The sequence below is a fragment of the Strigops habroptila genome, chromosome 6 (assembly GCF_004027225.2).
Source record: "Strigops habroptila isolate Jane chromosome 6, bStrHab1.2.pri, whole genome shotgun sequence".
NCBI classification, from domain to species: Eukaryota; Metazoa; Chordata; class Aves; order Psittaciformes; family Psittacidae; genus Strigops; species Strigops habroptila.
The window spans coordinates 16,586,059-16,719,063 of record NC_044282.2 but is presented as its reverse complement, the minus strand read 5'-3'; the positions used below and the strand labels follow the sequence as shown (position 1 = coordinate 16,719,063).

The 133,005-nt window shown below is 39.7% G+C and overlaps 1 protein-coding gene and 1 long non-coding RNA gene across 8 annotated transcripts; both read right to left on the bottom strand.

Annotated features, from left to right (window-relative positions):
- Nucleotides 1–20,528: 20,528 nt before the first annotated feature.
- LOC115609901 lies at nucleotides 20,529–25,818 on the bottom strand. Its single transcript, XR_003992037.1, has 2 exons — nucleotides 24,115–25,818; nucleotides 20,529–22,610 (listed from the first exon to the last, which is right to left on the bottom strand). It is a non-coding gene; the product is annotated as an uncharacterized LOC115609901 (long non-coding RNA).
- A 648-nt stretch (nucleotides 25,819–26,466) lies between these two features.
- Nucleotides 26,467–105,935, bottom strand: ATG5 (autophagy related 5). 7 transcript variants are annotated; one of them, XM_030489376.1, is made up of 8 exons: nucleotides 105,806–105,935; nucleotides 104,823–104,977; nucleotides 99,086–99,213; nucleotides 92,482–92,560; nucleotides 87,380–87,542; nucleotides 73,323–73,417; nucleotides 53,663–53,780; nucleotides 26,467–28,770 (listed from the first exon to the last, which is right to left on the bottom strand). In XM_030489376.1, the coding sequence occupies exons 2-8, from the start codon at nucleotides 104,928–104,930 to the stop codon at nucleotides 28,634–28,636; spliced, it is 828 nt and encodes a 275-aa protein (XP_030345236.1). In that variant the 5' UTR covers nucleotides 104,931–104,977; nucleotides 105,806–105,935; the 3' UTR covers nucleotides 26,467–28,633. The 7 variants fall into 7 exon arrangements, with proteins under 7 accessions (XP_030345236.1, XP_030345237.1, XP_030345238.1 ...); XM_030489377.2 differs by having other exon boundaries at nucleotides 104,823–104,983; nucleotides 105,806–105,844; XM_030489378.1 differs by lacking the exon at nucleotides 105,806–105,935 and adding an exon at nucleotides 105,287–105,680.
- Between the last annotated feature and the right edge of the window lie 27,070 nt (nucleotides 105,936–133,005).

Sequence of the window (133,005 nt, the reverse complement as noted above, 5' to 3'; positions counted from 1 at the left end):
CTTGTCCTTTTGGGTGCTGCCATAAAGTGCAGTCCTGCAAGGCCATGTGCCCCCAGCACAGAGCTGTGTGCTGGCTGTGGGCAGGCGGGCTGAATGCCCACCTTGCTGCCACCAGTGTGAAAATGGTGGGGACCAAGCATGGTGTGGCCAGGAAGGCAACATGCACTTTGCTTCCATGGCTTTGCCGGCTGAGCTGCTTTGCCATTGAATGGGGCAAATTACAGCTGAGATAGATACAAACACAGATTTGCAGGAGGATCCCTGGGGTGCATCGGGAGGAGTGCGGTCAGCAGGTGGAGGGAGGTGATCCTCCCCCTCTACTGGACCCTGGTGAGGCTACATCTGGAGTACTGTGTCCAGTGCTGGGCTCTCAGTACAAGACAAGTTGCTACTGGAGAGGGTCCAGCAGAAGGCCACAAGGATGATAAGGGGTCTGGAGCATCTCTCTTATGAAGAGAGATTGTGGGAGCTGGGCCTGTTCAGTCTAGAGAAGAGAAGGCTGAGAGGGGATCACATTAATGCATATCAATATCCCAAAGATGGGTGCCAGGAGGATGGTGCCAGACTCTTTTCAGTGGTGTTCAGCAACAGGACTAGGAGCAATGATCATGAACTGAAACACAAGAGGTTTCACTTTGCACTAGATGATCCTTAGAGGTCCCTTCCAACCCTAATGATTCTCTTATTCTGTGAACCTGTCCTTCTAGCTGGTTTATAGAGTCCGGTGTCTCTCAGCTGGGTGCTGGGGGAGACACCGCTAATTCCCAGTGCAGCAATTACAACCTTGAGGTCGAAAACGAAAAACGTGACTCACCAAGGGGGTATGAGCCCTTCGGGTTCAAATCAGTGGCTGCCGGCGCACGGCTGCGTCCTAACATGTGCTGGGACCGCGCGGGATGCAGCCCAAAACCCTTGCTGTCGTTCAGAGGCATTACGTTAGAGCAAGGGAAATAGTTGTGGCTGTAATTAAAGGCAGCCAGGAAACACTTGGCTAATTACTGCATGAGCCGGGGCTGAGTGAATGTGGTGCAGCCGAGGAATGCGCCCATCATGGGGCAGGTATCTGCAAAACACCGGCTGTCATAGTGGCCTAAGCAAAACTCACCGACGGCGTCAAGAGCTGCCCTGGAGGGGATGGAGTTCTCCCTCCTCCTCTGTGACCGGTTGGGGTACACTGGCAGGGAAAGGGCAGCTGTCTGGGCTGCGATGTGGGGGCACAGGTGGGAATTTTGGTGACTTCAGCACTAACTAGTGCTACCTGAGCAGCACGAAAACAGGACTGTCAAAGATGCAACACTTCCCAAAAGCACAGGTGTTTAATTTTTCATCAGATGATGAAGAAGGGCCATCCTACAGCCAGCATCTGCCATTCCCATTCTCATGAGCAGCACGTCGAAGTGCAGGCAGGTAGCACATTTGCACGCCCACCAAGGCCACATTTGCACTAACTGCAGTCAGTGGCAGAAGGCTCAAGATACATGACTTTGCTTTTCTATAAAAGCTCATTTACGAAAGAGGCTGGGGAAGATTTCCCAGTAATTCACGATGGTGGCCAAAGGGGTGAGGAGCTGCTGATCCTCGCCAAGTCCCTGCTGCCTCAGTGCCTGCTGCAGATGCAAGGTTGCATTCTTGTCCCATGCTAGAGGGATCAGATGTCAATTGCTTAGAGACAAATGCAAGCAGACATCACCTTTTGATTCAAAGCCAAGCCTCCTTACCTCCACTGTGACAGCTTGCAGCTTGGCACAAGTTGGATGGCAGTCTGTGCAGGAAAACCCGGCAAAAGGGTGATTAGATGATGCTTTCCACCTCCAGGCAGCACAGGCTCTGCTGGCTCAGGACATTCAGCTCTGCAAGAGGTCACCTAGGAAAGACACCTGAGGGAAAGCAAGGCTCCTGAACTGTTGTCTCTCATCCTGTGCTGATATTGTTGGAACTAGATGATCTTTAAGGTCCTTTCCAACCCAAACCATTCTATGATTCTGTGTCCTACCACTCCCTATAAATTCTCCCTGGCACCCTCTCCAAGGGCAGGGTGATGTAGCCCCGTGCACCAGCCAAAGCCAGTGCCTGAACATCTGTCTCTTGGCACTTCAGAGGCACCTGCCAGCCATCACATCTGGCCACAAACTGCTGTCTGGAGCTGGGAGTTAAACAGACTGGCTGCTGTGAAAGGTAAGCCGGGTTCCAGCCACAGGGCAAGGAGCTGCGGTCACTGGGCAGGTGGCACATACCCTGGGGAGGTATATATACCCTCCTCAGCAGGGACCCCCACAGATGGCAGGGGGGAATCTCTGGCACAGGGCATGCATGAACTTCTGCTCCTTTTCGATGCCACGGCTTGGGGCAGAAACCCATGCCCAGATCATGGGGACAGGCAGTGCTGCTGTGTGTGTGTGGGGCAAAGATCATAGAGTCATAAACGGTTTGGATTGGAAGGGACCTTAAAGATCATCCAGTTCCAACAGGGACAACTTCCACTAGACCAGGTTGCTCAAAGCCCCATCCAACCTGGCCTTGAACACTTAATCTCTAAAAAGAGACGCCTGGCCCTCAGGTAAAGGGAGATGGGCACTCAGAGCTCTCCATCCCTGCGAGCTGGCGGCCAGGCACCCTGGTGGCACGCAGGCCAGTGGCCCTTCCCTCCTCCGCGGGGAGATGGTTGGGATGCCAAACCACTTAGGTAGGTGTGACCAAATAGCCCTATTGAAAGGAGCCAAACCAGTGTGACTTCCTTATTGTGCAATGATTAATAAAGGCTTTCGGGTCTTTTTTTCCATTAATTGTGAATAGGCAAGTCCTTGATCATTTCCTTATCCAAGGACTGAGTGAGATTCCTTACAGCATTCCTGCCCCAAAGTGGCTGCACTGCACTGGGAAGAGAAGCAATTCCTGCAATATTGAAACCATGCACAGTAAAATCAAAGGCTGAGAACATTTTTCCTGGTTTGCTCATGCTGAGCACTCTGCCATCACAATGTGATACTGGGCTTCAGGTTAGGAAGACCCCAACATTCCAGCCTTCACCAGTTGTGATCTACACAGTAAATCCTAATTTAAATGAGGAAAGCAGAGAGTAGCTTTTGGGCAGGAAAAGGACTGTAGCAGGCAGCAGTCTATACAGGTTTTCTTGGATATTATAGTCTTGGTTTCCAGCTTCCCTACAGCTTTCCTAAGTCAAGACCTTCTGCCCCCTGTTCATATGCAAACCACAGGAAGTATTTGCTTTCCCCCACCCTTACTCTACCTTGTGTATGATCTGCTCTTCTTGTCAGTCTCAGAGCCCCATACAGAAACTCTTTAGGGTTGGGTTTCTTGTGGCCACGCAGGGGCCGTGTCCCCAGGTGGAACCGAGTGAACCGGGCCGGGCGGTGTCCCCGGGAGGTCTCACTTTACTGACAACTGGTCATGAAAAAAACAAAGGTTAAAAACGTCGTAGAAACTGCAACCAGGTGCGAAGGGGAGCAGGGACACGTGAGAAGTGAAAATCTGCCTTCTTAATGAGCTGTGACAAGTCAGCTGGGCGTTCAGGAGGGAGCACGCGCTGGTGCTCAGAGTCATTCAGAGAAGGTTTTGTGTGTGTGTGTGTGTGTGTGTGTGTGTGTTTAATGAGACCAGCGGGTGCAGAACAGGGCTCCTTTTCTAACCTATACTGCAGCAATTTGTGCAGGTCTGTAGCTGCGGGTGTTATGTGCTTTCTACTCTGAGTGGTAAGTTTCAGTTTGATTCTGCTCTCGAGAGCTGTGGGGACAGTTTGCACTTGCCTTATCAACACAGAATCCAAATAGCTTCATGGTGCGCCCAGCCCCCTGACACTGCAAACTGAGAAGATAGATACCTTTTAAGCACAGAAAAGTGAGTGAGGTGTTGACTAAAGACCTTTTTCTCACCAGAGCATCCCAATTTGCCATAACCCTCATGCCCCGATCAGCAGGGCAAGAAGTCCCTTTGAGAGCAGCAACCTCAGCACTGCCCTGACAGGTCACCGGCTGGGACCTCATGGAGCCGAGCCAGGACCCCGGGGCTGGGGCTCTTTTCCTACATCCCCACTGCCCTAAACCCCTGCACTACCTCCTCTGGCCTCTTGCAATGATGCCCCAGGACTGGTTGCTCAGCCCGGCTGCTGCAAACTGGGCAGTGCAGGAGGCACTTGCCTGTCCCCATTCCTCCCTGGGTTGGCCCTGAGAAAGCCCGGCCCACGAGCCACTGACCAAAATTGTGCCTATGATTAGAGATGGCGGCAAGGGAAGGGCAGGGCAGGTACTTCCATGGCCCTTGGGAAGCGGCTCTAGTTTGGCTCCAAAGACTCATGGTCTCAACAGTAATAGAATCATAGAATAGTTTGGGTTACAAGGGATCTTCATGCAGCTGATTTCTAAATGAGCATTGCTACCTTTACAAATGCTTGCTAAAACCTCTCATCTTTTAGACTAGCTATGTCCGTGCTGCCCGCCCTGTGGGCAGTGACTGAGAAGTGCCCCACATCCTGCATCCCTCCACCAGCCCCATGCAGCAGCCTCAGCGTTCCATCACCCTTGAGAAAAGCGTGTTCCCTGCAGAGAGAGACCCCACAGTAACCTCAGCAGTTGCTGCCAAAACCTGCAGAAAAATACCACCCCCCCAAATCTGAAGCCACTTAAGGAGGAGTTCAGCATAGTTCCCCTGGAAAGCCCAGATTCCTCTCACCCTCCTTGGGTGCCACGTGCCACAATTCACAATTCACAGTTGTTTGTAAAATACCCAAGTGTTTCTCAGATGAAATCATGACCTACATAGCAGCTAAGAGCCATCTGCAGATTTCCTCCCTCCCTCAGATCTGCTTGAGTTTTTTAATCCCCCCCCCCCCCCCAGATACAACTTTCAGGAATGACTGTGGTGTTTGCTGCACAGTCACTTGTCTTGCTTGAGCTCAAAAAGGAACCCAGGTGATGAGGTGGAACAGCGGCTGCAGGTACAAGCGTTTCAGGCTCCTCTGGGGCAGGGGCAATGTGACACAGGCTATTCTGCTGTCTAGGGCAGGATTATCCTTATTCTGCTAGCAAGCACCCCACAGAGAAACAGGCTGTGGAGTGAAGGGGGGTGCAGACCATACTGGAGTACAGAAGAAAGCCAATTTCCTTCAAAATCTCAGCTACTTGTCCAAATTAAGGAGGCCAGAAATAAGGGCCCTCCCTGACTGTCAAACCCATTCTCCTGAAGCAGCATGCACCCCTGCAGAACTCTCAGAGAGACCCGTTAGACATGAACGTCCTAAATTTCAGTCCTTTGTTGCTGGCCTCCTGCCTGCCAACTCCCTCTGCACCTGTTAACCACAAGGGAACACCTGAACGCCATCTGAGTCTGACTCCAAAAATACATTTAGGGATGGACCCAGCCACAGAGTTCAGCTACAGATTATAATTTCCCTCAGATTTGGGGTATTTAAAATCTGGGAATACCTGTTGACGCTATTCCTAATTTTTTTTGTTTTTTTTTTAAATTCATTTCAGTGTAATTGCTTAGATCTAAACACAGTGATGTGCATCTACACAGGGGAATGTGTCCAAGTTCAAGCTTATCTAACAACGGAGATTCAAAGACAGACTTCTTTTTTAATCTAAAAATTTCAGTACCTAGAGGCCAGAGCGCAGTTTTGCAGCAAGGACACAGACCCAGGAGCCAAGATGGCTGGGTCCTGGCTTTGGTACCACTAACTGGTAGCAAGGTCTGGAACAAGTCAGTTGACCTTCCCATACAATGCCCAACTCATTTGTAGAATAGGCGCAAAGTTTGTGCAAGTTGTGGTGTAAGACTAATAGTTGTACCTTGTTTTGAGATCCTCCAGTATGTAACAGCATGTGTGTTTGTTGTTCATAAAGAGAACAAGTTGCTTACAGAACTATCTGCAATACCGTAATATTTAGAAATCCTCACTTATGGGCTACAACTACCCTGAATGCAATAAGAACTCTCTCTGCCCCAAGGAGCTTACAAATGAAGCACTATTAAAAACCCAAAAAACCACAGTGGCTAGGTGCAGTGCTTAAATTTCCATTTTCTCTCAGCATTTTCCCACGAGGGGATTGTATGTGAAAGCACACAACAGACAGTCAGATCACACCCAGTTCAGTTGCTCTGGCATGCCATTTGGCAATACAAGAATGACATTAATTAAAGTGAAACCTCTTCACCTCAGCCTAAGTGAAAATGTGAAGAGTGAGGGGGGTGAGGAGGAAGGGGGGATATTGATCCGTATCTACTCAACAGTCAGACCAGTGGTGTGGTGGCAACAAAAGACATGCCTTTGGTTTTTCAGTAACTAATAATCTATAGAGAACCATTTCCTTTTCTGCTGTTAACACATTCGCCACCTCAACTGCATGCAAATAATTCATGCCTTTGCTTAACTAATTTACCTCTCTGGTGCAGACAGAAGAGCAGAAACCTCCCACCAGCATCGACCAGCGTGCAACACTGAAAAAGGAGCTGGCTCACCCAGAACTTTCTGAGGTGTTTAAATGGTTAGAGGACAACGGCACCAAACACTCTGCAGGGGAGTCATGGCTCCATGACATTAAATGGATTATTTCTGCTGGTCCTCAGTCCTGCCTCTGACCCACATGTGGGTTGCAGCCTGGAACTGACATGATCCAAAGAAAAGCATTTGATAGCTCTGCACATAGACCACAGCTGGTCAACAACTCATCCCAGATTTAAATACAATATATTAGCTCTCATCTGTTGCCAGAAATATTACACGCTATTAAAAGCCTGGGCCCCAAGAAGTGTGGTGAAACCGAGTGGGCCTTCACATCACTTGAAAACAAACAGGCATCAGGTTGGACATGTGTCTGTATATGATGGAAACCTTGTTCTAATCAAAACACTGACGCTACTTTCGCTTGCTTGCTTATGCACACCTCCCTCCCTGCATTAGCTCGATACAAGCAAGGTTGCAATGTCAAGCACCAAAAAATTGTGAAATGCTATAATTAGTTAAGCTTGTCTGCAGGTACACTTCAGGAGCAGCCCTTTCTCCCAGGATCACACACTGGTTTTCCCACATGACTTCTACCTCTCTCATTGCAGAAGGTGAGAGATGCTCATCCTGCGTGGGGCAGGACAGGGATGCCCTTCTCCCATCTTCATCAGTCTGGTCTTTGTGCCCCTGCCCTGCTCTCCAGCTGGGGCTGGCTGCTCCTCAGTGCTTTCAGTTGGCCCATCAGGAGGATGGCTGAAGGCTTCCCTTGTGCCACTCAACACCCACATGGCATGGTATCCCTATGCACGCAGAAAGAGAAACAAAATACTGGAGTTACAAGTCAAATATACTCTTTGGGTGTCCAGACTTTCCAGGGCAGTTTATCCCAGTTTATCCAGTGAAGTGTTATTTGACTGTAGCATAGCTCATCCTAACTTCAGGGGTCACTGGGAATCCTCAATGCCTTCAAACTGAGTACCTCAAAACAGAGAGCACTAGACCTCACAGCCTGTGAACATTTGGGTTAAGTGACTTGCTCCCTGCTACGCACAACTCCTTGGATGAGAAAAGATGAAAAACATGTTTCCCCCAGGCAGCACCCAGCTCCCTGGCCGAGATGGCCCCTCCATCTACTCCACCACCACTGTCAACAGAGACCACCAACAAGGTGTGGGGTTTACAGATCAGAGCCTCCTTTGGTTCCCAATGCCGAAGGCCATGGGGAAAGCTAATGTGCATCCTGTAAAGACCACAACGTTACGCACATCCATAGTGGCCTGACTCAGCCTTGCTAATTCTGGCTTTTCTCAAGCTCCGAGTGCCCAAGCTTGCCACCTCAGTGCTGTTCTCACAGGCTGCCTAGGCAGGCTCCCAGGTTTTGGAAAGTACACACACCATGGAGATTTGTCCCACTCCATGGTTGGCCTGTGGCCTGTCAGTACAATGCAGCAGGATTGACGTTTTTCATGGATCAGGCCACGAGCGCTGCTGGCTGTGGCACTGCTGCCAGGAGCAGCTTGTTACCTGCTATGTACACTAGCGTGGGTGAGTGGTGAGCCCCATGCTCTTTCTCTCCACCCCTGTTACCTTTCTCATTCTCCTCTTCCTTGCACCCAGCTCCATCCTCTTGCCTTCTCTGTGAGCATCCCTGGGGCTCCTGGCTCCCTGCCAGAGCTGCCAGCCCTACCAGCACGCTGGCCATGGGGAAAGGGAAGGTGACCACTGGCTTCTTCAGTCTTCCCAGAGGGAGATATCCTGGTGAAGGGAAGCAGTGAAATGCCGCCTTTTCTTTGGAAAACCTGGTGCCTCCTAAGCAAGGGCAAAACACAACTAAGGGCAAGGGTGAGGTGAAACACTAAGAGAAAAAAAAAAAAGAGAAGGAAGAACATCTTTTCACAGTGTGTAGATGCAAAGCGAAACTATTTCGATAAGATTCAGCTCTCCCACGTTGAAAGGCCCAGAGTTTCTCATCTCTGACTTTACTCTGAGGCATGAAATTTCACCCATGACTTGACAAACTATAACAGCCACAATGCTTTGTGGTTCCTCAGAATCCTGCTGTTACCCTGCCAAAGCTCACCTTCAGTGTTCTGCTGGGTTGATATTGCCAAATTACTCCCTTTTTTAGGGTTTTCCTTATTTCGACTCATCTTGCTTTGCTAATACTTCTCCCTGGAGCTGAAAACGCAGTGGTGTGGAGCTGGTGCTCTTAGCACACTGACATCTCCGTGGCTGGATATAGGCAGCAAGAGAACAAAATCTACTAGTGGGGTCACACTAGCAGCGTCCCTTCTACTGGCAAGTGATCACCACCAGCTTTCTCGTGGATGTGGAGATAATTGCTTAGCTGCTAAGAGCCATTTGCCTTCAGCCTCCTCACAGGGACTCATCTAGCTCAGCAGAGGGCAGACCCAGCTTGGCAGCCTGATTTTGGACAGCCTTCATCTACAACCCATGTAGCAGAAATTTAAATCAATCATTTTAAATGAAGAGAACTGTGTTTCAACCTGATCTCATGAAAGCTCAGCCATGTGCTTACCGAGGTTAGCTCAGAGGAATAGTAATTCTATTATATGATGCAGTGGTTTGGCTCTATTCTGTTTTAGTTAAAGAACAATCTAGCCACAGAGATGAAGGAATTGGGAAATGTTTCAGTCTGGACCGAGCATCTTCCAAAAGGAAATAGTCTCTCTCAATGAAGTGGCAGAGGGCTTCAAAGGGGTGGATGACACTCAGTAGTTTGTATCATACAAGGAAACAATCAAGGATTAAAAATCTATTATTCTGGGATTACTGTATGAATTTTCCTCCTAGCATTATGCAAGGTTTCTGTTTCCCTGTCAACAGATAATCTTCTACAATGTTGCCTAAATACAGAGTACCTCATCCACTCACTGTCACCATTGTCGCACCCTTTGATTCAGGGGAGATAAGATGACAGGTCAAAAAAGAGGTAGCAGGTGATTGTACCACCTGTGGAATATTCCTGCCTAATATGCTGTTTGCTAGAGCTGATGCTCAGATACTCAAGATATGTTTCCTGCTTACTTCTCCTTCTCCCTCAAGGTAATTTCTCATTCATTGTTTCTATATCATCTTGGTCAGTTTTGGCATTGACAGATGTAAGAGCCTGTATATGCTCTGCCCTGCTTCAGGGATAACTATCATAACTCTCTAGAATGGTTTTAAAAAGCCAGGAATGGGGAAGAACAAAAACCGAAAGACAAATTCGATGCTTTGGAGACCTTTTGTTCTGGTACGCATGGGAATCAAATTGTGTTTGTCTCCTCCCCCTGCTTTAAAAACATCATGCAGAGCACATCCCTCTTCAAGCTCTCTTGCAGCTTTTAAAACATAGAGAGCGAATGGCAAATTTACCTTTCATCTACTTTTGAAACTTAAGTTAGGCCTTATTGGTAACAAGTGAAATCAAACTGGTTGTTGCTGTTTAACTTCTCTGTGCTATTTCCTCACATGAATTAGTCATGATCAACTCTACTTGGCAGTTGTCCTTACAAAAAACAGAACAGAGAGAAGGGTTAAGCACTCCCATGCAATTTACCCAATAAATTTGTCATACCCCTTATATAGAGTTGTCCCGCCAGTTCTGCCTGTTCCCTAACATATCTGGCAGTTTGAACAATGTTCGCAATATTTGAGCAATTAGGCATTCCAAGTGGAAAGGTTAATATACCTTACCCTCAAATGCAGGGTGTGTTTTGTCTTCTGCCTTCAACCATCCTTGATGAGCATTGATTGCACAACAGCCATGAAGTAGGAAGGTCTTCTTTCAATTTCAGTATGGCCTAGATTGTTTTGGTTTAGCAAAAGGCCTGTAGTCCAACGGCTAGGATGGGACAAACACACCTTGACTTGAGTGCTATTGAGGAAGATCGCAAAGGGGGGACTTCACTGCTGTTACCACTTTCTGAGTGTTAAATGCTTTGGTCACACTGACACTAGTGAAAACCAGGTAAAAGATAACCTATAAAAGAAAGCCCTTTCATGGAGATGGGAATAGGACTGGTTAAGGAGACGTGAGATTTGTGGTTTATCTCCCCCTCTTTTGCTTGTGCAGCATTGAGATCTCAGTTTCTTTTTTGGCCAGTTCTCAAAGACAGATCTTTGTGGTTCAAGTCTGGTGGGAAGCCCTGGGCAGGAGAAGTCCTGCAGCCTTGCGCCGGGTGGGACCAGCAAGACCGCGGTCCAGCAGGAGAGGGATGACACCGCCTCCCAAGCCAGCCATCCCAGGAGGTGACATCACCAGCGCAAACCATCTCTGAGGTTGGAGAGCAAGCGTGAATTGCAAACAAGAGCCCCACAGAGGAGCGCCCCAGGTCGCCGGGAGGCCAGCAGCTGCCGGACCGGCTGCCACAGTCCTCCTCCACCGGCACACCCAGCGGCCAGCCTGCCCGCCCTGCCTGCAGGGATGCTTGGCTACATAGTCAGGACATGGCTTAAGTAAGAAAAAACACACGTAAGCGGCAGAGAGGGAAGCTTTGCAGGTCAGACACCACTGGTGCTGCCCTTCAACCCTCAGCCTTCACAGGAGGGTGGATGAAGGAGGTCAGGTCTGAGATGCCCGGCTTCCCCCTTCCGTGACAGCTGAATGGGTCTGAAAGACCCAACCTGTGCTTAGGTGCTCCTGCAAGGACCCCCCCACTTCACCATGATCTCTCATGCAGCAGCCTCACACTGGTGAAAGCTGCTGAGAATTGGGCACTCGTCTTCTCCACTTGTGGCTGGTGGTATTTCCCTGACTGGGGTGATGTTGATGTTTGTAATGAAGCTTTGGCAGTGAAAGAGGGACATGTTGTAGCCATTAGCAGACTTTGCATCTAGAATTTGTCTGAGAAAAGGACAAAGGATAACTCAATGGGTTTTTTGCGCAAGTTTGGGTCTACACTTTCCATTGAAATACCAAGTCCTAGTCTTCACCATTCATTGTCTTCCTCTGACCCAGAAAAGCTTGATCATGAAAATAATGTTAGTTAGAAAATAATGGAACTGATAAGTCATTGCAGGCACATGTGTGTCTCATTATACATCAGTTCGGTTTCACTATATATTTTACACTATGTAACATAAATTTCACTATGCGCCACAAGTATTTCAATATGTGATAGTCAGAAAGTGGCAGTTACACTAAAAGTTTCAGTATGTGGTAGGATATTTCAAATACTATAAATTCTCCTTTTAAATTAAATGCCTTGTGTAGATTAGTAAGAAATGCAGTTGGTTTAGTTTACCCAATGTGGTTTTCTTTCAGAACAGTATTTAGTGCTGTGCTGTTCAATTGCCATGTTTATTTTAATCATGCATATTAATGGATAATTAAGTGAAAATTCATTAAACATATACCACACAGGACACAGGCAACCTGAGGTCCGTTTCTTAGGTCTTTTATCTCAACTCAACTTAGACTATATTAATATATACACTGTATTTACAGAGCCTATCTTAATGAATGAAATAAGCTTCCTGTGTGAGGCTTGTTATTAGGCTGGGTTTTTAAAAATGAATTCTCTTTGAGCAAGTAAAATTTGAGGGACCTGAAATCCCCGTAAGGATGAGTTGTTAAAGCAACAAGCAGGTATACCAAGGGTCTGCACTGAATCGCCATTTATTGCAGACGATCACTGTTTCAGATGCAACCAGCAACAGAGGACTCTGCACTGCCAGCACTGCACTTCTAACCATGGCTTTGGTCAGTTGACCATACAAGTATCATGTTGATCAGGCCTTTTGCTAGCAAACCCTGTCCCAGTTGCTGAAAATGGGTATTCACCGTGATACTACTATACCAAAAAGCTCTGTCATATATCAGAGTTACCAGGTCATCATGTTTTCACATGTGACGCCCTTCAGCAGCACGGGGTACAGATTACCTTTGAAACATACTTGCCATGAAACAAGACCGTATCGAAACCAATCATGTGGCTTAGTAAATCCAAAGCACATCTGCAGCAAGCAAGGACCACCTCCTGCAACCTCAGTCAAAGCTATACTAACACTTCCAGACTGGTGAAGCAAAGCAATTTCCCATATCCAGTACCTACTATCAGAAATGCAGAAAGAAGAAAACATTACAATACATTTTGGTTATGAGTCTTCCTTGATTCTCATCTCCTCTAAACACAAGTGACACCAAGAACAGCTCCATGCAAAGTTCTACTTTATGCAAAGAACAGCCTCAGCAGAGGGCACAGGGCAATGCTGAACTGCAGCCCAAGAGAGAAACATCAGGCACGAAATATCAGAGCAGTTACATCTGCTCTGGTTTCTGCCCCTCAAGATGTAATCACACAGATAATTTTCTAGCAATTTTCAGTGGAGGATTTCAAAATACTAATGATCTGTACTGAAGTTCAGTGTTCAGAAGAACTGGAAGCCTCATCTACCCCATCTTGCATTCAGAAGACACGGGTGACCCTGCACTGATGTGACTCTGGCAAGCCACTTACGGAGTTACAAAGGCCCTGGATTATTAGAAACTGGGTCTCTTCATGTAGCTCCTTGCCCCATCTCAGGCCTAGCAGACCTCACTGGATCCCTGCCAAATAGTTCAAGCACCTATTAACCAAAGGAAAGGTAAAGAGCTTGGGTTATAGTGTGCTGGATTTCAGCCCAGCAGTTTCAAATCTCCTAACCCGCAAGAGCAGCTTATCTATGTTTGGATGTCAAAGACCTCAACAAAGCCCTGTTAATAGGTGTTCACTGGCACAGACTCAAACGGATGGCTCTTCAGGTTACAGTGATTCCTTGGTTTCTCACAAGTGGGGCAAAAGGGCCACCAAAGCGGGCAGTGACACACTTGGGGCTGGCCCGAGTCTGCTTATGCTGATTTATTTGGCAAAACCTGTCACCATGAGTGCGTCCTCAGCTCAAGGAGCTGGAACCAGATGCATCCAGTATAAATCTTGGCTGCCCTACTCTTGACAATTTAAACCCAAGACCCACAGTACTCCTTGTTCATAGTCTCTACCTACCGTAAGAAAAAAATTCTAGCCCAGACACACCACAAAGCAAAGGTCATGAGCTGCATCAAATGTTTCCCAGGGTCTGGGTTGAAGGAAACGGGAATGTTTGTGCCAGATGTGAGGCATGAGGACAGTCTGGAGAGCAGCAATTACTGCTTTTGTTCCAGACGGGAGCTGGAACCTTGAACCATCCTGAAACTTTGAACCATGAATGTTCCCATGTGCTTCCTCCATGGCAGCTTGAGAGCAGCCCTGCCGCTGGCCAGAGTGTCCCTGCGTTAGACTGCATAAAATGTGGGCTCATGTCTCCATTCAGTAGGATATCTGGGATGAAATAAAGGTAATGTTTTTAAATGCATGTCTGCTTTCCAGCATGACCAAACCTGAGCTGTTCCTGCTCAAGAAAAGAAGTGACAGCAGTGCAAACTCTCCCATATTCACTTACTCCCATATTAGATCTGGGCCAAGATACATACAAAGCAATGTATTTATGCCCTAGATTCCACTGCCAATACTGCCAACAAAAGCTAAATTACAGTGATTTTCCTGTAGTCAGGTTGCTAGTCCAACAAGTTTTTGAAGGAGGGAAATATATTACACACATCCTCCAAGTCCCCTCCTAAGCACTGTCAGGCTATAATTTTAGCTTACTATTATTACTGATCATGTATAATTGATGTTGAGCCATCCTTTAGCCATCATGGAAGTTACATTATCTAAGCCATTGCATTACTTTCACTAACTCATCTTGTCCAAAGATTTTAGTATTTCCTGACTGAAAAGGCAGAACAGCAACAAAAGTTCACAAAATATATACCAAGTCATTTATCAAATCCAAACCTTTTGATCTGACCCAATTAAGTTTCACTTGTAGGCTAAACCACATGATTTCAGGAAAAGAAATTGCAGCACAGCTTGCAGTGTTGGCTGTTGTGATTTCAGAAGCAGCTGGCATTGGCTTGGAGACAGCAGTTTTATGTGTACTAATAACATTTAACAAAAGACTTTTCCATCTTTGCTGACTAAAGAGGTAGGACCATTCGTAGCGTACAATTAAGCTGTTGAGTTTCCGTTGTTTTGAATGTGACCTACCTTTTTTCCTCTTTACTCAGCTATGGCTAAAGCTAATGTCTGATCATCAAAATCCTTCTGTTTTGAATCAGTGTATCTCCATCTATGCAAATTTGAGAGGGGAAATGCTCACAATGTAGTTCATATCCTTGACAGCTGAAACATTCCCATGGAACATCTCTGCCACGTTCACATTTTACGGACATTTCTCTGTTTGAAGTCAACTTCTACAGGTTTTCAGACAGAAAAAATTCATCAGCCTCATTTCCTCCAGCTTCAGCAGCAAAACATCAGCATGCAACAGGCCAGAACCTTGCAAAGTGACACCTTAAAGAAAAAAAATTGATAAAAAGGTTGTTTTGGCATGGTGTGAAAATCTTCCACATCAGCAGTTTCCTGCATTCTTTTCTGTTGATTTTCTTCAAATAAACCTTTCTGTCTTTTTTAAAAAAGAACAAATATTGGTGCTTCTTTTAGCTCTGATTCATAACAACTGAAGATTTCAACAACATACCACGCAAACAGTATTCTGCTGACCTTATGGAAGGAAAATGACAAGTTAGACCAAACCCTCTCATTCTTTGTTGCAAGCCTCTGCCTCGAAACAATGTTGTCTTGGGAGAGGGGGAGCAGCTTTGCTTCACTGGTAGGATTACTTGAGACCTTTCATGGGAAAAGGCCTTACCTTGATGTTCGCACTGTGACTTTTATGTTGCAAGATATAAAATAACTACAAAATTCAGCATCTCCCTATGTGGACAGGGAGGCATTTCCCTTTTCTAGAACTGGGATTTGCAATATTGTTTACAAGGATGGCAAACCCCTGCAGCTTTCCTTTGCAAATGCTCCACAAATACAGACAAAAGCGATGAAGGAGACTCAGCGGTCACTTTTGTATCTTAAACAAGATGGTCAAAATGAAAGGAAACAGGTTGTTGACCTAAAAGAGCGCTGTGAGACCTCCTCTGCATTAGCACGGTGCATTTTACCTTCTGGACAACTGCAGAAAATGAACAAATTGCTTGTTTAATGCTGGATTTCTATACCTACATATCTGCTGGTTCCCATTTCCCATAAGCATAGGATAACACTGGGGATAACACCAATTTTGTTCTATCCTAGTAAGAGAAAAGAGCAGTCAAAAAGAGGGCAGCACAGAAAAGTGTGTGTAATCAGCAGCTGTCTTCTAAAGTTGGCATAGCTAATAACTTTCTCGTTTGTTTGGGTTTGTTTGTTTGGTTTTTTTTTTTAATTTTTGAATTTTAACATCCCATTATTTTCACAGAGCTGGCACATCCAAAGAGTTGGAGAGGAACAGACCAAATCCATGTAACTTCTTACATGCAGAAGCATCAGAGGATGCTGCAATCCCACCATGTGTTTAGGAAACTGAAGAGCTGGGGAAGGTTTCTGCTACATGGGGGTTGTGCCTGGGGTTAGGCACTCAGGCACAGCCTTGGAAAGGACATTGCTCACAAGGCACAAACCAATGCTGGCATAAAGGAACCTCACTGGTCTGGACAAAACCCAAATCATGACAGTCCATGTAAAAATCAAGCATTAAGAGTACTCCGAATTATTTCTCAATAAGTGCCATTCATAGAGCAGGTTCACACCTTCCCTGGAAGCTGACATTTGACATTTACCTTTATCCCTTAACTGCCTCTGTGGACATAATGAAGAACACCAAAATGAAATTCAGGAATCAAGCCAGATTCTCTTTGCACTCCAGTGAGGCATATCTTAAACCCTGGGTGGCAAGAGAGGGAAGCCGTACTGACTTTTTCTTGTTCAGATAGCAATACCCCAGAGCATACTGAAAGCAATTATTTCCATCCGCCACATGCAACGTAGAAACCTGAAAATTGTTCTGCTAGTAGAAATCGAATACACCAGTGAGTAACCAGGAGCAACCTACTGGTTTCTTTCAAGAATGGTCACAATGTTCTGGAGAAGTCACCACTGCGGTTTACTGTTCTGCTATGGTAAGGTGGGTTTACTGCTGGTCCCCAGACCAAGTAGTGCATCAAGCAGAGGCGGTAAAGAACTGAAGTACATAAAATGCTGACCCACTGCAGAAATTACTCTTTTCTTTTGGTCGGCATTTGAAAAGTATTAGACTAGTCATTTTTTCCCCTTCTTTTGAGGAAAAGCTGACAATGACCCAGTTAACTACTTGCAGAAAGACAACTGCTTTGAGATTGTGAAGTTCTTTGTGCAAACAGCCACTGTCTATCATAAAAAAAAAAAATCAGGATAAATGTGTAGGATTTCAGCAGGTACAAACATCAATTTCAGTAGTGCAGTTGCCATAGTTCAGCCCATAAAATACCCAGATATTTAGCTGGTCACTGATTCTAAGATTATTGGCCACTACCAAGGAGAGCAGAGATGTCCCTCTATCAGTACACCAGCACCGCTCCTCATTCCTATACACCTGACTTTAAAGCTGCTGCATCCAGATGTCTGTACTATCCAACCCCAATTTCCAACAGGAGCACAGCGCTGGGTGGGGAGGAGAAGGGAAAGGGAAACCGGCTGTAGGCATCATTTCTGTAGCTATTTAAGCCCTAACTATTTGATAAAACAAGGACAAGTTCAATATCTTTATAATCAACTTGTGCAAAACACTCCAGGAAAAGCAAAGCTTTATTATCTGAAGGCACAACTTAACCTTCGAAGAGCATTAACAATTTTCTTCTTAACCACAAACATCGGACTACAGAGACCCATCTCTGTATTCCATACTAAACAGATTCCCAATCATTATAAACTATTGAGAAATACGCATGCTAAGGAAGGAAACAGATGACCTTCCTTAAAGTGACATGGATGAAGTCTGGTACTTGGCTATTAGACCATGATACTGGCTCTCTATACCCAGGCACGCTGGATGCACCCAAACTGTTGGTCACCCAAGCTACATGGTGTGACCAGGCCATCCTCAGCAGTTAAGACTGAGTCCCATGCACAGAAGACGAGCTCAGATTGAGCTACCTGGCAAAGAGCGAGTTGCAGGCTTAGCAGGACTGGCAGAATTTGAAATAAAAGATGAGATCACACACTTTTAAGGGAAGAGCCTCAGTAGCAAATGCATAAAGCGAAGGTCTAAGGTTTGCTAGAAAAGAGATTTTAACTGACTAAAAATCTGCAGTTACTAAACTTGTCACAGTATTTCCCATGAATTTCTCAATAACTGAGAAGTAGACTGGCTAGAAGCAGACAGGCTAGGCAGCCACTCTCCCATTGTTAAAATAATTGGGATGTCTCAAGATTCTCAATTACGATAACAAACTAACTCTTGTGGTCTGATCTTGTTGAAATATTTTGGATATTCTTGGTTTCTGACAGTCCAAGGAATTCCATTATTTTGTTTGACAAAAGAGGCAAAATGAGTAGATCTGCAGGATGAATCTCCACATAATCACCCTCTGAGTCAGATTGCACTACTCATCCCACCCCCTTCTTATTTATTGGGAGCTGCATTTACCAGACACAATATTTTCCAGAGGGAAAGTAAGATCCAGAATCTAAAATACTAGGAATGCCACCTCCCCCTAACCATACATACTATGCTCAACCTTATCAAAGCAGTCAAGAAAATCTGAGGGTGCTGCACTGGGTTGGTTCAAATTAAACCAGCCAAGAAAAAGATTTTTTAAATTTTATTTATGAGATGTGAAAAAGTTGCCTTCTTCTCTCCAAACCATAGTGCTAAATACCAAAGACACTGTGAAAGGGGCGCCTCTATTATTCAAAAAATATTTGTGTGCTTTTGGTAGATTAATTGCATTTAACATTTTGGTTAAACACACAAACAAGCACAGCTTTTTGTTGTTGCTTCAAATGAAGCCAGAGAGAGAACAAAAGGCATTCAACTGAACCAATTTAGGTTTATAAACATATTAATTTTAAGAGCGCTATGTGTACACTTAATATGAATCTAAAGCAGTCAACCTTTGCAGTACGATGCCCAGTTTCACTGCATCCAAATAAATCAAAAATCCAGATGCAAGTTGTCATAGACACTTCTTTGGAGAGCTTGCAAAGTTAAAAGTCAATGTTTCCTATTAATTAATAATTGTTTTCGGCTGTTTTGGCAAGTGATTAAAACAAAGCGTCTGCCTTTAATGTTACAGTATAAAAGTTTTCTTCTTTAGAGGCCTCAGTGCCAAGCAGGAATTACCTCATTTGCAGGAAGGTGTCATACATGATTGCTTGGAACATTTGTAAGCAAGTAAGATGAACAGATACTGTACCTGCCAGTGCAACAATTTCCATACCACGTCCATTAAAATTACCCACCAAGCACTTTCAGAGGAACATCAGCTGAGATAATTAAAACAATGCTTCTCATGTCAATGGAGTACCATGCTATGAAAGAGCCATCCCATAAAGAAACCATACGGGCTGTGCATCATTTACCAAACTTGTGATTTCAATAACTCACACCCTTTAAACTTTGCACTGCAAAGCATGATAGCACCTGTCCCTTCTGAACTCCAATTCATCACCAAGGTATTACTGACAGGCTTGCTCGACGTATCAGCAGATGGCTCAACATAACCACAGTTCTGACCAGTGCCTGCTCCACTGCAGGATTAAACTCAGCTTTGAGAAGAACCTGCTGCCATAAGTAGCCTTCTAAACACTGTATTTTATTCCCAAACTTCTACCAATTCATTCTCCCAGTAAAACTGAAATAACAGTTCCCCTGTAGGTCAAACTCCCACATCCCTGCAGAGGAAGGACAGCAGATTTCACGGCAGAAGCTGAGAAACTCTGCTTGCAAAGCAGCAGTAAGATCCATAGTTATCTTCCCTACCTGAACACCAGACAAATCACTGGGAAACCTTTCTCTTCTGCTGTATCAAGAAGCTTGTAAAGTGATGAAAAGTGCAGGATTTGAGCTCCTCTTTTTCTGGTACATCACGGGAGCTGCTGCTAGCTCTTCCTAGGTCTTGGCTCCTAAAAGTGTTAAAAACTTTTAGGATATTCTTCTTTTGTTGAGGTAGGATTTTTTAAGACTAAATAGATAGGCAAACAGTGACCCACTCAGCAGAAAGCCAGCACAAGCAGAAGCAGCCTCTTGTACCTGTGATCCTATTTGCCATTGCAAAATAAACTCAAATAATTCTCAAGAAAGTTCCAGCCACACCATTCACACTTTGTATCTCACTGCATAGCAAAATTAAATAAAAATCCCAGCCACTGATTTGCTCCAAATAATTAGCACCAATGCTAGTCAGCAAAGTGATCCCTGTCCTAAGGTTACTTCAACTCCCTGAAAACCCTCTTTGATATAAATAACAAAATCCCTCAGGAGAAATCCTGCAGGTAAAGATGAACACTCAGATTCATTACTATCAGATCAAGATGCACATGTGGTTACAGAGCACCCAGCAAATCCACAGTAATTATTCATCTTCATGTTCTCCCTCATTGGCCAATGCCAGAGCAAGCACCCTGCTGCTCTCAGAGACATCAGCAACCTGTTTACCCTGGGAAAAGAAGAGGTAAAAGTTCCCTATCTTGAGGCAGCTGTGAAAAGCTCACACCCTTGTTTATAACATGGCAACCGTGGCACATGCCCATACATTAAGATGTTAAGGATCTTCTCCTTTATCAATGGTATCCACATTCATTTCAGTGTAGTGCCTCACAGCATGTTAGGATCAAAGCAGAACACCTAAATATGTTACAGTTCCTTTCAAGCATATATTATATTAAAGATTAAGAATGCATTTTTATCCCATCCAGATCGTACCTTGCAGCAAAGGTCTACTTGTTGATGGTGCACACTCAATGCCTATGATTATTTTAGCACCTTCTAATGATGAAGAATAAGCTCCTTTTAAAGAATAAACATCTTTTTCTTGAACCCTCAAGCTTCCTGATACCATCAAATGCCATTCCGGAATAGGAGCTGCATGTGGTTTTGAAGCATTGTTAATTGCCTGCAGTGACACAAGCAAAGATTGACTTGGGTGCGGGCAGGAGAAGGGGAGTTGTGCAACAGGCCTCTTCCATATGCCATCACACAATCTCAATTGGGTTTGCTTTTAGCAAGTATACAGAAAGCAAATTACACAGAGGCAGCAAAACAAATGTGAACAAAAGTAGGCATCAGCCTTTGTGGATACTTCCATTTACTTGAGTGCCAGTTCTTAAGAGAATTTAATTTACACCTCGTGTTATCTTTCTGGAAGCTTGCATGGTTACCCCAGACCAAGTCTCTGTTAGAGATGGGGCTCATAAACTTGAAAGACCTAAATTTCAGAGCCCCCTGAGATGATAGCTAAAGAATTAATCATTATGCCCAGTAGCTACAGATCACCCACTTCGTTGTTCAAAGCAAGCAGTAAAAAAAAAGAAGGGCTGCATTATGGAAACTGTGGCATCTAGTTTGGGGGAGGAGGGAGGGAAAAGTGCAAGTAGATAGGCTTCACAGAACTGAAATATTTCACCCCATACCCCAAAAAGACACCAAACCCAATGTGATTTATGAAGGCCAGAGGGGATACAACTCCTCCTGCACCTCCCCGAGGAAGCCAATTGCAGCAGAAGCCTTGAATGCATTCAAGTTTCAGTAAGAGATAAAATAAAGACCACATAGTTCCTCTTATTGGCATATTAATTAAAACCATACAATATATTTCAAGGAAATTGTAAGCTGACCCATTAGGGTTGTGTCTTCTTACCATTGGAATAATTGAATGCACAACCAGAAGTAGGGCATGAACTAATTTCACTAAAAACTGACATTATGATTTCTTGGTGAAGGACATTTGGGGAATAAATTAAGCTGGGTGGTTTTTCGTTGGGGTTTTTTTTCCTTTTTTTTTTTTTCTTAATTGCCACTATGGCCATTGTTCCAGTGAGCTCCTCAACAGCTGCCAAGTATAAATTTATATACAATAAACCAAAACTGGATGGTTTCTGTAAGGGAGCAGATGCCCCACATTGGCAGAGAAACTTCTCAGGTGGTTCAGCAGAACCACGCCTCAGCAGAAAGGTAGAAGTCCTTGTGTGTCTTCCTATTGAAAGGTGCCAAGATGTAAAGTGCAGAAATGCTGATGATTAAAAACGATATCCTCTTTCTACTGCCTATACAGCCTGATTTTGAATACCGACATATTTTTCTACAACTAAACCCAATATAATGGAATCTTATTCTGACTGGAAAATGAAACAGAAAAGGCTTGTGACCAAAACTGGGTTTGGTATTTATTACACATGTTGAAAATGTATTCTGCTGTTCCCTATGAAACATTCACACCAGTACAAAGTAAAGCTTCAGAACTGTGAAAGAGTAATTTTCATGACACAAAGGTCCTCAAGTGACTCCATCACTTATTCCCTGAATAAAGAAGAAATACCAATGATTCAATTTTCCACAACACTACGTATTAAAGCAGTAACGAGAAGTGCCTGTGCAAACCGTGCCACCATTTTGTGCAGAACCTCCCGACTCCTCTGCTACAGAGGAAGAAGTTCTGAAACAATTTTTGTAAAGAAAAGCCTTCTTAGGCAATGTGCTAAAACTACACAGTTGAATACACCCGCTCAAGTGATGGGTTCTGCTGGCTCACAGAGAGAAGGCAGCTACAGCAGATGGTGGCACCAGGGGTGCCAGACGTTTCACTTTGCAGGTGAAAGCCAGTACACCACCACATTCATGGAAAGGACGGAAAGGAAAGCCTATGGTGGGAGCTGCAAGATGATGAGTGAACAAGAAACCTGGGTGAGATCAAGAATCCAGCTCTGTCATTTCACTCCCCATGAAGTACTTTTCTCTCAAGCCCCACCTTCACTGTTTTTTAACTCTTCTCGTTTCGCTCTCCCCTCCTCCATGCCTTTCTCTCTTCCTACAGGGCTACCCAGTTTGTGGTAACAGAAGCAAACTCACACCTCGGATGTCGAAGGAGAAGCTGTGCCAGAAGTGCCAGGGAATGCTCCAGGGATGGGGATTTTAGTCATACTTGCTGTACAGTTACTAATAGTGAGCCCGCAAGGGAGAGACGGGCGCTGGAGAGCAAGGAACAGATTCAGCCTCATCTCTTGTCAGCTGAGGTCAAGGATTAGCTAAAAATGAGGAGCTGTGAATTAAAGAAGAGTTTGGAGTAAGAGACAGAACTCACATGATAAAATTGTCATAGTGAAAATAGCGAACAAGCTGCATAACTTCCTGAGTCATGCCAGCATTTCAGGTCTTGAGGGCCACTCCCGTAGCCTGATCTCTGCTTCCCATTTGCCTTGTACAGACTCAGATAAACTTTAAAATGAAGGAAGACCAGCTGATTTCTTCAACTGTGGAAAAAAATCCAGTGAGGGCGTGTGTACATATGACTGATGGAAATCAAACCTCTGAAATGCAGATTATTTTAATTACAGCTAGAAAAGCATGCAAGGGACAAGTTTCCATTCTGATCTTTAATTCTGTAGTGATGAAAACACTCATAAGTACCTCCTTCTAGCTGGAAGAATTACAGATTGTCTTTTTAATGCCAGTTGGGACTGTACTGACCCTAAGCAACAAAATCTCAGTTACACAAGGAGAAATTATATACATCTCTCTAAATGAAATAAGACATCAACCAGTTTTTGCATGTCCACTCTCTCTGCATTCTTTTCACTGTAGGACACCCGCTGAAGGGAGAGGTTTAGTGAATAACGCTATTGATTTTTCTCCCCCCCTCTCAACCCAGCTCAGTTTTCTTTGAAAGAGGACTTAACTTCTAGTGCCTTTTAAGACATGCATGTGAACTTCCAAAACACCATTTGGCAAAGTCTAGCAAGTGATCCTCCAAATTCTGGCAGATGCAAACTGTATCACATACTGGCTTTACTCTTTCCACTGTGTAATACTCATAATTACTGAGTGCCAAAATGAGAATATTATGTGTATTAGTAACTAGATCAATACATATGTTCCCACAACGTATTCATTTTATTGTATCTGTTGACCTATATCAGCGAAATGATGCAAGGATTAAAGCTTTAAGCATCTTCAGTGGAAAGTGTTATTTTAAAATCTGACGCATCTTGGCGGTTTCAAGTGCAGTGAAGACGAGCTCCTCCAACCTCCAACCCTAACAAGGTTGTTTGACAGCCTCTCATTCTATCTTAGATGTTTTTTATCCATATATTAAAACAACATGGAAAACTATACCTTTAAACTTCATATAATTGCTAGTTATTTTATACATATAAAAACATGAACTACACAAAATTCCTCTTATGTACCTGTTTGCACTGCTGTATTTGAAAGAAGTTTTCTATTCTTTTGTGTTCTTTCATCTGTTGTTTAGAGAAACTGGTGTTTCATTTCACAGTTAAAAGAACTTAATTACTTGAATTGTAGAGACATGAAAGGCAAGGGAAGGAAAGAAAACATCTCTCTCATTTTAAACTCTCCTTCCACAAGCTGATTTGATTGTATAACTTGAAACTACAGAAATCTGAAATCTACTTCTGAGCATTTGAAACTTTACATCTCTATACCTCTATCTCAAGAGATATTACTCAGGTTTAGCGTGACATTTTGAAATGTCACCATCCCTGTCTCAAAACCAGAAGTTTTAATGCAGAATAAACACCTACCTGCTTTAATTCAGAAATCCATTCTATATTTGATGTGATATTCTAAGAACCTCTGTGCATACCCTTTTTCATCCTAAGGGAAGAAAAAAAATTGCTTCAGGAATCTCTTTCCTGTCCAAATAAACAGGGACTGCTAAAATTAATGGCTAAAGTCACTTACCAAATGCCCAATTATTCTGATACAGCCACAAATTTTGAACCAAAAATATTTGGGGTAGGGAGGGAATATTTTCCCCTGAAATACACTTTTACCATCTCAAGAAAATAACACTACTTTTGCAGTAAAGAGTATAATTTTGGTTTTACTGCAAGGTTAAAAGTTTGAAAAAGTAGCAGTACTTGCCAGAGATCCACTCCATCCCCACATTTCATCCATTCGCAGCACCAGCCCAAGGACACCCATGGGAGCCCTCATGATCATGAACACTGTTCTCTTTCTGGCATAACTTGATAATAATCAATATTAATATTAGAGTTATACAAGTATGTGATCAGTTTTAACATCTACATGTGGTAGCATATGAATAAATACATTCTGTAAGCTACTGCTAAATTTGCAAGCAAACTAACATCTAGGTTCTTTGGAAAGTTTAAAATCATTACACGTAAAAACGTTTAATTTGGAAAGTATCCATGAAAGGGATAAAGTTATCCCTTTTTTGTCCAGTCCTTTGATTTGATAAATTATCACTGGAAAGCTGGGAAATTTGCTTAAAACATTCTCTAAAGTGAACAGCCATTGCTTAGCCCTAGAAGTCTTCTAAGAGTGCGCTAATACACTTGTAGAGCCAAGATGCAGATTTTCCTAGAGAGTGAAACTGAAAAAACACCAGCTATTATCAGTGTTGTAAACAAGGAGTTATCACTTCAACATCATTCACCATATAAGGAAATAATAATAATAAAAAAGGTCATTATTATTATGCAGGGTATAAATAACATTGGAAGTGATGATCAAGAGTCTTCATCAGCTGATAGGTATCTGGCTGTCAGAGCAAAACACACAGTAACAGAACCGAAAGGACTTTCCCAGTCATCGAGTCCAATGACAGCTATTGCAAGCTCTTACCCCATCATAACTGAACCTTGGCTTGCCTCGCTACTCTCAAAACTCTCAGTGGAGAAGTAACTGGGTTTGAAGTAGCTCAATAGTTTTCCTTTCCGTAGATTTATTAATGGCTTGTTCATATTGCTTGTTCCTGTGCCTGATCTGCTCTTAAGATTTAATATTTCTTCACATTCCTGAAAGATTTCCCAGTCACACCAATACACATACACAGCAGTATCTACATTTCCACCACTAAGGCAGCACAGTCCCTACACCAGCCCAAATCCCTACCTTCTGCACAGGGACATTCAGATCCTCACCCCAGTATTCCATGCGAGAACCACCACCCCTGAAGGCAAACAATTCCTGCCACCGCCCCTTCTGAATTTTCTGTACCAAATGGGAACCCAGGATTACCGGTGCTTTAGTAGCAGCATAACACACCGTTGTACAACTCTACTGATTTCCCAGCAGAAATCCTTCTTGTTAGTCCCTGTGCCCACTCTGTATATTCATTTCAGCATCTTTTCCCATTCTCCATTTTTCAGGGTTACCAGGCCTTCAGATGTCAAGTTCAGGTTCTTCCCAATAGTGACAATCGCCTGACTTTCTATCAGTACCAATTTATTTTATTTAGGAGGTTCCTCCCCTCCCCCCCAAATTAATGGGAATTAATTTAAAACTAAAATAACTCATTTCTAGCACTTTATGAAAAGTTATCCCCTTGAATGCCAACTGGCAGTGGGCTGAGTGACAGCCAGTGGTATCAAAGAAATAACTGGAAAATTCACTCTTTCTTCGCTAAACATTCAAAACTGGAGGCAGCCACTGCCAAAAAATATGAAATACAGTGAAGACAGCAACAAGCTCCATATTTTGCTTTTTTAAACTATGATTTAAATTGCTCACCTGATACACTTAAATTCTAAATATAGAGAGGCATGTGCAGATGTATATGGCGCTTTTCCTTATTATTGAAATACATTAAGCACTATGTTAAGATTCTGACTAATTCAGAACAAATCTGTTTTTTCAAGAAGTTACAGCATTTCAAAGCAAAGCATTTAATTAAGCCACAACACACCTCCTGTTGCTATTGTTATTCACACACTAAGTAAAAAAACCTACAAAAACATGATTTAAATCAGGTAAAGCAATGACGCTACTTCATTTTTGTGATGATGTGTTTTTGTTTAGATACATCACCTAACCAGCTCTTCCTACTTATTAAGTATTAATTAAATGGTTTTTGTTACTCCATGACAAAGATCCTTATTTAGCTGGAAATAAAGACAGACTCAAACTTTGTTTTATTTTTTAATAAAGTTTAAATAGTTAAAAGAAGAGAAAAGAGTATGTTTAATGCCGAGCTATTTCTTTGTTCCATGCTAGGCCTTAAAAGTTGGATGTACAGGCCATGAGAAGATGCTGGTGTAGAATATATTAAAATAGCCAGTGACTTACTCCAGCTTACCTTAAATGAAGGAAACAATCTTTACAGGTTTTTAAATGCACTGTCTCTTATTCTGATTAATGGAAAAATTATCCCTACAAAAGACTTTTTTTTAATATGAAGACTACAAAATATTTGCTTTATCCATTGGCAGGGCCTTGAAATTCTCCAGAATATTTAGATGTCTCTGCCTACGAAAGTTTATAAATGCCAATCCAACACTGTAACAAAAATTCCAAACAGTACTGGAAATTAGAATGACTCAACCAAATCATCCCACTATAAGAATATTGTATTTCAATTCTGCATAAACACAGATCAGCATGGTTTGGTTTGTTTTAAAAATTGTTCATGACCTGCAGAATACAGCATCGGTTTATTTCACCATTACCTTTTCCCTTCCATTTCCTTAATGCTATTTCTTCATTTACATTTAAAACATTATCTGATTTGTCTACTAACTTTCTCTGCCCTTAAGGCTTTTTTTAGCCTCAATTCTATCCTCACCCAAGGAGATCCTTCCCATCTTGCTTCTTAAAGAGGTTTTGTTTGATTGATTTTCGATTTTAGGTAAGTATCTTACCATAAAGGGAGCATGGAAACTAATGGGAACAACAATGGGAATTACCTGGACATTTGCAGGCCAAGACTTTGAGTAGGAACTTCAACAGTTACTATTTTTGAAAGAAAAACGTCATGCTTTCTTTATATTTGATAATATTTGACATATTTGATAATATGTCTACTATAAACAGAGTCCTGTGCCACCAACAGCCATGAACAGGAGACACAGTGATGTAGCACACAGTCTGATGAATTCAGCTTAACACAAAAAAATGGTAGGTTGCAGTAGCAGCTGCAATGGTAACAAACATTTAGAAACCAAAGCAATCCAATAACCTAAAAATACATCTGCTAAACTAAGGAAAAAAATCTGTGCAATGAGATTAGAAGTCTCCAAATTTCAGCCTGATTGCTTAGGGACCACAATAGAAAACTAAACTCAGATGTAAGGAAGTACTAGTTTGGAAAAGCCTCAGCTTTCAAAAATTCAAGATTATTAAAAAGCAATACATCTGCTCATCATTCTATGATTTAATTGTTTTCTAGTCTATGGGAATAAACAGCAGGATACAATCATTTGCATCCGTTTACTTTTTTTTTTTAAACTTTTTAAACTAAATTAAGAAAATACTCTTACAGAAAAAAAAATTAAAAAATTTAGATGAGCACAAAGAAATGCCATGACAAATCCTGAGACAAATTATCCTACATCATTGCTAGTCCATGAAAACTGGTTTGAATAATAAACATACTGGAGCATTCAGTGACAGCATACAAATCAAAAGTATTTGTAAATTATTAAGTTGTGCATGTTTTTAAATGACAAAACATGCTCACGGGTTTACTTTAAAATTTCTCACTGCTTGTTATCAAAGTTAAAAGATCATTTGCATACCAATACACATACTGTAAACATGAACTTCTCATTAAGGAAAGATGGGTTTACAGTAATTTGATCTTTTACAAAAAGCTATTGGTAACTGAATCTCTCAGTGTCTAACTTTCTAGAAAATTAAACCAATGTTTCCACTCTCAAAGTTGAAACACTACCGCTTTAGGAAACAGCCCTGTTTATTTGTTAATCAGAAATACAATCAAGTGGCATATTTCCATTTGCTCTTCGGCTGACAGTTTCAGCTTCATTATATTTTACAAGAAAACAGCAGACTTGCAGAGGTCCTGTAAATTCTTTCATATCGCAACTGATTTAATTACAGCGGTGAAGAAAAGCAGCGGTGATGCAAAATAAGATCAGCCCAATTGCCCTTATCTGATGACAGGATCTCTCTTCCTGTTTGGCTTGCAGCAGTGGGGACTTCTTGTTTTGTTTCGGGCTTTTTGTTTTTCTTTTTTTTCTGGTCAGGCTGCCTCTGTCAAGACTGACAGAAGGAAGAAGTTGACATGCCCTTATAATTCCAGCTTGAGAATGATCCTCATACCAGGAGAGCTGAGCTTCAATCAGTAGGTCGGGGAATGATACTAATGTGGAGAAAATTATCTGGATAGCTCATATGTTCACTTAGCCATTGTATGGGTGTTTCCAGCATTGGCTCAATTCCATGAATCATCACTTGAGTCTTCTGCTCTCCATCTAATTCAAAGAAAGAGAGAAACCACTAGTATACCATTCAAAGTTCGTAGAAAGATTAAACATTTACTTACACTTAATTCAGAGTAGATTTAATTGGTGTTACACAGTTTAACATTCAACAGAACAAAAAGCAGGAAATACTGGTATGGAGAGAGCTGAGATTTCCATCATCTAAAACAGAAACTTTGAGTTAAAATTAATTCAAAAACAAAATTTGGGTTAAAATGAAACTTAATGAAAGTGACATCCTTCTTTATTAGTTGCAAGGATATTTTTCCTACAGTGATCACAGCTTGGTCTCAACGTAGTTCAGGCATATCCATCTTGCCCAGGTAAGCACTGTATGAATTTTACACAGATCATGCTTAAGATGTGTAGCTTCCTCAAATGTACTAATAAAGTTGTATTCTTAAGACTGTGATTTCCTGAAAGTCTGGACTACGTGCTATATGTCACACATACAGTACATGTAATATTCCTGAAGTAATTTTGTTTTCCTAAGAATAATTTACTTAAGTCACTAGCAATATTTCAGAGTTACTCAGAAGGCTGAATTGGCACCAGCTTTTCCTCACTTTGTTTCATCTCTTGGAAAGGCTATGTTAGCAAATGATTCCCAGTATGACAAGAATATTTTCTAAGTATATTTCAATTTTTTTTTATTTATACTTGTCCCGGAGGATGCAAGTACTTTGATCCTTTGACTCAAATGATGGGAACCAGCTAAAGCAACTGACATAACTGTCATGAAATGAACTAAAAAAAACCAGAAAATGAAAATTTATTTCAGAGCCTTGAGATGAGAAAAGCATCTGAAATATGCTCCAAATAATAGTTTGGGGGGGGAGGGAAACAGTAGGCAATGACCTTTTACTGATTTTATACTATACTCTGGCATTGTCACATGGACCTACCACAGTGAAATCCACATTCAGCGCTCAAAAATATCACTGCCTTCTCCAACTGGCATTTTATGCCCCCCTCAACTGTTTATATTCCAGAACAAACCTCCATGCTCCCCAAGAGTTGCATGGAAGAGAGCAAAATCTAGAAGTGACATGGCTCTTTCATTCAGCTACCCCCAGCTGTAGCATAATTCCTATTTTATAAGATGAATAAAATTTTAGCCGTTTGATAACCAAAATGATTTGACAGCTGCCTGATGAAGTTTGTATTATGTTATGGCTATCTATGCCAGCACAGGTGAAATTAGACTAGGAAGAATCATCCTTGAGTATGGGGCTGACTTTATGCTAATAATTCTTTCTGCAGAAGCAGACAGTTATGTTTGCCTAAAATAAAACATTATATATTAATTACTTGTTACCTACATATGGTATCATATTCTGTAAATAAATACATAAAACACATATATTGATATTAATACTTGATTAAGTACATAAAGCTTGATTCTCTAAATGGCATAGTACATGCATTATTACACTAAACTAAGCATAAACAATTGCTGGTTTCTGGTTTTATTGCAGACAGGTCAGAAGCATGCAGCACATCATTTAAAAACAAACTTCCAGCATTTCCAACCAAAGCAAATATTTATTGGGCTGAAACATTACGAGTCAGATTGTCAAGAATATAAACTCAAAGAAAAGGTCTCTGAAACCAAGTTTTTACATTGAGAAGTTAGGGAACTTCTAAATATTTTTATTCTTAAAGTAACTTCCAAATATATGTATTTAACACTCAAAAACTATCTATGGTTTTCCATAAACTGGCCACAGAGTTGGTGACCTTTTCACACTTCGCAATATTATTTAATTTTCAGAAACAACTAATTGCATACGCAGACAGATGGCAGAATGCTGTTTCAGCATTAGTACTGTGCTAGCTACCTTCTGGGCAAAAACTTGCAAAAACATAGATGAAAAACTTTACTACTGCGGTATCATCTTCTTGTCATTGGAGGAAAGGCTTATGAACGATAAACACCTTCTTTGGCTTTTCTTTTACTGTGTGCAGAACATTCTTGGATGTGTGCACATGTCTACTAACTTGATGCCTCTTAAAAATGAAACGCAGTTAATCTGGGTGTCCCCATTCCCTGCTCCCTACCCAGCTTTGTCCCTGTCTTATACAAATCTTTTATTCTGTTCTTCAGCAGACTGAGAAAGTCTCAGAGATCAATGAAGAATTTACAGTTTAATTCAAGTCTAGATCTCTGCATTAGCATTATTTTTACTTTAGAATTATCTCTGACAAAGAATCACTTCTCCTTAATTCCTTTTCCCCTTAAGGCTTGACTAAAGAGATCTTATCTACCAATTCCACATTTACTGTAGCCTTCTTTCACAAAATCCATTGTTTTTACCTTAGCTTTCTTCCCTCCTTTCGTTACTTGGAATCATAAACTCTCACTTAAGTCACATTTACCCAGACTTTCCTCAAGTTCCATGTTTTCAGTAACTTCCCCATTTTGAATCAAATAGATAGTCTCTTTCCTACAGATGATCCCTCTGCTTTATGTAACATAAACCTGTCAACAACAAATACACAAAAAAATTACTGGAAAATATTCTTGTTTTCCCAACAGCTGTTGAATTCTTATCCATGATTGCCACTGTGATCTAGGTTCTGTATGATTTGCTAGCTATCATGAAAGCTTCATCCACCTGGTTTATAGATAGAATAGGTTTACACAATATTTTTCCTTCCATTACTAAGTTCATAGTTTTAAGAGCTATAGCTTATTTTGTATGCATCTTGACACACTAAGTGCTGTCCTGTTCCTCCCTACCCTATAGTCTATGAAAACAAAATGTCTTTTTAGACTGATAAAATACCTCTATAAGAGTGCGCAAGTGGCTAAACACAACATATATTTGAATGAGAGGCGTAAGATTTAAATTAATCACAAAGAAGATTCATGTCATTCTATGCCACTGGACATATGAAAATTAGGCCAAATAACTGTTTATCTATAGCACGTGGGGTCCAGACCTGACTATATAATTATTGTCAATACCCACTTTACAATATTCAGTGATTGTAGTAAGAAAACCACCACCACCACCAGCAGGATTTCCTCAAAACCAAGTTGTTCAAATTTTTCAGTCACCTCAGTAACTATTTTTTTTTTCCTTTTAAAATAATGATAGAACTGAGTTATATATCAGTTATCATATGACCTGAAGATGGTTTCTTTTGCTTTCTTGCAAATTAATCTCAGGAAAAAGATGAAGTGGAAATATCAGAAATATAAGAGCAGAGCAATACCTGTTTTGTAGGAAGTTTTTATAATGTGTGTACATCATAACTACTTAAAATCAGAGTATTTTTATATTACTGATATGATGCACGAGTGATAAATACTGTTTCGGCATTTATGCCTCAAAACCAATTAAGTCATCTCCTATCAGAGTGGTTGTCCTAAGATCACATTATTTTTCTTACTGGATGGATTTCCACAAGGAAATCCATCCAGTAATACAGAAGGCACTATAGCCCTCGAAAGTCTCTAGTGGCAAGTGAAAAGCAAAGATTATAAAGGTTTTTGGTAAAACTTAATGGAGAATGGACTGACAGCAGCCCTGAGGAGAAGGACTTCGGAGTGTTGGTTGATGAGAAGCTCAACATGACCTGGCAATGTGACTCTGCAGCCCAGAAAGCCAACTGTGTCCTGGGCTGCATCGAAAGGAGTGTGATCAGCAGGTGAAGGGAGGTGATTCTCTCCCTCTACTCCACCCTCATGAGACCCCACTTGGAGCATTGTGTTCAGCTCTGGGGCCCCCAACACAACAGGGATGTGGACCCGTTGGAGCAAGTCCAGAGGAGGGCCACAAAGATGATCAGAGGGCTGCAGCACCTCTTCTATAAAGACAGGCTGAGACAGTTGGGCTTGTTCAGCCTGGAGAAAAGACGGCTCCAGGGAGACCTTAGAGCAGCCTTCCAGTACCTAATGGGGGCCTGCAAATAAGGTGGAGAGGGGCTTTTTACAAGAGCATGTAGTGACAGGACAAGGGGTAATGGCTTTAAACTGAAAGATGGTAGATTAAGATTAGCTATTAGGAAGAAAATCTTTACTGTGAGGGTGGTGAGACACTAGAACAGGTTGCCCCAAAAAGCTGTGGCTGCCCCATCCCTGGCAGTGTTCAAGGCCAGGTTGGATGGGACTTTGAGAACCTGGTCTAGTGGAGGGTGTCCCTGCACATAGGAGGGGGTTGCAACTCGATGGTCTTTAAGGTCCCTTCCAACCCAACCCATTCTATGATTAATATTCCATCTCCAGAAGGCAGGTAACTATGCTTAGATGTTGTGTGCTAAGACATTTCTGAGACATTTCAGATGACTTAATTTAGACATTAACTCAAAGGCTTCAACACTTAGAGCAGGAACCTGACACAGGCTAATAAATCATACTATGTAAAGTCAGAAGAGTTTTCCAACTCTGTACAGAAAATGGAGAGAGAAGCAGGCAACTCTGAAGTGAAAGGTTTAAGAAGAGCTCTGCTTCCCTATCATCTATAAGGTACTACAGTGTTCCAGGAAACCACCACAAAGAAAGTATTGGCAAAGGACCTTTTTTTGCAGATAGGCATCTGCTGGAAGGAAGCAAGAGACTGCGGCTGTTGCATCTCAACTGAGTCCTTGAGGCAGTGGCTCAAACCCTCCATCCTCAACCTGAGGCAGCTTGGGTCCCTCTTTTTTAGTCCCTCCTTTCAGGAGAATACCCTAATTACTACAATATTTGCTGCTGCCAATGTCAAACTTCCTCTAAAAACTCTTTATGTTCAAGGATCAGTGAGACACAGAAAGAACAGAGAAGAGAAAACCTGTAGTCTTCAGAGAAGGTAGTAAGATGTGCAATGTCATGCTATCACATGGTAAGTTTTCCTGTTTCCTTTAGCTATATAGGTTATGGATTGCAAAGTAAACCACTCAATATTAGGAAACAAAATAATTTAATTATCTTACTCGTTATCAATTCAGATTATTACACATAGGCTGATGTAATCTAAATACACTTTTCTACTGAATTATCTTATAATTTAGAAAGGAAGAATTAAAGATGGAGAGAAAAGAAATGATTGGTTTTGAGAAAGATTCAAGTGCCTAAGAGCAGAATAGTGAAAAGGCACTACTTCTGGCAAGGGTACATATTCAGTCATTTTTCACTTAGATTAGCACCACAATGCTCACTGATGCTGCAGCTACATACTCCTTTTCACCCACACAAGATGAGCTTCTCTAGCCAGACTACATCGGTGATGCACCACTTAAAATTCTCCAGTGGAATGAAATACCTCCCTTCTGATTTATGGCCTCCAGCAATAACCTGTTAGGGCAATTTAGCTAGCTTAAATTCTTTTGCTGATAGACAATACAAGATATTCAGGATTTAGAAAAAATGGCCCCAGAGTACTTCAATTAGAGTCCTTCCTATGCATGTCCTCTGCACAGCAAGTCCTAGGACCTGCCTGCAGTCACCAAAATGGACAAGAGAGAAACCACAGCAAAAGAACCGCTTACAAAATTGGCTTTAAAACCCTAAAAAGGGAAATAAAAGCCTTTATTTCCAAACCAGGAACAAACAATGCACTTCTTGCATGATAGAGGGCCACAAGACTGTATTGGACAATAATAAGGAATAAATGTATCCAAGGAAAGTGTCATACAGTTGCAGCCTTATGAACAACAGAAACAAACACAGTTTCCAGCTTTTTCAGTTGTGAAGTGGGCCATAAACATTTGCCTGCTTATCTTCAGAATATATCATATGTTCAAGATTAGATGATACTAAACGTATTCCTGACAACATGTTATACCACACTGTAGGAAAACTCATCTCAGGTCAGCATCACAAGGAGTGGAGTTCTCCTTTTGAGGCTGTGGTGCAGCTGTTTTCCTTTACACCTCTCCAGCAACTCACATAACCAGGAAGGAGAACCTTTAGGTGCATATACCTTGTAGGAGGCAGAGCACTCCTTGACCGTGTGCACTCAGCAGCTAGTGCCTTGGACATCTCTGAATCTCAAGAGACATAGCAATGTCTTCACAGGGAAGATATTAATCTATCTCCTTAGGATATCTTAGAAAATTACTTACAGATGCATAGCTTTCAGTAATGTACTTCATGTGTAGACGCAACCAAGTTGGTTACTGAGAGATATTGCTGACTCAATTTTTAAAGCCTAAGGCAAAAGCTGGGGAGGGATAAATCCCTGGCAAGCAAAGGTGAAAATTTCCTTCTTGAAGGCTAGCCTTCTGGTATCGCACAGAGGAACACACATAAAACTATGGACCATTATTTACAAAAGACTGCACTATGTTAGCAAGCAAATTCAAAGACTATATTCTAACGTGTAACCACAGGTGGTAAGAAAGAACTGGACAGTGGCTGACGTTATCCTTCCCCTCTCTAGGCACTTCAGGTTGCATATTCTAGAACATACAGAGAAGAGGCAGCCCCAGACAAGTCTCATAGTCTAAAAATGATGACCTCCAGTGGATTCTGCACCAGTAGTAGAATATAAAAAAATAAATACTTGATGAACATACTTCGCTTTTTGCACTTTCAAGTAGGTAACATCTCTAAAAAACCCAAACCCTCAACATTGTCAGTAATGGTTCATTCTGATACAGGGATATAAAGATCTTTCAAAAGCTAGTGCTGAAACTAGCTTTTCATTGTGGTAAATGGATACCATTTACCACAACAACTGGATACCATTTACCACAAAACAAGCTTCACAATTATTTTCATTGCATGTACCACAACAATCACATTTTTTGTGATACATGAAATATCCATAAACTTCACAGGTAGCTGTGCCTGGGATTGCCCCAACCCAGGCATAGGACTTTGCACTTTGCTTTGTTGAACTTCATAAGGTTGGCATCGGCCCACCTCTCAAGCGTGTCAAGGTCCCTCTGGATGGCATCTCTTCCCTCCAGCCTATCAACCACACCACACAGCTTGGTGTCGTCGGCAAACTTGCTGAGGGCGCACTCAATCCCACTGTCCATGTCACCAACAAAGATGTTGAACGGAATCGGTCCCAACACCGATCCCTGAGGGACACCACTCAGTACTGGTCTCCAGCTGGACACTGAGCCAAAGTATAAAGGTCTCAAATAGAAAACCAAACTTGCATTTTAAAGAAATCTTACCTGCTCAACTGAGTACTAACAGGTGCTCAATACCTATGCAATTTTATGGGAAGTACATACAAGTTGAGCTTGGTCAAACCTCTTGGTCAAATGACCACTTGCTCTTTGAAAGAGCCCAGTACAAATACTTCAGATAGTGAATATTTAAGTTGTCTTTACCGATACAAAATATTTTTTATTTAAGAAATGATAACTCAAAGGTCAAAGGCTACTACACATTCTATTGAGCAGGGGATTTTTAGTTACATTTTTTAGAATAGGAATAAAATCTTAGTATGAGTTTCCAGAAGCTTCACACTAGCCTGTTTCAGTCATCATACTCCAGGTTTTCCACACTTTTTTGTGAATTCCTCCCTACTACAAAAAGGATCCTGCTCATGACAGTAGTAGGCTCCATTGCTAGAAGTGACTCATTTTCCATAGCAATCTTGGGATACTTTTCGCCTCACTTGAATCGCAGCTACATCGCACATAAAAATCGCACAAAAATCTGTACTCCTTTCCTCTCCCCTAATTTGGAATAATTATCAGTTTAAACAGAAACACAGATGATACACTGGATCACAATCTGCAAGATACACTATTCAGTATCCTTTTACCAAGAGCAAGAACACACAAAAAGTTCTGCAAAGCTGACTCTAAAAGAGCCTAGCCACAACAAAAGGTTCCTCTGACCTCAAAAATTTAGAGACTGATATGTGACACGAAAGCACAGGACTGACTTTACTTCCTGCCTACATATCCTGACAGCCCTGAGGAAAACCACTGATGCTGATTTCAGGTGAAGAACTCGCACACAGAAATACATGGTCAGTGCATCATTCAGAACAAGTCTTTTTCCTCTAAACAATTCTGTATCTGGAATAAACATTGTTCCAAACACAATATGTGGTTTGGAGAATAAGAACTTCAACTCCTGGATATAATCCAAATGCCTAGTATGAATATAAATAATCAATCAGGTAGATCTGGTCAACTGGCAGCAATAAGAGAATCTCTCATTTTAACCATTGGTAATAACATAAGTTCAACTGACCAAACTGCAGGCCACAATTTTCCTAAATATATGTTCTCAGCTCTGGGTATTCTTGATATCTACACAGTTATCCCTGAGAACTTATAACTGTGACAAGTTTCTAGCCTCAAAGACAAGTAATGGTAAATAAAATCCACAACTTTGTATTCTGCTAAAAGATCTCTTTTAAAAGAAATGTTATATTTTAGTAAGTTTACTGAACAACTCGTTATAGATAACAGAACGAGAGTGCTTAACCTATCTTTTCTAACTTGTTATTTTGATTTTTAAAAATTCTTCTCAAAAATAAACAGTTCAAAACATCAGTCCCTCTCCATTCTGGAGTGTTTTGTCATTCCTATTATGTGTCTCAATTTCACCCTTATAGCACCTTGATGTCATCCTATGAGAGTCCCTCATAAAGACTGTGTTTCTTAGTTCCAAAATGCTATGACAGAACTAGACGTGTACCAACCTCAGTGAACTCTCTTCTTGCGGAGTACTTGACCACAAACACCAGGCAAGATATCTCAAATATTCCTCCACTGCGACACTGTAATGAAGTCCACATTCACTGATTTAGCTTTAATTACTATTATATTTCTTTACATGGTTTTAACACAGGCAGTTGGCTGATCTCTACATGATCATGTGGCATAAATATCTCTTACTTGAGTTTAAACATTTGTGAATTAAAGGAGAGGGAAAAAGCTTCTTTATGACAGTTCTTAGTATGATTAGATCCTCCGGATTATGTTCCAGCACAGTGCTAGATTTCTCTATGCTCAAAATGAAAGTAGATGAATATGCAACATTATAATCTACATTAAGTATCATTAAACACTAGGAGCAAATCAAATACTTGGCATCACCCCTATGCATCATTTTCTCCTCCATGCAATTTTTTCTCTCTCATTATTTCCTGTCATCCTCCACCTCAAGTCTGCACTTGGTTTAGACAGTCACATTTCTGAAACATAACAAAATATGTGGCTTAAACTAATCACCACAAGAAAGTTTATTACACTTCGGAGCATCTTATGAGAACTTCTAATCTCATAGCACTCAGAAAGTATGTAACAAACTTTTTTATGTTCCACTGAAAAAGTTTCTAGGGAAGCAAAGCTGGCTGCAAACACCAGTAAGTCCATGATGCCTGAGCAGATTATTTTTAACAATTCTCCACACGGTCCAAAGCAGTTAACTACTGACAGTATTACTATCTAGGATGACCAAGGGGATTTTTCGTTCTGTAAAAGAGCTCGTGCAGCCCAATGGAAAAGCAGATAGAGAAAGGAAAGAAAAGTTTTACTTAACTAAACTTTGTTAGGGTTTTTTTATTATTTTTCAATATTGAATAGAAGCTTTTTAATGGGGTTGTTGTAATAAATCCTAAACAAATTTATGACAGAACCCTAAAATACTTTCTTAAATATCTAACATTTTAGTAGCTCAAAGGTTTTAGAAGACCTTACAATGACCAAGACTAAGATGCTTCCTGTCAAACATCTAGCTTCAGACAGAAAAAAAACCCCAAAACCAACCTGTAAGATGAAATTCCCAGGAAATATTCTTATACCCCTTCTTCCTTAGCATCAGTACCTCAGCCCTAAACCAGCAATAAATCTGTGCTAGCTTATAAAAGACTGGGGTTACCAAGTGAAACTTACAACACAGTTTTCAGCAATAAGTTTACATTTGGCTATGCACACATGAACAAAGTGGGAAAGTTCAATGCAAATCATGCTGCTGTTCCATGTAAGGAGCAAGCAGACAACACATTTATATACACAAGGAACAGACAAGGTGCGCATTAAAAGATAAGCACTTAAATGCATGACAAATTGAGCCCTACTCATCCATGATATGTTTTCCATTGTTGTTGTTTCCATTGTTGAGGGAAAGCTAAATCACTTTTAGGAGTTGTGTAGCTTTTTTAAACAGCAGGCATCTTGACTCACAGTAAGTTAACCCTTTCATGCACCATGCCCTTAATCAGATTTGAGGTTTCCCTTCCCTCTGAACTGTCTACAACTGACCTTCAGAAATTAAGGATATCTCTGTATACAGCCAGGGAACTAAATTTGATCATTATGGTTCTTTAAAATAAAGAAAAAAGGAAAAAAAAAGAAAAATAGAGAAATTTTTTTCTTTATAAAGACTGGTATAAAGCAAATCAATTTGCTGTAAAAGACCTCATTGCTCGTAGTTTGTGAGAACTTTTATATCATTGTTTTCAAAATACTATTATGCCAAGCAAATAGCAAATTCTCTATACAATCATATTAAATATTCCCCATGCATATGTACATTAATACACTTTTAAAAGGTTTTAAATGGCATTCTTGAACTTTCAACCTCTATTTTACTTCATTTTCAAATTACTATAATTCACATCATGCCTGCAAATATTCTTCAATTCTAATGGCCGTCCATCTTATTATAATAAACTTTTCGGCTAATCAAATGATGAACTATTCCTAGCAAGACAAAGCAAAGAAGGATTACTGTTGCTGCAAAATCGTTGTCAGTACAGAAAAGATCAGCAACATTTACTTATTTTCTTCAAGCCATAATGCTAATTGTTAACCTGCCCAGTTTAATAAATCAAATTCAAAAGTAGACATTTGGACATAATTACAATTTTAAAACATTTGCCTGAAAAGTGATAAGCGACATGTACACATCAAAGGCTTAATGGTTGTTAATGCATGTTTTGTACCTTCTCCCATTTAACTGGAGAAAAATAAACTGGTTTTGCCCCCCCCCCTTTTTTTTTCTTTTTAAACGTTCCTTCCAGTAATATTATGATGATATTTAACAAAGTAAACACCTTCACAAGCAAACTAGACATGAAAATGGAGATGAGCTATTCAATTAACCCCAAAGTATGGACAGTTTTGTTCCACGTCTGACAAATTCTTTAACCTCTGCTAACTTGATCAGTAAAAACTCAGCTAATTGAATCCATCGACGTGAAAAACCACAGGCTCAAGTCTGTACTGCATACATCAAGCTGAAGGATTTCTGCTTCAGCCATGGCGGTAATAGTCAGTGGGGTCAGGTCAAAGAGGGTTAAAGTGAGTCAGGATATAGCCAAAGGAATACATCAAACACTGATTTTAAAAGGGCAATTAATCTTAGACAGAAATGCTTCCTGGGGAATGAGATCTCAATCTTAAGAGCACACTACATGATGTAGCAGTAAAAATGTACATATACAAGCTTAGAGAGCTTTCATCCTGTGATCACAAACAGAAGGGGAGTGCTGTTTATCAGAGAAATAGAAACCCTTGCTAAAATACTTACATTAGCTTCTTCCGGGCCCTTACTCATTGAAAAATAAATTCTTTAATGAGCAGGCGACAGAGTTTGCACACATGAAATATCTTTTTCAGTACATGTACTGTATGTTCTTCTGAACAGCTTGTAGATTAAAGTATTTAGAGACGTCCACCAAAGTACAATTAAAGAATTCAGTCTTGAAAAAACTTTCTTCAGGAAAGAAGTAGATAAAGGAGTAATGGAATACCTGAAGGGCTCTTTACACTGAAGAGTAACTTCAAAAAAAAAAAAAAAAAAAAAAAATCCCCCCCAAACAGCTACGTGTTCAGTGTTAAGTTTGGAAGTGAATTTTTATCAAAAGTTCATTTTAATTTTTTAAAATATCAACAGTTAGCTTCAAAACTGACAGATAATCATATAATCTTTAAAGACAGCTCAACTGACTTTTAGATTTCAGAAAGTATTTTTCCACTTTACAGCAGAAAAGTAGATCCATAAAACACACATATACATCATTTACAAACAGAATTTGCTAAGTTAGTATCACTAATTAGTTGGCAACATTATAAGAATCATTAGCTGTGTGAACAATGCACTGCAGGTACACAGCTCTAAAATGAGTTACAGCTAATTTTGCTGCATTAGTTTGCAGTTTTAAAGAGAGCTGGCTTTGCAAACACCTTTCCTTCAATCTGGGGAAACTGATCCCCAACATCGTAAGTGGCAGAATGGTATCTGTTTGTGTATCTGGTCCATATATCTGGCTTCTTTGCTTAAATTGCCAGTGACTAACAGTTTGCATTAAGATACTGGACTTCGCGAAACTTCCCAAAGTGCAGAGACTCACTGAATTTTGCCATTTTAAGTCTGGTGATGATACGATCAGGAAAAAGGGCAAGGACACAACAGCCATTCAAATCTTCAAAGACTACAGCACCTCTGTGCACATACCAAGCCACTGGATAAGACTCTGGCTTTGACATAAGGAGAAGTTTTACCTCTACTTTCTTATAAACGTTCTTCAAATTGCTACAGGTGCCAAATAAGATAGTACAATTTGTCCACTGAATGTGAAGTTATCAAAATCTCTCATTAAAATGAGGTATTAAAAAAGGGGACAGCTACTATTAGCAAGCACTGCTGAATCTTAGAGAAGAAAGACACAGTCAAAAGTGTTTATTAGTAGAATACTCCGCTTTTCATTACTGACATGGCTGCTACTTTTCTCCCAATTCCATTTGTAGGTCCTTTAGTTTTGCAGGTTCTCTTCTTTTTAGCCTTACAAGATATTTATCTCCTGGAAAAATCAGTTTGCACCTATACGCATCAGGGCAGAATAGAACAATACTGCAAGAGAGAAGCAAGGAAGATGGGAATGATTTTGCTCAATCTACCCCTTATGACACAGTACATATATCTAATTTAAAGGTACAGATGTACCTCATAAGACGGACCAGAAGCCACTCTCTGGACCTCAGGGCAAGTGCCTATTCAGCTAAATTATCTCCCCCTCCATATTGCTTACTGACAGTAGACCCCAGATCCATGAACACAGCTCAAATTTTCGGGAAGAGTGTTAATTGGCCTAGACCAAAATTATGCCAGAGAACTGCTAATAGTCATACAGTACAAACAACACATGTTCTAGCTCTCCTTTTGTTTACTGGAATAAATAAAACCACCGACACCACAATGTCTAAATCTGGCTGTGCACTGCAGTGTCCTGGTTGAGAACTTCATGTTGTAAGTCATCACAGAGGTTTACTGCTATCTCCTGAAAGCTTTGGTAGAGCCATTAAAATCTTCAGTTACACTTGTACCAGTTACACCACTAAAGGCACCAGCGATTATACAAGACATGAACGTTAACAGGATGATGAACCTTACTAAATAAAAAAAAAAACCAAACCCAAACCCGAATATGCTTATTTCAGAGCATTCTCACATTTTCTATGAAACTAACCATAAAAAATATCCTGTAAGTCTATAGACTTCGTGTTTTTGATGGCTCAGTCATACTGTGTGACCTCTCTGATCTCCCTGGGGTGAGACACACTGATTTAGATCAGGATTCAAAAAAATCCAATTCTTAACTCTGTTACTGACCTCAGTGTGACCAGGTGCAAGCCACATCACCCCTCTGTGCCTCTAATTTCTCCTCCCTTTTTGTCTCTTCACTCATCTTTTGTCTAAGTGATAAATTCTGTGCGAACACACTGCAATATCCGTACAGTGCATAAAGAACCTGAGGTCTCCTCCTAAAACACAAAAAATATACCTTTTAAAACTGAAAATTCACCACAAGCAAAACATTTTGTCAAGTTATGCATGGCAGATTATTGACAGAAGACTTGCCCAATTTCTAGTAATTTTCTACAGTCAGAAAAAGAAATGAAGAAAATGTCTGCCTAGATTTTCAGATCCATAGCGTTCTATCCGGGACTTGGGGGTAGCACGCTGATACTCCCAGGAGTGCAGCTCTACTGCAGTCCATGAAGCAAACTGCTCTAGGATGAAAAATACTACTTTTCTTCTGCAGAGAATTTCAAAAATGCAGGCTTGTGACTTCCAAACAGAATAAGCTACATTGGGGTGGGGATAAAAAAATTTTGCTCTGTGGAGGACTTTCTCCACTTCATACTACTACTGTTATAGAATAGACATAAAAAAACCAACTTTGTTGTGCCTGAATAAAATCATTGGCCTTCTGACAAATTTAAAGAGAATAGTCTGGAGTCTGATGCTAATAAAACTTATTGGGTGGCCGACAGAATGAATTTAGCTGAAGCTGAACAAATTTCCAGACTTGTCCGGGAAACAGAATTATTTCTCTATTTGCTGTACCTCTTCCTACAGTCTACCCTTTCGAATGTGAATGCATGTGCATGACCAGAAACCACTTCTAAGTCACAAAGAAAAAGCACTCTTGTGATATTAAGGAAGTTGCTGGATGGAAGAAGGCAGACTAGACTAGAACAGTATGTTTCAGTCAGAAGGGACCTACGATGATCATCGAGCCTGACCAATTCAGGGCTGACCAAAAGTTAAAGCATGCTATCAAGGGCATTGTCCAAATGCCTCTTAAACACTGGCAGGCTTGGGGTATCAACTGCCTCTCTAGGAAGCCTGTTCCAGCATTTGACCACCCACTTGGTGAAGAAATGCTTCTCTGTTGCAGCTTTGAGCCATTCCCACACATCCTATCACTGGGTACCAGGGAGAAGAGCTCAGCACCTCCCTCTCCACCTCCTCAGGAAGCTGTAGAGAGCAATGAGGTTGCCCCTTAGCCTCCTTTTCTCCAAATTAGACAAGCCCAAAGTCCTTAATTGCTCCCTCATAAGACATTCCTTCCAGATCCTTCCAGACTTGTCACCAGCTTTGTTGCTCATCTCTGGATGCATTTTGACTACCTGCACCTCCTTCTGTATTGGTGGGGCCAGAACTGCACACAGTATTCCAGGTGAGGCCGTACCAACACTGAATGCAGTGGGATAATCCCCTCTTTTGACTGGCTGCTTATACTGTGTTTGATGCCCACCAGGATGTGGTTTGCTCTCTTGGCTGCCAGGGCACACTGCTGCCCCATATTGAGCCTGCTGTCTACCAGCAATCCCAAATCCCTTTCTGCAGGGCTGCTTGCCAGACACTCTGCTCCCATTTTATACCTGCACCCAGCATTACTCCATCCTAAGTACAGGGTATGGCATTTGGACTTGTTAAATTTTATCCCATTTGCCACTAGGAAAGGGGCAGAGGGGTTACTAGTTACCAAACAGATAATTCTTGTATAGTCAATTGAGGTAAAATTGGAGAAATCCTTAAAACCAAGATATGCTTGCTATTTCCTGAGAATTCTATGGAGAAAGATCACAACCAGTGCCTAGATCCCCACCATGGGTTTTTTTCTTTTCTTTTCTTCTGGGAGTAAGCAAGCCATAACGGCCTCTCTGGTTATGCAAACAGCTTGTTTGGAAATGAAGATGGCTAACAAACACATAAACAGCACAGCTGCCACACTATTAACTCTCAGATGACCTGCACCTTTCTGTGTAGTCAGGACAAATTACTTCATTATATATATTACTAATGAATTCTGTAGTCATGACTATTAATTCTATAATCTCAAGACAACCTTTGGACTTCCACCCCTTCCAATTTTAACTCTGAAAAAATAATGTCTTCCCATTACAACTTTAAAAAAAAAAAAAAAGGCAACTGGGGCAGGTGGGGGTAAAAAAAAAAAATAAAATAATCAAAAGTCAGAAGTCAGACAGATGAAAGACAGATGCAGAAGGATAATCCAAACAGATGGCCTGGTTAGGGAAAAATAACAGGCATAAATAATGACTCACACCAGAAAGGAGACGTACATAATGACCTGCTCTAACTTGGAGAGCACCATTGAGTCAAGGACACAAGGAGGGTGGAATAGCTTAAGCAGTAGTCTGAAGTTCAGTTGTGACCCGCAAGATAACTGCCACAGCACAGAAGTCAGTAGACTAGCATTCATGTCACTAATGACCTTTTAATCATCTTCTAGTATGCCTACATGCTACAAGACCTCTAACCTTTCACAATACTGTCATATCCATCTGGGATGAAAGTGTGGCTAAAACTGCCCAAAACTGACCATGGCTAGTTTTATTTCTAAATGTAGGTGGCCTGGAAAAGTATTTCAACACTGTACCTCCACAGCACTGAAAAGCAGACACCAGGCTGCAGAGAGCACAGTCAGACTTACTAGCCAAACATGAGGAGCAAAAGCTTCCTAAACTTGCTTACCACTGAAGCAGCAAGGACTGGGATGGTGCTGTGCTGCTCCTCTCCTTGCTGTGCAGCTCCCATAGTAAACCCCAGGCCTAACTAATTCTGATCTCAGACAGAGCAATTCCAGCTATATTTCATGTCAATCCAAAACCATTCGCACTGCATACATTTACCTCCTTCTATTGCACTACTTGTCACTTGTATCAAAATTAGGACCTTACACAGCAAATCGAATCTAAATTCAATTTTCTGTTTGACTAATTTACTGGAAGTCCATGCTCAGAAAACTGAGGGAGAACAAAAACAATTAATATGTAGTCTCTCATACAATATACATTGAAAAAAGCTGAGAGTTAATTGAAAACAGCTGATCACTAATTTTACAAAATCATTCAGTACAGCAAGTCTTAAGAGAAAAATCCTGGAAGTCTTTTTGATCCTTGTTTTATTTCTGAAAGAACTAATGACACTGTTGTAGAAAGAGGTCAGTTCACACAGCTTTTCTGAATGAACAACAATGCTGTGAAAACTGGGATTGATTGATAGCCTACTGTTTGCGTCATTATGTCCAAATGTTTACCATTTGAATCTTCAAGGAAGCATGAGACAAAAATCAAAACAAGTTTTATGAAGACTTCAACAACACTGGCAAATTAAAATTGTATCCAGAATTGTTTAGACATGATAGCAGTGGAAGAAAACTGTTTCCCTCTGCATTATACATTTTTTATCTTTGCATTATGCACAATGTCTTAAATTTCTGGTGTAGAAGAGGAAAGACGTCTTTCCCTCCCCCAGAACAACTCTGTTTTCTATCATTTTAACCCTTTACCTCTTCAAAGCATTCTGTAGAACTCAACAGCTCCTTTTGCAGTTGTGCAAGATCATACTGTGTTCACCCCTTTTCCTAATGAGTCACCATTTCTAAATGAACTGTTTACAATATTAGAATGTTCTTTTATAGCAACCTCATAAATGTCTACTAAATAAATTAATTGTTTTAATTGCTGTGAATTACTTTTTTTCCTCAAATGTTATAAACTCTGAAGTTCAGAACTGATATCACTACTTCCGGAAACAAAGGCCCCTTAACAGGCAACAGGAAAACCTGTCATAAAATGCATAAAACCATGGCAAAATGCAGCGTGACCTCTCTCGCAGCAACAGATAGATAACAATTTTATTTATCTGTCATAAATGACACTGTTGCTGTAAGCACGTAGCCCGATCTACCTAATCTCAGTAAGAGAGAGGTTATTAGGCAGCAATGAAAAATAGCCTTGGTGCTATCTCCTTCAGGCACAGATAATGAATTTCGTTATTCAGCAGTTTTGGGACCAAGACCCATAGGTAATGTGTTTACCATATCAGCTATGTCACCTTATGCTATATTTACAGGCAACAACATGGTCTTAACATCTTCTCTTCCTTACCTTCAGAGAAACTGTCACTATGCAGTCTAAGAGAGCACAGGCAACATCATGCTTCATCTTAGCCTATTCCTCCATAATACACTAGATCTTCTCACAAATAGTAGTAACTCTCAAGTTATTTAAATGACTGCCTAATTTTCTAGAACTGGAACTACTGCTGACAATTCCACCACACAAGAACTGTCCAGTCAAAGGATCAAATTTTGTCTGTGCAAGTGGCATCCGCAAGCACAGGAAAAGATCAGACTACTTTACTGTAGCATGAATAATAATAATAATAATAATAATAATCTGATTTTAACACTGGAGTCCTCATGAATGGGTGTTTCATATTAACATAAAGACATCTGTCATAAGCTTGCATTCAAAATTGCAAGATGCACATTCTATGAGAAGTAAAACTAGGATTTTGGACTGTTGGTGGGAAAGGATCTTTGTACAATTTCAGGAGTGTAAAATGGTGAATGAGAAGGGTGACGACTGGACAATTTCATTTTGGACTTCCCGGAGTAACCAGGATGTTAGTCTTCTAGGAAATGAGCCAAGGTTTGAAAAACTACAAAAATATTTATACAAATTATGGTAAGCTTAGTCAAAGAAGTAGAAGAGCCAATTTTAAAGGATGCAAAAGCAGATAACAAAAGGACAGCAAGTTATGTATGACCTGAATAGAGGTACTTTAGAAACACGATGCAGGAAAAAGTAAGAAAACAGCTGTAAGAGTCACTGACATGAAAGAAAGTAAGATGGATTGACACAAGTTGAAAAAGAACTGAAAAATAAGTACTACTCTTCAATAATGCTGAGATCAAAATCAGAAATAACTAATCATTTAATCATTGCCCAAAACCTAAATGACCAGCTTACCTTGGTTTTAAGGTAAAAACAAAACCAAGCCCACCTCCCCTGCCCAGGATACGATCAGAACTGAGAACTAAACACAATTTAATATGCTCAAATTGCAGAACTTGCAAGGTTTTAATCTGAAATACTGAAAACTGAAGTGAAATTGCACATGTTCTAGTAAGGATTCCCAGTAACTCTAGGTGGTCGGGAATAGTAGTCCATGACTAGCAAGCTAAGTATTATCTATACAACCACAGAACTCCCAAGTTCTATTTTAATTGTATGCAGTCTTTAGATGAATTTAAGTAAACAATAATTATGGAAATACCGTAAATAAGAAATATACTAACACACAGCGTAAGTTTACCCATTGTAAAATTTCAGACTGAAGTGTCTGTCTTTCATTTATGAACTGCTGTGTAACTGATAAATTAGAATTTATTATTGCAGTAACTAAAACCCAAATAATAACATGCGTTAAAGAGAGATAACAGTAGGCTGCAATACAGAGGAAGTGATTACTGGATTAGCTTGTGTTTGAGAATATCGATTTTTATGTTTATTAAACGCGTCAAGTAGGACTTCACTCCTTCCCAAGTTTCATGTCAAAACAGGAAGATCAGAGCAAAGGAAAAAAATTACAAAAAAATCAAATGCATCAATATTAAATGCAAGGTGATGCACTTCTTGTGATGACTTGGTCTTACTGTTTCTGTTGTCACATAACCACAACTGCTGCCTCTGAAGCAGCTAAATAGGCATCAAGGAAGAAGAAAAGATACTCTGTTAATGAGAAAACATCTGATTTAACACATTTGCTGTCTAAACACTCATTTAGACAAAAAATTACAGTGGGTTATACTAGATCAGTTCTAACGTAGTCTTCCCGAGGAAAGTACTGTACAATACTGCAGTAGGAGTACTGTAACGTGAAAAAAAGAGTATCTTCTCTGAAGTTCTCTCTATTCTTAAAGATGCTTGGTACTAATAAAGGTAACTATTCTCCTTGTTGTTCTAGAGAAACAGGATATCCTTTGCAGTCAAGAGAAAACTTGGCAATTACATTAGTTAAGAACTACATTGGCTTATTAGTTGTTCTTCTAATTCGAAGTACTGCTTTTCTTCATACTTTCTGATCATTACCAAGAATGTGTTAATTGTTTGATATGCATTTTGACAAATGAGTTCCAAGCTGCTATCTCTCTTTGACAACTCCACTGTGTTAATTAAAGAGGAAAAAAAAAGATCAAGCTAACCACTCCCTGCAGTCTGAAGAGGTAAAAGGATAGACTAAGTAGAAGCCACTCTTTTCTCTGGTCTAACAATGTCCATGGCAAAAAGCCTTTAACTTTTATCCATCACTTTTCAATGAACAGTTTAAGGAGATGAAACTATTTAGCAATCCAGACAGGTGAACACTGTACAGCATTAATTAAGGAGAATAATATAGACACATTTGAACAAAGGACTAGTTTGAGGAGAGACAGGGGCATAGAGGTTGGGATAATAACTGCTCAAGTTTTTATTTTTTTGGAGTACTTCAACAAACAATAAAACCCTTGAATAGTTTCATAAGCTAATTTAAGTAAAGCACAGTATCTAAAGCTATCCACAGTCTATAACAGTCCAAAATAATATTGACACAGTATTTAACAAAGACCATTTTCACTATCAGTGTTTTAATGCCACTATTCAACCTGTTCTACTCCTGACAACATTCTTTCCATCGTGTTTTTAACAGTTGGTAATCAAAGTATATATTCAATCCACATATATAAATACATTTTTTCATTGAAATACTTTTTCTCAGCACAGTTAAAAGAGAGTCTTAATTATATCCATGTTTCTTAAAGCAAAGGCATATAGACACTGTGGGTGGTTCTTGAAACCCTTCCCTCTCTCTTCTTGTGGTGGTCCCTAAGTATCTGGCAGCAGGAACAGCTCAAATATATGGCTACAAATGCTGAGTCTGAAAATCATATATTCTCTGTGTTCCCACGGCACAAAGCTCAGTTACGGATGTCACCATAGACAAGTAATCACCACAATTACCATGAAGCTTCCATTTGAACGAAAAGTCCTTAGAAAAAAGAAACCCATAGAGGAAAAAGGAAATAAAAAATAAAAAAATTCATCAGATGGAGAAAAACAGAATGAAAGAGAAACTTACATTGATTGTGTTGCACTGACAAAAAGATGCAGCTAATGTCACCAACGCATTAATTCCATAATGAGGGGGGTTAAAAAATGCTCTTGGAAAAAATACCTAGATTACTTTTTGAAAACAAGAGTGAAAAAGGTTGAGAACAACTTGCTTCAATAATATCTACTATGTCCCTAAGCATATCTTTGATGAGATACTACTTTTTTATTTTTTTTATTTTTCTTTGTTCAGAAAAATTAGGTACATCTAAACTTTGGTAACAATGAATAAAATCTGAAAATCCAGATGTGGAAAACAGCTTGCCATCTTTTTCTAATACACCTTTGACAATTTTGTTACATGATTATTTTAATGCCTTGACCAGAATAAATTTAAACTGTAAATCAAAACATATAATCTTACAAAAACAAAAATTAGAAGATAGCAAAAGAAGGTCCAAAGAAGGCAATTTTTAATATGAAATTCAAACAGTCTTGATCAAAAGCTATTCTTCCATCAGAAACTGTTTCATCAAGATTATCCCATGGAAGGAGACCGCATTATCATTTTACAGATCACATACTGAAGTCAAAAAGACATCATGATCAGAAATACCATTTTTTGAAGGGTCGGAGAGGAGTAATGAGAAGCCTAGAACTTGACTTCGGACAGTGCCTAGTGTTCACACACTCAAAGCCCCAGAGCTCTTGCTGATTCCAAGTACAAGCAAGCAAGCTGTTCAGCAGAATGCTCACACTGATCACTGGATTTTTCTGGTGCTCCTCAATGAAATGGATGGTTTTGTAACACTCCATTTGCCTACTATCGCATACAAATGAACTCCCTATGGGAGAAAGAACTGAATTCAATTCCCAAAGGCAGTGTTCAGCTGTCTAAATTGCAATACGTCCTGAAGTATATTAATTCCCCACCCATCATTTCAATAATCAGAACAATGATTTTTTTTTTGACTACACAGCCCTGACACCAAAACATGCCCTGCCTGTGCAGGAAGACAGAAGTCTCACAGAAGACAAAAGGAGATGAGAGGTGGAGAGTGATTATAAGCTGTATGTATAATGATCAGTGTGCACGTGTACAGAAGTTAAGATTCTACAGATGGTCTACAACTCTGACACATCCTAAATTTCAAGTAATTCAACTTCAAATGGATACAACTACTTCAGAAGAAAAATATTTATGCATAGTTTCCCAGGTTTCAAAAAAATGCTTGCAAATTAAATTCTCATGTGCCCATAAAATGGATGGAAACACTCAGCTCTACAGTCTTCTCTTTTTGAGCTGATGGAGCATCTATTGACAGAGGAAGTTTGTTAAACTCTGACTGAACCAGCAGAAAGAAAATGAGTTGACAGAGTGGGTTTCACGGAGACTTCAGCAGCACAGATGTGCTGAGGTCTCAGGAGTCTAGTCCACTTGCTGGAAAAGGGAGAAGTATGCCCTCATTACGGCTGCTAACATTTCTACAGGCAAAACTCAAAAGTGGTATTATGCATTCTGCTGAGTTAGTAGGGCTTTTTTTCTCTAATAGCTCAAAGCTGTATCAAGAGTGTGAACACATAAGATGGTGCACATTGCATTTGAATAGTGAATAAGTGGATTAAGCCAGCAAGAGAAACTAAAGTTCACTTATTGGCTAAGTTTAATCATCAATGAACAGAGTACGATGAACTGAAGCAGTCAAGCCCAAAACAGGGCTGCCCTTCACACCTCTTCAGAGCCCTATCCTTACCTGTGTATGTTCCTCAGCAGTAAAAACCTCTTCTGCCATGGACATCCACCTTTTCAGGTAATTCTCCTGAAGCCTGATCCTTTATCATCCTTCCTTTTTGTCCTAGTTCTGCTTCTTCCCAATCTATCTCCTAGGTCTTTTTTTCTTTCCATGTTACCATGCTTAATTTTCTACTTCGTATTCCTGTCTGGGGTACAGTCTACTTCTACAGCATAACCTGAACAAGTTTTCCCCAGTCCCTTTTCTGACTGTCTCCAGATCCACCTGACCACCGACCCACCTGCACCTTCTCATTCTGCCAGTACAAACTGCCCTTCTTTTCAACTTTTAATTCAATTCTTTTCTCTAAACAGGTCTCCAGATCATCCAAATCACTTTGCCAGCGTATGATCCACATGCAATAAGCTTCTTTTCCTCCCTCATCCTTTTATCATCTATCCCACTTACTCCATCCAGGTGTTCACAGTTATTATGTCAGGTTTTGGCTTTTGCCCCAATCTCTTTCATCCTGCCACATTGTTCATAGTTGCTCTCCCCATCACATTTAATGACTCCCAGATCAGTCACTTTCTTCCAAATTACTTGTTCAGTCAGTCTGCCTCCACTGGCTCTATGCATCAGTCTACCCTCGTTTCCCCTCAAGACTTCACGTTATTTTCTGTGTTTAGCTCAGTCATGTTTCCTTCTGTTACCTACCAGAAGAGGAGGAGAACACTTAGAATGTAAGAGAAGCAACTGAACAACAAAACAATACAAAGGTGCATTACAGGAAAAATTCTGCTGAACCCTAGATAGCCCACACTGATGTGAGGGATCAAATTCATTAAACTCTAAGTTTGCAAGTTGCTCAGTAGAATCTTAAGGATGAAAACTAGGCTGAATTTAAGCAGATTTAGAGAGGAACAGACAAACATATTCCAATACAACGAAACCCTTCCACCAAATTTGAAACTGCTCCTCCGAAGTGTAAGGATACTACCTATTTTAGTTTCTTTTCCTCCAAGTAACCACCATTTTTTGCCCCAACTGAGTAAACAGTATAAGGTTTCTAGCAGTAACTAGCACATTCCCCATCTGCAGCTTTAGCAAATCCATGTAAAACTGATCGTTCATTATATCCTGGAATAACTTTTGCATAAATACTTTTTGAGTTTCTTTCATTTAATTTGTGCCCTTGACTGCCTTCCAAGTTAAAATACAGCATCCTTCTTACTCTTTTTTTTTTAAATTCACTTTGTACCTTTTCACTAGTGTCTGTAGGATGATCCTCACACTTAAGTACTTAAAGATGGTTAAACTTGCTTGTGCTATCACTCCAGCATCTGTTTGTATCTTGCTTTATCTTTTGGACAGTTAGCTGAAAACATTACTTAAAATTATGCTCTAAAATTCATAACAGCTTTAGGAAAAATAGACACATGGCTAGCAACATTCCATATTTTTCTTACCTTTTATTATTTTTGGAAATTGTTTCCATGTGTTAACAAGTATTAAACAGGGGTAAAAAAAATCTGTTGAGATTTCAGTAGATTTCTATGATCACTATACTTAAAGAAATCCATGACAATTGTTTGATTTTGAATTACACAAGTTCTGCGTACGTAATCTTATAGATTTTGACACTGATTTCAAATTTAGTGCTTTACTGTTCAGAGGTACTTATACTACATCAGTAAATTCTGTGCCAAGATCTTCTCTAGAATATCAGATATTTCTCAAAACATATTTTTTTGTATTGTATTGACTGAAAAACAGTTACCCATTTACAGGTACTGGCAAAACAACAGCAAGAAGAAAAATGTTTCACATTAATTTATCTTAATTTGCAGAGTACATAACTTTTACATTTATTCCACTTAAAGAGTATATCATTGTTCCAACAGTTGTAATCTTTGAGGCTTAAATAACATCCAGATATTATTTTTCTGAATAAGCACTGACTGACAAATGCTATTGTATGAAATGATATAATGCTACATGAACTAACTGGTATCTTGTCACACAATATTACTTAGTAACTATACATAAACTACTACATGCTTACAACAATCTCTTCTTTTTCTGGTACATTTTTAAAGGTTGGGCTTCAACAAGAAAAAAGTATTCTGAAAACATCTTCAGTTTCTATCAATTTTGGTGTTTTCCATATGAAAAATTTATGTAATATAAAACTAAAGGTAACTTAAAACTTCTGCTGATATTGCTTTAAGAATATTTTTTTAAACACAGAAAATAACATGTCAATGTTTTTATTAAGAACAGTGTGAAGGCAAACACAAATTTTAAAATAAAACTTACAGAAATTAATTTTTCAACAGTGCCTAAGGCCTCAGCCTTATCATCTCCAAACACTGCAGGTGATGTGATGTGTGGCACACTATAGGGCCATGGAGTGAAATCTGAAACTCTGGTACTAAGACATAGTTCTACTTCCAAAATCCCCATATTAAAAAAACCCCCAACCAACCAAATGATAAATTAACAGAAAAAATTATATTACTGGACAAAAGTTATTTCTACAGTACCTTCATGGTTGATAGCACTAGGACACACATCTTTTAGCAGATCTCCCAAAGTATGCATCTGTCCTCCTGAAGCAATTGGTCGAAATAGCTTCTGTATAAAAGGTCTTTCTGTAGTTGCCTGTTTTAATAACAAAATCAGCAAGAACAACAATTTAAGGACCATGCAAATATGTAGTATTATTTGAGACAGGCAGAAAGTAGGACAGAACAAGAGGTTGCAGTAGAATAAACATCTGGCATTTCCACTCCTTTCCTCTCTTCCACCTCCACCCCCTTGCATTCCTTTCGTATCATGAAATGCAGGGGAGTTTTTGTTTGTTAAAAATTGTAAGTTAAGTTGAAACTCCAGAAAACCGTGAAAATAATTTATAAATAATGTCACAGGTATAAGAGCATTAAGGTTTTTTTTTTTGTTTTTTGTTTGGTTTTTTTTTGTTTGTTTGTTTGTTTGTTTTTTTTTTAATTTAAAAAAAAACCACCCACCTTCTGTTACAGGAGCAGGATCTTCTTGAACAAAACATTTCAATACATTCTTAAGTAAAAAAAGCAGTGAGCACCAACTTAGGAGATCAACATAAGCCTAGATGTTTTGCCAAGTCAAAGCAATACTGTAACAAATATCCAATACCTTCTACAATAGTTTATTTCTCCTTTTAGAAACACATTAAGCACTTTTAATATCAAACGTAGCCTTATAGCTAAAGCCACGTGATCTTTTCTGCCAGTAGATTTTATGCTGAAAAATTCAAACTATTTCAGCTGCAAGAAAAAAGGAGAGAGAAAAGTGCTATGCTTTGACAGGCAACCTAGATCCTTATACCTACCAAATTTGTCAGGCACAATTTGCCCTTAGCGAAGCCATGTTGGCTGTCACCAGTCACCTCCTCCTTTTCCATGTGCCTTAGCAGTTTCCAGCAGGGTCTGCTCCATGATTGTGCTGTGTACTGAGGTGAGCCTGACTGGCCTGTACTTCACAGCTTCCTTTTTTCCCTTTTTAAAAATAGGGGTTATGTTTCCTCTCTTCCAGTCATTGGGAGCTTCACCAGACTGCCACAACATCTCAAATATGATGGAGAGTGGCTTAGCCACTTCATCTGCCGGTTCCCTCAGGGGCCATGGATGCATCTCATCAGGTCCCATGGACTTGTGCACCTTCAAATTCCTTAGATAGTCTCAAACCTGATCCTACAGAAGATGGTTCTTTCGCCCAGTCCCTGCCTTTGCCTTCTGCAACTTGGGCACTGTGGCTGGAGCACTCACCAGTGAAGACTGAGGCAAAAAGTCACTGAGCACCTTGGCCTTCTGCATGTCCCAGGTCACCAGGTCTCCCATTTCCTTCCAGAGAGGGCCTACATTTTCCCTAGCCTTCCTTTTAGTCTCCTAATCTGATTCCTGGCTGCTCAGACAATTCCTCTGTATTCCTCCCAGGCTACCTGTCCTCGCTTCCACCCTCTGTACACTTCCTTTTTTTGTTTGAGTTTGTCCAGAAGCTCCTCATTATCCATCCAGGCCTCCTGGCCCTGCATGATCTACAGATGTACTTATTGAAGAACTGTGGTTATGTTAAGGTAATCCCCTTCTTTGAGTATCTGTATAAGCAACCCCTTTTCCTGTCCTTTCAATATCAACAAGAATCTTGCTGATTCTTGAAAAGACAGGAAAAGCTTTTTTCCTGACAGCGTGGCCTCTCCTTCCAAACTGGGCACCTGAGCCAGAAAACAGAAGTTGAAAACTTCATATTCGATCAGTCCAAAAGTTTTAATCAAGCTCTAAATTGTTACTGGCAAATTTCTGCTAGCAACTCCAGAAACCAGCTGATGTGGCCTGCATTATGGGTGACTGGGCTCCATTAAATTAAACTTCCATCACATACCATCTTAATCAGAAAAAGCAATACTAGCCCTTCCAAATTCGGTTTCCTACCTCTCAAAATGGTTTGTGTCCTAGTGAGGTAATTAAAAAAATAAAAGCAAAACAACACAACTCAACATCAAAAACTATTTTATCTCCTCACAAAGGTTTTTGGGGAAGAAAAAACCAAACGACACAACAAACAAATGAATAAAACTCCAGCAAACCCCAAGTATAGTAAAAAATTTGAAAGTTAGAAAACAATTTTGAAAGGAAGTTACAATGTGGTCTCTGTCACCTACCTACATGAAAAGCTACAACCAACGGATTAACCATGACAACGTAATTGTCATTCACCTCTCTGAAACAGCAGGGCAAGGAATCTTTTCCTAAGAGTGGTATGCTACCTCTAAGTAATTCCAGGGCAATACAGCGCAGAACTGCTGACACAGCTACTTGTTAACTTCTTGTCAACAGTCTCCAAAAGTTACTTCTTATGAAGGCTGATCAGAAGGATCTGACTAGCTGCCGTAGTCAACTCTTTATGTCCTCAGGGTAGAAGAATGTGGATACAAACAGCACTAACGAAATGTCTGAACATTTGAAAAATGATGGAAGGCACAGAGCCAGCAGGATCCACCTCAGACAGATCCACACTTGAGAAGTGAACCTTGGCATGTTACAGTGAAAAATTGAAAAAAGTGCCTCCAAACATAAAAAAAATTAAAAACCAACAAACAAACAAGACAAAACCCCTAAAACACTGTTACAGCCAAAACAATTTTCTACTGAGTTGATTAAAAAAAAAAAAAGATAATCAATTATTCAGACGTCTAATCACACCTCCCAAGTGCTTACCATCTGAAGCAGCAGAAGTGGAAATAAAACACCAGAAGGATGAAGGCAAAGGTGGTTATCCTCAACAGACTTTTAAGAAAAGAATTTCTGAAATGCATACTGCAGTTTCTCATTATTTATTAAAGCATTACATTAAATTTTTCCCTAGTTATCATCATTAAGGCCAGGCTGGACAAAGCCTTGGGTGACATGGTCTAGTGTAATGCGTCCCTGCCTGTGGCAGGGGGATTGGAACTAGATGATCTTAAGGTCCTTTCCAACCTTAACATTCTACAATTCTATGATTCAATGCCAAGAGGGAAAAGTCAAAGATATATTTTCTAAAATCTCCCAAAGAGTTGCTGCACAGCAATATTCTCAGCTGCTATCATGAAACATCATAGAAAATGAATTCAATTTTACATTTTAAGTGTTGAGCAATACAGATGCGGTAATGTAAATAAGAATCACTGGTCTCCATCAATGTTAAAATGATAAAAGTAACTGCAAATTGTTTATACAAAGACTGTGGTTCACAAATATAAACCTGCAGGAAGAGTATTACCCCAACATGCTTACACTTCTTCCCTCCCATGCAGCAGATGCTTTATACATTAAAAGAGTCAAAAGAAAAATCCCATTCTACAATCTTCAATGTTTATAGGATAACTTTTCAAAGTATCTTAGTCATACAGGAGCATAAATAACCTTAGAAAAATCTTACCATCACCCCTTTTGAAGTGTGGTAGCTAGTAATATAAGCCCAACTTGACTAGAGCTTTCTAGTCCAGTATTTACTACAGCACCACATGAAGGAACAGCCAACATGAGTAATTGCTTACATAATGTTGTTTTGTACAATATTTGCTTAATCACACAAAAGAGTATTATCTGTAATCTAACCCACAAAGACATCACTGCATAACTGTTAACTGAAAATTACTTTAATCTACATCAGGCATAAAGCATGTATTTGTACCGTATCTATTCTTTCTTCCTACTAAGATTATCACAGCTTCAACAGAATACAGCACTTTCTAAGTTACTTTATTTTACAATCACAGTGTAGCTGTAAGCTGTTCAAAAGATGCTGGATGCATTTGCAGGGTACAAGAGCTGAGAATATTTGCCAGTGACGGATCTACAAAGGAAATGCCTTCAAGCATATGAAAACAGTCCCCTGGCCCAAAATTTGCAGTGCGTTTTACACTGATCATGTCCACACACTAGTATCAAATAAAATTTTTAGGAAAGCAAATACTCAACTCTAAATTAACATATCTTCTATTTATTACAACTGAAATTTCTCATTCTTCTACACAACTACATATCACCACAAATCTTGTGCTTTTCAGAACAAATGAAGACTTTATTCTTCCTAAAAAAAATTTAAACAATAACGGTGATAGGAAAGTGACAGTGAAAACAAAATTACACTGCAGTGAGAGAAAAAACATTAAAAATAACCTATTCAGGTAGAGTTGCATTAAGAAGAGTTACAGCTGAGGGAAAGCTTTGAGACCCTTTAAGGCAGCCTAAAGCCTCACAGGATCAGGGATAAGCTATATAGTTACATATTGTGCTAGCAATTATAACTCTTTTTCTTCCCTATTATCCTGCCAAAAAAAAAAAAAAAAAAAAAAGTAGTCAGCTTGCCTGGTCCTTTTCAGAATCAACAGAACATCAAACACTGCATGAAATCCACAATTTAATTAGTCAGATATTTTATACAGGATGCATCTTAAAATGAAAAACATAACTCATGAACTGCTGGGTTTTAATCTGGAAAAATCACAGAGTTACCAGTATTTCCATCTAGAGGAAGGGATTTGGATTTTCTGTCTAAACAGTCTGCTGCTACTCTAATAGTATTCAAACAATTAAAAGTTACCATACATATAAAACCCACAAAGTAAAAAACGAATTCCTTACAATTCCCACATGTGCTGGCAGCTTAAAACTGTAAAATTTGAGACTTCCCTACATACTCCATCATATTTTCACTAACCTGTCAAGTTCACAGTTTGTGCTGCTTTGTAATGAACCCTTTACACTAGAAAAAGTCCCATAATTTAAATTTATCATTTTGTTTGAAGTGATTTAAACTCAACCATGAAGCTTTAAAAGTAATAAGAGTTTGCATAATGGTTATTTTATATAAAAAGGAAAGTATGGGAAAATTAACTACTCCCTGAAAATACTGACTGTACAGTAAAGAAATCTAAGGGCAGATTTAGTCCAACTCACGTTCATTATTCTGCATTACTGGGATGTCTGCAGGCTGCATAAGCTGGTCACAACAGATAATAAAATGCTTCTTAAGCAAAACTGCATGTATCGAGACCTTTAATTCTTCCCCCACCATTCAGTGATGCTGTTCTAAGCTTCCTATCTCCAGTCATGCTCTTTCTTAGAAGTGAAACTAAAACCCAACAATTTGCATTTGCAATGGCCAGTATTAACTCAAATAGATTAAATCAATACTGTAAGTTAAATTAAATGCTGCAAAATATTTCTGTATAAATAACTAGGCAATATCTACAGCAGTCCTTTTCTGCCTTTCCCTGCATATTTCTTGTTCATACAACCAATTTAGTATTTTGAAGTATTAATTTATGTCCTACCTATCAAGACATCTTAAACTTATGCTAGGATGACAAAAGAACCTTAGTGCAATACTCAAATACTAATTTACTCCACAACAGAGTAAAGGTGATCATGTAGCTAAAAATATCAATATTGCTTAACTGATACTTGTAATTGATTCCTATTTCATCATTCAATTAATAAAAGCTTAAAAAATCAGCTAGGCAAGCATGTATTGAAGGAAATACTACTCTAAGCGCAAACTTGTGACATTAAACTTCAAATTCTCCCTTTCACTTTCATTTGTAATCTCAAATTAAAAAAACACAGGGGACACTGCATTACTTAGTAAATTCGTTTGTTCTCCTATGGTCCAATCTTATTTTCCATTTGTGTTTTTAATCTTAAAATATTTCCCTATTCACAATTGCTGCTGTTTCCCAGCATACTTTCCAGTTTATGCTTCTAAGTAAATAGATTCTGAAAGATGTGTATGTTAGTTGGGGTCTTGGTATTTTACTTCAAAAAATATTTTGAAAAATTATTATACTCCTACATCGACTATTTTATAAGTATCACTTTGTGCTTCAGTCAGCATAGTCTTGAAATAGTATTTTCAAAGCGTGCTAAGAAACAGTACACTTACACACTCTATAGGCTAGAGATTCAAGTTACAGCATAACTTGAAATCCATTATTTAAATGCCAAAACACAACATCAAGGTAACTTCATTTTTGCTACTGAATAGTAGTGTAGTATACCTATGCCCAAACACAACATTCCAGTAAGTTAGCTGCAAACCTACAGATTAAAAAAAAACACCCACCACCCGCAACTATGTAGAATAATCTACGTTTGTTACTCACAAATACATTTAAATTGTGTCCACCTCCCAACAAATTCAGTAAGACGTCACTTGTTCATTTCAACACAAATGAAGGAAGCCATTTCTTAACAAGCTGCCATTACTTAAAGAGCAGTTTGAGAAGCAGAAAACGAATAAGCAAAAAATCAAACCTCAGACGCCTCTCTAATACAAGACATTTAAAGCAAAAAATAGTTTGATTCTTACATCTTCATTAGATGTTTGTAAAAAATAAGGAAGCGACTTTTCTTTCCACTTTAAATCTTGTATGATACCAAACAAGACTCAAGAATGGTTACTATGTCAGACAGAACTATAATACTTAAGTTTATAATAATCTAAAGACAACACTTTCTGACTTTCGCTTTGAAAAAACCCTCAATGTAAGATACAGAATTTTTACACTCCAAAATACACCTATTAAAGCAACTCAAAGCAAGCTACCTGCTAGAAGCAAAATGCAAGATCGTTTAAATGAAAATCGTGATACAAACAGGTTGCTAAAGCAGAAGGAGACTCCCCATGGGCTCTGAAATTATTATCACAAATTTTCAAAGGAGGAAAATCATTTTAGCCACCATATATCTTTGTTAAATTACACACAGTTCAACATTGTGTTTTAATTTGATAAAGCCAAACCTGAAATAAATGCATTTACAGTGTCCTCAGACGATTGGAATTACAATATAAGAGAGAAAATACAACATTAATATATTGACCAACTGAAAATAAATCTAATATAAGAACCCTAGTTTAATAAATGCCTCTAAAATATCCCTGTATCACTTTTCCTTATCAGTCCAGTATTTTTTCTGTGCTGCAAGGAACTTTGATCACTGTCCTTAAAACCATCGTATTATTCATCACAGGCTTGCTTCAAGCTGTAGTTATAAAATTCATTTTACAGGTGCAAACCTGATTTCTAGAAAAATAGAAATTTAAGTAAATAAGCTGCTCAGAATATTCATATCGCTTTATTAAATCTTAAGAAGGGAAGGGGTGGTGGGGGGAACAAAACATCACAGAGTGGATGGAAGATGTAATTCTGTTATTAAACCATTTTAACTGACTTTTATCTCTATTCCCTCCAAAGAGTCTGTAAGGCTTTAAGGATCTTTAGCCTTTAGCTGCTTTCTGATGATGACAGACACATAAAAGGGGGGAAAATACAAACGCTGGCAACATTTATTCTACTAGAATACTGAAAGATATTTCTACAAGCTTGTCCCACCTAACAAAAAAGAAAACAAACCAACAAAAACCAAACTTACAATTTACAGCTGCAGCACAAGGTTATCTCTGACACTCTAGGGCACAGCATTTCATGCTATGTAGAAATTTCTGGTGACAAAATGAGATGTTACCTGTAGGAACCCAATGCTCAACTAGGATCAAAACAAAACACACTAAAATACTTTTTATTTTTATCTACTAAAAAGAACATGGTCTTCTTATTTTAAAGAATTTCCTTAGAAACACTAGTTACACTGTTGCCAGCACATATGATTTATCCTTGCCAATTTCTTTGCTAGAAGGAACATACCATTCTCTTAGAGAGCATATTAGTGCAGCTTGGACTCTCAGCAATAGACCTCACCTCTGATTGCTCAGATTTAACCTTTATTTTCATACCTTTACAGAGACTTAGCTAAAAATCAGTAACTGCTCTCCTCCATTTCTCTCCACTAGCCTTCATTTGAAATACTAAAACAGCAGATTGTTAAGAGGCATCCACAGAGCTCCAGTAAAACCAAATAAATGAAAATTATGACTCTCTTCCTCTGCATTTCAAGCAACACTCCCCCTTCCCAAATCAAATCCCACCACAAGCAGTCAGTAACTATACAAAGGACATTTAAGCTAAAATTAAACTCAGTAAGAAATACACATATACACTGAAGAAAGCTTCAAAGAACTTGCTCTTCCTCAATCATTTGTTAAAAAAACCTCTATAAACTTCATCTGTTCCATAAGGCAGCAAGTTCACTCTTGATTTTCAGCTCAATAAGGTAACATACACACACAAAAAAAGAAAATGGTCTCATTCTATCCGTTCGAAATCTGTTACCTTTCAAATTTCATCAGTATTTTCTGAGATTGAGAGGCATAAAATACGACAACATGATTTGTCTTCATCCTGTAATCATTGCTCCTCTCCCCTCCTCCAAATCTTCCAAGCTAGAGACACCCCACCGCTTTATTGTACACCGATGATAATGTTTCTAGCTCAGTTATTCTCCAAGATGTTAGGACCGGAACAACATTCCAAAAAAATTAAAATACTAGAACTAATATTTCTTTAATTAGTCTCTGCAAACTGTATCTAACAGATGCTCTAGTTACAATTTTGTGTGCTTTGAATAAGGCTGGCGGTGCTCTTGTTAGCATTCAGAATTTTGAACTGCTTAACTGCAACATCACATCGCTGTTCAGAGAATAAAGTACATCACCTTACAAAACAGAACTAATTAATTTTTTTAAATAGAAGAACTAAGTAATGATTTTATATGTCCAATATGTAACTAAAAGCCATAAGACAAAAAGGAGTATAAACATGCTCAACACACCTATCTAGAGTTACTAGGAAAATTGACTCATTGATAGGATGTGATGTGGGTTGCAGGACTAGCTGTAAAGTCAACACATAAATCAAATGACTTAGCTTTCCTATAATACCTTTTAAATTGCTCTAATAAATGACATTTTCAGTGACTGTAAAAATTACAATATATACCTGATTACAACCTATAGCAAAACATGCATTCTTTCATTTTCTCTGGAGTTTGTACTAGGGTTTCCGCAGTGAAGTGGTGAGAAGGAAGCTTTGGTTTCCTCATGAAGTTTAAAGTCTTTATGGTGATGAACAAGAACATTATACACCGTAACATTTTTAAGAGGCATGCAACAACAAAGATAAAACAGACTAGCTACACTTTATACATTTAATTCACGCTAACAGCAGCCACATAAATTAATAATGCAGAAGTATATTACCAGATTGAAGCTTAAGATAAATCTTTACATACACTTTAATATGGTCATGACAAATGTGTGTTTGGGTATATCTTTAAAACTTCTTACTCCTGAGATTTGAAATAACATGAAAGGATAAGATATGAAAATAACATATACTGTTAAAAGAATATTGCATAATTACGTGAGGACATACAATCTTACTCAGTGGGTCAATTTTCTCCTATAGAAGTGTCTCCAAATTAACTCAAACTGATTTTCTTACATTTGCATACTTTACATGATCAAAAAAAATACAAACTTGTGGTCAAAATTATAACTTGTACACATACCAAGCACAGTGAAAATTTCATTATTCTTGAAAGCACTCAAGAGTATTACACAAGCTGGAAATCCTTTGGTTTTTGAGCATTAATGATCACCGTTTTAAAAACAAGAACAATTATATGATGTGTTCCCTTCGTGGAAGCTTTAACTTGTTATGGTCTGTTATGTGGCAAATGTTATGTCAAGAATTGATGCAAGCAATACTTAATGTCAGAATTAACTAGTATCTTAGTCAAGACCATAGTCAAATTAAAGCCACAACCAGAATTATAAACACATCTGGAATACAGTTAAATTTCTGTGTAGTAGAGCTTATTAAAGTTATGTCTAGACAATAATATTGAGCAATTTTTGGTCATGAATGGTTAAGGACTATTCTCCTAATCATGCATGGGTAACAACTTGTCTTTCTTAAAGCCTTGCACTGAACAGAGCACGCTGTATGAAGCAACTGCTTCATACAGTTCTAACCTCCTACACAATTAACAATAGTTTAGCTTTATTACAAACCTACAAAGAAATATCACAAATATTTCAGTTAATTCTCCCACACACATTGAGGAACATTACTTGCTCATCTTTAAAAAAGATTAAAGAACCATTTAAAATACCGCTTTTTTTCATATTGTTTAAACTGGCAACATTGCTTCTTTACAGTCTTTTAGAAAAAGCTTATGTAATAGCAACAAAATGAGTTATTACAACCATGTAAAACATTTGAAAGTCCAAGCGCACGTTCTACTAATCTGAAAAAGATATGCCTACTTAGAACATGTTCTTTATCAAATTCAAGTGATGAAAAATTTAATGGGTTAACTTAATTGTAACACCTCAGAATAAAAGACTTTGCTTCGGTTTCTATTAACTGTTTCTAAAGATGCACCATGCTGTCCTTATTGATTTTGTATCCATGCCAAACATATTCACATCACATCGTGTAAGGACATAAAGGACAAAAAAGCCACAAACTCCCCTCAGATCCTTCTAAGAATTCTAGATTTTAGCTTTGTAGCATCAATTGAAAGCCTGTCACAAAACTCAGAAGAACAATGGTTCCTAAGGAATAGTTTAAGCTTCTGTGGCTTGATAAAACATCTACTGGATTCTCCAAATGGCTTTTCAGCATGCTAGCATGTTGATTCTGAATCACAGAACTCCAGAATGGTTGAGGCTGGAAGAAACCTCTGGTCCAAATCCCATGCTCAAGCAGGGCCACCTACAGAGAGATACCTATGCCCAGGAAGCTTCTGACTATCCCCAAGGATGGGAACTCTACAACCTTGGTGGGTAACCTATGCCAGTGCTTGGTGACCCTCACAGTAATAGTACTTTCTGATGTTCAGATGGAGCCTCCTATGTTTCAGTTTGTGCCCACTGCCTCTGGTCCTGCCACTGGGCACCACTGGAAAGTACCTAGCTCCTTTATGCACCTTCCCTTCAGATATTCATACACATTGATAACATCCTCCCAAAGCCTTTTCTTCTCTATGTTGAACAGTCTCAGCTCTCCCAGCCCTTTTCGCCCCCTCATATTAGATGCACCAGCCCCTCAATTATCCTAGTGACCCTTTGCTCGACGCTCTCCAGTAGCTTTATGTCTCTCTGGGCTCGGGGGAGCCCAGAACTGGACCCAGCACTCCAAGTGTGGCCTTAGCAGTGCTGAGTAGAGGGGAAGGAGCACCTCCCTTGACCTGCTAGCAGCACTCCTCCCAGAACAGCCCAGGATACTGTTCATCCTTCTTTGCCATAGGTCCCACCACTGAACTCCCTGTATTCTTTTAATTTAAAAGCTATTTAGGAGAACTTTCACATTTATGAGTGCAGGCACCGAGACACTTCTGAGATACTCAGAGATTGTACTCTCTTCCATCTGAAGTGGCTGTGTTTCATAAAAAATTCTTATTGTAGAACCTCAGTCCCACTGGGTACACTTGAGGTTAAGTAACTGAAAAACCCCGAAAAAAACCGCTTCATCTGCACATATATAGCAGATACATCCAACTAAGTGACCTTTGCCAGAAAGGGGTAAAAACCTCTAGAACTGAAGGAGTACATGCTGTAATTCTAAATACAGTGCAGGTACCCTACCTAGAGGCAGCAATTTTGCTTCACAACAATCCCACCTTATGCGTCAATTTCAGCAAGAGTGTGTATATTGCCAGAAGTTCCATCACCAGTTCCATACCAAAAGTTGCAGAAGTATGACTCACAACCACTTTCATGTCAAAATACTCAACAAGCATGGCTGAACCACATTCTGGCTGTAGCCTGGTCTTTCGTGTTATTTGTTAAATTTGCTTGTGCACGGGAAATAGCCCTATATTTTCTGAACTACTGAATTTCCACTATTTAACCTCAGGTGAATTGTACAGATCCTACAAGCAGAAGAAAGTCAACACTCAAGAGAGTGATAACAACCAGAACAGACAGCAGACAACGGTCCTGAGGCCAGAAATAACAGAAGCTAAATAGAAGAAGCAGTTCCAAGAGACAGTTTTGTTAAGCACTGAGAAGACAGAGACATATACAATATAAGCATGTCCTTGAAGTACTAAATTACCTTCCCAGAAAAGGATTAGTATTTGCAATTGGTAATATATCAAGGTACGTGAAGAATCAGTGACAACAAATCAACAGTGCTTTTCACAGCTGCAGTGTCTTATGCGCATATGCCGACCTAAGCTTCACATAAAAGTAAGCAATTGAGTACTGACTACCTATAAAGCAAACAACTTCAGAAATAGATTTACATCCACAAGACCAAACATCAGATTGTTTGCTTAAGAGCGATGAATAGTACAATACTTCACACAACACTTTCAATCTACTTAAAAGTATTAAACCAAATAATTCTTAGTTTTCTACGATAAACTAGAAGAAACTCCTACAGTCAAGGATAGCAAAATTTCAGAAATTTGTTTGTTAATTCATAACGTATTCCTAGAGTATGGTGCCATATCACACTTCCTCATAGGTTTGTTCCTTCCACTCTTACCTGTGTACAATTTGCTTTTAGTTTTCTGGAAAGTGCAGATAGAAGTCTTGGTACTTTCCAAAACCGGAACACTTTCTATATTTTCTAATCTTCAATTCTGTGCAAATTTAACCTACTTTATTTATTTTAGTTAAAAATAAGTAAAGGAAACATAAGATGGCATACTGAGCTTGACAAATCAAAACAGCTGCTGTTGTGACTTTCACCTATGCAGAGTTAACTTTTTGCATCATCATCATAGGCTAGGCTTCATTCTAGTTTAATTCCTAAGCAATAGGCACCGCATATGCCACACACCCACAGAAATAACCCTTGAAGAAAACATTCTTCATCCCTCTAAAGAAAAAATTTCCATGTTTTGCTTTTCTCCTTTTTCTGAATGTAAAGCAATTCACCAACTGTTTTGGTTTTGTTTGTTTTGGAGGGTTTTTTTGCTATTACATCAGAGTACGAGAGCCAGTCTCAGAGGAATACAGCACTGGATTGCAAGTTTCAGGTAGCAAAAATCCCTCCTGCTGTAAAATAAGAACCTGACCACATAACGAAGTATGTAGTGAAAGTGGCAAATCAGTTTGTGTTGACGAAAACAAATGAAAAAGAGAAGTGATCAGCTTTAATGATCAAAAGAAAGGCAGCAATATACCAAAGAGTACTGCATTTAAATTACAAGATCTAACAGTAACTGTACACAGACCTAATTTAAATGAATTATTGCTTCATTCACTTTTCATCCCCACCTCCTATCATACTCATATTCTTAAGAATTAACACTCAAGGATTAGGTGAAAATTGAAATTATTTTTTTTTTTTAATTGCATACATATAAATTTTCATAACAAATTTAGGGTAATATATAAATATACAAGAGTATTACCTTAATAAAAGAGTTTACTTAAATAAAGCCACAAGAATCTAAACCTCATGGTTTAAATTCAAATTTGTAGCGTGAACATTTACATAAACTTATTTATGTCCAAGTTCATTATCATAAGACAATTCAGAGAAAGATGACCAATTATGGTTTTATATAAGAATAATTTGCTAAAAAAGTAACTAGCAATTTGTGATTAGGGAGTGCATAAGGCATTTGGTAAGATTAAAGCATTTTCACATTAGAAATAGACTTTTTATTTTCCCTCCACTAAGTGTTCACCATTTCATTGTAACTCAGAATGTATTTTGACTTAACTAACAAAATAATAATCTATATAACTATTTACACAAAGTTAATAAATTAACTAGTGACATGCTACTGGGTTTGATACACCTAAATTCTTAGAAGAGTATCCAATAAGACAAAAAAGGTTTTAAAACAAAATACTACCCAATTTTCCCTAACATGCAGAATCCAGTATATCCCTGGATTAAAATTGCTTTAAACTACTTATAATTCAGAACCTCAACAAACTTTTTTTCATGCAAGCAAAACTACCTTATTCTTTGTACACAAGCTATATCTACACACAACTCAAAGATTTCTGTAGCTTCTCTTGACAAGCCTGAGCTAGCTTAAAACTATCCAGCTTGGTAACAGTCCAACCAGCTCACAGAAGCTACCCAAATTGCTGTTTTATAGTCCCATCTCTCCTGCGCCTCTTCCCCTGAGCACTGTGCAACTCTCACGATAGCTCTGAACTAGGCTGATTGACAGTTTTACAGATAACTTAGGCATATTTATGTAAACTTTAGTCACATCTCTGACAACAAGTAAAGGTCACAATCGCAAAATTCTTCTTTTAAACTGATTGAGTTCCCATTCTCTACTAAGATTCTTAAAGGCACAAGGCTGATCTTGCATGTGGGTTCCTTAAGTCTTTTAAAAGAACTGCATGGACATTCCTTAATATAAAACATGTAAAAAAAGTCATCTTTAACACCACTAGTTTGAGCTAGCCCATTTCACTTTGCACTTAGATGGACCAAAAAAGCTTAGGCAATTATGGAACCTCAACTGTGGTGACAGTGACTTTCAACTCAAGGTGACGACTTGTCAAATTGCTATTACTTTCAGCACAGAACAAAGCAATTAAGTTCAGAAAACAAGTATTCATAGCAACTTATTGATCATGCTACCCATATGCAATACTTCATAGAATGGTTGGTTTGTTTGTTTAGCTTTTTTTTCTCCCAATAATGAGGCACTAGAAAAAATATTTGCCTACCAAAGCTTTTAAACTTTCTTATTCATAAAGCTTTGATTTTGAACTAATTTAAAGCTGGTGAACATGTGCTGGTGTTTCTTCAGTGCTGAGACATCAGTTATTAGAATAAGTCATTCTGTGTACTCGATGATGAATCAAAGTCCATTTTTTTCATTTCAGGACAGAAATGCAGCTGAGCACAGCTCTGTTACACAAACCAACCACCATTTCACATTATTTTCCTATTCACCCAAACTTCCTCCTTGTAAAAGGACGTTTTTAAGAAATAAATTGATCTATTTTTAGCAGATCCTTTATGAAAATGTCATTTTTAATAAATAAGAAAAAAGTTAAATACGGTATTAAAGACAAGTCTATTCAAGAGTATTCTGCACTAGGCAACAAGAAGCTGAAACTTGCTGTGTTGTGTTGCCCTCTTCTGGTTGACAGCATTTAAATCTTCTAATTCTTTTACTCGACGAGCCATTGCACCTCAATTTCTTTCATAAAAATATTCAGATTTGCAGTTTCAAGTAGCAGCTAACTTTACCTCTATCCTTTACCTTTATGCTTAAAATATTTTTGATCTAAAATTCTATAGAAATAAACTTTACTTTTAACCTCTACATCTCTCTAATAATAATCTTGAGGATTATCAAATATCAGCTAGTGTTTGAAAAGATGACTAAAAAAACTTCAGTACTGGTAAGCAAGCCTCATGACAAGAGGCTTAAAGAGCTTAATTGAGTCAGCTTACTGAAGAAAACTGAAGCTGCTGAAATTACTCTGTAAGTGAACCTGGAGGTTAGAAAGTCAGAAGACTTTAAAGTGATATAAGGCAAAACAAAATCTAGAAATTGGAGTTGAAGTCAGACAAATTCAGCCTTGAAATGCAATGGAGGCTCTTCATCCCAAAAACAACAAAACCAAAAAGATTTTAATAACCCACAAGCATAAAAGGGTGGATCCATTATTACTTGAAAACTTTACAAGTGGATGCGGTATCTTTCCAAACAATCTCTTTTGATCAGTTTTCATAACATGGGTCAAATTGTGATGCTGATTTGCATATTTGTAATGGGTTTTGCAATTAATTATCTGAGCTCTGCCAATTAATGTGGCAATACAACTAAACGAGTCTTCCATCGCTTCAGATTGGAAGCATGCTCAGGCTTCTGATTCATTTATTGAGCCAGATATATTAATAGTGTCTTAGAATATTTCATTTCCCCCTCCCACCCTGCTATTTTTAGAGTACAGGTCATGATGGACATTTAAATCTATTTAGACATCTTGGTACTGTAACCTTGATAGAAAGAGCAAAGTGTTAGATTTAACCGAGGTATTATTAAGTATGGAGATTTTTACTCACATTACTAAAGCAGATAAACATCCTAACAATTTGTGACTGCACAATTTAATTACAACATCTTAAGGGACTTATGATAGGAAAAGCCTGTTCAAAGCTAAGACCTATTATATAATTAGACAATAAAACTAATAACCTAATCAAAACCCTTAGAAAATAGAGGCAAAGGAAATGCTCATTCCAGTACCACATCCTAGTGGCATGTCCTAGGACCCAAATAAAGGAACAAGCAAACAAATAATTCCAGACCATCCCTTTTTGGGCTGGCAAACAAACAACAGCCAGCCTGCCTTAAGCCAAATGCAATTCTAGAAAAGTACAGAAAAACATGTAATGAACAGCTTTAATATGTTTTCTTTCACATACTTTTATTATTTTATTCTCGAGAATGAAATGCTACTTACAACTTGAAATACAATATACTCAAAGGGCAGACTCCAGAGGAAAGGAGGAAGATGGACAAGAGCAAGCAAGAGAAAGTGGGTAAGCATGACACGGGGCAAGAGCAAGATACCAAAACTTGTGGATGAGTGCAAACTAAGTGCAAAACAAATGAGATTTAGAGTGGTTCATCAGGGTAATCTCTATCAGCACGTAGGGACTCCTTTCCAGTGCCTGACTAATAGGCCCTGTCACAGTGCCTGGAGCCAAAGACTGATGAAAACTTCCTGCCATCTACCAGCTATATATTTTGTTCAATTAGAAAGTGCAAAACCAGCCGGTCTTATGAACATGTGGAAAAAGTCCTCAAGCCAAACTAGCTCTAGTGCTGTACAAGAAAAGCAATGCTTTTTAATGCCTAACATACGCAAAACAATTATTATTATTTTCTCTCTTGCTATTAAAGAACAAGTGAATAAAGCACTCTATTCAACAGTACTATCAGACAAAAAAGCAAGAAAGTTTTCATGCAACTGTCAACTGAAGACACAGCAGCTTATACTTCTGAAGTGGTGACAAGGCACTTTTTTTTTTTTTTTTGATAGATGTAAGCAAAAGTGTCAAAAAAATATAATCACTATTTTTAAACCATCTCTGGTAGAAAAAGTTTCCACCTCTGTCAAAGGTTCATGTGGTGTAAGCTCCATATGACACAGCTCAAACTATGACAGATGGTAATTAAATCTCCAAGATCTCTCAGCCAGATTTAAAAATTTTAATTTAATTTTAAAATTGCAGATGAGTTGATCCTTGGCAATACTCAGTCTTTCACTTCATCTTCTACAGTAGATGCCTGGATTCTGGTCCAATTGTAACTGCTACAACTTAAAAGAAGAGGTGCCGGACAAGGGCTTTTAAAATCACCTGTGGTTAGTTTAGTTCTGACTTACCCAAGTACAACGTTTGTATTTTTGCCATCTTTTTCTCCCACACACACACCATCAGATTTGGATACCACACCAAGTATGATTCATATTATTCTTCAGAAATATATTTCAATAGACAAACTTTACAATTGAAAGAGTATTTGAGTTTTGAAAATACTAAGCCTTCAGTGAAAAGCATGTCCGGTCACTTAATTGCATACATTTTTTCCTGCAGCAACTTCTCCGGATACATTTAGTAATTGCTAAAGCTGATTTTTCTTAGTTGATATCATAATCTAGTACATTTCTTTGAGGGAAAACAAATTCATCCACCTCATACTGCCAAAACATAATCTAAGCAGTTCCCTTCACAGAATTTCCTTCTAATAATTTTGGGATAATGGAAAGTATGGAGACTAAGAGGAGGAACTCTTCCTCACTGAAGACAATGCCTAGTATTTCCTGCCATCTACCTGTATATCCTTAAATATCTACAAAAACACATAGGGAATAAACATCCACTGTAACACAAACCCAGGCTAAACTGGCCTTCAGGTATTTATGTAGGGATATGCATGCAACCAACTAGAATGCACAGCTGACTTCTACCAGTACTAATACAAATTAAATGCAATCAGGGTGGGAGTTAAATACATTTTACGAATACTTTTGAGTTGGTTACTTCAGCATATGTAAGTCTCATCAAGTACTGCAGGATTATGTTAAAACTACAGGAGTCAATTCCTTGCTTGGAATTAAATTATAATCTCACCCTCCCTAACGCTTTCTGAAAATTCCTTTAAATACACAGACTTTTATGATGAGCAGTAATCAGTACACAAACCAAATGAAGCAAAGAAAGCTAGAAACACCTGCATCCACTTTTTAAAAAAGAGGAACATTACATTTAGAAATATTAAGAGCAGCATTACTGAAAATAATACACACCAATCTTCTCAAAGGCTGTCTCAGCATCATTTTATTTGTGTCTGGTCTTTCATTCTTAGTTAGGTATTTTTGGTTTAAACTACAGAAAGTGAGGGTTTCCAGTTGAAAAGATAATGAGAATCAAAATAAATACTACTGGCTGAAGGGATATATATTACCGAATTGGCTTTTTTTTTTTCCTTTTTTTTTTTTTTTTTTTTAAAAAAAAAAAAAAAAAAAAAAGCTTTACTAGCTTGAAATCATGTGATACAGAAAATTTCCCTCATGGCTTAAAGGTCCGTACCTTATTCAGACAGCAAAACCTCCATTTTTGCAAACCCGTTTACCTGATTTCTATGAAAAGACTTAAAAAAAAAAACCCAAACAAAACAAAAACAAACAAAAACACCCCCACACCTATCAGCGAACAAAAGAAACAACTTAGTTACCAAACAAACAAAATGCTGTGAGTGAACTACTTTTCCTGATACACACTTTTTGATGCTTATACAAACCTTGCCATCTGCTATGATCTCTAACAAAATAACTGACTTCCGTTCTCAACCTAAGGTTTCACTATGACAGTAAATGGCTTAAATCTAACATTAAAAGTTACTTCAGTCCCACTGTAAGATTGTATAGTTTTGTATGGTCATTAAAACCTGTTACAAAAGTAGTATCAGACTACTCAGTACTATGAATAAAGTACTTTTGAGGGTTACAGGTGCAAAACTTAAATGTAAATAGATGAAAATGTTTCTAAGACGAAACAGAGCAGAACTGTTTCATTTGCGGAGAGGCTATATGAATTCTATACAAACTTTTAACCATACATAATTCCAAACTTCATTTTGATCTTAATGCTATAAAAAACTAAGGGGATATAAAAAAATTGTGAAGGATTCCAAGGAATAAGTCTCCAAATAAACCGCTGAGAAAAATAGTGCACTGGCAAATTAAAACAGAAAAAATATGCAAATCCAGTTTTGGATTGTATAATATACAATTAGAAGACAAATGTAAGAACTAGATGCAAGACCTATGCTGTTACTTTCACCTTATGAGGCTAAAAAGAAAAGAAGCCTATACAGTGGTTGAGGGAAAAGTGTTGCTTCTGAAATATCTGACTTAGACCTTTCAGAGGCCATTTTGCACGCAAAGCAGTCTTCATAGTTAGCAGTTATTTTTAATGACAGAATTAGCTTTTTAGAAACAAAACCCCAAACATAATCTGTATCAGCCTTAGTACATTTTTAAGCATTACAGAGTTACAACAAATGGCAACTATATACATTATCATAAATACAGTCCATATATAACTAATTTGCTAATTTATACAACTCAAAGGTCCAGCAGTGATGAGCATACAAAGTTATACGATAATGTTAGAAAAGGGAACGTATAATTCTGAAAACAGATTATGATATATGACATGTCAGTGGAAGACTTTGGTAATAGTGGTTTTATTTCATTGTCTCCTACCTGATAAATTCTAAATGGGATGTATCGAAATCCACTATCTTCTGGAGGATACTCCATGAGTTTTCGATTTATTGCCCAAAACTGCTCAAATTTATCTGTGAAGGTAAAATTAGATTTTGTTAATATTAACAACACATGTTCTTTTCCAGGTGAGATAAATGAGACAGGATTGGAAAAACATGCAGACTTTCCTTACATAAGTTTGACCTGTATGAATTCATTTTCCCCACATTTCTCATCCCTATTTAGTCTGAAGCCAAAGGTAACTCATCTGCAGTCCCCTATGAAAACCATAATGTGGCAACTTACCAAACCGAAAGAGAAGGCAACCTGAATTCATATTGTATCTCCCACTGTTAGGGAAATATTGGGCCACAAGTTATGGATTTCGCTATCTCAACAGTGTCTGTTCCCCCACCCACCCCCCACTGCTACCGGTCCACACTCTCAAAGTCTGTTAAAAATATCCAATTGTTCTTAACTATATATGAATAATAAGTGTAAAGTAGAGAAAACAAAATTGTAGAAAAACTTATTGAGGGGTTTACATTTGGATACTTAAACCTTAAAATAATCTTCAACAATGTACAATATGATCAGAAAATATACTGCCAGTTTCATGACACAACCTGAAAATAAAAGTTCATGTTTGAAAAACATTTTTGTTAATATTATCCAAGTAACTAGGTTTAGCAAAGTAGCCCAAGGCAGCACACCATTTCATCCTGTTCAGACATTACAAGAACCAAATAGCTTATTGTGTTTAAAGTATATTAAGGACAGCACAGGTCTAGAGCAGTAAAGGCTTTCGTACATGCAAATCAATTACTCAAATCAAGCAAATAACAAATACCAAAAGTGACAGAAAGGAACATTAAGAGCTAAGATGAATAAAGCTGCTGCTTGCCTTACTGGAGAAGACAGCTTTAGAAAGATAAGAGCAAGAGATAAGATTCGTTACAGGCTCTAACTCCTCAAGACACCCAACATAGCAGTGTTTCTTCAGAAGGAGCACAGTGTCCCCAGTTTTCCCTCCTCAGCACAATATTTAGACGAGTCTCAAGAAGCCTGGTGGCATAACCGTTACGGAATTCAGCCCCCCTGAAGCAAGGTGAAATTCAGAAATGTATTTGCAGAACAAAGGATCTTCCCACTTCCAAAACTGCTAATAAGAATTAAAGCAACTGCAGAAAATTGAAAGAGTCTGAGATTTGCTTCACTCCCATGTACAGCACAGATGCCTGTCAGTGCACTAAAAGACATCGTTAATACATACTGCAGGGTTTACAATGCGTTGCTTTTCCTGACTGTGACAAGGCAGGAATTCCCAAGAAGTGGTAAACATACTCCTGCCAGGTATTCTGTAGGAGCATTTCCTGATACTTATCTCAAAGTACTTCCACACCCTTGCTTCCTGAGAGGCAAGTGCCTCTTGACAAGCACTTACAAGAGCGGCAATCAGCATCACCATGCAGGCACCTGCCTGAGATGAGTTGCTGCTTGGACGGAGGGTGCCACCCCATAGCTCACCAGCTGGGAAGCTCAACAGGTGGCAGTGACAGTGATGACTGTGACACTGATTGCATCCAAGCAAGCCTGCATTTGGGAACTCCAGCCTACACTCAGAGGTTTATTCTTACAATGTCTGACACAAAAAATGTATGTCATCCTACAAACCCCATCAGGGGCAAGGTGAAGACTTAGCACGCTTCCCTAGTCCTTGGAGACAGCATTAAGAATGGCTTACAACTTTCACTGCAGACTGTGTGGACAGTAGGCACTGGTTGATTTATACTTCAATTACCACTCAGTCAATAAAATTACTAATTATGTGATACACAAACCAAACTAAACAAAACCTACTTAAGCTAGTGAGCTTCAGCAGACTCTTAAATAAGGAATCTACATATTTGGAGACATCCTATCTGAACACAAATAAAACAAACCTAACTTCATTTACTTGTTTAATGCTATTACAGTAACTAGGAAAGTTGGGTGAACAGCTTACTGTCCTCAAAATTCAGCAGAAATGAGCAACACATCTTATGGATCAGAGGAACACGGAATTCTGAACAAATAAGACTTATAGTAGGAGCTTAAGTATATTGTTCCTTGTGACATATACGGCAAACAAGTGAATCTTTGAAGGACAAAAAAAGTTAAATATTAGTAACGTACAGTTAATTCACTTCTTCATTCCAACTTCCTCACCTCCCAGAAATTATGCAGGTAATCTTATTTATGGCAGGTAAATTTACAAATTTATTGTTCTCTGAACACTGACACATTGCTCAAGACAATCTTGGTTTTATCAAGGTGTTTAAATTTCTAACAGTTTCTAAATATAACAGCAATATAACTGCAACAGTTAATGATGAGACTTGTTGCATTTCATGATCAAGTATATTCTGTCAATCTACCTTATATCCTGGGAATGAAAAACTTTCCAATAAATTAGCTAGAAATAATGGAGTCAGACATCTTAAGACACATCTCCACTGTGTGTACAGCACTGTCTGAAGACATCTACGCCAATTCATCCTCATAACCTTGTGTTGCTGTCCTCCAAACACCTTTGCAAGCAGCAGGAAAAGGCTATTCAGTTTACATAATGATATATACGACCTGGCGAGAGCTTCTATTAGCATTAGGGGCATTAACTGAATGCCAGAATCCTAAAGCTCCAAAATCTAAAAACAACTTTTGCAGAAACCTGAAGACTCAAAACTTAAATAAAAAACCCAACACGACCCACCACCACCCCACCAATCCCCTTGAAAATATAAGTGAAAGGATTCCTCATTCTCCCATTTTTGTACGTCAGTACCTCCTATATATGTAAAACAGACTTACGGAAGCTATTAATGCTATGATGAGCTATAAGAACTAATTAGTGCTTTGGCTAGACAGGTCTTAAAGACAGAAGGTGCCGGAAGTTTGATGATCAAAACAAAACTGAGTTTTCGCCAAGCCAGTAAACAAGAACAGTTCCTTATTTATTAGCAAAAGCACTTTACACACTCATCTCCCTCCCTTGTGAAAAGCTTATGCAGTCTACACGACATCTAAACTCCTGTAATAGTTAAATCTGATTACTTTTGTTTTCCACAACCCATCTGTTTTTAAGAAAGTGCTTGACCAATGTGTTAAAGAGTTTCTGTATTAGCAAAAATCTGTACTTGCAAAAGGCAGATGCTCATATCTGAACAACAATATTCAAAGTAATGGCAATAAGATCCAAACAGAAGTGAGATTAGTGACAGTATAAAAGTTTCAGATGACTACTAATCATATTTCTTAAACAAGAGAGGGTGGTTGCTATATAACTTTGTCTAAAGGGAAATATAAAAACTTTTCTCACTGCATTTTATGTCAAAGAGCAGAAAATTAATAATCAACTAAGGGAGGAGAGATCCAGTTGAAAAATCTGTCATTTAGAAATATAAGTCACTTATAAGTATTTATTAGAAATGCAGTCACTGAATGATACCAGATGGACATTATCCTTCAATATTACAGAGATGCACACATGCATGATTCTTTATCTGTACTATTCATTGTGTCGTCTTAAAGCCATCTATTTGTATAAATTTGAAAGGTATCTCTAGCTCTATGCAAGCAGAGAGCTTGCATAAAAATGTGTCCAATCCTTGAGTTTAAAAAACACAAACCTTGTGTGTATTCTCAGTGGTTCACCACTGTCTAGTAACCATATGAACCATAGAAATAACGCACAGGTAGAAATACTTGCACAGAACCAACCATAACATTAACTAAGAAACTGTGGTGGGTCTCATGCAGACCACACAGTGCTCATGCAGAGCATGAGAGACCAAGAAGTCCTTGATTAGGGTAAGCACTACTTAGCAACAACCAGAACATCAGTGCATTATCAGCATTGTTCTCAGACTAAAGCCAAAACACAGAACTGTACCAGCCACTACAAAGAAAATGAACTCTATCCCAGCTGAAACCAGCAGAGACCAAAGGCTCTCCAACTGATGTACCAGAACCATAGAAAAACTTTAAATTGGAAGTGACTCTGGAGGTCAAGCTTTGGAATAAAAGCTCCTGTCCCCACCTCTTACCTCCTCTCTTCCCTCAGGGAGAAAAAAAAAAAAAAAAGAAAAAAAAAAAAAGAGAGCGCTGAAGAGCTGTCTACACAAAGTCAAATGAGTTTGCTCAAGGCCTCGCCCAGTCATGTTTTGACCATCCCCACAGGTTTCCACTCAACCACTCTCACTTCCTCTGCCCAAATATCCCAGACTTCCTCCCGCAGAAACTTGTAACCACTTTCTTTTGTAATTGTACAACTCTACTGCCAATGGAGGCATGTCTGAGAGCAATCTGACTCCATCTAGTCTACAAGCCTTCCTTCTAGGTAGTGGAGAGCAGCTATTAGGTCCATCCTCGGCCTCCTCACCTTCAGGCTAAACAAGACAATTCTCCCCACTCTCTTTTAATAGAGCATATGTTCCAGCCCCTAATCACCCTAGCAGCACTCTGCTGGACTCTTCTAACTGCCAACGTTTCTTTTGTCCTGGGGTCCCAAAGAGGACAACAGCATTCCCAGCACAGCTTTACAAGTGCTGAGCCGAGGGGAAGAATTACTCACCATCTGTCTATATTCTAGGGGGCACAAGGGCAAAAGCAGCTCCGTGGTTAATCTTCAATTTTGCAACACTCAGACTTTTAATTCAGCTTGTTGTTCACCATTACCTACTTCCACAAAGCTGCTTCTCAGTCAGTCCCTAGCCTGTCTGGATGTACGAAGTTTTTCCTGTCCCTGGTGCAGGACTTTGCACTTGTTTCTGTCAGATCCTGCTTGCCTATTGCTCCAGCTTGTCACAGTTCCTCTGAATGGCAGCTCTGCCCTCCATCTATCAACTGCTCTCAACAACTTTTTCTTTTAGTCATAAACTCACTAAGGGTTTAATCTGCCACATACATATGATCAAATAAACTGTACTTTACAGACAGCTACAAGTCAAGGATAAAAAGTGTATTTTCTTAACATTAAAGGAAGTATATTTTCTACTGACTCATGCTCTAATAAGCATGGTGTTTGCAGCCAGAAAGGGGTCTTCTCAAAATTTAGTATTAATTCTACTTCCACCTTGTTTCCAGGAAGACTAAGACTCTACATGCATGCAGAGTTCTGCTGACTGCTGAGCAATGTTAACCAATTTTGTAAGAAGTTATATTTTTTGCGACATGCCTCAAACACAAAGCAGTGTTGATGATGGAAGATAAATATTATAAACACTTCAAAATTAACTGTACAGTGCTACTCAGAAACAGCTTTTACAGGTAGTTACTCTATTTCTCAGCTATTTAAAGACTTGTCTCTAAATTACTTTAGGCCATCTAATCTCATAGTTCTTATTCATGTACAATAAAACCAGAGATAATTTCAATTATCATGATCTTCAGGACGACTCCGATACGTATTTGACTCTGACTACTACAGTTCAGTGCCAGCCTTTTTGAGAACAGAGTTTGAAATACTGGTATGGCATCATCAAAATGTACTTTTTTTTTTCTTTTCTGCTTTATACATTGCCACCATGCCCAGTTAAAATGTTACTGTGGTTAAACGCTGAGGTTACTTGGGTATTTTGACAGATTGTGGTATATAATACAAATCCACAACTGAAGAGGGCACATAAGTTTACTAGTTTTTTCATACTATTTTCAGGCACAAGTTAAATATCGAATATGGAGAGATAAGACTTTAGAACTGTTTTGACTTAATGTAAGCGACAGAAGCTAGCTACAGAAATACATGGAAATATTCTTCACGCCACAGTTAGCAAAGTAACAACATTCAACATGAATGTACATATCTGGAGTAGTCGTAATATTGCCATGCAATTACACAACAGTCATTACCTGAAATATCTCCACTGAATGATGTGCCCATTGATCTTACATACCCTCCAAATTTGCATTCAGTTAGCATGTGACTATGTAATACCACAGGAAAGCAGTAGTGATTGTAAAATTTAAAAGTCAAAACCAAACAGGCTTTACTTGGCCCACCCATTCCAAATAAGACATGGAATCATTGCGAACATCATGCTCACTAGCTTGAGTACTAATAAGAGTCACGTACAGTGGTATGGGCCTCAAAGTTGGCAACCTAGGTTTGCCACTTCCTTTTTAGTACTATTATGATTTAAATGAATTCAATCAATTCAACTCAGCTTGCCTGTATGCACTGTAACAAATTTCCAACAGAAGTGTTTAATATCAGAGAACAATTAGGAAAAACTTCCTTATGTATAGTTAGCTGTAAATTCTAGTTTAAAAAATATATTAATGCATAAGCCACACTATAAATTGAGCTACAGATGCAGTCCAAAAAAAAAAAAGGGGGGATCCCTCCCCCAGTACTGTACAATTAGGTTTGAGAGCAGTGTATTTAACACATTTACTTTTACACTGTAATTTATCCATTAGTTTTTATAGCAAAGTAGCATTCTGAAGACAGAGAGTGTTGCAGGTTAACAGGACATTCTGAAAACTGTATGACAAAGCAGTATTTCACTCTTCAGATTATTTATCAGATCCAAAAAGGTTTTTCCTCCCATTTTAACATACACAAGGGAGCCATACCTGAACAGCATTCTTCTCACTTATTAAACATATGGACAAAACAGAAGTTTCACTTTAAGTACACTGTTTTCTTAACACCACCTCCCTTCGTTTCTAGGTCATCAATTATCTGGAAAAGGTTCAGGGGAAGAACATAATCAAGACTGAATACTTTCTTTCCTTTAATCAAATATGAAAATGCATGTATCCTACCAAATTTAAGCTTTCTCTGTAGCCTAAAAGCAGGTGATCTCCGTAGGTATTGTCAGTTAAGCTAAAAAGAAAGCTCTGATAACTATTAAACAAAAATGTGTAATCCATTTTTGAAATACAGAAGCCACGGGTTGTGTAGGAATAGAGCAGCAGGGCTTATTACAGACTTTCCTGAGTAAGTCAAAGGGAAAAGGACACCTGACAATGTCACCTGTCCTCCCGTTCTCTGCTCAGAGACTAGATAGCCTGGATATTTTAATACCTTCTTTGCCTCTGATTATGCTCTGTTTACATACATGAAAATAGAGCAGCATATCTCTGTGTAACTCACCAACCTACTTTGCTTTCCCTGTACTATGCTTTTTCTAATACAGCTTTTCTTCAGATTTAAGGGATCTTTACATTAATGCATCTGTCAAGCTCAGGCATTTACTAGCAGAAAGTAATGTAGAAGCATTTCAAATTATTAAGCTAAAAACCCTCAACTACTAAAGTTAATTTTAAAAATTAAGTCTGTTTTTAGAGATAGTTTACTGTGAAATTTAGTTAGACCTTAAACATCTTACAGGAAATGACATTTTAAGGGGAGGAAGGAAAGCAGAAGGCAGTAAAAAAAAAAAAAAGGCTCTGCATCACTTACACCCAAGTAAAATAGACTTACAGAAACACAGTACAAGATTCTCTCAATCTGAATCCAAGTCTACCAAATATCTGAAAAAGCTACCTGAGATGAGAACAGTGAAGGTAGAGAACCAGCTGATTTGTGGCTGGGGTTGAAGATGAAAGGCACACCTGCGTCAGCAGGAAGTCTGGAAGGTGGCTGTATTTCTGAAGAAATGGTGACATTCCAGGAGGAAGAGTCTCAAAATGAGGACAAAACACAAAGGCCTTGAAACTTCAAACTCTCCACAATATACGAAAAGGTTATATGGTTGGCAGATTACTTGTGCCAAGCTTGCTCCCTCAGAGTTAGCAGTTTTCATTAAACACATGGACGTCTCACACAAGATGGTGAAAACATTAGAAAGCATCTCTATATAGCTCTGTCCTAGACAACCTCCTCTCATGGTGGAGACTTTAGTATAAAGTAGCATTGTGAATGCTGGATTACCTTTTGCTTTTCTCCCTTTTCTGCCTTTGTGCAGTTCATGTCCTCCTTTGAGACCCACTAATTCTCCCCAGCCTCACAACGCCCTTGTTGAGAGCAGAGCAGAGAAAGCCAATGGGGAGATTCAGACTGCCGTCAATTCCCTACCTCTGCGCTGTGACAAGGGCAGCTATGCGAGTAGGACCAGGCCAGCAGGGAAGAGTAATAAGGCAAAAGTCAGTTTCAGGGGGGTGATAGTTTAGAATCCTGATACTGCACCATACAGGGCTGAGTATTTGTATAGTCACTTGCGCAGAAAGGGTAACGAGCCAGTAAACACTGCAGCACTAACACTGAAGTCTAGGTCACAATCCATTACCAGAAAAAAAACCCCCACCAAAACAACCCACAACCATAGAATCATAGAATCATAGAATCGTAAGGGTTGGAAAGGACCTTAAGATCATCTAGTTCCAACCCCCCTGCCATGGGCAGGGACACCTTGCCCTAAACCATGTGGCTCAAGGCTCTGTCCAACCTGGCCTTGAACACAGCCAGGGATGGAGCATCCACAACCTCCCTGGGCAACCCATTCCAGTGCTTCACCACCCTCACTGTAAAGAACTTCTTCCTTATATCTAATCTAAACTTCCTCTGTTTAAGTTTGAACCCATTACCCCTTGTCCTACCACTACAGTCCCTAAGGAAGAGTCCCTCCCCAGCATCCTTGTAGACCCCCTTCAGATACTGGAAGGCTGCTATGAGGTCACCACGCAGCCTTCTCTTCTCCAGGCTGAACAGCCCCAACTTTCTCAGCCTGTCTTCATATGGGAGGTGCTCCAGCCCTCTTATCATCCTCGTGGCCCTCCTCTGGACTCGCTCCAACAGCTCCATGTCCTTTTTATGTTGAGGACACCAGAACTGTACACAGTACTCCAAGTGGGGTCTCACAAGAGCAGAGTAGAGGGGCAGGATCACCTCCTTCGACCTGCTGGTCACGCTTCTTTTGATGCAGCCCAGGATACGGTTGGCTTTCTGGGCTGCAAGTGCACACTGCCAGCTCATGTTAAGCTTTTCGTCAACCAACACCCCCAAGTCCTTTTCTGCAGGGCTGCTCTGAATCTCTTCTCTGCCCAGCCTGTAGCAGTGCCTGGGGTTGCCCTGACCCAGGTGTAGGACCTTGCACTTGGCTTGGTTAAACTTCATAAGGTTGCCATCGGCCCACCTCACAAGCGTGTCAAGGTCCCTCTGGATGGCATCCCTTCCCTCCAGCGTATCAACCGAACCACACAGCTTGGTGTCATTAGCAAACTTGCTGAGGGCGCACTCAGTCCCACTGTCCATGTCACCGACAAAGATGTTGAACAGGACCGGTCCCAACACCGATCCCTGAGGGACACCACTCGTTACAGGTTTCCAACTGGACATCGAGCCATTTACCACAACTCTTTGCGTGCAGCCATCGAGCCAGTTCTTTATCCACCGAGTGGTCCATCTATCAAATTGATGTCTCTCCAATTTAGAGACAAGGATGTCATGTGGGACAGTGTCGAATGCTTTGCACAAGTCCAGGTAGATAACATCAACTGCTCTGCCGCTGTCCATCAGTTCCGTGGCTCCATCATAGAAGGCCACCAAATTGGTCAGGCAGGATTTCCCCTTAGTGAAGCCATGTTGGCTGTCACCAACCACCTCGTTGTTTTTCATGTGCCTTAGCATGTTTTCCAGGAGAAACTGTTCCAAGATTTTGCCAGGCACAGAGGTGAGACTGACTGGTCTGTAGTTCCCCGGGTCTTCCACCTTCCCCTTCTTGAAAATGGGGGTTATATTACCCTTCTTCCAGTCATTGGGAACTTCACCTGACTGCCAGGATTTTTCAAATATGATGGACAGTGGCTTAGCAACTTCATTCGCCAGCTCCTTCAGGACCCGTGGATGGATTTCATCAGGTCCCATGGACTTGTGCACGTTCAGGTTCTTAAGATGGTCTCGAACCTGATCCTCTCCTACAGTGGGCCTAAGGTCTTCGTTCTCACAGTCCCTGCATTTGCTTTCCAAGACTTGGGTTGTGTGGTCAGAGCATTTGCTGGTGAAGACTGAGGCAAAGAAGTCATTAAGAACCTCAGCCTTCTCCAAATCCATGGTAGCCAGTTCTCCTGATAGCTTCTGGAGAGGGCCTACATTGTCCCTAGCCTGTCTTTTATTTGCTACGTATCTATAGAATCCTTTCCTGTTATCTTTTACATCCCTTGCCAAACTTAATTCAAATCAAATCCAAACAAAAATGACCACCACCACTACCATAACAATAAAATCCCTGGAAGGCCTGCTCTGATGCATCTCATACATATCAAACCTGTGTGGGCCATGGTACACAGCACAAAAGACGTGCTGACTATTTCTTTTTGGCACTTCAAACACTTCTGAACAGGAATGTGGTAACCTAGAAAAAAACATAACTTCTGCCCCTCAAAACCCCAAGGCTGGTTTAGATACGATTCAGAAATAAATGCAAGACAACACAAAAAAGAGATCACACGCATTAGAAGATAAAATATTGCATATTCTGAATACTTGCAGGATTTTTCTCTTTTAATAAGAACAATTCCACATGGCCACTTAACTTCTGGTAAGCCCTACAGCATGCATGAGCATTACATTCTTTTTCCATAATATTTCCAGTGAAATAATGACTTTATTATATAATACATAAAGAAGCCTTAAAATTGGCTTTGAGCTTTTACTATTTATTTCCCACACTCATGTATGAGAAATACCAAGTCTAGTTTTCACTTGTCATAAAGGACACCTATGAAAATTTCAGGGTATGGTTGCTTATGTCTCTACACAACTGTTTGAAAAGCAGCTGTGTTGGATCTAAACCCCTTTATCAGAACTATCATATGCTGAAGTTATAGATATTAATCCTTTGAAAAATGCAAAAATAAAAAAATACAGCTCTCCCCCTAAAAACAGCTAAGATTGCATTTGGTTGATCCTGAGTCACCACTTGACTCACAAAGTCTTAATGTTTCAAAGCTGAAAGCCTTTATTTTTCCACACAAAGACAAAAGGAAAAAAACCACCCACTTGATAATCCCCTATCCATGATAAAAATGGCCATAACACCATTAAAGCAAAACCAGTAGTAGTATTTCCCATCATTTCTGACCAAAGAATTTTAACAGTTCTTATAAAAGAAGAGAGGTCAGTATCTATATAGCCTGCATTTACCACTTCCCTACCACAGTCAGCTATCCATGACGCTGGTCAAAATCAGGGCAACACAGATGCACCTGTCCCAGAGAAGTGTTCTAGCTAAGAAATATCTGGTTTATGGACAAAGATTGGCTAACTGAAGTCTGAAGAACAAGCAAAACCCCAGCACAAGCAACAGACAGAAAAGTATGTTTACCTTCCTGATTTGGTAGCAGATTAACACAAAACCAGAAGTGGTGGGAGGAGGGATGTCAAGGTTGTTATGAATACCTACCAGCTGTTACCAGCACAAGATTGGGCACAAATTCACTGTTATAGCTCTTCCCCTAAAAGCCATCTACAAGCAACTGAAAAGTTTCTCATGCTACCTGTTCAAGCACTTCCTTCTCAGCAGAAACATCTCTACTGAATTACACTTGTAATTGGTAGTTACATTTTTCCGAACAAGAAAAACTAGATTTTTTTTCCCCAAAAACGTTTAATACATATCATGCAAGCACTGCTATCACTTGTTAAACAAATAACATATCTTATATTTAAGAAATGGAGAAAATGTTTTGAAGCTTCACAGAGAAAAAAAACAAACTTGCAGATGTATCATTACTTACAAGGCAGTTATCACAAATGCTACTTTCTTTTCTTTTTTGTGGTGGTTCATTCTGTTTCACAAAGAGGTTTAAAATTATTACATCTCAAACGAAAGCCTATAAAAACATACTGAAAGATACAACATGCTTAAAAAGAGTCATCTTAGTTTCACAAGCTTTTCTTGTTTCTCTTTTATGAAAAACTGAGAAATTAAAATTAGCATTTGAAAGTATTCAAAAGATTGTTTAAGCGTCTCATTTAGGTGTCAGATTCCACAGGTGTGATTTCTCATCAAGTACAGTGAAACCTTGAAATCAGTCTTGCTAGGCAACATTATAAAGCAAAACAGTAAAATTTTGGTTTCCCTACAACTGAAAATATTTAGACAAATAATCAACTAAAGAGAGCCTATGATTAGCACAGAAAGAACACACTGCTTATCTGGTTCCCATACCTTAGTATCTTAAGGGTATCAAGGTTGTATAAATTTCTGGTTAAGAGAAGGCCAGTAACTTATACCATTTCACTGTGTAGCCAACTCTTCTTCCACTATTATAACTTATTATACTTGTATTATAACTCATGTTAGAAGTATTTTAGTTTTAATTTTAAAAAGTATTAATAAAAAGTGCACATGAAGTGCACTGCTGGGAACACTCAAGCACTGGGATGAAGTGACAGGATTTCTTCTTGCAATAAAGCTAATAATTCCTGAAATAGAAAACAAAATTATGCTGGCACAGCATTTTGCTTCTCTCAAGCTAAACTGCCTGCAAGACATACTTTTATAACAGCAAAATACTACTTTTGCAGAATTAATATAGCAGTTTAAATTGACTTGTAACAATGTAAGTTTTCAGGAAATACCTATTTTCATACCAATCCTGTCTTCCAGTGGACCAGAACTCTTTATTTACTGCTAATTCACTTTTGTGAATCTATTATCAGGCAGTTTGCTGACTAATAGCTATACAAAACAGAATCACTCAAGAAGTACTTTAAATTGAAACAGATAAAGTACAATTTCTTACTTCATAAATTTTGCAGGTATGTAAGGCATCCTCAAGATCTTACCACCCAAATGGCAAATTAAGATAATTCCTCAATTTCTAACTCTCCCCCACTTAAATAAAAGAAATAGAGACCAGAGTTTCTAATAAGCACTCAATCTTCAAAATTATTACAGGAATATCTCTCATAGGGAAGGCAGTATCACTAACAACAACAACAAAAAAAATAGAAAACACACACTCACTAAGTACACACATTAAACCCAATGTAACTTGCAACCTCACTGTCTAAAGCAAAGACATGCCTTAGGTCTTCTTGCATTCAAAGCTTCTCCTGTTTCATTTAGTTTTCCTTGTAAACATATGGGAAGATGTTAATTCTAAGCATTTAGTATTTTGTACCTCAACATAGAATAAAAATCTTCATGCTTGCAGCTTCTGTAAAATACATTTACCAGTAACAATATAAATGACAGCTTCAGGAGATGACGAAAAGGCATTGAAAGTGGCACTACCACCCATTCCAGATGGCAGTTTCTGAAATACTTGCAAAGCTTTTCAACTTACAGGCCTCTAAGAACCATGATAATAAAGAGGAGACAGTAAAACCAAAAGAAGTTACATTTTGCACACTTGCATTTTGCAGTGCAGCTTCTGCCATCTGTGCAAAGTAAGAACATTAATTATTTTACAACATCCTGTGCTGAATCATTTTTGCTGCTTTTTTCAAGTCAATACTTATCTATGCAGAAATATTTGTGAAAGCCATGGCAATATCATCAATTAATAAACAAAAAACAGAAAACAAACCCACCACCAAAAAAAGCCAGAACTACTCCACGAAAAAAGCTTTGGCCTTTTGGCACAGAGAAAAGTAAAATTATTATTCTACTGGGCAACTTTTTTAAGTTTACCTGTATTGTTTATCAGTGACAATCCTCAAGCATTAATGAGAGGAAACAACCTTTTTTACTTTACAGTCCAAGATCATTAACACTGAACAACGTTTACACCCCAGGTGTCTCCCAAATAAAGACCACAAGCTGCACAAAAACACACTAGACAATATTTACCTATTTATTTTGTTTTGTTGCTAGTTCTGGTTTGTTAAAACAGAGTCATGACCCAAATTAGTTCCCTGAATAACTCAATCCACATTTGGATTATCACATAAACCGTGACTTAAAAAAAGTAGTTAAAAAAAATTAACTTTTCCATGACATTAGACTAAAATTCCACAGAACAATGACAATTTATAACCCGTACTATGACTAAAATGTTAAGGAATTATTTATTAGCATGCTAGACCTAAATATAATTAATACTCGATACACTGTATTTACCATTTTGTAATCCCATCCACAGTTGCTTATGATCCTTTTTTTGCATCTCATTGATAACTTGGCTTTTGTGCTTTAATGCATCTGCTTCTTTTATAGAAGCCATAAAATGAGCTTCAATCACATCCTTAGAATGGCAGTGTAGAAGATCCTTTTCTGGAAAATTCTACAAAGAGACAAGATAGATCAAGATAAATAGATGCATCACATGCCTTAGAAGATGAAGAATAAATGATAATTTTAATCAGGTTTAAATTTATAAAAAATAAGCACATTGGAATGTGCTTATGGAAGAATGTAACAACCATTTTCTCACTCTGCTGACAAGAAAGGCTTTGCAGTGAAAAACGTTTCAGGGAAAATAAAAACTTGAACAGTTTTCTGTAAAAACCAGAAATTACTCTAAATCACCCCCCCTCAACTTGATAAATACATTTAAATACATCACTGAATGTATTCAGGCCCTTATGTCCAAAATTTAGGAAATGAAAAGCTTTAACATGTTTTCAAGCAGATATGTAATTCTCTGGCAATGAACAGGAGAAAAGGGGAAGGAGTACATAACAAGCACTAAATTCTTATTGACTCTCAATGGCCGGTTGGCACCCATTTCTATACAGGACTTTTATCAACATCCACATATATGAATATACATGAACTATAGCATATATGCCATTTAGACTTCTCCTTAGATACTGGAAATCCTTGTCAGCTCCAACTTTACCTAATACATATGCCTATTGCAACTTGATTTTATACCCCTTTTATTTGGCCAGAGCTGGCACCACCACATTCAGCATTGCAGATGCACAGTCACTCATCAGGCGAAATGGGATGTTTTTCAAAGACTTTTGCAATATAGTTACATGTCACAGTAAGAGCAGTATATTGCTGGAAAAAAAAAAAACCAAACCAAAAAAAACCCCAAACCATATATTCCCTCCTCCACTTAAAACCAGGAAAAATAACAAACACTGCTTCAAACTACAGGAGCTCAAAATATCTAAGAACCACTAACAGTTGGCAATATGAAAGGGAGCTGGGTATAGCCTTACCTGAAGGAAATTCTAAGGACAACAATGATAGGTCCCTCCTCATTAGATTATTGAAAAGAGCTGGAAATTAAATAATGGAATTTCATATAATAGTGATTCCTCCTTGTGACAGCGAACCCAGACTTTGGAAACTGTGGATCAAAAGGATGAATATCTTCCAAAACCAGGAGTATAAAGCAAAGACAAGACTGCTAGTATCTTTTCCACTTAAGTATGCAAGGTCTGGTGTTGAACTCAGAAGGAAGTGCTATTGTTACTTAGGACTGATGTATGTGGAGCTGACTAAAATCTAAGTAAAGTCTGGTAGCTAATCCAGAAGAAAAGAACAGTCAGAAATAGCATACTTCAAGATCAAGAAAGTTCCTTAAATACAAGAATTCAAAATTAATTCTTGTATTTAAGGCATCCCTCACAAAAGATCAAACAGTGGAATGTACCTAATGCTGAGTAAGATGGGAATCTAGGAACTTATTTTCACAGTTAAAAGCTGAACTTTTAGCTATGTTTATGATAACAACAAAATAACAGTTTTGTTACACATATGTCTAAATATTTAACTGCGGGGCCCTTTTTTTGGACATTCCTGACTTTCACAGGTAGGCACCTCTCTGTTGACTTTCTTCCAGTGAATTACAGGGAATGTCAATCCCTGGGGATGTGTTCCAGGGACTATACCCAGTGTGGTCTGCAGAACAACAAGGAGATACTTAAAACTGGTCAAAGCTAGCTAAGCTAGTGGAAAGAATTCAGCCACAGTATTACAAAGGTGTGGCATATGTAATTTTCCCAGCTTCTAAGAGATAACACTGTGGATGACTAGAAAACACTCCTACAATCTCAATGCTGTCTACTCTTTTCTTTAGAGGAAAACCACTGTCACATTTCTATGCAGCACTATGAGCAGAAGCTGGAAAAATTAAATACGAAAGTAGTAACTTAGAAAATAACACTGCTGCATCTACAAGAAGCATATGAAAGTACATGAGACTAACAACAGAAAATATGGCATCCCCACTGATTTATAAACTAGGGCACAGGATAGTAATTTCTATACTTAAATATAGATCATGTATGCTTGTATTATTTTATTTTAATTCTACTTGCCTTCTTTCTACTTAGGGAAATAGTGATCAAATGTAAATAATTGTAAACTTGCTGGTAGCCACCCCTGGCTATACAACTATAAGATTTGCAGGAAGTATTAACATATACCAAATTCACATATTCTTATTGGCAAAGGCATGCTCCCTCCATATTCTGTATCTTTGAAAGAAAAGTTATTAAGGGTTGACTCTGATTTTCTTAGAAAGCTCAAATAGTACTGGTTTTATTTTGCATACCAGTAGACACTTGCAGCACAAACTTGGTCATAAAGAAGCAGGTATCATCTGTATAGATAGGAGCACTAAATGTCCTCTCAAATAAAAGTGTTCCAAAACCATCACAGGTTATTTCAACAGTCTGGTTTCATAACCCATAACTGATTTATCTATCAGTTCTAGTTCACAAAACATCTGTTTCATACTGTGATAGTCTAGTTGCACTAGGCTACATTTATACCTGACCCAATTTTCAGCCAAGAAAACTAAGATGACAGCTGCCGTTACACAAAAACAGATGCAGTCTCTCCACCTCTACATCAGGTCATGGATGGAGAAGCAGACACTAGCAGATAAGGGCTTCAGCAAAGGGAGAACATCAGCCTTTCCCTCAACACACCCCATTTCCTCTCCTCCAACAATGCTACTATTTCCAGAGCAGTTCACCACCTCCTGTCCACTGCTCAAAAATCTGGAGAGTTGGTTACCATGTTGAGAACAAGAACAGTGCTAAGCATGCTGCAGAGTAGCACGAGATGAGTTTAACAGGAAGGCAAAGAGTTTCCCTCCTTCCTGTAAAGCCACACCTGGGTTACAAAAGCAACTTCCCAGACTACAGCTTCTCATGATTCTCTGACCTTAGTGCTCTGTTCAAGCTCATCCTTCTACAACTATTTAAGGCAACTGTATTTCAACTTTACTGGAGATATAAGTGCAGGTTACTTTATTGCATACCAGAAGTACAAATGAATAAACTGTTTCTTCAGTACAAACAATAAGTGTGTTTATTATTTGGTTTGCATACATTACACAGGAGGGCACTTACAAGTACCTCTCAACTTTCAAACTTCTACTGAACAGAAATAAACTCTTTCCAAGTTTTTAACTTTAAACAAAGAAAACTTTGGGGGGGCGGGGAGGGCTCGGAGGGTGTTAAGAAACACTCTTCACAGATGTTTGAGACATCTGCTGTTGACTGCATGCTTTGGTAAAAGAAAGGAGAAAGCCATGACAGCAGAAGTTAAACCCCAGAAAAATCTATCAACTGTTCAATTAAGCCAAATAAAATTATGGCTCTTTGAAGAATAACTACACACAAATGAAAAGAATCATCCAGACAGTAATCCCACATCTGAAATATTCAGCTGTAAGAAACTGTAACACATGAAAATGTCTTCAATATTTTAAATACTTTGATATATTTCAGTTATTATTTTTTGACTTTCAGAATTAAGAGGGGCTTATTTAAATAAACTTTCAGATTACTTAAAAAATAGGAGAGATTAAGCAAGTACTTCATCCAAGGTGTTATATTTTTAAAAACTAATTTACATCAGCTTTTAAAATACATCAGCAGTAAATTATTTCTGCTGACCTTTAATGTACACCTTTGAGACAAACTTAAATTAGCTGATCTTTTGGCAAGCAGTAATATAAGGACATTAAAGTCAGTTCACATGACTACATGAAATTGAAAAGCACTGTTGTGCTGCAACTTATTTCTCAAGATGGGTCTACTTTGGGATGGCAACATCACTGTTGATCTCCCAGAGCTCTCAGAATGTGTAACAATGAAATCCTGATTTATGAAACTAGATATCTTTCAGTTTCTTCAAAACACTCTGGAAGTTTTTTCATCCCAGCACTCTCTGACATACATCAGACATCAATGTAGCAATTACAGTGGTTTCAAAAACATCCCCAACTTCATTCAGTCAGTCATTTTAGAAGTTTCAACATGTAGAAATATGTATTGTAAGAATGTAGGACTTCAGTGCACACTTCCAAAAAGAATTGGACTACTCTTGTTGGCAAGACCTTTTCTAAAACACCTTCAACAGAAGAACTGTTTGAATGAAATCATTCATCACAACTGCTTCCCAATATGCTTTTTGTTTCACCTCAAATATCAACACACCAAAGTCAAGTCTATTTACCTAGCATTTTCCTTCGGAACAGTTTTCCCATTGCATTGTTTCTCTTATAATGGCGAAATTAAAGTTTCAAAGTTAAGTACCATTATTTCTAGTTAACCCCAAGTATGTTTTGAGTGATGGCCTCAATGCATTTCAGAGTATGAAAGAATGCTGCACCAAAGCTAGCCTTGCGCAAGTACTCTTCTGAGCAAAGATCAGTAGTGCTATGAAGTCATACCTAATGGCTTTACAACATGTAATCAACATAATGTCTCTCCTATGACTAAGATGTCACAAGACCAAACTCATTTCCCTTAGTTCTCTAAAGGGGACCCACATGAAATACAACAGCTTTCCTTGACTTCAAGGATTTCTACAGCATCTCATATCCATGCTCAATGTGCCCAAAGGATGAGCACTTCTCAATCTCCCCAGTCTTCAGTCAACTTAAGCTGACTGAATTAAAAGCATTATAGAAAGTTTTTCCTTTATATCCACTCAATTGCACTGACAGTCTCACAACTTATCGAAAAACAAAAAAAAAACAGATTTTCAGATTGTAATAAATTAATTTTCAAAGGAAAGTCATTTGAAAGCACAAACAACTTCATGGAAAACAGCCATAGATTTACAGAAAACTTTAGACAATTTCTGAAGAAAGAACATTCTCCCCTTATAGTCATCCATCCACTTATTTATAAAATTCAATTCATCCATCCACTTGTTTATAAAATAATGAAACTTTTTCCTAGCTTCCAAGTTTCATGTAATCCCACCATCACTTGTTCTTAACTAAAGGTGTATTTCAGTTTTACCTTGAAATGCACTGTGATGCTCCAAGGAAGGGCTGTATTTGATGCATGGAGATCAAACAGCAAACCAATGGGGTAATGCCTGAAAATGAAGAGATATTAAATGAACATAAAAGCTGTGCATTTAATTCTACATATAACAGTTAACATACTTGCATTTACATTAAAAAATAAAATAATTGTGAGGGTCAAACAGCTAACATTCATTATTACTTATTCAGAAAAGTTATACAGACAGGTATAAGTGACCGACAGTTTCTGGCAGAATCAAGTCTGGAGTTTATATGCTTGGTATCTAAACCAGTGGTCTCCAAGCTGTGCCCACAAACCACTACTAGTTTTGCAACAGCATAAATGGCCTAACAGATGCTCTGTTGAATCCTTCAAAACAGTATTTTTAGTCAAAAAGCTTGATAATGGTAGTAATAGCTGGTCTGACAGAAAATACATGCTTCCAGATATTTGCCACAAGTTTATACTGCATTGACCCTTAGTATCTCTTCCCTCTCCCACCTGTCATTGTGGAAAATAGGTAGTAAAGTGAAAAAACGATGTATCTGTGAAAGGCCTGAAAAAAGACAGATCAAGATGAACTCTGTAACTCTACTATCGAATTAAGAGGAATGGAAGGGAAGAAATAAAGACTAATTGGAGTTTTGCATTTCAGTGGTATTCTGGATTAAAGGACATATATAAAGAAGCTGCTTCCTCCAAATATTCACTTCTGTCTTATAGCTTTGTCTCCTTTAAATTCATCAGAAGAGACAGCCTCCAGCAATATAAGGAATATGTATCACACACACAAAATTTCCACAGCACTCCAAAATGGTCTTCATGCAATTTTCTCACAAGCAGACACCGGCAAGATTTTTGATATGTACGTTTTCATTTGTTGGTTTTTTTTTTTCCCCTCCTTCAGCATACCAAACTTCATTCTCTTATCTTTCAAAAATCTTAACTAGAAGAGCCTTACTAGCTTTTCATCCTACAAAGAGATAAACACAGACTTAACTGTAAACTCAGTAGTTTCACTAAATTAAATGAGACTGATCGCAGGAAGAGAGCCAAGAACGTACATAAGATTTGAAAGTCCAGAGAGCAATAACTGAGAGCTGCTCTAAAAGCACCTGTGCCAAGTCAATTTCCTGACCTGCTGAACACTCACACAACAGTGCTTTAGCACCCTCTACGGGTAAGCTAACCCCAAAGGTAATACAAAGTCACCACAACAGCAAAATAAAAACCAAAATAGTGCTATGATTCTTGAACTTACCTATTGTATTTGTAACTTCTTAAAAGAAAGAATAGGGCAAAATATTAAGAAAGTACCTAGAACTGTGTTTTCCTGACAAAGGGAACACAGTATAGATAATGCATATCCGGATTTATCCAGATTCACTGCTAATGCTGAAGTTTTTTACCACTTAGACTTTTTACTACTAACTGCCAATCATGCCTTGAATACTTCAGGAATTCAGCAAGAGTTCCATGAAAGAGTGGTTTTACAGGTGAGCTACATAACAAAAAATCAGATTTCCTTTGATAATTAGATGAACAATGACTTTCAGTTACTTTCAATTTATACAATAAAATAGCTACAAAGAAAAAAAAAGTATCAGTTCTTGACCTACCTCTATATTTTGTACTCAGATGAGATTACAAAATGAAGTTTGTGTACTCCAACTTTCTTTAGTAAAATCCTTGTGCTTTGCACAGTTGATAGATGGTTTTTATTTTGAAAGAGGCCAGCCCTAAATCAATTTTGTTCCACAGCAGAACACATGGGATTAATGAAGACATTAGTCCACAAGAGAAATAATTTTCCATTCAGGAGCACAGTCTTCCATTAAGAGCAAAGTTCACAACAGGAGTGAAGCAATCCTGAGATATAAAACATGTCCTGCTTCAAATTCTAGTTCTCACATAGCAGCATTTAATCTGAAGCCAATAGAAGCTTTAAGTAATGCCTGTACATAATGCTGTTTCACTTTTTTTTTTTGAGATACAGTTACAAGCATTTTTTATTGTTATATTCTATATAACAATACTAAAGCTGCTACTTATATTTCCCTGATAATAAAACCTGGTTTCTTAACCAGGATAGAGAATTAAGGGAGGGACAAAGAGAGAAGTTTAGAAGAAAAGAGGACTTTGTCAATCTCTACATGGAATAAAAACCCCCAATATTCCCCCACTCTATTCTTAAGCATGTATCTATCTACCTTGTGCTATGAGCTGGTATTGCCTCATCAGAGATCTTGCTTCCAGTAGTACTGCTGCAATGCTGTTTCTGAAATTCTATTTGAAAAATAGGCATAGCAAGTAAAGAAACACACAAATGCTCTCTAGAACCTATAGCAACCAGGAGAATTAAGAAAAAACAAGCAACTGCTGAGGGAAACGTCCAGCCCAGAAAGGTATAATTTCTAAAAAAGAGCAGTGTTGAAATCAAATTGCTCTTAACTAGAGTGGGAGCCAAGGACAGGCAGACTGTGCAGAACTTTCTCAAAGGAAATAATAGGAAAAATATAAAAAGGAACAAGTCTAAGAGACAACAGATCTTTTTTTAGGAGATGCTAGAATAATGACTGGTTCTGCAAAGTCTTCAATCTATAGAAGTACAAGAACACCTCGACTGCCAGCCACTGTCAATTTATTACTGCTTTTATTATTATATAGAGGTGGCTTCAGAGTGCGAGATAAGTCCTGGGAAACACCACGTTTAAGTACCTAAAATCTTTTTGAAAGTAAGGAAAATTAATTACTATTTTTCTAACAATTTCTTTCTGAACCCAGGACAGAAAGTCACACCATGAGTTGGTAGGTCATTTTCAAACCAGAATAACTTACTGTGAGAATTCAGTAAAATACTTCACCTGAACGGCTAACTCCAGGACAAAAAAAAAAAAATCCTATGCTCCAGAACTGTCTGGGGTATTATTAAGTACCAAGTGGCCAAAATCTGGTGTTTAGGTATTTCTATGAACAAATGTCTCATTGAGGGAAATTTTGGCTGTATCAGAAAATAGTCTCACCTTTTCCTTTAGTATTCAGAAAACTATATTTTCCTTAGATCTTTTAAGCAAACACTAGCATTTTCAAACAATGTCAGCTATGGCTGATCAGACAGTGCTTTGACTATTTGTCTTCCACTGATTCTTGATTAGGAAGGGCCAAACATCCACTCAGTTGGTACTAGAGACACCCCTATGCAACTGCCAGGGCCAGAGCACAACCCACAGAAAGGGGATAGAAGCTCTGCTGAAGAGTATGTGTAAGCGTACAACTAGGACGGTAACAAGCTATAGAGTGTCATCCCCCAGCACCTGCCAAAGAAACCACTCCTGGAACATCAGAGGCCTTCACTCAGGCAGAGCTCCTGAGAGAGGATGCAGCTCTCCAGGTGTCAAGCTTTCAGAAGAGCTTGAGACCCTCTCCCAAGTACTGGTGCAAGCAGAAATGTCCTTGCCTAGAGGAAGCGTGTGTTAGTGCAGGAGCTCTGCCACCAAGGTAAGGAGCTGCAGGAGGTCAGTGGGCTGCAGTGTCAGGGAAGATAAAGAGATCGACGGCATCTTCACTGAGACCTTGCACAGATGAGAGCCTGAACTCCCAGCTGTGCAGAACGAGGGTATGCAGTCACTGGAGTGGTGAATGGAGATGTGGAAGACTGGAGTCTTGCAACCGCTGGCAACAGAAGGCAGCCTCCCTCTCCACCTGCAGTAAGCACCTCAAGGCAGACAAGGAGCTAGAAGTTCTGAGGAAGCATCAGAGCAGCCTGAACAGCACATCCACACCAAAAGGAAGCCATCATGGTGATAGAAGACTCCCTCCTACATGGAATAAAGCCCTCCCCCCATCTGACAGTCTCACTTGTTACCTGCGGAGGCTTGCTGTTTGCTAAGAAGTTGCAGACAGACTGGCAAGGTTTGTCCTGTGCTTGGTTTATTCGCCACATGTTCAACCACATGGGCTGTTCAACCACATGGGCACAAATCCTAAGTGCTGCAAGGGCACCCTTCAGAGTATCATGAGTGACTATACAGCTCCAGGGGCAAGATGACATCTCCACAATTTCATCACTGAAGGAGAAAGGCTCAGAGAGGTGTGAATACTGGTCAATAGCTGCAGGTCACTAACCGGTTGTGCAGCTGGTGTGACAGCAAGGACTTGGCTTGTTGCCACAGGACTCTTTGGGTATAAACGATTGCTAGGGAGGGCTGGAATCCACCTAACTGGGACAAAAGTATTTCTGCCTTCAGGTTGGCCCACCTGCTGAGGAGAGCTTTAGCGCATCAACATCAGAGGTATCAGTCCCTTACCTGCAGCCAGAGCACTGAACCTATGCTGTAGTTACAGGTGGAGAAGGAGCCTTCCTCCTGTTGCCAGAAGTCATAAGCTTCCAGCCCTTCCATATCTAAGGAGACTACTTTCCAATCCAATAATCACAGACTCAACCTTTACCTTCTTCAATGTAGTTGTAGGTTTAGGCTCCTATAGCTGCAAGGTCTCTGAGAGGATTTGATCCGTTTCCTTTTGTAGTCTCTGATGTTGCACAGTCTGATGATCTCTTTCTTTAGCTCCTTACCATGGTGATACAGGCCCTCACCCAACACACACCTCCTGTAGACATATTCCCCTGCCCCAGCAACTGCAGTGGGAGGCCCCAGGCCCCTGTAACTCCAGACCTGGAGAACTTCATCCTCCTTCAGGAGGCTGGCCTGAATGCTCCAGACAATGAAGTTGAAACGATGTTTCAGACTTCCTCAAAAATCTCACTGGAAAATAGAAGAGCTGCAGCTGAGGAGAGACACGCTACATCCCAAACAGGTATGAAACCGCACAGGCTGCAAGCAATATGACCTCACAGTGCAAAATAAATAATTAGAATAAGCAATATTATTAGCAAGTTCTATTTGATTCTGAATGCAAAAGTTACACTGAAGAAGATTAAGCATTAATGGTCACTGTTCTTTCCCTACAAACCACTAGCTCAGCCCAATTCTCAGTTCTGGTATTTGGGTCTCCCCTGGAACAAGCTTCGGCTATTTAGGGGATTACCATTCTCCTAAAACTATTGTTTGCAAATAGCATTTTCCTTAGAAAAGCAATTCCACTGAAATCAGTGGAGCTATTGTTCCTGGCAAAATGCGCTTAGATTTTCTGATAGATCAGATCCTTAAGTAGCATATCAAAATCACACTATTCATTTTCATTTCAATGTTCAATGAGTTTACTAACTCTTCACTTGATTTTAGGATTATAATTTATATTTTCACTCTACACCTATATTCTAGGGGGTTTTTTGTTTTGGTTTGGTTTTTATTCTAGTTTATACATCATGGTATTTGAAAACTTACAGAAAATACAGATCTATTTTTGGATGAAGTAAAAAGCCTCTCTTTCCTTTCTTGTTACAACTTCGGTGATAACTTAGGAAGCTTCTTCCCATTATCTACCAAAGATTACAAACACACTGGAACAAACTTGGTACCTTGCTGTTTACATGGTATCCATGACTCAAGGTCACTATGGCACGCAAAGAAACAAATTACTGTTAAATTCCAGATAATTTAAATAGATGTCTAAAGCTGATTTTGCTAGTTTTGATAAAGTGAAAAAAGTCAGTTTTTCTGCTTCTCTATCTATGTATTTTCAAGGTTCATACTAGGTTGGTCTCAAATAAATAAGACTAAAGGAGATCTCCACCATCAAATCTAGAGACTCCATGATGTGATGCTTGCTAATCACAAGACAATCCAGGTTCAAGAAGCTAAAGTAGTCACTGGTAGTCTTCTTACCTATTATGACAGAAGAAATAAAAAGAGATATAAAAATCTCTTCAGCATTCAAAATACTAAAAAATTTCTGGAGAGCTGATGCTATCTATATAAAGCTAGCAAACACTGCAGCTCTCAAAATGTTTTCTTTAAAACTCTTTATGGCAGAAATACAGAAACAAAACTGATGAACAGATTTTCTGAAAATTAAGTAAATGGAACAATACCAGTCTGATGCCCCAACCTCTCAGAAAAAAAGTATACTTCTAATAGACCACACAGGACAGAACAAAAATAGAATCAACAGCAATTAGTTCAATAAAGTTGAACTAATTGGATTCAAAAAGGGCCTGTGCATCAGTATTAGATTATCTGTTTTATAATGCAAGCACATACCACACCCATGAAAAGTGAAGGTTATGCACATCTTTTATTATCTTTATATATATATCCTATTTATTTTCACGCTCCAGAAATACTTCCTGTGTTATTAGGCATCTTTTAAGAAGGTAGAATAAGCTAAACAAAGATTTGGTAATTCTACGCCAAAACCAGAGACACTTTGTATTACAGTAATTACTAGACAAAAACAACAGGTGCAGCACAAAATCTGCCTTATATACTTAGTAAGTACAAGCATAATAATCACAAGTATGTTCAATATTAAACCTTCTTATGTTTTTTCCAAACGACATGCTTTTCTTGCTCTCCTCCTGCAATCTCAGAAACCCAATGGAGTGATTAGTTTAGGAAAAGTACTGACACTGTGCTGAATATGGGAACTCTTTACATGATAAACTGAGCAAAGGTACAAAGTTAAATAAACTCACCATTTCAGTGGTGTACCTTCATATTCAAACCAAATTTCACTAACTTCCTCTTGTCTCATAACTTTCTGAAAGTGTTTCTTCACTTTGTCTGTTACCAATGTCAAGTAGCTTATCCTTGGCAAAAGCAACTGAAATAAAAAAAATATTACAGAAGCTTTAAGTATAAATACAATTTTCTAAATTAATAAAAAAAAATCTATAAAAAGTATGCATATTCATAATAAAATTTCAGTTTATATTCTCCTCCCTAGCTTAAGGTAAGATGTCTTTTAGACAGTTTACTTATTAATGGTCAATGAAAGGCTATGAAATTATGTACTCAGAAGATGCAGAATAGCAGCATCCCATACACTAACACAAAAGACGTAAAAACAAATAAGTTTTTTATTCTTTCAATGTGGTGGGAGGGAGAAGAGTGGAATTTAATTCACACTTCTCTATATTTAAGCAAGCCAAAGAATGAAATTTTTAACTTTTTTCATATAAACAGATAGCAACATGTTCTAACTTCTTCTATATAATATATAACTTGAATATAATGAGTAACTGTGTATCAGCTATTATTTCAAAATGGAAATTCTTACAAAGGTTGGTTTTGGGGTTGGGATTTTTTTTTTGTTGTTGTTGTTGTTGCTGGTTTTGGTTTTGTTTTGTTTTGTTTCTTTTAAGAAAACTAGCTACTTAAGAGTTTGGTTTCCAAGAACGTTTTGTATTTCCAGTAGCTGGCAATTTCTGTTGTCTTTGCACTGGGTTTGTCCATTCAACATATTAGTCAAGACTACTATGATTCTTCCACTATTTAACTTTTGTCTACCTACTGAAATCAGAAAGAAAACCATCAATATTTTATCTGTTGAAACAGACACCTTCTTATAGCTTTCTGGCATACATTTTTTTCCTTCGAGTGTAATGTTATGCACTATCCCAAACAGAATTCTGTGTTATTTTTATTTGCAACCACCTCCACTTTTTTTTTTTTTTTAAAGAAAAAGCCTCATGCCTAGTAAGACTGATTAACTAAACTGCATCAATTACAATGAGCAAAGATTAACCTCCCTGTAAAATAACATTTAGCTTTGGAATAGTCATTTTAAATTAATGTTATTCACACTGTACAGTTATTTTCATTTCCTGATTGTTAATTAAATAGATGGGTCTAAGGAACAAATAGAAATAAATTATATTTTGCATATTTAAAGAAGGAGAAACATTTGTTTTCCACCATTCCTCATAACCAGTGTTGTTTCTTAAAGTATTTTCTTTAGAGTATTATGGATAATGCTAGGCCTTAGGCAAATGTCATGGTACAGACATTCCGAACTATGTAAAGATATATTTTGCCTACCAGAAAACTTAATCTCTGCTGAAACATTCTTCCAGAATCTCTCCAACAATTAGACCACATTTTGATATATAAATTAGATAATATTTTCACCACAATACTAGAATATTTATAAATATCAGAGGAAGTATGGAGAGTAAATCAAGAGTAAGTTCTTATGAAAGAGAATGGGTTTCTCTTTCAGATAATGTTGCATTAGATAACTAATCTGCATGCATCTGTGAAACAACTAAATTTTAGGATTATATAAAACTACAAAAGATGAAGACTCACCACTATCACAGTCATCAAGTCAGTTAAGACTTGATAATTTATGTACCATATGGCTTTATTTTTCCACTATCATGTATTTTCTACCCTCTTTGACAGGCTGAGAGAGCTGAGCTTGTTCAGTCTGGAAAAGAAAAGGCTCAGGGGAGACCTTATAGCAGCTTCCAGTACCTAAAGTGGGCCTACAAGAAATCTGGAAAGGGACTTTTTACAAGGGCATGTAGTAATAGGACAAGGGGTGAATGGCTTTAAGCTGAAAGAGGGGAGATTTAGCTATCGGGAAAAAGTTCTTCACTATGAGGGTGGTGAGGCACTGGAACAGGTTGCCTAGAGAAGGTGTGTCCAAGGCCAGGTTGGATGGGGCTTTGAGCAACCTGCTCTAGTGGAAGGTGTCCCTGCCCATGGCAGGGGGGTTGGAACCATATCATCTTTAAGGTCCCTTCAACCCAAACCATTTCAGCAAGGTAATTAAACACAGCCTTCACTGAATTTGAGATTGTTCACTTTTCAAAACTGAAGTCACGTACACACTCAAGTGAGAATTGTTTGGTACCTCAATGACTCAAATGACAGTAAAATCTTACCCTTTATTAACCTAATTCCACATATCTACACTGAGTGTTCTTGATACAAGATAGTCTAGCCTATTCCGATCAAATCCAAATTTTTTTGGTAATAACTCCATATTATTTCTGTCTGATATTTACAGTTAAATTAATTCTGGTATATTCTGATATGAGACCTGTTTGGACTGCCTCAAAAGGCAATTTTTACCATGGGGCACGTCCATGCAGGATTTGATAAATATATTAAAGCATTATTGATTGCAACAGTGTTTGACATAACCCTTTAAACTGCATAACTAACTTCCTCTGTAAAATATTTTACTTCAGTTTGTTTCCATTTTAACACAATTAGAGATCACAGACAATAACCAAACAGCACTTAACTGAATTTAACAGAACATGGCCAGCACTCCCAGTGGGACTCCTTGGAGCACAAAACCCAACAGTTAATCAGGTTAATGGAGACTGCCTGTTTTTATGAGATGCTGAGCATTTGCAGCACCTACTGAAATCTTTTTGGTCTTCCTCTTCAATGGAAGACATGAAAGGATCCAATTCTATCACTTTCCTAGCTTTAATTATTCTAGACATTTACAAATATACTAAATCTGTTAAGTGAGACCTTTAAAAGCATAGTTCAAAGATATTTTCATTTTGTTACCCCTTTTAATTTTTGTTATCCCTTTTAAGACTTCTTCACCAGTTGTCTACACTCAGTGAAAGACAGCAGTTGACACAAAACATTTTTACTCCCAAAATTCTGTAATTTTTAAATGCTATTACTGAGTATTTCCAGAGAAAAGGTAACTAAAAAATTTAGGGAAAAAAAAAAGCTAAACCCAACCTTAATGTATTTAACTGTATGCTGGACTTCAGTCAGTCTTTTCAACAGCACAGTCACATTGTTTTATAGAAGCCTCTATATGAAAACCAGAATTTTACACAGCAGTTTGCCTTCCAGACTATTAGACACTCACAAGCTTCTCCAACACTTCAGCCATATGGCAAGAAGCCTTCCTTTTAAGCAAAGCTGTGTTCAGCAGAATGACACCTCTCCCACAAACACTTTTGCTACTAACTCCTAAACCAGTCCATGCAGGCCAACGTTACAACGTTTGTTACACCTGACAAATCTCAGTCAATGAGTACTCTGCTTCCCATACACATTTTCTTTCTAACTCTTGTTTGCACAAAGAGGCAGACAGCACACCACTTTAAAATAAAAATCTTAACGATTTTAGGACTAGGGAAATATCAGATAGTTCAGCAACAAAGGTAGTTCAACCTAGCTGTTCCTAATTTTGCTTCCACTCCAAACAAAAGCATTTGTACGAAGGACTCCAAAGAAACTTAACATATGCATTTCCAGTGTTAACTCAGTGGAAACCTACCCGGCTTGACTACAGGAAGAAATAGGACAGTATCTCACCTGAGCTACCTAGTCTTGATGACTCTACTCTTTCCAAAAGATAGGCAAGCTCATTTTAAATGAGCTCTGCTACCCCCACCCAGTGCCGTAACATGATCACTCCTGTGCTGCGCTAATACACCTAACAGGCAAGGATCTCCTGTCACACCACACACACCAAACTGAAATCCATCACACAGATTCTGGGTTGTTTTCCTAATTCCCTAACCCGTCACCTTCAAAGTCTACATTTTCCTCCATCCTCATAAAGCAAGCTCCTCAGAGAAGAAGCTTTTTTCTCCTCTTAACACGACAATGCCAGTATTTCCTTCCCATGCAGCCTTCCATTATGGAAGGCAGTCTGGAATACAGAGGTTATATCTATACTAACAAGTACTGAAGTGTGGTAAGAGGAGACATGTAAGGCTGAGCAGTTGGTGTCAAGGGCTGGGAATGTTCACTACATCTACTTTCTTTACTTCAGTTTTAGGGGGTTTGATGGTTTTTTTTACTTCAATTTACCTCCAGTTTGATCCCATACACTAAATGCTTATTAGCAGCTGAAGCGCTTCTGCTTCAGCTTCACAGGAAAATGATTCAGCTTGCGGGCTATAAGACTGCTGTGTGATGCAAACCTGGGCACAGTAAGTGGAAAGGATGAAGACTTGCATCAAAAAAGCACTCCAGATCTGAACAAAAACATTAATGCAGATGCACTCTGAAACCATAAGAACTAAACCACAATTTAAAACTTTGATTGCTATTCTACCTTTTACTATTATAAATCCTTGGTCCCTTTCAAGAAGCTATATTATCAGCTCCAACATCACCTGAGAAAGGAAGAAGTCACAATTTTAGAACTGTGATCCGTGAATAACCAGATTTCGTAGCAATAGAGAATTAAACAGATCAAGACTGCATGTCTCTATACTTAAACACATACCTTTCATGTAGCTCTTATACAACATATACATATATATTAACTCCTCTATATATATATAAGATTTAAAGTCTGAGACTTCTAGATAGCTCAGATGCATTTGGCAATAGGTCAACCACATGAAGTAAAAGCGCTTCTGTTTTTACCAGTGGTGAAACTGAAACATAGAATGATGAGCTCTATTATCACTGAACGAAAACCATTAATGGTTTATTATGTTTCAAAAACCCACTGAACACATATAAATCAGAAACTGGTGACATAAAGATGCTATCAAACACAGAAAAAATATTTCTACTCAGTAATATTTTCAAAAGGAGTAGAATAGGCTATGACAAGACTTAAGGACTTCAGAATCACATAAAAAAATCATAGTACAAGATTTTCCTCCCACATCCTTGTTACATTTCAAATTCAAGTTTCAGTGAATTAGCTAACATTATCAATCAAATATCTATTAGGTGCTGAAAATGAAAACTGCTCAGTACACTATAAATACCATGTGATTATAGAAGGCACTTCTGGTTTACAACTCACATGCATCAACTCAAATGAATCACTGACCCTCATTTTTATCATCAGCTAGCAATCCAGTTCAGGCACTGTACTGTTAAGATATTACAGCTGCTTTTCCTGCATCTGAGCTAGGTCTCTCATGGCTGTTAGCACTTAAAGAAAATAAGCAGAAATCATCCATGAGCAGAAATAGTGGAGCAAGTTTCTGTTACACAAGCGACAGACCGAAGTTTTTAGGATTGCACAAAGCTCTGACTGAAGTTATTTCTGCAGTACAGTAACAACATAAACTGAAAACATAACCCTTCTTTTGACCATAATCCAAGAACATACAAACTCAGATAGAACCTCCTCCTTTTACCTAACTACTCGCTTACTTAATTTTCATACTTATTTAAGATCTTAATTATCTGTGATAAGTTTCTCTCACTAGTGAAAGAAACTTAAAAGTCTTGAACCAGCTGTGAAGAGAAATGAATCAGGCAGCATGTTCATACAGTTTACTTCCAGAAGACACCAGGAATAAGAATATAAAAGTTGTTGGATTTGTTGGTTTGGTTTTTTGTTGTTTGTTTTTTGGGGGAGGAGATGGGGGGGCAGGTTTCACAACGTACAGTAGCACACATGATGAGAATGAAGGGAAGAAACATAGCTATGGCACTGGACCTATCTGTGACTACCTTCGTTATACTCACATAGTAAGGTTCAGCTTCCCTTTCAGTTATTTCATCCTGATACAGAGTGAAACAGGTTGGTATTCGTCCGAACCACACATCTCGAAGCACATCTTTGTCATCTGTCATTCTTCCAATGAATAGTGAAGCACATGTAGGTCAGTTTCCTTCTTCAGCTAGAACCGTCACCCCATTCCCCCCAAAAAGAAACAAGTCAGCACAGCTGCAAATAAAATACAACTTGTTAAAGGTTCTCCCATAAATGCACTCCTGCAAGCATGATCGAGGCTGCCACCTAACCCTTAAATGCAGTTTTCTACAAAGGATGTGATGAGTTGGGGCCTCCGAGTTAACACTTTCCCAACTAGGAATACACGGTGGATGACAAGTAAATGTGCATTTTCTAAGTGCGCATCACGCCCCAAACGAGGGGGCAAACGGACCGTCCCCGCCACCACCCTGCAGTCACCCCGCAGCTGCCGCACCCCGGGGGGGGCCCCGGGCCCACGGGCACCCAGCAGGGCCGGTGTCCGCGCAGGAGCAGGAGGCCGAGCAGCAGCGGGGACGAGCAGGTCTGTCGCCCGCGGGGCCACAGGCCGGCCCGGGGCGGGGTGGGTGAGGTGTGTGCCACGGAGGCCCCAGGATCGCCACCGCCGCGCTGAGCCCCGGGGGGCGCCCCGCCAGCAGGCTGGGGGTGGCGGCCGCTCTCCGCAGCGGCCCGGCCCGGCCCCGCGGGGTCGATCTGTAAGTCGGTCTCCCTCCCTCCCCGGTGGCCACCCGAGGAGAATCAGCAGCGCACGGCGCGGCGGGACTCCCGGACCGAGGAACGCTACGACGGCAGCCCCCGGCGTCCTCTCCCCGGGCAACGGCAAGGCCGGGGGGCGGGCCGCAGCGGCCCCGCCCCAGCCCGCCAGGGGCGAGCAGCGTCCCTCGGGGGGCGGGCCAGCCCCGGGCAGCCCCGCGGCGGGGGAGCGGGCACGGAGGGGAGAGGGAGCAGCCGTTACCTCAGCCGTGACCCGCGCGGGGAGCGCGCCGCGCCACGCAGGAACTGACCGGCGGCCCCGGCCCCGCCGTGGCCCCGCCGTGGCCCCGCCCCCGGGCGCAGGCGCCGTCCGCCGCACCGCTTCCGCCCGGCTCCGGTTGGGCAGCCGCCGGCGACGGAAGCCGGAAGCGGGGCGGGGGAGCGCCTGTAGGCGGCGCGCTGGGGCCCGGCTGTGCTCCCGCCCGGCTTCCCGTGCCCCTCCGCACTGGCAGAGCGTGGGGCTGAAAAGTCCTTGTCCAGGGTAGGCGTTAAGCTAAACAGCTAAAACATCCATGCGTTATCAACCTTGTTCTCAGGCTAAAGCCAAAACACAGCGCCGCGCCAGCTAATAGGGAGAAAATGAACTTTTTCCCAGCCGAAACCAGGACAATGCCATGACCGCAAGAGGGTGAGGAGTACCTGCTGCCACCGAGGATGTCACACATACCAAAGCATCGTTCCGGGTCAGTTTTTATCGGCCCAATGCGTGCAAGTTCGCAGTGAATTCCACCGCTGTATTTTAAAGAACATCTGCAAATCCCTCACTCTGTGGATCCCCGTCTCGATATCCTACAACCGCAGGAGTGAACAGGGAGGACAGAACTTTTCAGCTGGCAGGGAACGTCACAATTCCGGGGAACATCTGTATCATGGCTTCCTTGCTACATGCGTCACACTAGCAGTTGTCAAAGCTGGGTTGTTCTGTGCCAAGACGTACAACTGTAGCAAATGCATTACAACTGGTTTATTGGCAGTTAACGTTTGAAAATAACCTAAAAAAGTGTGGTTTTTCCCTGATGTGGATGGCACACTGCAATTTCGGAGGTGCGATGTTCTTGCTATGCTGGCTTGTGGCCACCAGATGTCACGCAGTGGCCACTGCTGCTGAAGGTGTCCTAAGGAATCCAACAACTAACTGCAGCTATTACTGACTTTTTGCGACTGGCATTTCTATGAATTTATATGTTGCTGATTCAACCATATGATTTGGGGAATTCTAGTATTTTTTCAGTCGTCTGAAAGATTAGTCTGAAGAGTTTGTTGTTTTGGTTTGTTTTTCTAGTTAAATAAGCTTGTCATGATCACCTCTTTTTGATAAAACATAGTATTCTGAACACATGCCCTATTATAAATTATTAAAAAAATAACTTGTTGTTGATGCTCTATAAGCAAAAAGTTTAGCTGTGGCACTTCTGTTATTTGGGACATAATCAGTAAAACTTTATCTTCTCTCCAAGGGTTTTTCTGACACATTAATTAAAAAAATAAAAATAAAAAAATATATATTAACCCACCCACACAAAGACAAAAAAATACACAAACAAACAAACAAAACCAACCAAACAAACAAAAAACCAAACCAAACCAAACAAAAAAAACCCCAACCTCAAACCCAAACAACAGGTAAACTGGTGTAAACCTGAACTAAAGTTGATATTTGGTATGGACTACCCCAAAGCATAGGGAAAGATGGCATATAGCACATGCTATACTGCAAGTGCTTTAAGCTCTCAAGTGACTGGTTCCCTTATGCTCCTAAATATAGGCAACTTATACTTGCCTTGGTGCAGGTATTGGGCAGCATCTCTAAACGGCATGTTAATGCTGAGATGATGGAAGGGGAGGGGTTCCTCCAGAAGTATTCCCTGTGCACTCACAACAGTTTAACTAGGTGGATGATGGGGAAATGACTGTCTTGCAGACCTGGAATGGCAGAAACTTCTGTATGAAGAAGGATGCTTCCACTGAGACCTGCATAGGACCAATACCACAATTACAAAGGCATCCAAACCACAAGTGCTGGTCATTGCTACAGGCTTCTCTATGGATTTCTGCAAGGAACCCCCTTAATGCTGCTATGGGTCCGTTGAAACTGGTCTGATGAGGAGGCATGTGGAGATACTGTGAGGTGCCAGCACCACCGCAAACAAACAAACAAAAATAGCTTGCCTTGGTTACAAGATTTACAAACTTTTAGAAAACTTTGCACAAGTAGATATCCCTACAGGAAATCAAGGAGAACCACACGTTTCTTCTTTGTGCTTTCTTCCTATGAGTTCCTCAGAGTTCTTTCATAGGAAAGGGTTGTGTCAGTAGTGCTGAAGGGTTTGATTGATCATTGCAGCAGCATCACTAAAGATAATGCCCAGTCGTATTGAAAACAAAGTGGCCCAGAAACATCCACAGGCACAACTGATCCCACTCATTATTTATTTTTTTTTCTCGTGAGCAGGAAGAAGCCTGCCAGCACTGCTATTAGCAATAATACTGATAGTGTGTATATACTGAGGATGTGACCCATTCTTGATGCTGCCTGTGCTTACCTCCTGAGGTTTTATTTAACCTCTACTGCAACAGATCTTGAAGCACACCATTGGCCAGCCAGGCTGTGTAATCAGCATTCTGTTGATTGCTAATGACAATCTATAACTACCAAACAGATTAAACATTTACTTTTGCATTATTCTCTCATGTATAGTATAAGGTACATAGGAACCTGACTCCCATGACACCATGGCATATGGATTCCACTCTATAGGCTTAAAATTGAACACGATTTCGAGTGCCCAAGTCTTTTTCTGGATCTAGATAAAGGATGCTAAGTAGAGAATAAAGCACAGTAAGCTATAAAGTGAGATAACTTGCTATTTAGAGTATCTTCTTATTTAAACATCCTCACAAACTGCTGATGTACTTACTAGACCTGAAGTGAATGCCAACTTTGCTATTAATATGACTACAAATAATGATCTGAATCTGAACGAACATTAAAAATAATTGCTAGGATGGAATGTCAAAACGATGCAATAAAAAAGTAGTTACCTCCTTTGGCATATTGTTTTCCACATTGTTATCTAATGCTTCAAGTCGCACCGTCACACAGTAAAATGGACCAGCCTAAATTGGAAGGGGAGAGCTCAGCAAACATATTTCCAATTCCAAAGATCCTCCAGAGAATTCCCTCATTTTAAACATCATCATCATACAACACTCAGTGTGTCATTGCCTAATGGCACCCAAATCAAAACACTTGTTAGTGAGTACATATGGAATGTGAAGATGCTTGTAAAGAACAAGATTATAATTAAAGATGCATTAATTCTAACAGAAATAAGAGAAATGGAACAGATTGTTTACATATTTGTGGGCAGTTATGTTTTTGTGTAATGGTAGTGAAGATTCATAATGAGAATCACTGTATAATTTAGGTTGGAAGGTACCTTTGGAGTTCTTTCCTGACATTTAGGCCAATACCCCTTCTCAAAGCAGGAGTAGCTACAAAGTTGGATCATGTTGGTGAAGGTAAATAGTGCTGAAAAGTTAACTAAAATAATATGTGAAATAGTATTTCCCTGTATATACCCCTATAACTGGGATAACTGGTATTCATTGCTCTGATCACATGGAATGAACTTACTGATACTTTCATAGAACTGGTGTTTTATGGGCACCTACATATACAGAAAGTAAGGATCATTCATATGTATAACAAAGAACCCTGGCAGGTGGACAAAAACAGTTTCTTTTATTCAGACCTGACTCCTCTTTGTGTAAAACCCTGAGTCCATTAAATCAATGGCAAAACACACAAAGATATGTGAAACTTAACTTATTCCAGTGTTGCTTTATTAGGAATTGATCTTCAATCACTATTGATGTTTTCCCTTCATTTCCCTAATAGCTTTCAATAGAAAGCAAAACATATTTTGTTTTAATTTCTTAGCTATTGTCCTTTGAGTATGTAAATGAAACCAGATTGTGAGAATCATTAATGTACACCTTTTAACATGCAACAGTGAGTAAGAGCCAAATTAAACTCATAATGCTGCTATTTATATCTAGCTAAATAGTTCGTTGTTGCCTACTACCAGTGAAGAATTAATTTGATTAATTACGTGAAAATCTGATTCATTCATCTGAGGCCTGTCTGGAAATATTACAAGATACAAGTACCACATCTGATGGCACTTAATATTTTCCAGATACAATTTTAATTTATATCTTTGTGGAAGCAAAAGATGACTCTTATCTGGATATACTTTTCCTTTTGTGCCCTCTTCATCTACTAATATTTGCCTTCTATAACAGGTGAATATGTTTGGAAATGTTTTAGACTGTTTTTAAACTCTTTCTTGTCTAAATAACTGAAGTGTGCTGACAGCCGTCCTAGTTTTCCCTTATGGTAGTTAACTCTGGTTTACTTTGCTGATTTCCAATTTTAATTCTGATTTAAAATTCGTAAGTCACATTTCAGACTATCAAAATAATCTTTTGTTGCTAAAACAAGTGGCTGGACATTAGGAACTCCTAGTTCTAAGTCTGCTGCTTATTATTTACTTTGAACTAAATTTCTTTGGGGCTACTTTATTGTAGCCCCATTAAGACATTTTGGTCTTAGTGAGGAGAGAGGGAAATACCTTTTTTCACTTAGCTAGATTTTCACCCCTCTGCATACTAGCTAAGTAATACTTACTCTGTCAAGTACTGTCACTTATCAAAGAGGAGTGCCTGGTATTCAAAAGGCAATAATCCCCATGATTCCTATTTTTTCCTGTTGGGAATACTGAAAGAAAGATTAATGGCTTTGTCAGTACTACCTCATAATGTGACAGGATTGACTCCATCTGTGACATAAATTTAGCCATTTATACCTGAGGATTACCACTAACTTAGTGCTGAATCATAGCATAGCCAGGAAGTGAAACAAAAATATAAGGAGGATAGTATAATAATCCCATGCTGTTTGGCTATTGGAACAGGCTTGAGGCTGGTTATTTTTAGGCAAGAAGATGTTTCACCCTTAACCTGAATGGAACCTCCTGTTAATGCAGTTGGCATGTCAGCTTCTGAGCGAAGGGTTAGCCCAGCCCTCAGTACTAGAAGACGCTAAGCACCTGTGTGTCACCTGGCACTCAGGAACAACCAGAACTGAAACTAGCACTAACTGCTGTTTATCAACAAGTAATCTTTTATACCTTGGTAAGAAGACTTCTTTCTGTACAGCTTTATATTAAAATCCTTTCAGTAAGGATTTAATTCATTTTCGAAAACACACTGCGTACTTTCAAGCATCTGAGTTAAACACAGTCATCCACAGATTCTCATTACAACCTACTCTATTGGCTATCTTATGAAACCTGTCATTCTATTGCAGTGAAGTATCAAATATCACAGGGGTTCATGGATAACACAGTGCTAAGTGCGGCATAGGAACAGCAGGCCAGATTCCCTGCCCATACAAATCACCATGGCTTTAGAAAAGTAGTTTTCTATTCTCAGTAAACCTGTGTGTATTTTACCTCTGGCCTAGACCATGGTTTCTTTCTTAGCTTTCAGAAAGGAAATACTTCTGATTTGTAATAAAATACAGGATTTCTCTATTCCATACCAAAACAAAACAAAACAAAACAGGTTTTGTGACATGACTGGATGATCTTCAGCAATTTTATCCAAGGAAAGAATTTTTCTCAGTGATTCCAAATTCACTTTGATCACTTTGTAGTAATGAAGTCTTGACAACCCCAGTTCCGAAGCTGTGATATATCCTTTTTCTCCATTAATGAAGTGTGTTAAGGAGGTTTAAATTTACAAAGACTTTTTAGTTAGTTTAAAATCAACATTGGATGTGAGTTCTTCTGTTTTTTCTCTTTGTTGTATTTGTACAACATTTGTTATATGAGCTAGTTGTTAAATCACTCTGATTTCTCAGGGAAAGAAGTAAACATACAATGCATATAAGATAGGAGGATGGATGTTAGCACTCATGGGGAAAAACATGAAAATCCTGAAGTCTATCTGATTCCATAAGAAGTATAATTACCAGTGGCCCCACCAGTGCTGACTGGAGGGAGAACAATCACTTCCCTTGACTTACTGGCCACGCTGTCTCTAATATCGCCCAGTATATGCTTGGCCTTCAGTGCTGCGCGGGAGTTTGCATTTGCCTCTGTTGAACTCAATGATTTTTCCACTGGCTCATTCCTCTTGTTCGCTGGATCCCTGTGAACGGCAGCTTAGCCCTCCAACGTATCAACCAGTCCACACCCCATTTTGTATCATGCAAAAACCTGACAAGTGTGTGTGCCAGCTCATTGTCCGTGTCCATGATAAAAAATGTTTAATGGCACTGCCCCTCATATTGATGTTGGAGGAGTGTCACTAGCAACCAGCTTCCAGTTAGACCTTTAGGGTGGTGAGTTGATCGTGGTTGGACACCAGGTACCCACCAAAGCTGGTCTGTAACTCCCCTCCTCAACTGGACAGGGGAAAGAAAAATACAGTTAAAGGCTTGTGGGTCAAGATAAGGACAGGGAGAGATCACTCTTCCTCTGCTCCACCGTGGGGGACCTCCCATGAGAAACAGTTCTCTGCGAACTTCTCCAACACGAGTCCTTCCCATGGGGCGCAGTTCTTCATAAACTGCTTCAGCATGGGCCCCTTCCATGGGGTGTAGTCCTTCAGGAACAGACTGCTCCAGCGTGGGTCCCTTCCACGGGGTGCAGTCCTTCAGGAACAGACTGCTCCAGTGTGGGTCCCCCACAGGGTCACCAGTCCTGCAGCAAACCTGCTGCAGCGTGGGCTCCTCTCTCCAGAGGGCCACAGGTCCTGCCGGGAGGTACAGGCTTCCCTTGGGGTCACAGCCTCCTTCAGGCATCTCCCTGCTCTGGTGTGTCATCCTCCATGGGCTGCAGGGGGACATCCTGCCTCATCATGTCTGTGCTGTGGTCTGCACCACGGGCTGCAGGAGAATCTCTGCTCCGGTGCCTGAAGCACCTTCTCCCTCCTTCTTCATTGACCTTGGTGTCTGCAGGGCTGTTTCTCTCACATACTGTCTCCTTTCTCTGGCTGCAATTGCTGTTGCACAGCAACTTTTTTCCCCTTCTTAAATACATTACCCCAGAGGCACTACCACTGCCAGTGATGGGCACTGTCTTGGCCAGTGGTGGGTCCATTTTGGAGCCAGCTGGTATTGGCTCTATTGGACATGGGGGAAACTTCTAGCAGCTCCTCACAGAAGCCACCCCTGTAGCCCCCACCTGCTACCAAAACCTTGCCATGCAAACCCAATACAACCTTGAACCCTTAACCACTACTCTCTAAGCCCGGCAGTCCAGCCAGTTTTTCATCCACCTTGCAGTCTACTCATCCAGACTACATCTCCCCACTTTAGCTACCATTGTACTACAAAAGACTGTGTGGAAAGTCTTGCTTCAAATAAGCTACATCTGTTACTCTCCTTTCATCCATAGAGCCAGCCATTTCATCATAGAAGGCAATCAGGTTGGTCAAGCACAATTTAACCTTGATAAATCTCTGTTGGCTGGTTGCAGTCATCTTTCATGTGCCTGAAATGGGGAAGACTTGTTCCTTAATTTTCCCAGGAGCTGACCAGGTTGCAGGTCTTCCTTCCTGGCTTTTTAAAATACTGAAATAACATTTGCCTTTTACCAGCAACTGGGGAGTTCCCCCAGTCGCCACAACTTTTCAAAGATGATAGAGGAGCCTCACGTAAGACATCAGCCATCTCAACTTCCGTGGATGCATCTCATCTGGTCCCATGTCCAGAATTATTTGAATCCTCTCCAACCTGATCCTCCTGTATGGTGGGTAGTACCTCATTCCTCCCACTTTGCTACTAGGCACGGAGACCTGGCCTTGCCAGTAAAAAGCGAGGCAAAGAAAACATTAAGCACTTCAGCCTTTTCTACATAGTTTGTCACTAGGTCTTTTCTAGCTTGCTTGCTATATTTAGCAGCAAACTTACATTTTCCTTTACCTTTCTTTCAAGGCTGCTTACCTGCAGAAGCCCTTCTTGTTGCCCTCTACATTCCTTGGTGGCTTCAACCCCAGCCATGTGTGGCTTTCCTAATTTGACTCTTGCATGCCTGGGCAATGCTGCTAGATTTCCTGGTAGCTGTCCCTGCTTCCACTTTCTCTGTACCTCCTTTTTGTGTCGGAGCTCAGCTACAAATTCCCTCTTTGTCCAACCTGGCCTCTTGCCATATCTGTCCATCTTCTTGTGCAATCACAATGGGCCATTCTTGTGCTTCAAGCAGATTTTATTTGCAGATCAGCTCTAATGGGATCTTCTTCTTTCTTGGCTTCCCAGAGATTCTTGCCCACTCTTTCCCTGACCAAGCTGAAGTCCACTCTCCTGAAATCAAGGTCTTTGCTATGTACCTTCCTTGCTTCCCTTAACATCTTAAATTCAGCTTGTTTCTACACTTCTTTTTAGACTTTGATCTCCATACTCTGATGAACCTGCTTAAAAGCCTTTCTCAATAGATGAGCAAAACTTGGTAAAGATGCTCTTGCCTGTCTTTCTGACACTGGTGCCATCACTCCCCACCAGTCCTTGCTCCCCGAAGATGATCCATGGGCATAGAAGCAAAAGGCAGGGGCCTGTGACACCAGCCATATTGGCTTTCATCTGCAAGATACACCCTTTCCTACTGGCTCCATTTCCTTGACTGGTAGGATCAAAAATGAACACCACTGTGCCACCTGTACCACAGCTTAGAGCACAGCAGTCATCTTTGATCTGCTCAAGGTCTCTTTTGGCAGCAACAGTTTGTGGCTAGATGGGTAAGCAGAAATAGATAGTGCAAAGACAGTAATAAGTAGTAATCGCCCAAAGACCCCATCTGTTCTTCTGTGGTGTCCCACATCTGGTGCCAGGACCAGTAATCAGCTTCCTGACAGCAGGTCTGACCTGCAGATGTGTGCTGTAGCCCTTAGAGAAGGAAGTCTCAGCCACTTCATCCTTATGGTAGTGGTTCCAGCCAGTTTGGAATTTTTGTTGGATACCCTTGAAATTCCCCATGAACTTTGATGATTTTAGCTATCCCCCAAAACTTTCAATCCCATGTAAATTGTACTGTCTTGCTATGTATCGTAGCTCATAAATAAATATTTTAAATAAGAACAATCTCATTAGAGATGCTTAAGGAAGCCCATTGCTTGTTTTATCTCATATTGATTATTCTTACTCTTTCTGTGGTCTATGACAGCTCTTTTTTCTTTCAACCTGTAATAATATATAGTTTTATTTATAACCTATTGAGAAGGGCACAGTTTTAAAGACTGGATAAATTTCAGCTTACTCATTCTCCTTAATCTACTTTTTTGTAGACCAGCTAGTAGATAACTCCCTAATTATTGTTTATTGACGGTAGAAATTCACTGACCTGCATTCTCACAGTCACTCTCTGTGCTTGTTTTAAATATTACATCCTTGCTCACTGTGATCGCAACTGATTATCATGGGAAAAGCAAAATGCTGGCGAACAGCTCTGCCACTTCATGCTTCTACTCCCTGGAACTCCCAATAACTGGTTTGCTTCATCAGGCTGTTTCAACACCTCCTCTTTTGGATAACTTTTCATGGGATAGTGCAAGGTTTAGATTCGTCTGAGAAGAGGACAGAGCGGATGGCTGCACAGAGTGGTGCTGGCTGATGGATTTCACAGGGTCTTCACACAGACGAAAGGGCTTTGTAATATACAGGAGACGGGAGGAAGAAGTGACTGGTAAACACGACTATGAACAGACAGTTTCAATTTCCTAGTAATGCTCCTGTATTATCTGCAGATATATAGGAACAGTTATGCTTTTAATTACCTCTGGTCAGCTTAATATTTAATTGCAGATTCTTTAGCACCTAACTAGGTTACAGAAGACTGGATAGTTCTTGGATTTGTCACAGGACACTCATATCCCATAGCAATTTAACCAGCTTTGCTTACGCTTCAGTCTTTAGCATGTTGGTTTTAGACTGTAAATTGCTTAAGATAGAGACCTGCCTTCCAGCATGCTTGTACGTTTCCCAGCTCATCTGTTAGTCAGTATAAATAATAATAAATGATAGTAATGTATTTGAATTCCAGGGATACTGGCAAAGTAATACATTTGGAATCTCTATAAAATGATTAATTCCAAATTTTGTGGTAGTTTCTGCCTTCTTAAAAACTGAAAGAGAAAGATCCTATCCTAATTTAAGCCATACTGGCTGATAGATTTATATGAGAATATGACGTAAATACAGTAGAATGGCATTGCTGATTTAGTCAAACTTAAATTAAAAATTATTCTTCAAGGTGCCAGGCTTCCAAATTAACTTCAACCTAGTGAGTAATTAAAATTCGTATCAGGATGCAAAATAAGAACATGAGGTATAGCTTAGTTTTTGGGCAACCATAAAAGTGTAGCAGTGCTATGCACACTACTGGAAAACTGGAAAAGCTAGAGAAACAAAATAGAATGCTAAACTGAAAATATATACATTTCTCAAAGCCACACCTACTCAGAAAAACATATGCACATCTTGATATTAAGCAGTAAAATAACAATTTGCCAATATTACATTCCTAATGCCTCATTATTATGTTAATGTTGGTATTTTTTAATTGAATTCATTTATGGTCTTATTAGTATACCTTTAAATTGTAGCTATGGGAGGACAGAGTGCTAGAATTAACATTCTTTCTTTTTTCTTTTTTCCTTTTGAAATCGAACTCCAGAGGAGCCAGGAGCCCCCAATGCAGAAAGCAGCATGATGCTGTCAATAAGTGTCATCCTGCCCTTGTAAGAAGCAGCACCTCCCACCTCCCGCTCAATTTCCATCAGCCTGCAGAGCCAACAAGATGGGAAAGACAAAAAAACAATGCCACAAGGTGGAATGCTCCTTCCTCTGGGTAGCATCCACAGCATTTGTTTCAGTCTAGCTAGAGTGTGTTTTCTCATAGCTATTTTATCTTCCCCTGTTACAGTTTCAGGAAGGGAAAAACTACTTATTGAAAAACCTCAGATACCAACTAAATGCCATAGTGAACCAATATTGACGTTAAGGGAGCTGGTATGAAAAATACAGCACACATAGTGTTTCTTAGTGTTCAACTTGAGACCAGGCACAGAGACTTTAAACTCCTTACGCAGAGTGGCAAGTCCAAAGATTGAAAGCTTAGAAGAAACCATGGGATGAAAAATGTACAGATGAAACATTAATCTTTTACACGGGGGCAGAAGAACACAACACTTGGATACTCAGAGCAAGACTGAAGTGGGTTGTGGGTGTTGTCTTGCCTTTGTACTGACACTGTTTCAACGAGAGGTAGTTATTAAGAGAGAAGTAACATTGGATTATCATTAACAGAATGTGAAAAGTTCTTAGCAGGTAACAGAGAAGGAAATGCCTGAAAGAAATGTTTTCAGTGGGACAGGAGTTTTTTTCTCTGTGAGCTGATTGGAGAAGGAACGAAAAATACTATTCTTGCTAATAAAAGAATAAAACTGATGTCATGTACTGGGAACTCCTGAAGGTTTCATAACTGAAATCTATTTGGCTATCTGCCTGGACTCATTGGCTGCACCTAGTTGGCACTAAAATCAAACAAAACACTCTCACTGTTAGCATCACGATGGGAGTATTATGTGGAGCTAGTAATGAATGCAGAAGTACTGCACTTCTACATTAAAAAAAAGGATGGTTGTGGATAGCACTGTAAAACTCCGTGTTTTAGTTAAAGATCACATGCTACACCTTGGCCATGTTGTGGGACACTTTTAATGGGTAAACACTGAAGTTATACAGCCCCATGAATGACAAATTAAGCCAAAGCTATCAGAAGTATGAAGGTGAAATCTTGACCTGGACAAGGGTCACATGCGTTTTTGACTTGATCTGATCAATAACCAGCACCTAAAAGCACTGCATGCTTTCCACAGAGGTACAAGCTCACAAAGTTAAATGCCAAAGATCCCAAAATGGACCGTGATCGGAACATGACACCTTAAAGTGAGACAAAAAGCATCCAATACACAAAGCTAAAGTACTGCCTGAAGTAATCATGCAGTGTGTACAAGCAAGAAGAAATTCAGAGCATGAGGTTATATACATGTATCCCCACTCCAAAATGTCCCTCAGAGCCTGAGGTGCCTCCATTTGCTTCAGCACCTGCGTGCTCACCTGTGTGTCTCCCCAGGCAAAGCAGCCATAAGGCCGCCAGACACACCAGGGTAAGTCATGGCAGCTGGCACGCCAATAACGTTGACTAAGTGAAGATTGCCCTTTGAACCTGATTGTTGTTTTGCCCTACCTAACAGGTATGTAAGACAATCCCACAAAGCCTTCTTGGCTTCCAAATTTACTTCTTGGTTGAGCCTGAAATCCCTGTTTCTTGCTTCCAAATTCCTTAGTCCTAGTCTCATTCGATCTCTGCCTGCTACTTTTCCAAAGTCCTTTCCTGTGAGACGGATTTGTTGACCTCTGTGTGGTTTGCCCTGCTATTTGTTTTAAGGGTCTCTTGGCTTCTCTGGCTTCCTACCTATTGCTGTGGCTGCAATTTTGGCTGGCATGTTCCTGACCTAATTTAGTTCCTAGCCTTGGCTTTCCCTGGTTATAATATTTAGTTGCATTTTCCATTTTTGACTCCAGGCTGTCTTTAACCACCAGGAATGATCACTCACATACTGCCATATCTGATAATTTACTAAGGACATATATTTATACCTTTATTTTCAATGCGTGGAGTGGGACTTGCTTCTTTTCTTTTCAGGCATTGCCAGGGAACCTCTAGTCTTGTTGGGCCAGAACGAAAACACTAGTGGTTGTATGACTTTGAGGTAGAACATGCCCTTGTAGGTAGGATATTCCTGAATTAAGGCTACCACTTCCATCACTATTTCTACGTCATGCCTTAAACCCTTGTAAAAAAAATGGAAGCTAGTATAACATTTTGTACAGAGCCTGCTATTACTATGTGTGTTAAACAAGACCCAAACATGCCAACCACAGGGAGTCCCAGTGGAGATTTAGGCCAAGCAATACCTAGTTTTTAGCTCCTTGTCAGACTTAGGCAAGAAGCAGGCACCTAACACTCAGTCTTGTAAAGACTGAGGCAGTTCTGGGCATGCGGAGAGGTGAATCCCTAAGTACCTGGGGCACTTTCAAGACAAACAGGGAGGCACCACTGGAATTTAGGTGCCCGTAGGGTTAGGTGTCAAATGAATGTGGGATTTCAGGACCATAGTTTGGATTTTACATGTTTTATGGGGGACAGAGGCAGGATTTTGACCCCTGCATACTTTACTGCTGCTTTATCACCAGCTCCAAAATGTGGGAATCAAAACCACTCTTCATATATTCTAACAGTGAATCTCAAATGTTTGCTTGCATGTACTGTTTCTGGAGGAAACTACAAATCTCTACTGTACTAGAAAAGAAGATAGAATATTTGGTGACAAAGTTGATGATAGTTCATTCCTATTTTTCTGTAATTTCCTTATGGGCTTTAGATCATTTTTTCTCCCCACATATACTGTGCCATATATTGGGACAGTTTTATATTAGAAGCGTGTTTCTGTTTTGAAATAATAAAAAGGGAGGATCAATGATTTGAATAAATAATGTTATCTCAACTTGTGTGTTGTTTAGTTTCTGTAACAGATTCACAGATTTTGAGTCTGGTTTGTTTTCTGATTGTCATTGTAATTCCAAAATTAGCATGCTTCTGGGTTCCTTTTGTAAATCTCACATACAATGTGTAGTCAAACTAGCTGGATATCGAATATAATAAAGTCTGATCTGGATACCAAATCAACTTCTTTTTCACCATGTTGGAATGAAACCAAACAGGAGAAGGATAATTTGTTGCATAATATCTTTCTATGATATGAATTACCAAGAACTGTTGCAAAATTGTGTTGGTTCAGATAAAAGCTAGACTGACTTGTTCTGTTGCATGTGTTAGGACTGCTGACATAAACATGACCATCATTTAAAGTTTTCTAAATGACTGGCCAATTCTAATTAATTTCTGTCTTAACTAATGGTCTTAAAAATGCCTTTCCTGAAAGAAGAGGTCCAAATCTTCTAATTCAGCCTAAGAACAAGTATTGTTCCAAGTACTGAACCTCCACAAATCTGTTTGGATCAAGATCACGTGTTGTTCTGATACTGACATATTTAACACGTAGAGTTTACTTTTGGCAAAAGTTTGAAGCATTATCAACCAAATCCCCTTCACCTACTCTTGTATATCAGGATACCACAATACATGTTAGCACTGAAGCACAAATGCTGGATACCTCAAAGCTGATGCTGTATGCTTATTTCTTATACGGGTTAGTCCAGATTGATACTTAACTCTGCATGTTTTCTAGGTGCTCTATGATACTAATGCTGATCCAGACCCTGCCAAGATAACATGAAAGGATTTGAAAATATGCATGCCTTGCACTTCTCTTTTTTCTGTTCTATGATTTAAACTGTATGTTTTCAGGCCATACATGTCTTTTTTGGTGTGGAATGAAGTAGCAGAGGGATGCTAAACATAGCCTTGGGTGCCTGGCCTGCCAAGAACTGTGGATACCTAGGGGCTACGGTGGCAGAGAGAGGAGACAACGGGACTGCAGTGGCCCAGACTCCTTTCCCCCCAGTGCTGTTTAGTTTAAGTAGCTCACCAACACCAATTTATTCACCTTTGCTCAGGCACAACAGAATCCTCATAACTGAGACCTAAATGGAAATGTAGTACACATGCTTAGTAATATATTTATCTGGCTTCTTCAATGGTGAATGTCATAAAACACCATTGTAATGCTCGCTGTGGATCTCTAGTCAAGGAAATAGAAAGGAATAATTTTAGGCTAAGATAAGAGAAAAAGTATAGCTATTTGGATCTTTATACTGTATAGCCAGTATGCAAAAATCCTATTCAGATGTATGAAACAGGACCTCCTCCTTTGTTCCTAGCCATCCATCAAGGACAGCATGCTCTCTGTCACCAGGTCTCCTGTCTCTGTCCTTGGAGATACCTGAAACCCAACTGGACAGCTCTTGCTGACCCTGCTTGAGTAGGGGGACTGCACTAGACAACCTTCAGAGGACCCTTTTCACCCCAGGTATTCTGTGATCCTATTTATTGCCTAAAAAAGTAGCTTTACTGAAACTGTCCTTTTTTTCCTTGATGCCTTTGGCATTTCCTGAGGGTACAACTGTTTACCTTTCCAGTTCGGCCCAGTTTTGCCATGACACATATTTAATTTTGGGAAAAATCACTTTCGTTGTAGGTTAATGTGTTTAGTTAATCACCAGCCAAGTAAATTGCACACCACTCAGGAAAATAACTGAATTTGCCCCCCAAACAGGTATACATATTGCTTCAGGTAAAAGAGTAGTACTAGTAGGTCTGAGCCGCTCAGCCAAACCCTTTTTGTATTTTGTCTTCCCCTGCCTTGCTCACATCCTTGTCCTCCTGCTGTAAAAAACCCCAGCGTTAATTTATGCCCATCAATTTATGTTGTGTTTATCAGTTATCAGCTGATTGTGACTATTTCGTAACAGTGAAGTTCTTCCAGCATACAGACTTCTAACATTTCTTATCTCATGTTAGCCTTTTTAGCAGACAATTGTAACCTCCCTGTCCCATCAGCAGCGAGCAAAATCAGAACAAACAACCCACTCTAAAAGCTCCTTACACCAGACAAATCATAGAACCATAGAATGGCTTGGGTTGGAAGAGACCTTAAAGATCATCTAGTTCCAACGCCCTGCCATAGGCAGGGACACCTTCCATTAGAACAGGTTGCTTCAAGCGCCATCCAGCCTGGCCTTAAACACTACCAGGGATGGAGCAGCCACAGCTTCTCTGGGCAACCTGTTCCAGTGCCTCACCACCCTCACAGTAAATGCGTGCTTGTTAGCTACAATTTAGGACCGGCGGCATCCGTCAGCGCAGAACAGTAAGTCTCCGTAGGAAAGCTGGGGAAGACCTCGGGGTCATTTAAAAGAAGAGTCCTAAAAGCACGGCGGGACAGGTGGGACCGCCACATCCCGACAGGGGCCGGTCACGATACCGCCTGAGGCGACTCTGTCCGCTGCCCGCCCGAGCCAGGCCCTCCCCCGCGGGAACGGCTCTGCCGCCCCCCGGCACCGCTCGCTCGGCCCTCCCCGGCGGAACGGTCACCGCCGGTTTAGTCTCGGGGAGAGGGATAAGCACCTAATTAATTAATGTCCAGGCACCGGGAAAAAAAGTAGCGCTGCGAGGTTTGCAGTGTGCCGGCTCCGCAGGAGCCCCCTCGGCTCCCCGGCAGGGGTCGGACCGGCCCGGAGCGAGCCGGCGGGCCCTGTGTAGGCTGTACGTGGCCCCCGGCGCTGCCCCTACGCGGGGCGGGCGGGCGCGGAGCCTTTTGCCCGCGACTTGCACAAGTGTCCAGAGCGCGGGAAATACCTGAGGGTTGGTAGAAAACAACAACAAGATAATGGTCCCTAATGTGCACCCTGGGCATGGATCACACGCGGGCCTCTCCCTTCCTGTGCGACCGGCGGGGAGCCTGCCGCGCCGCGGCTCCCTCCGCGGGGAGGGACCGACGCGGCCGGCGGTGGGCAGGGAGCGAGGGAGGGAATGACCTTATTAAACGCATACACAGAGGCGGGCGGCTGTCACCGCCGCCCCGTCCATGCCCGCGGAGAGCCCGAAACCGCCGGGAGCGCCGCGCTCCCCCCGCTGCCGCTCCTGCCCCGCGTGCCGGCAGGAGGACGCCGCCACCGCGCACAGCCCCGCCGCCCTCCGCGATCCCCACATGGCGCGACGCGGCCGCTTCCAGCGCCTCTTCGGCCGCAGCGAGTCGGAAGACTCGGAGCCCGAGGGGGCGGCCACCCCCCCCCGCCGCCGCCCCGCCGCCGCTGCCGCGCCCAAGCGGCGCCCCGCGTTCCCCCACTGGCGCCCGAAGAGGAAGGAGCAGCACTCCCGGGGAGGCGGCGGTACCGCTCCCGCCTGGACCCCTCCTGCCTCACCCCTCAGCTCTCCGGCCCCGCGGTAAGCGCGAACCCCCGCGGGGGGGCGGGATAGCAGGTGGCCGGGGGAACGGAGGGACAGAGCACGGCTGGAGGCCAGGGGATTTTTGCCTCTCGAGGAGGGAAGCGGGTGTCCCGCAGTCGCTTTCGTGTCCAGCGTTTGCCCCAGCCTTCTGGCAGCGTGGCGCCTAAGCGGTGTTGATAAACAGCAGCGCTTGTGTGAATAAGTAACAGTTACCCTGTGCCCCAAGCAGCGGGAGGCTTCTTGGCCCAAACCGGCCTCCTAAAGTGTGGCTGGCGTGTGTGAATAAATTTGCTCTTCCTTAAGAGCAGTGGGCTTACTCTGTGCTCACCTTCCCTGGATGTAGTAAAGAAGGAAGAACGGAGAAGAAGGGCCTGACACCACTTACCTGCAGTACTCCCCAGAGCTGTTGCTCCCCAGTGTGGTTTGAAGTCTCCTGTGGGTAATGACCATCTCGTGCACGCTGGCTTAGAAGTTCTTGAGGACACAGGCATTCTTCAGGGCTGTTTGCAGCCTGTGGCTGTGGTGTGGGAAAGCTCACTGTGGCTGTGGGGCTGCCGAGCAGTAGAGCCCTCTGACATAGGAGTGGTTCACAGTGGGGTATGGTGAACTTGGGGTTATGTCAGGAATCGGATGGGTTAATGCTGTTCAGATTTGAACAGCAAGACCCAGGCAATGAGAAGATGTCAGTGCTATGTGGCTTTTAAAAAAAGAAGCTGTGTTATTGGTCTCTCAGGTGTTTGGTTCAGACTGAGAAATCTGTAAGTTGCAGAAGGTGGTTCTGTGTGTTTATATTAGTTACACAGAAAATGCTAGTACTTGCCTAAAAATAGACATTATGTAGATGTGTGGGCTTGACTAAAATATAGTCTTATGGTGTTTGTATTTGGTATTGAAATATGTTATTGAAAACTTAAAGCACCAACATCTTTTATAGAAGAAAATGAAGAAGAACTTATGTTTACATATTTATAGGAAAAAGAAGACAAGGTATGCTTTTCAGATCTATTAAACCAGGAAACGATGCATTTCACAATGCTGTTGAGTGGCCAGGCTCAGGGTGATGCTGCAGGTGGACTTCAACCAGGCACAGACCGCTCTTCTGCCTTCCAAAAGCCAAATAAAACAGAAGGGGATTGTAGTGTAACTCAGGTTGGAAGGGAGCACGAAGCATGATCAGCCCTGAGTTCAGGCTCTGGTTTCTCAGGACTGTGTCCAGTTCAGTTGAGTTTTGAAATCTTCCAAGAACAGAGAGTGCACACCAGCTCTAGGCAAGCTGTGTCACTGCATATGTGTGAGGAAGTTTCTCCTGCTACAGGGTTGGAAAATCTCTTCTTTCAATGTATGGCCACTGCTGCTCCTGCCATGCACTATTGAAGAGCCTCTTGGCTCTTCTTGGTGATGCTCTGTCATGGGCAGAGTGGGAGATCAGACAAAGTTGTCATGGAGGCCCTCCAATTGAGTCATGAGGTTCAAGAAAGGAGACCCTTGCTCTCTAAAGTCCTTCTCAGAGGGGAGTTTAGGTACAGCTGGATCCACCCATAGTCCCAGACTTGGTCAACGGTTTATGTCTAAAGGATTATATGTGTAATCAATCCTTTATACCACTTTGTCCCACAGGATTAAAGACGGCAAACTTTACATATATATAGACTGAAGGTTTTATTATAATTGATAGTGATAATGACAATAATGATTGATAATCATTATATGACTAGGCTAAGGAACTTTAATCAGAATATCTACTACATGGTATAAGTGCTTATAACTACTAGCTAATATAATTCAAAGCTAGCTTAATAATTAATAAGATTGATGTTACTCACCCATGCTGATGACTGTGGGCAACTCTTTTGCTCAGCCTCAAGGAGTAACCTTAAGGGACGTCTCCACTCAAGAGAGGAATTTCTACACACTCCTAGGAGTGGTGTGCTAGAATTCCTGCCTTTGAAAGGTAGAACTAAGCTTGTATAGTATAAAGTGATTGACTGTCAGTCATTTGTTAATCAGGCTAGATTTAGTAGCTCAGCAAAACATGAAAGGTAGCAATAACTCATCCAAAGATAAACTATGTTTCACTAGGTAGGCCATGTCACCATGCACTGGTTCCTCTGTCAGGAAACATCGGTTTTTCATCTTTGTTAGGTTTAATTTTACGAAGTTGCTGAGTCAGGCCAGTCCCGGTCTTGGCATTCAACACTGAAACCAGCATGACCCCTTTTGTCACTGGCAATTTAATGAGTAGGGTGGAATTTGAGCTGTTTGACCCCCAATAGTTAGAGCTTCCTGCTACACCTTTGCATGAATATTGGCAGACAGATGATGGGTCCTCTCCAAGGTCACCTCTCCCCTCGAGCTGAACAAACCCCGCTTCCCCAGCCTCTCCTCTCAGAGCAAGAGCACCAGCCCCTGGGCACCTGGGGCCCTATGCTCAACTTGCCCCGATTTATCAGTATCTGTTTTATGTTGAGAGGGCCCAAAACTGAACAGAGTATATAGACGTGGACAGATGAATGACAAGAAAAGTGGGATAAGTCTTTAATCTAGGTGTAAGTTCCTTTTTCTTCCAGATACCTTGCTAGGTCTACACTGCAAAACCAAACCAGCAATGCCGTATGGGATTTGGGCTTCAGTTCTTACACCTGAAAAAACTGGAGGATATTTTTACTGCACAAATTTGTTGTCAAGTTCTGTGTCTAAAATGCATGTGAAGTCTAATAATTGCAGGGCTTCTGAAATGATACGGTTGAATCTCTTGTTACAAAATACTGTTTATATTTTTTTAATTAGGGAATCAATCCTTCTACTTTTGATAAAAATTGGGGCTTGTGCTTCAGCACATGGAAATACACATGTATGTCATCATCATTAACTCTAGTTGGTCATCTTCAGAGAGCACAAACTTTTCTTGGTTGTATAGCCCTCATTTTTTAAAAAAAAGGAATAAACAAAGCCTTTAATACACAGCCAAAACCACTAAATGTATTTTTTAGTATGTTGAAGATTATGGTAGCATTTCTCAAAAGACATTGTTCAAAGTATTTTATTTTTATTACATGAATGATATGTTATAATGCATGGTTGCGTGAATGCTGTATAGGCCAAATAAAAGTATACTTTTAACAGTGATTGTTTTGAAAATTAAAGATGCTTAATAAATGGCCATGGCTTTTGCTATGAGAGAGTCATGGTTTGGCACATACTAGCATGACAGCTGGCAGTTTGAAGGAACCTATTTATGTTAAACTGTGAGAGGGTAAATTTAGATTAGGTATTAGGAAGAAGTTCTTCCCTGTGAGGGTGGTGAGGCACTGGCACAGGTTGCCCAGAGGAGCTGTGGATTCCCCATCCCTGGCAGTGTTCAAGGTCAGGTTGGACGGGGTTTGGAGCAACCTGGTCTAGTGGAAGGTGTTCCTGCCAATGGCAGGGGGGTTGGAACTAGATGATCTTTAAGGTCCTGTCTAACCCAAACCATTTTGCAATTCTATGATACTCCAGTTTAAAAATTATCTGATGAGCTGTTTTGCTTTTCCTGTGTTATTTTTTCAGGTAGCCAATACTTTTCCTTGCTGTTAGTTACTTATGTTAAAGAGCAGTAGCCAATAAAAAAACCCAAACCAAGCAATAAACAAGGAGCCTGGCTCCTTTAGACTTGAGGCTACAAGTGTGCATTCTCCTGCCTCAATGAAGTTTGTGTTGTACTGCCTCTGTTCGTGGGTGTCTGGGGTTAAATCAGAGAAGCCAGATGAACTTCTCTGATCTCTTTTTCCAGAAAAAGCTTGTAGAATCTCTTTCCCAGAGATAACAGCTACAAATTGGAGCCTCTACACAGAAGATGCAGTGAAAGAGAAGAATAAAAAAGCATGATAGCTGTCGCCATGCCGTAAAAAAACTGCAGCATAATAAGAAACCAAGTTTTACTTGATCCCTTGAAGTCAAGTCCCTACAAAGTTGTCATGTCTTGGACATTAAATGCTCTCCACCCAAGGGCTACTTTAAAAATGAAGTTGATGACTTGAATTTGAACTTTGAAGCAGGAAGTTGACTACAGGAGGACAAAGAAAATTGTATATCTTTGGGGTGTGATTGTTTATCAGTCTTTCTCACAATCTGTGCTACTCTATGAATTTTGAGCTTTTGGTATTTGATGGTCAAGACAGACAAGTTACTTCAGTCCAGTTATGAGTTGGCTATCACGTAAGTGTCAGTAGCTATATTCTTCCCCAAAATGAGTCAATGTAATCACCATGAAAAAAGAAGACATTTTTGCTGCTTATTACTTCCTCAAGAAACACTGGTAATTTGGTGTTGGCGTTGGTATTGCGCAAGCTAAGACTGCTACCATCAGCAACACCCGTTGTTTTTACTATTTTCCTCTCCCCTGATTAAATTCAACTCAGCTCATCTTCATCAACATACTAAATACTTGAAGGCAAAGAAACCTATGGGATTGCTATTCTACAACGATTTGACAGGGAAGCAAAAATTAATTAGGGTTCAGTAACAGCATAAAATAGCAAAGGGAAACAGCATTAGGCAACATCCAAGGAGAGTTAGGCTGTGGAATAATTCCTTTCTTACCTTGGAGAGGAACACATACATTCAGGAGATATGTTGAATATGAAGATACGTGTTGTGTGTGGAGAAAGTGGCGGTGAGACCAAGATCTTATATCTCTTCCCTACTTTAATATTCTTTGAGTTACTCTTCTTTCACTTCTGTATTAGAAGAGGTGAAGGAATTGTGCTTCACAGCCAGCATATAACATCACGTTTCGTAGAAAGATGAAGAACAAATGTTTCACCTTGTGAAAAACAGAGCTTACAGTAACACAGAACATTAGTAGCTCGATTGATTAACAAGAACAAAATGTTGAAGTCTCACACAGTCAGCTGTGTTAAATAGTAAAATATGAACCTTCCATTCCATGTCCTTTATGTGTGTAACTACACTCGTGTGTTTTCTGGTTCAAAGAAGAAATGGAATCATTCACCTCCATTCTTTGCAAGATGGAATGTGGATGCCTACAAGTAGTCCTGGTTGCACTTACTTTGTGGGAGCTATAAGTGGAAAAGGGTAATTACATTTGCAGTATAATTCTTAGTACTCTGAAATGTAAGTGTAATGCCTTAGGAATAAAGATTTCTTATTTCAATTTTGTTTTATAGAGGACAGAAGTTCTCTAGAACTACTATCATGATCAAGTAATTAAATGCAGAATGTGTTTTGTTCAATTTTATCTATACTATGACCTCATGAGGAAAACAGTGCTTATTAAAAAAAAAAAAGTTTCTAGAAAGATACTAAGATAAGAGGGATGGCATGCTGAAGCATTCACTTACTTTGTTTGCATTCTTAAGAGGTAAAAAATGCTTCCTGTGAAAACCTACATAATGACATCTGTGCCACAAAAATAGTAGTCTGTCTCTCCTGCAGGAGTTGAACATCAGCTGCTGTTTCTGTGTTGCTGATTTTGCAGGTTTGGTGGCTGTGAAAACACCAGTGTGAAGAATTCTCTCCTTTTCATTTTGTCCTTTGAAAAGTGAAATGACAGCCTAAAAAATCTGAACCAGTAAGACTGCTGGTGCCTCCTTGATCAGCATGCTTGGATGTCAGTGGAAGGGTATATCCTAGCAGGGAAGAGTGGGATCTCATTCCTGACTTCTGTGATGCAGAAGAATTGCTGATTTTCTTTATTCATGTTTTTTCTCTTAAATTAGAAAAAATGATCTTAAAAAATAAAGTGAGTCAATGGACTCACGCCATTCACAGTCAAGGAATTTTTCCTTATTTTTTTGGGGGTGCTTCTACCTTTGTTACATGTTCAGTTTGGAGAGCTAGTATACCGTCCTGTATTCAGGTGAATCTGATCCACAGCAGTGCTGAGTACCATTGAGGTGGTAGGATTTCTGTACTGAATAGTTAAATGTCTATTAAAACAAGGGCTGTTGTAAAAAAGCAGGCAGCAGGCTCTAGCCTACTCAAACTCGGTGCCGGTCTCGACACCTTTGGTTTTAGTGTGTCAAACCCACACTTTGAAATGGTGACAAATGAAAATATAAAGGTGTTCTGAGAAGTTAGTATTATAAAACACTATTGTGGAAACCACCTAGGAACATGCACAAACAAAATTAATATCGAATGCAGGTACATACAGTTGGCACTTAATAAAGTATGAAGTGCTAAAACCAATATTAAATATTGAATGCCTACCAATTCAGTGAGTACCATTTGTCTAAAAGTGAAAACAGCAGTTTTCACTGCCTACTCATTCTTAACACTGCTATCTTTTGCCTCTTGCTTTTCTCCTTGTCATGTTCCTTTGTTCCTACAACTCTCTGTCCCATCTTTCCCTCCCTTTTCATCCTCCAGAGATTTGCATCAAGCAGTTCAGCCTTCATTTTCTAGTGGGTTCCTGCTTGCATGGAGAAAACAGAAGAGTGATGCTTCGTTGTACCTGTGATGGCCTCAGGGCATAGGCAGGACAACATTTGTAGATAGAAATTAATATCTGTTATTGAAACAGTAAATATAATTACTTTGACTTACTTCATATACAGGATGGGATCCATATCCTCTAATTTCAGGTATCTACATCTGAACTAGTTATTCGCTTTATAATCAAGGAGGGCAAATAGGCACGTCTGGTGTGCAGTTCATCTCAGCCTAAGGTGAGTGTCTAAAACAAGCTAAATTAATTGCATCTTAGAAGTGCCAGTTTTGCCTCATTGACTTTAAAAGCTGCCTGAAGGTGACGCCTCCAATATCTGAATTTGGGTAGCTGAACTCCGTCTGTGTTATCTGGTACAGGGGGTCCACAGCCTGGTACTTCCATGCATGCTACAGTGCAAAGTCACACAGCCATGAGCTTCAAAAACTATGTTCTGATTTTCTGTGTGTAAATTTGAGGCACATTCTTTGTTCAGAGGCAATCTGGTTTTAAAAACTCATTTTTTGCAGAATTTCTGTGTTATTCAATTGATTGTGGTTAAGAGTTTTGAAGTTTCTTTAGGGAACTGGGGTTGATCCCTACTTTGGCCATGTTTCCTAGGGAAAGCTGGGCAAGTCATGGAAGACAAACCTTTCACAGGTGATTACAGAGGGAGAACAGGGTAAGCAGGAGAAAGGAGAGAGGAGACTACTTGACCTAGGGTTTTATTAGCAGAATTTTAGCCAAAATGGCAATGCTTAGGAAAGTTAAAGGCTGCTGAAAATGGAATCTTACAATGGGAAAGATGGGGAACTGTTAATGCTAGGCAGTCCTTCCTTTAGCACGTTGCATTTTTAAATAGAATAAAAGCATGGGGACCTGTTCTATAATCAGAAGTTCCTGTGCAAGAGAAAAAAATCTCTTCTTCAGCTTTCAAAACAGACAGAAAAAAGTCATCAATGGTTGGCATGCATGTAAGGTATCTGATAATAGTGTATCTTTGTATATACTATTCTTCTATTAGTCATTTCTTAAACCTAGTAAACTTTCCCTTGTACAGTTTACCTTCTCATGCATGTTTGTTCATGTGGCCGCATCCTGTGAGCTAATACAACCTATCATCAAATATTTCATAACTTGGTGCTCCCTCAAGAGAAGGGAAGAATTGGCAAAGACAAGGTCCCTTCCAACCCAAACCATTCTATGATTCTATGACTGATCAATATAATAGACTAATCGTTTCCTTTGGTGCCCTCAGCAAAAAAAAAAAAAAAAAGAAAAAAAAGAAAAAAAAGGCATAGTATTCATTTAAAGAAAGTAAATTATCATCTTCTATATTATCATCAATATCCTTCATTCCTAAGTCTGTAAAAATACTGTCATTTTTCATTAGCCTCATTTTGGAACTGTACTTAGAAATTCTGAAATGAAAATGAAAGAATATTTGTTGGATAAAATAGTACTTTTTGCTTTATTCATCTAGAATTTACAGTTATAAAGTCAACCAAACCATATTTTAAAAGAATGCCACAACCTATGAAAATCTGTAAAACTGACATGTTTGAATTCCCCAAATCCTGTGTTTCAGGTAGAGCCTGGCACCAGAAGCACAACTGCTATATTGACAAAAAAACCCTTTGGTTTTCCTCGGTAAGGATTATTACTGATTACACTGCTCCTTCTACTGTTAGAGTCACTCCATCAGTACTTTAAGAACTACAGGCAGACAGAGGGGCCCCAGTGCATCCTTTAACCAACTTTTTAATAGTTGCTATTTCATCTTTGTAAGCTACTGTTATATTGTCCGTAGAGTATTTTGAACTGTTGCTGGTGCCACAGCTGTCCAATGCCCTTCAAATCAGTAAGGATCAGTGCCCAAGCTTACAGAGCTTGATCAGGCTGTAAACAGCTGAGCAGTCTCTCAGGGCTCATGCAGAGTCACAGATGACTTCTAGTTAATGCAAATAAAGTGGGAGAGAACTTCTAGTACCAGTGGACTTGTGCGTAGAGGCTGCTTTTTAGGAAGTGAGGAGGTTGTATGTTTTTTCCTGACAGGAAACTAGCAGAATGTTTTCCTCATTGTACCATGGATGCAAAAGAGGTTGATTTAAGTTGGAAGAAACCTCGAGTTCATTTCTGCCAATTCCCCACTGAAAGCAGAGCAAACTTTGACGTCAGATTCCACCCTGAAGTTTGATCTGGTTGCTTAGGTCTTTGTCTAGTCAAGTGTTGAATATCTGTATGGGCAGAGACTCCACAACTTCTGTGAAGACTGTGAAGATGTGTCCTCAGTTCTAATCAGAATTTTTCATGCTGCAACTTGTATCCCTGTCCTCTTGGTTCATCCCTGTGCACCTCCAAGGAGAGTTGGCTCCTGCTGGGTAGTCAGTTTCTACTCTTCCAGGTGATGCTTGTACCTCATATCCCGGATCTAAGCATCTTGGTGGCCCTTCTCTGTACTCATGCCATTTTGTACATTTTTCTTGTACTGGAGATGTACAGGTAGCTTTCATTATCATAAGGGCACACTGCTGATAATGTCTGATAGTAGAATAATGTGAAACCTAAGGACTTGCAGAGACTTGGCACTGAGAAGTACAGGGGAATTCCAGGTGTCATTGTGAATTTGTGTCTATAGTTTCTTATTCTTTGACTTCGAGAAGTTTTTACTGATATATTTGGTTTGGCTTCCATAATACTAATTCCTTGAAACCACCAGTCGGGATTTCACAGTGGACATTCCACAACAGCCAGGGAGGTACCTTCTGATTAGCAGTGCTGACACGTTTTCCTATCCTTGGCTGGGAATCCTGTGCCATTCATTTATGAATCATTTAGTGAGTAACTGGTAATTCTTGTGACAGAATGTATATTTAGAATTTTGGAACAGTATAAGCACGTTTGGCATAAAACCAAACCATATGATTACTAGTAAGAGTCTGTAACATTGTAGTGCCATCTCTGTCTTCAGGGAGAGTGGTTTGATGATTCACCCATGATTACCAATTTGCAGATAAAGTACAAATAATTTATACTCCATGGTGCCAGGAGGACACCTGTAGATACATGCTGAAACTTGTTCCCTGTTGAAGCATCTTTGTGTGCTCCCTTAGCTATGTGCAAAAGCTGAAGCAGCAGGGGAGAAAATGGGAATGGAAATAGAGAGAACTTACGTTCTTTCTATTTGAAGAATATTTGTGTACTTGGTGAAGAGGAAGAAATTCTTGAGGTTTTTTTCTAAATAGGTTTGAGAGTAACACTGTAGATAATTTAGTGAAACTGCTGAAATGGCAGCCCTCATGTTACTTTTGGTGTTAGCTCTGTATTCTTACCTGTGCAGATTAGGTCACAAGAAGAGGTATAGGTTTATGCATGTTCAGTGTTCCTTGATTAGAAGTTGTGTAGGATACCTTCTGTATGGAAGTAACATAAATGGGCTATGTAGGCACAGATAGCTTGCATTCTCACGTTCCACAGAGAGGCAGATTGATTGACTGGGGTGATTGACCCAGCAGCACTGGGTACGGTGCTGAGAATAAACTGTACAGCACTGAGAATAAACTCACATATTCAGCCTGGAAGGACAGACATGCAGACACAGCACCTGACTGACCTAGTGGCATGGCTTGCAAAGTGTGCTTTTTACTGATTTAACTTGGATGCATTAAACACATACGTCTGCCTCACCTCACCATGTAGACATATGCTAAGTTAACCTTGTGGGACTCTTCTGATTTGGGGCTGGATTCCTTAACTTATACAATGGGAGGCAACCTTGTCTGCCTTCAGTTTAGGCAATAAGAAATCTTTTTCTCACACCTTTTGTCTGTGTTGTTACTGAGTAATCTCTCCCAGGCTGGGGTTGTGTGTTTATCAAATGTCTAGAATAATGGAGTCTGATTTTGACTATGGTTTGTTTATGCAAATAACAGCACA

Bases quoted from the DNA above. Each gene is read 5' to 3' on its own strand.
- ATG5 (XM_030489376.1), bottom strand. From the start codon at position 104,930: ATGACAGATGACAAAGATGTGCTTCGAGATGTGTGGTTCGGACGAATA. The intron at 92,561-99,085 runs GTGAGTTTATTT...CTTCATTTTCAG, and splicing joins GAAGGTACACCACTGAAATG to GCATTACCCCATTGGTTTGC. The intron at 73,418-87,379 runs GTAAATACAGTG...TTACCTTCACAG, and splicing joins GTGGATGGGATTACAAAATG to ATAAATTTGAGCAGTTTTGG.